This window comes from Mercenaria mercenaria, chromosome 14, assembly GCF_021730395.1.
Source record: "Mercenaria mercenaria strain notata chromosome 14, MADL_Memer_1, whole genome shotgun sequence".
In the NCBI taxonomy this organism is placed as follows: Eukaryota; Metazoa; Mollusca; class Bivalvia; order Venerida; family Veneridae; genus Mercenaria; species Mercenaria mercenaria.
The window spans coordinates 56,022,516-56,162,966 of record NC_069374.1 but is presented as its reverse complement, the minus strand read 5'-3'; the positions used below and the strand labels follow the sequence as shown (position 1 = coordinate 56,162,966).

Below are 140,451 nucleotides of genomic sequence, written 5' to 3'. Positions count from 1 at the left end.
ACTACACTTTTTTAATACTATCGAAAAAAATAGAATTTATTTTTAGAAACCAGCTACTGTATATATGCTCTCACAAGCGTAAAATGAGTCAATCGTACTACGAAGAATCGCTAAAATATGTGATAAAATGGCAACTTTATTATTTGATAAATGCAGGCCGGGGAAACATTTCTCCCGATATCGTCACTTAATGTCTTGTGATAAAAATTCTGAATCGTACGATTAATTAAGTTACAAATGAAACATGTGCAAAATTTCAGCTTTGTAAATGTTCAAATGACGGAGAAATCGGTCATAAATGAGCGTCGATGGTGTACTGTGTATTGCAAATATATGTAATGTGTATTGACCTGTATCACATTTTACTGTACTGTATAATGTTGATATTATCACTGAGTTTTATAGAATAAATCCTACAAAATGTACATTATCATTTCCTTTTCCAAAGTACAAAACAGTAATGTCTATAGCCCTGAAGATACGTGATGTTTTCACATTGTTACTTATAACGTTTACTCTGTTGTAAGTTATGTAATAAGCTCTAAATTGTAACTCACAGTCACAATAGTGCAACAATGGGCAATAATTTTTGTTGTGCTTACCTATTGTAAATGTATATTCTATTCTTACGCTATGTGATGTTGAGCATTGTGTAAGTTGATATTACACGAATTATCTAATAAAGCAGTTAAAGGTATCTTTTTAAATTTGGCACTGGTATGTCACTAAAGTCTTACTCTCAATATCTTGCAGAAAGCCTGGCCCTACTAAAAGATACTATTATGATTCTTTTTATTGCATATTCAACTTATATGTGTTTATAGCTCGACGAACGAGTTTAAGGCCATTGTATGTCATTTTGTTGAACACCACCCAAATGACGACAATGATATACATGTAGAAAGCTAACGACCAAAACTGCAAAAATAAATTACAAGAAAAAACCAGAAATATGCAGGAAAAAAGCAGAAAAATACTGTCGATTCAGAAAACATTAGAATACGTGTTTGGAAAAAGGAACCCGCGTACAAAAGGGACCAATTTCCAACAGAAAGAAATCCCTCAAAAAGATTGTAAAGACAAATTTGATTTGGGCATTTTGTGAGGAGCCTATTCGCAGACGGCAGCGGGAAATGAATGTTACCTACCACGTCCTTCAGCAGAACTCAACATTTACACATGCTACCAGTACCAAAATATAATTGAGAGACACCCACACGGCGATGTACATTAAACCTTCAATGGACAGACGAGGTTTTAGGAAAACATACATTATTATACAGTCTTTGAGAGAATGTTACAAAATAGATGGATGAATTCATAGCCTTTAATCAGTTTGTTTGCCGGGGAAAGTTTCGTTTAAATGATATAGTCTAAGATTTCTGTATTTCTTGACGTCACAAAATGTTTTCCATCGACAACTTGATTAATACGAGATATAATGAAGACTGCAAGTTGTTTTGAAGAACAGGCTTAAAAATCTTCCGAGGATTGTACAATTATACAACTGCATGCGTAAGAGAGACCACATTTCTAACGCTAAATTAAGAAGAAAGACAAAAGCCAGACAGACGAATACTTATTGACAAGAAGTAACTAGTTACTGCATGAATGTGATGAGAATAGATTACTCCCACATAAAAGACTGGGCATTGATACTGAAATAGATTCTGTTGTGACAGATTTATTTTACCAAACATTATTTGACAAACAATATTTTAAAAGCCGTGTTTTACGTTGATAAAGAACAAATAGTCATAATCATTGAAATATTTATTAAACAAACTTGAAACGTAAATACAGAGTCAGAATAACAAAGATCATAATCATTTTACTATTACATTCAACAGTATGAATACATGCAAAATCGGAATGATCTTCAAGTCAGTTCTTGATCGTTTGTTATTGTTCAAAGTTGACTACAAGAAATATACTATTTTGACCAATAGGGAAATTGATCACAAAAAAGTAATAACGAATTCTTTCAGTATTAAAACTGGTGCTTGTTATTTTTGCTGTGATGTCTAATGTCATCTGCAAACAAAAAAAGACATTCAATCATTTGGGCCAATACCATTACATGCCTAGTCTATTTAATGACTATCAATGCTGAAAATATATATTTCAATATCAATACTCAGTACACCAAACTGCAATACACAGTACAAATATTACTTTGAAAACTCAATACAAAGTACACCTTCGACGCTAAGTTATTACTGATTTCTCCGTCATTTGGACATTTACAAAGCTGAAATTTTGCGCATTTTTCTTTGTATGTAATTAGATAAATCGTACGATTCAGATTTTCTTGTCATTTTATCACAAAGTTTAGCGTTCTACTTAAGATTGACTCATTTTACGCCTGTGAGAGCATATATACAGTATATGGTTATTAAAAGTAATGCTCTTTTCTTTTATAGTAGTATAATACAATTGTAAATCGGGGTTTTACTTATCATGTTACAGAAAAATAATAACGTTTTCGGAAAATACCTTATCACCAAATGGTAATATCCGGTGTACGCATCCTCACCGTGATCATAACCCTCTTAATTTTCTTCCTGAATGTAAAATCTCAATCTACCTGAGTGAATAATTGGAAAAGGAAGAAAGGTAAATTTAACATAAAACTTCTTTATTCCATCTTTATCCTGATTAAGTACTATAAATTTACCTTGACATGAAACTCGCTAATTCATTCGTCAATAAAACAGAAAGTTAAAATATTGCATTTTTGTTATCAACTTTCTTTTCGCAGAAAAAGTCGATCCATCCAGATGTTCTGTCGAGAGCACTCCACAAAGTAGGAGCAAACAGGTGGATGCGAAGGAAGTATTACGAATGTAGTATGGTCCAGTGTGTAGGAAATGTGTTTCTATTTCTAAACGAAGACGGGGAGTACCAAGAACCAGGGACAATAACTCAACGATTTGGCAGTTTCATCGAAGGGACAACGACCATTGGAATGCGATCCGACATTGATGAAATTGATGTTGAATTGAATGACGTTATAGAAGAAGGATTTGAAGGAACACATGCGAAAAACGTGAACACAATTGTCTTGGTAACGGATATGTTTACACCGCCGGGTTTTGTGAAAATGAAAGTAGATGCAGGAGGTAGATATAAGGACTTTATAATCGAGAAAGATGGGAATGGAAATTGCCTTTTGTCCAATGTCTACACGGAAGACTATAAACATCACATGGCTGTCTTTCATCAAACGGGAGATCTTGAAAAACATGGACCTGCTTTGACTAACTTCAACGAACCAGAAAATCAAATTGAATCAATAGATGCTATTATAGCATTTCATTGCAAGACAGGTTTATCTTTTAACCAGGAATTTTTCAACCGTAAAAGGTACTACGGGTGGCCGAGACAGTCGGACTTGGAAAAAATGAAAGGTCAAGGATGTCTACTAGTCCCTACGGGCCATAGCTGCTGCGACAGAAAACATCGCATTTTCCAGTGGAGAATTTCATTCTCTTTCCAGGAACGACAAATCATGCTAAATCTCAATGATGCACAGCACAAGTGCTATATCCTATTAAAACTGGTGAAAAAATCCCACATCTCACCAGTCGTAGGTTTGACGTTCTATCACTGTAAAACAGCTTTATTTTACACGATTGAAAACACGGCTAGTGTTATTTGGAGCGAAGAAAATTTGCTGAATTGTTTTATACTGTGCTTAAAGAGACTAAAGAAGTGGTCGAGGAACCGTTTCTGTCCGAATTACTTTCTCCCAGAACTGAATTTATTCACTGGGAAAATAGATAATCAGGGAAATATTCAGTTTGCTCGAATTATGTCAATCATTATCAAAAATCCAACTGAGTTCCTGCAGAAAATACCAACTGACAATTTTGGAAAGTTAGTTCGCCTGTATGCAGCCGAGGCTACAGATGATGGGATCATCGAAGAAGAAGTTAAGGCAAATGTGGCAAATAAATTGTACAAACTGCTTGCGGATATAACAAACTCGTTATTTCATATTAGAAGCATCGTTCTGCAAAAGATATTATACAGATGCACAGACATGGATGAGATTATCCAAAGACATTTTAAGTGGTTGCACACCATCAACTCGCTTCAAGAAAAGAATGCAGTTGGAGAGTATCAACTCGATCGTGTGAAGTGGGTTCTTCCGCATGTCTGCAGATTTTTGCATACAAGTCTGGCAAGTCATTTGGCAATAAAAGCTTGGGAGACAAAGGAAATGATTGACGGGAAAGACAAAGAAACTATGGAGACTAAACAAAAAGGTATGGATACAGATGAGATAATGACTATAGAGGCAGACAATGTAGCTATGAAAATAGAAGAAATGGAGGTGGAGACAGAGAAAATCGTAACGGAGACAGAAGAAAGAGATGTGGAGAGACAGAAATCAGTCACGGAAAATACAATAAAAATAGATGCGGAGCGAGAGAAAAAGCTGATATGTTGGCTGACGCTTAATGCCTCTTACCATTTCTTGATGGGACTGGACTCGGATGTAATGTCCAGCAAAATGAAACTCGCAACTGTTTTGTTGTATACCGGACATCTTGATATAGAAACATTTTAAATAAACTATTGTCCAACATTGAATACACAATCACTGTGTGACTGCACGACAAACATTAGAGGAAACCTGATCAGAGAAAATGATTATGCTCCTTTCATAAAAATGTTCAAGTTGTCTCCCATGGAAACTCTAAAAATGAGTTCATCGGAGTACATCGAGAAATATGTATCCGCTTGTACAATTTTCTTACCCACCGAGTCCAAAATAACATTCTATCTGCTACAGTTTGAAATGCACCGAGCTTTTGGCTCATCTATAACCTTTTTTGACGACTTCCAACAAAACGAATTCAAAATGAGCAATAGTGAATTCGACCACTGTGCAGCTTTGGATTCAAAAATTTACGGAATAATACTGACAATACTCCTCTCGGAAAATAATGAAGAGAGGGAACGAAACATCCTGTTTCTACAAATGTGTAGCAAATTGGACTCATTAGCTCATAGAGAAACCACATTGAACCTTTCAGGCTGGTTTGCAAGTGTGGAGAAGCTGAACGGGGTTTCGATATATTGGTATAAACAGTCCTGGGTTTATAACATTAAGCAGCAAGAGTATAAGATAAACGCGATGGCGATAAATGACAAAAATGCTGCAAAATGGCACTTGGCTCTGCTTCTCTTTCGAGCATGGGCTCATACGGCAACAGCGACAAACAGTGTAGATTAAACAAAAGCACCGCAGTGGAAAGTGGTACCAGGAATATATGCTACGTAGTATAGATTGACACCCGGCTCTTTCGTGTAATGTTTAGCCTAGCAGAGATCCTGAAAGTCGCATAGTGGGGAACTGATACCTGGCTTTGCAGCAGATTATTTAACAATAACACTGGGAACCAGAATGAAATAACACTCGTGACGTAAAATACGGACACGTCAAAAGTAACAGTAGTTGATATTTCTCATGTTTGTTTGATCGTAATCAGAACAAATTTGGAAAAAAATGCGGAAGATAAAACTTGACAACAATAAATCTTAAGTGTATATGATATAAGCATATTAATAGATCTCTAGTACATGTTCTAATGTTTCATTTATAACATCCATTCCATGACAGAATTTTTATCGATATCGAATATTTTAAGATAATAACTGAAAATATGCTTATAAAAACTTCCAACTAGATCCCTAATGTTTCCATGACCATTTTGCAGTTAAACATCAAGTACAGTTAAAGTCGTTCTGCTTAATCTTCATTTAAAACGGGTCATTCTTGTGAAGTTTTATTTCCATCAAATGAGTTTAAGTATGGATTTACAGCTTTGATTCTCACCAATGTCAACTTTAAATACAAAAAAAAAACTAACTTTTTGGTAGTTCATTAATTTTGTTCATTTTTAGTGTTTAGTGAAATCTTTGTGATTTGATATACCTTAAAAAATTCTGGCAAAAAATTAACAACAAATTTAACAAAAGATAAAATCTAACGTTTAAAAAAAGACAAATAAAATCAAGACACAGAACCAGTAGAAATATGGCGTAACCAGACATTCTACTGCAATTACCTGTTTGACTTTGCCTGTCTGAACTTAAATAGACATATTATTTCTTTAATGATGTATTTGTCTTGAATAGTGTGTTTTCATACAGATATTGATTATATACAATAAAATCAATCAATTAGTCAATAAAAAAAGTTATTGATATTTTGTGAATTTGCAAATACTAGAATTAAATTGAATCAACAGGTATGATTCTTTGTGAAAGAAGATTCCAATTTCTTTTATGCATATATCATGAAGTTATGATGTGTTAGTGGTCCAGTTAGAATTCAAAATAATTCAGCTAGTTTAAATTTTTCATCTAAAATCTGTTCTCATGATAATTTTCAATCTAAGTCATTTAATTCTATCTTAAATTTTGAAAATATTTAATTTGGACTCCACCTTACAGGCGTGAGTATATATCTAGATTTTATTACGAACGACCAAGCATGTATAATTCATACAACAAATGAAAAATAAGTATATACGTTAGTCATTTAATGTAAATATGCTTTTAGACACAGATTGAAATTGTTGAATAATACAATTTAACTTTGTATTGCAATAAAACTACTCGGATGCATATTTTATGTTAATGCTAATTAATGTGTGTCCACCCGTGAGGATTTGCGCATAATAATTTTAAATATGTTTACCAATATATTTATAACAGTAACGTTGTGCTAGTTACTATATACTTTTAAATATTCTCATAAATCCAACTCCAAAAGGTATACGCAAAAATGCTCTATTTTTAGTGAACGCCTTTCGGCTTGTGTTTCTTTTTTGGCAAGGTGACTGTTCGTGTCAGCCAGTATTGCGCATCTAAGGTAATCCTTGCATTCTCTTGAGGTAACGTTTACCAACTCACGCCTGGTAAACTACAGAGCTATACCTCTTATACGGTAAAATGCACTGTCGCGATAAAAGAACATCAACATAGGTGAGTGTCATCATAATTTTTTTTTTCATTTTTACAAGCAGTATATCGAATATCGAAAATCGGGGAATTGTAGGCGATGTAGATATAATTTAACTTTACAGAGAACTTTAAGTTTGCTAATTCATTCTTAATTTGTGGTCGTGGTGATGTTTACCAACAAGCTGATTTTGCAGTAAATTTGGACATTTCGACGTGCACTACCTCGGAAGTTGCGACAGAGCAGTTTACCGTATACCTCTTTAAGAGGTAGCTCTGTAGTTTACCAGGCGTGCAACTGCATACTTTTACTTTATAATAATATTAGACGTACAGCGGTACGAAGTGGCAGACAGTAATGTCTTGCGCGCTTTTTATATTGGATGACTGATTACATTGAATGATACAGTAACAGTGATTCACCTTCGTTAGTATCTTATATTGTACATTCGCCGTTGTATTATTCCTGAAGGAGGATTATCATTGAAGGAAAATTATTTAGAAAACATTACATATACATTTATGTCTTTGATTCTCACGGCAGGTCACATTGCAACTAATATTGAATGAATTTTAACTGAAAGTTCTTTTGTTTTGTTCACTCTCGCACTGATATGCAAGTTTGACTATATTTTGTTCTTATAACGATAAACTGTACATGTTCAATAAATTACTATTTGTTCTGTCCTGTTTAATATATCTTCGTCATGAAACAGTTTCTTAATTAGCAAAAAAGTGCTGTTGTATTTTTGATTTTTTTTTCAAATTTATCTACACAGGGAATTTCCAGTTTTAAGGAGCATAATGCCTTTGGTTAAAATGTGGCTGCCACATTTTTGAACTATGAGCATACAATACATTATTTTTTTAATCTTATTTCTGACAATTACTGATTTCATATTTGTCAGAGGTTTGAATTTTGCTGAATATACTAGATTGTTTGCTTGAATCTATTGTTTTTATAACCTCCCTTTATGACTCTAACTAATAACAGTTCATGAGCAATATTAAAAGTAGTGCTTTTCTAACCATGTAAGTATGCATTGTTTTGTTTTTACTGGTATCACTCAATTAACTCGGGTACTGAATTACATGCTATCTATGGAACACATTTTAGCTTTTGAATAATAGTTAATATACTGACTTTTTTCCATCCTGACCTTGTACTTTTTTTAAAAAGAAACATTTTATTTTTCTTTTCTTTTTTTCATATAACTTGTTGAAAAAGTTACTATAGAAAAGGTATGCCACACAAAAGTATCTGTTAGAGTTTCCTCGCCTATATCAATACCAGATTAAAGATAGGAGGCAGTAAACAGTTTTCAGAGCTTCTCGGCCTAGGTTCGCCTACCCAACTTTCAAAACCTCATACAAAAGTCTGTATACACACACCTGAAATAAAAATATTGCTACATTAACATGACTGTATGTCTATCGTTACAAACTGTCTGCAATACATCTCTAATATCTAGTTTTCTGTTTACAAGACCTAAATTTTGTGCTCTCCCGGTCGCGGAAACTGATGACGAAAAAAGCCAAATTTGCCAATTTTCATATCGCTGCAGAAAATTCCCTGCAAATGGTAGCCCCAACTGCTACACAGTTTCATACACAGGTAACACTGTTAAATCAGAAAATAAGCTCAAATATATGTGCCATCCGTACCGTTTTTTCACTATTCCAGTTTTCCTGAGCCCCTGCTAAAATGACAACTCCACTTTAAGCTGGCTCAGCAGAGGCATGTATTCGCATCTGCAAGTCATTACGTCATAATTTCAAAATCAAGGCTACTCAACTGATTTTCTTTAAATAAATGAAACTCAATTCTAGCCACTGAAACTTCAATTCTAGCAATTATTATTATTTTAAAGTTCAAATATGCACTTCAATCCGTAAATTGCCTCTTATTTGTCAATTTGACCCTGGCCAATTCGACACTAACTGCTGAAAACTGTTTACTGCCTCCATAGTACAAAATACATGTATTGTTTTAGATATTCTAAAAAATGTAGAAATATAAAATGATATAAAACAGCTTAGAAACGAACATCCAGTAGGGATCGACAGCATACATAATTTCGTAATCGTCGAGGAAAAAAATCGACATTTTGCAAGTCTGCATTGTTTCCTCGCATTTACCTCAAATTGACCCTCGCAATAAAATTGTACCTGATCCAGTTCCAAATAGTGCGGCATTAACAACTCGGTGAGGGGGTGGGGTCCTAATTTCGTGCTGCGTGAAAACAATGTATCAAAGCACGATTCACCAAGAAGAATGTCTCGTTTATATATGTTTATATTTTATTTAGGGGGACGGGGGTGTGTGAACAGGTGAGGAAACAAAAATTCACATGTTGATTATAAATATTGATGGAAAATTAAAAATGAAAAAAAAGAAAAAAAAAAGAGGGATGGGGGGTGAAAGGAAGGTGGGGCGGGGGGGGGCAGGGGAAGCATGATCGATGGTGGGCATGACTGGGTGGAGGAGCGAGGTGGGGGAATGGTACAATTTGCATGTTGATAAATATTCATGAAAGGTTTGCAAAAGCCTAAAATAAGGATTTTTTGGCGGGGGGGGGGGGGGGGACCAAGGCAAGGGGGTGACCAGGTGTGGGTGCACAATTTCACATGTTTATAACAAATGTTCATGGAAAAGAATGAAAGAAATTTAATGAAACTCTACATAATGGTAAGTTTGTTATGTACAAATATGTGGATTTTTATACAATTAAAGGGCAATAACTCTGAAGTTACAATAGAAATCTGAACGAAATTGTGTGTGCACAACCATATTATGGTGATCTAAATTCTACTTAAGTTTCATAGTTCTAGGTCAAATATATCAAAAGTTATGATGCAGAAATTGCCATATTTATAGTACCTTATATAGTTAATACTAGAAACTTCTAAGGGTCATAACTCTTTTGTTACTTGGGCAATCTGACTGAAACTTGACGGGCCGCATAAACTCATTGTGGTGAACATGTATATGAAGTTTTATAAAAACATTCCCAACCACTTCCTAAATATGACTCCGGACGTACGGACGGACAACGCCAAAACTATATCCCTCCGACTTTCGTCGGGGGATAACAACAACATGTAGTGTGTGTTACGTCCGGCAAGCAAAGAACCAGACAGGAAGCGTCTGAAATAGGAATGTGTCCTCTATATTTATATTTATATATGTAACATATAATTATATGTATTTCCATTCCTTTCTTCTTCTTTTTTAAATGTTCAAACCCTCAACATGTTAAGTTGTAACTGCCCCAACCTTGCCCCCAGCCATGTTCAAGATATCTTACTTGATTGTGTTCTCTTAAGGACATCTGTTCTTTTAAGTTCAAATGTACATGTTAAACAGCAATACTTGGTGCCAAACCACTCAAAGACAATATTTCGTTCCAGTCAAACTTCAAGCTCACATTTCAATTAACTGCATTTAATTTTAAAAGCTGAGCTTATTACAGTAAGCATATTCCATTCAAAATAAATTCTTTAGTCAGGATCAGAGTATCATACATTTATTATGTACTCTTTAATTAAACATTTGTTTTCTGTTAAATTCATTTTGACTAATGAAATTATTTGCTTCTTAGTAACATCTTTAACTTTTTGCCGGATATATTTTTTTGCCATTCCTCACCACAAACCCTTTCGGCGGGGGATACCAATTCATCGAATTTGCTTGTTGGAACTGCTGCTGATCGTACTATTGACCTTTCATTTCGTTGTCCGATGTCTTACCATTAAGGCAAATACTCTTATATCTTGTAATTTATTTTTACAGCTCTTTTATGCAGCTTTCTGAAACTTCCCTGAATATTGTTAAGATAGTGGAATATAACTAAAAAGCCCTAGGTAGTCTTACAGTTTTGTCTGACATGTAGAAGGGGCCCGTTTCACCAAGCCTTATTTCACGAACACCATTTTAAATCGTTTCATTTTAGAATACTAATATATATTTGTTCAAAGTTTGATTCAACGACATCCATTTTATATCCTATATCCTAACATTCTATTGTTATATACTAGTAAGTACTATGAAAGAAATCTGTTTTAAACGAGAATCTTGGATGAAACTTGTGAAACGAGCACAAGATTCCTATAGCGACCTTAATTTTCGATTTTTTACGTTAGTTTAAATTTGAAAATTAATTTTTTAAATTGGGAATATGCATTTTAAAGTTTAAATCATGAGATTTAAAACTGAGAAGACGAAACATACAGACTATTATTTTGTTGAGTGTTGATTTTAAAAAAAAAACGTTCATTATTATTTAAAACACGAACAAAAATTATTCTATTGTTAGTTAAATAATTTGTAATTTAGTATTGAGATAACATATTTAAATTTGTAATATTGTCGATTCAAAACGAAGAATGACACTAAATATCAAATGGAAAATGGGTAATTTTTTTCTTCATTTATGTTAAATAGACCTCGTTTAAAATGACAAAATGAGAAATGTTAATTGTTATATACTATTGTTACAAACTCAACCATTCATTCACTATTTAAAAGAGGAATAGTGTTAATCTGATACGACAATTTTCCCCGATAAAAGGTAATTAAATTGTATTTCAAAAAGAATTCAAATTATTTTCTCTTTTTTATGTTTTCCATCGTTGTAAAATTCAATCAATGGATATTGTTGCGTGCTATTTATAAGATTATGTACCTCCATATATTCGACAGACGAAGGTAAACACTGGCAAATACATGTATTAGATGTAAAGATATTTTGATTTTTTTTATATACAAATCAAGAAAAATAAACGGAATTGATTTATTGAAATGGTAGTGATGTTTTGAGCATAATTTCACTAATAATCAATAAAAGCAACACGATGGAAAATAGTACCAGGAATATGCTGCATAGTATAGCCCAGTGGCCTGTGGGCAAGGCCAAAAAAAAAAAAATAATAAAAGTCGTAACCCAGAAATTAGGCAAAGGTTGAGCTATACCATAATGTTATACTATCATTCAGGAAACTTTTAAGGGTGGATGTCGGGTTTAGCAACACGTCAGTATTTAATGACGATTTTAAAAACGTTGGTGTCTAGTAAATACAACTTAGCCTTGCATAGAGATAACGCTGATTTGGATGGTGAAAAAGAAATTTGTATGGCATTTCTTATAATAAATCTTACCCTTTAATGCCTGAAATAAGTTGTCAAATAATGCTACACTATGTATTATATACCGAATAAAATGTAAGATGTAGGGGTTGATGTACAACATCCACCACATTATTACATATACTTACGCGGGAAATCTTAAGAACTTCTTATCCTTTAAGGAACAGAACCCTCTTGTTTACAATAAAGAATCAAAGCATTGTAAATACTGGAGGACGGATTGTCTTGAAATGTATTGATTCTGTTAGGTCCGAGATCAGCAATGTCCCTTTTCTGTTGGGACTGTTAAACTAGTAAATGTCTTTTTCGGTTGTTTTTTTACAACAGTGTAACCATTTCCTTGCCAAAATTCTATGTCCATTGTGAATTTAATGACTAAATATGAATACTGCAGATTATCAATATCAAACTGCACAGATGTGCATGACTGTAGACACATACACACAATTACAAAATAATCATACATTTTGTAATAACTATTTGGCAAATATACATCAAACTATAATAACATAGGGAACATAACTGAAACACATTTTTAAGGTCATTAATTATAGTAGGGACGATAGGACTTTTGAGGAATACACATATAACTGATTACCGTGTTGCAAATTAAAATAGACTGTAACAGCCAAATCATTTGAGCATGAAATATTTTGATTTTGCTTTAGAATAGTAATAACTTTTTTAGATTTACCAAGTGCTAATTAAGTAATATTGAATTCGGCAATATGATAGATTCCTTTCCAAGTATCATAAATCATTTGAAAAGTCCTTTACTTCGTTTGATTATCAAAAGCATCTACCAAAGTTTTATTATTCTATTTCACTTCTTTGTGGTGATTAAAAATAACAAATATCCGAGCTTTTACTTCCTCTAAATTCTGAAATTTTAATACAGCTAATTTATTTGTGAATTCCATTGATGTAAAATCCTCAATGAAAAATCCGTCATCCAGCGAAAAGAACACTGTCTGGTATATAAAGCGTGCTTAGTTTGTTTGTCAGTGGGCACATCATCTGCTCGAGTTTATACTACACTAGTCCTCTGCATTCAATTAAAGCGCGCAGTGAAGCGTGGTGATTTCAGTTGTTCTATGTGCTGCCATTTAAGAACTATTTTCTTTCGGTGGAGTGTGAAATCTATGGTGGTTATCAAAAAGTCGATTAAGCCGAAATTCGTATATGTATTATTGTGGTTCCACTTCGACAATCCGTCCAAAAAAATATGAATGAATAATAAACTAACAAATCAGAAACTTTTGCGCCTAAATGTCAGTTGTATAAACCTATGGTTCGTGTTTCATTTCTGGGCGATTTGAATACTGACGGACTTATACTTTGCTATAGTAGAATTCTTCACGTGAGGAAGCCATCCAGCTGGCTTACGGAAGGTCGGTGGTTCTACCCAGGTGCCCGCTCGTGATGAAATTGTGCACGGAGGGGCACCTGGGGTCTTCCTCCACCATTAAAGCTGGAAAGTCGCCATATGACCTAAAAATTGTGTCGGTGCGACAATAAACCCAACAAAATAAAATAAAATATACTTTGCTATGAAATGATGGAAGTATTGCAAAAGCTGATATGACCGCAAAACCTTAAAGCGACATGCCTCCAGATCGTCCGACAACCAAAGAAAAATAATATTTTTTAGATATCTTGAAATAAATGCTCTATTTCTTAAGAAGGCTTTAAAACTTAATTACTGACAAATTTTATGTTACGGAAACACATGAGAATTTGCTGTTTTTACTACTTTTTACGATGAAAATCAAAAAGCGTTTGTCACGCTTTTACTCCAGGTAAACTGTCTCGATTATAAATATCTACATTTTGAAGTCACTATTCACTACTTCAGCTATAGCGCTATTGGTAACGACGACTGGAAAGTGCGGCGGTCCGGGGTTCGATTTCCCGACGCGGTCATCTTTTTTTTCTTGGTTTGGAATTTTTAAAATATTTTAGAAACAAAAATTCATATTCTAAGGTTCATAATATGATCAAAACTTCAATTTGAAAGAAAGATTTTTTCAGCCAAATCTGGAGGCATGCTGCTTTAAAGAAAGTTCCGTACGGGGGAACTTCAAAAGGGACGTGGGATCGAAACCTCACTTGAGGTGTAAAATTGTTCACGTAAGGAAGCCATCCAGCTGAGGTTAGTGTCTCTATCTAGATACTAGCCTGAGCCCCCATAAAATGTCTGGAGGGGCACATGGAGTCTTTCCCCACCAACAAAATCTGGGAAAAGTTTATTGTGTCGTTCCGGTGTTACTCTCAATCAAACCAAATAAAAAAGATATTGTTCCCGTTTTTTGTTTGTTTGTTTGTTTGTTTGCTTGTTTGTTTATACTTTTACATAAATGAGTATGCAAATTTATTTGTCTCAGTGTAACGTCAAAATATAATATTACAATTATATATCAACAGTGAACGCCACATGCTTTATATTTTCACGAGGGATTTTAAATTAATGCTTTGATCTTACATGTAAAACAAATATATTCCTAGTGTATAAAAGGTAAAGGTAAAGGTCTTGCTTGTTTATTATAGTTTTATCTCTATTGAAAGGGCCAGCCAATTTGGCTTATGAGACACCGTTATTGTGCTTACCAATTATACCTCCCAACTTCTACCTCTATGCCAGGCGCCATACGGATAGAAGTCGGTAACCATTTATTCAACTAGCTCGCGGCTCAAAAACTGGCCTTTTCGGAGCGAGTTCCATGACAACACCCCCCCCCCCCCCCCCCCCCCGCCCTATATATGTATATGTGTATATACTCGTGGAATTAAATGTTAAGTGTAAAAATTATGTATTCACAGTGCAAATCATCCATGCTAAATAATACGTATATGTATACGGTATGTTTGCTTTCTCACTGTCTAACATGTCCGAAATGTTCTATTCAATTTTTATCATAGAGTTCTAGTTTATTTTTCACCTTAAATTAAGGTAAACGTGATCAATATAATTTTAAACTTAAACTTTGAAGTTTAGTAGGTTGTAGCATTCTCTAGGTCAAGGGCATTTTTATTACCGTGATATTCCTCCTAGTCAATCATAATCTATTGTAAAAAATGCTTTTTAACCAGAGTGGAAAATATCAGGTACCTTTTGAAAATGCAGCTTTCTAAAAGGTCAGTTAGAATTCTTGATGTCATTTGTCAGACATGCCCTTGTAAATAAATAATATTATTACAAAATTAAAACTGCTATTTCTTTTGTTGCACTTTGCGGACTTATGGAGTTATATACGTATTTATCTGAGCAGTACAATCCCTGTAAATGCGTACTACATAAGCGCTCAGGTCCTTTCTCGCACATCATACCTATAATTTGGACTTCTTTAACGTGTAGAGGTATGTGCACAAAAATGACAAATTTTGCCAACACCTGGTAAACTGTAATGTGTTTACGTGTACCGAAAATTGTGACACATACATACTGATAACTTTTCCCACTTTAGTCTTTTAATTAAAGTAAGAGTTCAGAACTGCGGGGTTTTAATGTACTGTCACATTGGAATAAAGTTTGTTTTACAGTAACTTCGAAATTCCTCAGAAATAATATCATGTACCCCACCCACCTAATTCATAATTTCAAAATAGCATAGTCCTTAACAGATTGAATTTGTAGTCTAATTAATGAGACCTCGGGTAGACCGATTTTACATTTTGATATTTTACGTTGACTACTAGATACTCGTAGACGATTTCGACAAGTCAAAAAAATATAACGATATTCAACTCTCGAGTACAATTATTTGGACTAATTGAATTCGTTGAAACAAAGTCTCAATTAAGGTCTGAAATGATGGTTAACGTGCATCTACATTAATCTACTCGAGGACTGAAAAAAACTAAAGCTCTAAATTGGTCTGAACACAATTCATAGTGTAAATTCTCTATCCCACCCAATTTCGTATAAAAATATCATTTTGACACAGGAAACCCAGAAAACAGAAATGCATCAAATTATCAATATGTATTTACCCTTACCAAAAAAATGTAGATTGATGTTATCAAATAAATAAGTGTGTGTTTTCATCCAATTTTCAATGAAATAAGCCCGATTTTAATAGCAAATTAATTTGGTAAACATTGGAAGAAAATGGCTGCGTAAGGGGAAATAACTTTAACCCAAACTGCATATAAGTGCCCGATATATTATAGACAAAATGTATTATTTGTGATTATATTACATTTTAGAACAATCAGGGACTGGAATTATAAGCATTTAACACTGTTTCGTCCGTAAAAAGTAGCGCTTCAAAACCTTTTGCTTTGAATTTTTTCAATGGGGCGAGCACAAGTCAAAAACAAACAAAAAATCCGATGAACAACTTTTTAATTTAGTGTGGCCTTATTTGTATTTGTTAATAGTTTTTAAAGTAGAATATTGGATTTTAGTAAGAACTCATAATTGACAACAAAGTCTCATCTATATTTTTGTTAAGGAAATGTATAACATGATTGCGCAGTTCAGTAATTACGTCCCTGGGTATAAGTAATGTTTGAAAATCACTATGGTCAAAAGAAACAGAACTATTTGAAGAAACACGTTTTACAAAATGTGCCGTGTTTATTTACATCAGGAATTACATCGGCAACTTTGAACACATAATGTATATAAATGATAATTTCAATTAAATACAATTTTACCTTCCATAAATATCAAAACAACGCATTGAAAACATCTCCCATTGAAACAACATAGTCCATCGAAATCTAAAAACTATCCTAGCTTTAATGATACTTAATGTTCTATGTAATCTTGGTAACGTATGTTGAATAATATATGTCTCATTTTATCTTTATAATGATGTAAAAACTGACTTAGCGGATGCTTTGCCATACCAGTACTACTAAGCTTGATTTATGCATTAGGCTGGAATAATAATATACGAAGTATAAAATTAAATAGGTAATCTTTAAAACCTAGGTAACGTATATTTGATTCTCAGGTACCCTCATGTTCTGTATTTCTTTTGAATGAAAGTCAAAAATATCCGGACTGCGTGCATATTGTAACAAAGTCTACTGTTAATTATCAATATGATATCTATGTTTAAACAGAAGCCATAAAAATTGCTAATCTATGCTTTACAGTGATTTTTGAAAGAGGCAGCATTGCTTTACTGTCGTTTGTAGACATCCTATAATTGAGAATAGTAACAGGGTTAAGTCCAACAACTTGAATTATAACTGTCATGTGTGCTTGTTCAATAAACATGGTTTATTCAAATTAAAAGTATTCAAATGCAATAGTTGGAGTGTTTTTCATTTTGCTAATTCTTTATCAACTACAAGTCAAAATTATACAAGCAAGCTTACTTTGACATCTAAAATAGAAGGAAACTATATGTACCCTTAACCTTTCTGAATGAAACACAAATAGGCTCGATTTATTGAGTTTTATGTATTATATTTGTATGCGCGTTGTTACAGTGAGTCTATAATTTATTTAGAACAGTTCTATAAGCAAAATGCTAATACATGAAAGTCAGTATTGAAACAATCTACTAAAAATTTGTGTGTAGTAAATAATACTTCCAAAGAGAGAGAATTCCACATTTTTCATACACAAGGTTTACTAAAATGATTATATTGTTTGTTTTACCTATGGTAGAAAGCGACTTCCGGTCTTAAACAATTCTGAAATGTAGGTATTAATGGCTGAAGTGGATAAACCTTTGCCTAATTTCTGGGTTACGAAATCGAAAAACTAGAGGACATACAGATAATGGCCCACAGACCATAGCACAGTAACTGGAAGTCGCGTAGTGGGAAATTGATTCCTGGCTTTGCTGAAGTTTATTACAAAATCACACCAGGAAACAGAATTCAAGCAACGTTCGTGACGTAAAATGCGGCAACATCAAATGAAACAGCAGTGGATATTTTTTCATGTTTTATTTGTTCGATCAAAATGTTTAAGGACAAATTTAAAAAGACTGCGGAACATCAACATTGACAACAATAAATCTTAAGAGTATGTAACGACTTTAATAGATCCAGTACGTTGTCTAATGTTTGATTTATAATACTAGTAAATTCATTCAGTAACAGAATTTTCATAGATATCGAACATATAATATGCTAATCAAAATATCTAACTAAACCCCTAAAGTTTTTATGACTATTTTTGCAGATATGCATCAGATATATTCAAAATCATTTCGTTTATACCGTATCGCTTTTTGATTTCAGAATAATTCATTGATATGCCTTGAAGAATTTAAAAGTGGCGTTTCTTGAAAGCTGACATTTTTTGTGAATTTTGAATCTGACAGAAATGGTTTTCTAAGCTGGTAAAACAATACTTAAACTTAATTAATTAAACTGAATATCTGATAGCATTATTCTCCGTGAACAAAGATCATTTGTGACAATTTCTTTTATGCACAAATGATAAAATGAAGATTGAACATGTTAGAGGTCTAGTTAAAACTTTTGATTAGTACAATGTATATTGAAGAATTCAAAACAGCTGCACTTGTTTTATATTTTTCCCAAAAAATCTGTTTTGATGTTTAAAGTTTAGTTCAAGTAATTTAATTCGGGCTTAAATTTTAAAAATATGTAATTTGGACTGCACATTTTTATTTGTCAGTAATGAAATAGTTTCTTAATTAACATACAAATGTTGTTGTATTTGTGGTTTTCAAATTTATCTCGTGGTTTTTATACAGTGGATTTCCAGTTTGAAGTTCTTTTTGGATTCAGATAAAAAGAAACTAAAAAGCTATAGAAATTTTCAAAGCAGTGCTAACAATCCTTGAACGAAGTGCATGGTCTGCTCTGTCCTCTAATTCAATCAGTAAATTTTCAGTGAACACCCCTTTGAATGATAAGTGGTACTGCCCAAATTGAATGATGGAACACTCCATTTTAGAAATGTAGCAGGCAAAGGGTTAAAGAGGATTTAGTCGCCCAGTCAAGTCCGACAGAATACGTTTCTCCGTAACCTTTGGAAAGAACCATCGACTTTAGTTACACAACTGGCTTCTTCGCATTAACAAATTTGATCTTAGCTATAAACTCGTACCTGATCCAGTTCCATTAACGGCTCGGTGAGGAGATGGGGGTACTTATTTCGTGCCGTGTGTGTACAATGCATCTAAATTGTTTTTGTTTTTTCCATAAGCACTACTCGAACGTAGGTAAGTAGGTCAAGGTCACAGTAGGGTGACTCCTTATCACTTGGGACCATAAGGTTATTATAATTAAACAGGCTAGGAAATATCTGATTTGATAGATCTGATATTTTTTAAAGTATTTTTCCTATATAACACATATAACATGAGTAAGAAAAAAAATGAAAAACGAAATACTCTTTTATATTTCGTGGCTACGAATTAGCAAAAATCGTTTTTCGTTTTATTTGTTGTTTTTTTTTCTTAGTTATATTTCGTGGCCACGAATTAGCAAAAAACTCGTTTTTTGGTTTATTTTTCTTAGTTATATTTCGTGGCCACGAATTAGCAAAAATCGTTCAAGTTTTTTTGTTGTTTTTTTTTGTTGTTTTTTTCTTACTTATATTTCGTGGCCACTTTTTTTTTCTTCTTCTTAGTTGTATTTCGTGGCCCACGAATTAAGAAATCGTTTTGTTTTTTTTTGTGTTTTTTTTTCTGGTTCTTTTTTTTAGGTATATCTAGTGGCCACCAGATAACCTTTTTTTTTTCCTTTTTTTTCTTAGTTATATCTCGTGGCCACGAGATAAATTAAAATTTAAAAAAATCCGATGTCCCCTCCATGCTTCCGTAAGATAGCTACTGCCATATTCACGAGCATAATTTTAAATCGCTTCATCTTAGAATCTTACCAACTAGTCTCCCTAAGATACATGTTGAAATTATATAATGAACTTGTCCATTTTTTCAATTTGGACAGTAACATTAACTGTTAAAATGGGTGATTACCAGAAAGATACTGAATGAATAGCGAACAGTGCAGATCTTGGTCAGACTGCACGCAGGCTGATCAAGATAATTATGCACTGTTCGCAAAGGTCCAGCATGATAAGGGTTAAAATCGTCTACTGCTATTACGCAACTGCCTGAAATATGAACGTTAAACTTACATCAAACCCGCGCACTAAATCGATAGCCGGACTTCATTCCTTATGTCCTCTGTGTTCCGGATGATATATATTTATCAGCGCATTCATTGCACATTGTAATAAAATTCTCACACTTGAAATATTTTATCAGGGAGGTTCTGAATGAGCATTGTCCCCACTTTTTCAACCAGCGCGAACCAAACAAACCAGCGTTGAAAAAAAAAACGTGAAAATAATACCAACTTCACTGAGTGGCAGGCGTAACGGGAACACATATACAAGTGCACAATTTGCAGGTATTTCAATAATTCTTTTATAGAGAATCGATTCTGTCATTAGACAGTTCTTTTCAAATGTTATTGGATGAATTGAAGTCGGATCGATTTCCGATTGAGGCAGTGCCATATTTCATATTAATAGCCTTAAATTCTTAATTTTCTCCCGGAAAGTAATTTACCTATATACCTGAGTGAATAACTGGAAAAAGAGGAAAGGTAAATTTAACATATTTAACTTCTTTATTTCATTATCATCCTGATCAAGTACTATAAAATTCAACTTGACGTGAAACTCGCTAATTCATTCGTCAATAAAACAGAAAGTTTCATTTTTACCAACTTTCTTTTTCACAGAACAAAAACTATGCCAATCCAGCCAGATGTTCTGTTGAAAGCACTCCACAAAGTAGGAGCAAACAGATGGATGCGAAGGAAGTTTTATGAATCTAGTATGCTCTGGTGTATAGGAAAAGTGTTCCTAAATCTAAACGAAGACGGGGAGTACCAGGTACCATTGGGAATACCTCAGCCATTTGGGAGTTTCGTCGAAGGGACAACGACCTATGGATTGAGATCCGACAGTGATGAAATTATAGTTGAACTGAATGACGTTATAGAAGAAGGATTTGAAGTAACGCATGCGGAAAACGTGAAAACAATTGTCTTGGTAACGGACATGTTTACACCGCCTGGTTTTGTGAAACTGAAAGTAGAGGGGGTAGAAGGAGGTAGATATAAGGCCTTTACACTCGAGAAAGATGCAAATGGAAACTACCTTTTGTCCAGTGTTTACGTGGATGACTATCAACAACTCATGGTAAACTTTCTAGACACAGAGTATCCGACACATATGGAAAGAAATGGACCTGCTTTGACTTACTTAACCGGCCATGAAAATAAACATATTCAATCAATAGATGCTATTAAAGCATTTCATTGTAAGACAGGTTTATCTTTTAACCAGGAATTTTTCAACCGTAAAAGGTACTACGGGTGGCCGAGACAGTCGGACTTGGAAAAGATGAAAGGCCAGGGATGTCTACTAGTGCCTACAGGCCATGGCGGCTGCGACAGAAAACATCGCATTCTCCAGTGGAGAATTTCATTCTCTTTTCAGGAACGACATATCATGTTTAACCTCAATGATGTACAATACAAGTGCTATATGCTATTAAAACTGGTGAAAAAGTCACACATCTCACCAGTCGTAGGTTTGACATCCTATCACTGTAAAACAGCTTTGCTTTACACGATTGAAAACACGGCTAGTCATACTTGGAGCGAAGGAAATTTGCTAAATTGTTTCATTCTGTGCTTAAAGAGATTGAGGAAGTGGTCGAGGAACCGTTTCTGTCCGAATTACTTTCTCCCAGAACTGAATTTATTTACTTGGAAAATAGATAACCAGGGAATGCTTCGGTTGACGCGAATTCTATCAAGCATCATCAAAAGTCCATTTGAGTACCTGCAGAAAATACCAACTGACAATTTTGGAAAGTTAGTTCACCTGTATGCAGCCGAGGCTACAGATGATGGGAAGGTCGAAGAAGAAGTGGAAATAAATGTGGCAAATATGTTGCACATTTTGCTTATTAATATAACAGAGTCATTATTTAAGATCAGAAATATCGTTCTGCAAAAGATATCATACAAATGCACAGACTTGGAAGAGATTATTCGAAGACATCTAAAGTGGTTACACACCATCAAATCGTTTCATGAAAAGAATGCAGTTGGAGAGTATCAACTCGATCGTGTGAAGTGGGCTCTTCCGCATGTCTGTAGATTTTTGCATACAAGTCTGGCAAGTCATTTGGCAATAAAAGCTTTGGAGACAAAAGAAATGCTGAACGGGAAAGAGGAAGAAACTGTGGAGACTGAACAAGAAGGTATGGATACAGATGAGATAATGACTATAGAGGCAGACAATGTAGCTATGAAGATAGAAGAAATAGAGTTGGGGACAGGGAAAATGTTTACGAAAACAGAAGAAAGAGATGTGGAGAGAGAGAAATCAGTCACGAAGAAGGCAATGAAAATAGATACGGAGAGAGAGGAAACATTGATATGTTGGCTGACACTAAATGCCTCTTACCATTTCTTGATGGGACTTGACTCTGATGCAATGTCCAGCAAAATGAAACTCGCAACCGTTTTGTTGTATACCGGACATCTTGATATAGAAACATTTAAATCAAACTATTTTCCAACTGTGAATACACAATCACTGTGTGAATGCACGGCAAACGTTATAGGAAACCCGATCAGAGAAAATGATTATGTTCCGTTCATAAATATGTTCAAGTTGTCTCCCATGGAAACTCTAAAAATGAGTACATCGAAATACATCGAGAAATATGTATCCGCTTGTACAATTTTCTTACCCACCGAGTCCAAAATAACATTCTATCCGCTACAGTTTGAAATGCATCGAGCTTTTGGCTCATCTATAACCGTTTATGACGACTTCATACAACACAAATTCAAAAAGAGCAATAGTGAATTCGACAACTGTGCTACTTTGGATTCAAAAATTTACGGAATCTTACTGACAGTACTCCTCTCGGACAATAATGAGGAGAGGGAACGGAACATCCGGTTGTTACAAAAGTCTAGCGTACAGGACTCGTTAGCTCACTGGGAAACCACATTGAATCTTTCAGGTTGGTTTGCAAGCGCGGAGAAGATGAACGATATATCGTTATATTGGTATGCTCTATCGTGGCTTTATTACATCGTACAGCAAGAGTTCAGGATACCTCCGATGCCGGTCAATGACAAAAATGCTGCAAAATGGCACCTAGCTCTGCTTCTCTTTCGAGCATGGACTCATCGGGCAACATGGACAAAAAGTGTTGATTAAACTGATTTATGGCGTAGGTTTTTGTTCCGGGTTTGGGCAAATTGAGATCGTGGTGTTTTCGCTGTCTCAAATATGGTTAAACCGGGAATATGCAACGTGTACGTTGAACTTGGCTGTATTACTTTTCCAAATATTGATAAATCGAGCAACGGCGAGAAACCTACATCTTTGATTAAATAACACTGATCTGGCCCCGTGCTCCAGATGAGACTGTCCATCAATACTGAACAGCCACATGAAAATAGTTAATAACTTAAAATTTAGTTTTGAACATACTATTTAGATATAAATGACAAATAAAATTTCATTATCAAACTCAGCTGAGACTGAAAATGTTTTGTGAACACGAGGCCTGGCGTCATCATAGACAAATCAAGACCACTTAAGGACGTTGATTAATTAATAACAGTTGCTTATATTGATGTTTCGAGCATAGTTTTACAGCAACGTGATACGATGGAAAGTGCAGGCAGAAATATGCTGCATAGTATAGATTGTCACCGGCTCTTTCAATAGCCAACAGCCTGGCAGAGAAGCACGAAGTGAAAAAGTGAGAACCAGATTCCTGGCTTTACTGCAGACTATTACATAGTGACGCCGAGAACCATCATGAAGCAACGCACGTGACGTAATTTGCGGAAACGTCAAAGTAATATCAGTTTATTTTTCATTTCTGATTTGTTTAAATGCCTTAAGGGAAAAATTTAAAAAACATCAAAATTGACAATATTAAATCTTAAAAGCAAATGATGTAACGACATTAATAGTGCGTGTTGTCATGTATGATTTACAACATGCAGTCCGTCTATTAAATATTTCAGGATAATGTATATCACACCAACATAAAATAAAATCATTCTTTATTTGTTGTTGTTTTTTTTTTAAATACAATATTTTTTCTAAAAACACTACATTCTCTGCGGTTTTCTGTCACTTGCATAAAAATAGCCTTACATATAGAAATATACATCGTGACAACTTTCTTTTGCCGACCTGATAACTCTGTGTTGCTCACTGAATTGTACATTCTGAGTCAATCCTGTGTTCTTCCCTCATATGTCTGGAATATGCTTTTTACCTAATATGTCTGGGATATGATTTTTACCTTACATGTCTGGGATATGGTTTTTACTTTATATGTCTGAGATATGCTTTTTACCTTATATGTCTGGAATAGGTTCTTCCCTCATATGACTGGAATATGCTTTTTAACTTATACGTCTAGAATAGGTTCTCCTTCATATGTCTGGAATATGCTTTTTACCTAATATGTCTGGGATATGCTTTTTACCTTATATGTCTGGGATATGCTTTTTACCTTATATGTCTGGGATATGCTTTTTACCTGATACGTCTGGGATATGGTTTTTACTTTATATGTCTGAGATATGCTTTTTACCTTATATGTCTGAAATAGGTTCTTCCCTCATATGTCTGGAATATGCTTTTTACCTTATATGTCTGGAATAGGTTCTTCCCTCATATGTCTGGAATATGCTTTTTACCTTATATGTCTGGAATAGGTTCTTCCCTCATATGTCTGGAATATGCTTTTTACCTAATATGTCTGGGATATGCTTTTTACCTTATATGTCTGGGATATGATTTTTACTTTATATGTCTGGAATATGCTTTTTACCTAATATGTCTGGGACATGATTTTTACCTGATATGTCTGGGATATGATTTTTACTTTATATGTCTGGAATAGGTTCTTCCCTCATATGACTGGAATATGCTTTTTAACTTATACGTCTAGAATAGGTTCTCCTTCATATGTCTGGAATATGCTTTTTACCTTATATGTCTGGAATAGGTTCTTCTCTCATATGTCTGAAATTCTGAAATATGTTCTTCCCTCGTATGTTTGGCATATGCTTTCCTTAATATGTCTGAAATTCATTTTTCCCTCGTATATTTGGAATGTGTAAACTTTCCCCAATGTGTTTCAAATATGTTCTTCCAACATATATGTATGTCTGTAATGAGCTTTTTCCTGATATTGATTGAATATGTAGGATATGCCCTCATATGTAAGGAAGCTGTTGACATCTCCAGACTGCAGTAGATGCACCAGTATTCCTTATATGGTGAGCGGTGATCTAGTGGTTAACGGCTTGTCCGTTCAACCCGGAGGTCGCGGGCTGGGTCACGACCATGCCTTCTCGTGACACTAGAACTGGTTTTTTTTTCCAGGAAGCGGCCTCAAGAGTGAATCAAATAAGTTCCATGCAGTCATCGAGGTCAAGCTACAATAAATCAGTATAAACAAACTGTATTGTTAACAATTATGAGCACCGTGTTCAGTATTAAACACCAAGTAACTGATACTGATAGGCCATATCACTGAATTTCAACAGAACAGGAATAAGTATAATGTACATGTAATTGGTTTAAAATTTATCAGACTAGATACTTTTATGTCAGTCTCAGCTTATTTCAGATTGGGTGTTGTATCTGATAGATGTCTTATATGTTTTACACATATTTCATCTGATCTGTTTCAACGGAAATTCTTATAAAATGCAATATTCACAGCACATAAAATTTATATGAAATCCTTTGGAAGCATAGAACGCAATCAAGCAAAAAAGGATAGCAAACTCGGTTTGCTTTAGCCTATTCATAAGAGGTAATGATATGTGCAACACCCATTAATCCTCCGTGGTAGCACCGGCTTAAGCGGAACTCTGTTATAAGCGGAACCCTGTTATAAGCGGAACTTTGTTATAAGTGGAACTTTGTTATAAACGGAACTCTATTTTAAGCGAAACTCTGTTATAAGGGGAACTCTGTTACAAGCGGAACTCTGTTATAAGCGGAACTCTGTTATATACAGAACTTTATCATCCTTAAACATTGAATGAACTACACGATCCAAAAAGGACCATAAAATGTAACGACACTTAGTCCTAGTAATCAGTTCTGTTTAATTGGTTTAATGGTCTGTGTAATATATGTAAGAAAAGAATAGCACCGAGAAAAACACGGACATTTTCCGTACGGAAAAGTACGGAAATACAGCTTTTACCTTTAATAACGTACAGACGGACGAACAGATGTTGTCTTTTTTGTCACAAACATTCAGATTTTGTCATTTTCTATCAAAACAAGTTTTTATTTGCAGTTATTTACCCAAAATAAATATTTTATAAGCAGTTTTTCCTTATTTTACTGCTAATATTTTTAGCCAAAAATGACAAAGTTTAGCAAATGTTCCCGACGGCGTGCCCGTCGGGGAAGAACATTGTTTTTAATACTCGATTAGACAATACTACTTATTAAAAGAAATTTCACTTTGATACCTTACTTTTAACGCTTTTAATAATAAAATGAAATTAATGAATTGTTCGAAAAAATGCGACCAAGATTAGCCTGTATTTATTCAAGTGAACACCGGTCGACGCATGACAATGCGACACGACATTATGAAAATGTCGCTTCGTATTGTCGAGTGTCACTTCGCGTGTCGTGTATCGTTTGGAATTGTCGCGCGTCGACCCTCACCCAGAACCCGCGACACGCAACATACGATACGACATTTGGAAAATGTCGCTTCGCGTTGTCAAGCGTCGTTTGTGATTATCGCATGTCGTTTGATAATGTCGCCGTCGCGTTTGCAGGGTCGACACACGACAACGCGAAGGGATATCGCGACATTACGAAGTGACATAGCGACAATGCGATACGACGCTCGACAACGCGAAGTGACATCGCAATATATCGTGCTTTTGAAAGGCGACATTTCAAAGTGGATATCGCGACATTGTCGTTTGGGATTGTCGCCGTCGTTTGCGATTGTCGGGTGTCACTTCGTAATGTCGCTATGTCACTTCGCGTTGTCGCGTGTCGACCCCACAAACGCGACGGCGACATTATAAATGGCCCCAACAAGATTCCGTACATATGGCTCAAGGTTGTCATATCTCTAAATATATTTCAGCAGGAAAATACTCAATTCAAAGACAACTTCATTTACGTGAGTTTAAAAGAAAATAAGTATTAACGAATTATTTATTATCAATGCAAATCTCTACGAATTTGACTAATTCTTGTTTGTTTGTTGTTGTTGTTGTTTTTTCTGTTTTGTTTTTTGGTTGAGTTTTTTTTTTTTTTTTTTTTTTTTTTTTTTTTTTTTTGGTATTTGCGAGAAAACAATGTATGGTTATATATAATGTGAAGCGCAGATCCATTGTTATTCGCATATACAAAGTATCCCTACTCTTTTTTAAGAAAAAGAGACCACTGTAAATTCATCTTGTGGTTGTATTTTGTGGTTTGATAAAATAAACAAGTTAAAACATCATGAAATCTGTTACCTATATTGTTTTGTTATCACGAAATTTCATATTACATAATATAAAATTCTAAATGGTATAATGATAACATGTATTATGTTAATTTGTATGTGCTGTTATATGTGCTGAATATGACTTTATATCAGCCGCGCCATGAGAAAATCAATATATAGTTTATTTTCGACCAGCATGGAACCAGACCAGCCTACGCATCCGCTCAGTCTGGTCATGATCTATGCTGTTCGCTAACGGTTTCAATAGGCTTTGAAAGCGAACAGCATGAATCCTGACCAGACTGCGCGGATGCGCAGGCTGATTTGGATCCATGCTGGTCGCAAATGCACTATATTGGTTCCCTCAAGGTTCGACTCAATTACGTAAATATATTCGTTGACTTACAGACTGAATAAATAAATAAAAAGTAAAAAGAGTTCCTCCCTCTATCATTCATTTTTTCTAAATTATATTCCCGTTATCAGACGTTTCTTTATTTATCCCCCCGCCAAAGGCGAAGGGGATATTAGAAATGCTCTCCGTCCGTGCGTGCGTGCGTGCGCCCGTCCGTCCGCAACGATCTTTGTCCGGAGCATAACTCCAAAAGTATTGGAGGGATTTTCTTCAAACTTCATACACTGATAGAACACATTGGGAGGAAGTGCAGTGTGCAAGAACAATAACTCTTCCTTGTCTATTTTTTGAGTTATTCCCCTTTATCATATTTTCTTAAAAAAATTTGTCCGGAGCATAACTCCAAAAGTACTTGAGGGATTTTCTTCAAACTTCATACACTGATAGAACACATTGGGAGGAAGTGCATTGTCAAGAACAATAACTCTACCTTGCCTATTTTTTGAGTTATTCCCCTTTATCATATTTTCTTAAAAAAATTGTCCGGAGCTTAACTCCAAAGTACTGGAGGGATTTTCTTCAAACTTCATACACTGATAGAACACATTGGGAGGAAGTACAGTGTGCAAGAACACTAACTCTACCTTGCCTATTTTTTGAGTTATTCCCCTTTATCATATTTTCTTTAAAAAATTTGTCCGGAGCATATCTTCTTCATGCATGGAGGGATTTTGATATATCTTAGCACAAATGTTTACCACCACGAGGCGAAGTGTCATGCGCATGAACCAGGTCCCTAGGTCTAAGGTCAAGGTCACATTTAGAGGTCAAAGGATACAAGAATGAAAACCTTGTCCGGAGCATTTCTTCTTCATGCATAGAGGGATTTTGATATACCTTGGCGCAATATTCACCACCACGAGACGGAGTGTCATGCGCAAGATCCAGGTCACAAGGTCAAGGTCACATTTAGAGGCCAAAGGTCAGATAAAAGAATGACTTTGTCCGAAGCATTTCTTCTTCATGCATGGAGGGATTTTGATGTAACTTGGCACAATTATACACCATCATGAGACGAAGTGTCATGCGCAGTTCCCTTCTTTAGAATTACTTCCCTTTGTTGTTACTTTAAATAGCTTTTATTGTAATTTTTTCATTACTAGTCGTAGGGAAAAATCGAGACCACTTTTCTGTAGTACAACATGCATGCTATATCCAATTTTGAGGTGTATTTTGATCAATCTCTACCTGATAAAGATTTTTGTATGGACTTGCAATTTCTTCTTTTTTTCTTTTTTTTTTTTTTAAGATTAACTTCCCTTAGTTGTTACTATAAATAACTTATATTGTAAATTTTTTATAATTGACCGTAGGGAAAAAACAAGACCACTTTTCTGTGGTACAACATAGAAGTTACTCTCCAATTTTAGGTGTATTTTATTATATATAAGGTATCTCTACCTGGTAAGGAGTTTTTTTGTGGACTTAAAAAAACAAAAGACTTACAATGATTACTAAACAACCACAAAATTAACATTCCATTTGCAAATACAGCTGCTAGAGTAAAGAAATTGCTGCGACGGGCATATATTGTGACATTCTGGCACTCTTGTTCCCTGTTAGCTTTCCATTCCTTCTTTTTACAGTAGCCATATAGAAAAACATCATAGCTATACTCTTCATGAAAATTAATAAAATGTAGCAGTAAACCACCTCACTACTGACTTATTCTTTCTTCCACATCTTTAAACCCCCTGATGCGGACCACAACTAAACGGTTCTTCAAAGCTTTCCCCAAAATTAATACTTTCAGACACTAACTTGCCAGGAACTTTAGCCTTCAATTATAATATGCCCGGCGGGGGGATTAGCCATGTGTAACATGGCTCTTGTTACCTTAAGTTTGAAAATTTTCTTTCATCATCTTTTTTTAAAACGTTTCTCTTTGCATATGACAGTAGATTTTCAGGTATGTACCTAAGCTTTATCCCGCCATTAAATACCTCCCGATTATGTTTATGAAAAAATATAATATAGATTCTAAGTCAAATGAAAATTGATCGTTGATTTCATCCTAATTTCGAGGAATGATTCGACTATGTAGCCCGCAAAAAATGGTTATCCACGAATAATGACGGTCTCACATTGTTTTGTTGGCGTTGGAATATAGAGAACAGTTTTGTATATTGGCTGATTTAGGACGTTTGCTGTGCGCCCGGCTTTTGCAACACATTTGAATATTATATATCCTTCTCAAATGCGCTCATTTGACTGGTCGAAATAAGTGCACGCGCGGGTTCGCAAGAAGCGATATTGACCAGCAAAAGTGATAATGACTCATGTGATATCACTTTTTCCTATATGTATGAAATATGGGCCAGTCAAATGAATGCATTTGAGAAGGGCAAATAATATAACAATTATAGACTTGTGTTTTCGTCAATATGTGTTTTACGGACCTGTAAAAATGATATTGACCGAGGACGCATGATATTGACCGAGGACTGCAATATCATTTTTACAGGTCCGTAAAAGCACATATTGACCGCAACATAAGTCAATAACTGTATAATATTCACGTAAATACGGTTTGATGAATGGCGACGGATCTAGTACTAAAAATCGATGGCAAAATGTATGAGTTAACGATTATAAAACTGATTTAATATATTGCATTCGAAGAAAATAGCATTTATTGTGCTGAGACACAACCAATCAGATGGTAGAATTTTAAGACTAGTCTTCAAACTTAGAGTTTGTAACCTTCATTGCCACGAATATTTTATAACTTATTGCAGCTATTTTCTGAACCGTCGTCAGTGTTTTTGGTTATATAATAATACTGCGTGAAAATTTCATCGGACGCTCAACCCTGGAGTCGCCGGTTCGAGTCTGTATTGCTTTCCTGGAACGTGATACAGAGCGATATAAAAGTTCAGTGCTTCTCTAATAGTCGATCTGAAATGGCCGTTTTAAGATCCCCCAAAAGCTAGCGTATATATCATTGAAATGTTAACCAAATATTATGCTGTTTTGTCTGTTAAACCACAATATGACACCGATTGTTCATCAATCAAAATAGCACACGTGTATATACAGTACAAAGTTTACATACGTATTATTAAAACAATAGGCTTAACATAGTTCAGATTAAAAGGGAACATGGAGACGGACGAGGAAGGGAGCGACTGGGGTGATTATTCAGGGCCTCAGGTATGTTTCTGTTATAAAATTGATATCATAAACATATATTTTGTATTGAATAATATATGTTGTTTGAGGAAATGTTACCATATGTGTAAAACAGAAGTAACGCCATGTCGGAAGCAACAAATTAACAATATGTTACCAAGTATTTAACAGTGAGAAAGGCTAATGTTCAACATTGTAAATCCGATAAGACATTCAAAACGAAATATGACATATTGAATTTTTAGATAAATGTATAAATATGTTGCGGTTCAACGAGGGCTGGCTACAAAGTAGCACATAATGCTGAAAGCCGAGACTAAATGCGATACACAATTGACTGTAGGCAAGTTGTACATGAGAGAAACCGCCTTGACTTTACAAATTGTCAGCTTCGGGGCATTATGAATTTTCACACAAAATTATGAAGAGTTACTTCCTTATAAAACGTAGACATTGATTTAATATTCAAAAATAGAATGTATTGAATATAATACGTAGCCCAAACGCTGGCCATTTTTTCTTTTGAGCTCTCAACGGCAACTTCGTAACAAATGCCGTACGTGTTAATTTGATTAGAATTGATATCAAACTTTTAGAAAACAACGAGGAGTAAAACAAGTTGTTGTCTTTTTTTTTAAGAAAAAAAGTTTTTAAAAAGTAAAGAGTGCTTAAAATGAGTTTGAATATAAAAACGGGAGCTTACTGGGAAAGAAGTGATGAAAAAGAGGAAGATGAAGATGTAGGACAATCAAAATTGTTTCTAAACCGTCAAGCCAACAGGGACTTTAAAATAAATGAAATTGTCAGGAAGAAGGCTTATAAGCAGTTTATCGAGGAAGAAAAGAAAGGAAAAGAAAGTGGTAAGACAGACGAAACTGGGGAAAAAGAATCGAGAGAAGGGGCTGATGACGAAGAAGAAAAAGAAATTGTACAAGAACTAGTGGTTGAAGAAGAAGAGGACGAAGCTACTAAGAGAAAAAGGAGAAAGGTCTTTTATTTTGTTTTGATTTTTTTCTATCATAGAATTTTCCCATATTCAATATTTTCCTTTTTAATAGTAATCAGTTTTGAGACTGATATATTTTATGTTACATTATGTGACAAACATGGATTCTATTACGAATTTTCTTCTGTCAAAATACTCCTTATGCAAAAGTGGAATTCAAAGTAAGTGAATAATATGAACATTATAATCATGTCGTTGAAGAGAACGTTTTTCTCATATACGAAATTTAATCTACATAACAAGTATTAAAACCGACACTTTGATTCCAATGAAATGAATAAAAATGGACACATGTTAAAATCTGTGTGTCTGTCTTCAAGCCTTATCTTCTTCAGTGGTCATTTTTCTTTTACATTTTATAACATACATCTGGTAAGGATTGTGTGGGATGTAAATCATCTGAAAATTCATAGTTAGGTCAATTTTGTACATGTAGTTAGAAATAATAACATCTTTCCTTTCTTCAGTCTTCAATAGGTTTACACAATGAAAAAAATGTTGATATAAATGGATTTGGTTGGATTTAATCATGCATAACTATCATGTATCATGGACATTTTTGTCAATGTGTTTAATGTGTTTTGCTTGTAACGTATTTAAAGTCAATATAAAATGTAAATTTTCATACACGGCAGCCATTCATTATCATATCGTTTAACTTATCTATTCTGTAACATGCAGTTTTCGTTGACTTTTCCATAATTATACTAAAACAAAACAACTGCTATTATACACGGAAACGAAACTTCGATATCGATGTAAACATCTGAAATATTACCGACAATGCGTTTTTGAAAATTCTCACGTATATCTAGAAAATGTGTTTTTAAAAAAGATACAAAAATTTGATTTATTTTACGGTCTCCTCTCAATTTAAGAATGTCAAAAAAATACGTGGTGCAAAATTTACAGACAAACGAATTTCGTTATGAGGCATCTTTATCCTGTTATATCTTGGGTATAAATCTGATAGTTGACCATACTTTAATGAAAAGTCGAAACCGACACCTCTGTGTCTTTTATAAATCATATTTGCTCGATTTGACGATAATATTTTTGTGACTTTTTAAAAACGGATTGACGTCGTAAACTGATTGATATCTTTTCACAATCTGATTTTGTTGAATTTTAGATATATTATATGTATTAAAAACGTATTTATCTAAATGAATAATTAATTTGATTCTATTGGAATTTTAAAAGGTATTGCCAAAAATATCGAGAGAGTTGAGGAGATGCGGGTGGGGTGCGTAAAAAGTTTCGGTCAGCATACATATACAATGGTTGACTACAAGGTTGTTATAGGAATATTTTTAAATTTTAGAATAGCTCAAGCAATTTTAAATGTATTGTCAAAGACCCGATTTTAATAGGGTATTTTGCTGTACTTTACAGAAACTTTGGGCCAAAACTATCTAAAACCTACTTCGACAACATTAATTTTGTCGCTGGAAAACGCTTCAGCACATCTTAGTTTGCTTGAAAGAAACATATTAATGTTGTGTTTTATAACAATTCTTTATTTGAATTATTCGATATTTCCGTGTGCCACAAGTTTACACAGCAATTTCACCAATAAAATTCAACATTCAATGTATCTTCAACATTTAACAATGAAAGACTTTATTAATATTATGAAAATTAAACTGTGACCACGCACAAGCTATAAGTAAAGAAATGGCAAGTCCAGTACTGAAGAACTTTCAAGAATGCAGGACAACATAGCAAACTAACAATATTGACAAGCACCTTAATAGAAAGAAAAGTATGAAAAGTCAACCGAAACCTTAAAGCTGCTCGCCCGCAGAAAGGTTTACGGATTCACAGCACTATATGGTTATGTAGGAAAAAGTAAAGCGTTGCAAACGGTTTATTATTTTTCCAGTATAGCCATTTAGAGCGGTGAATCCGTAAACCTGTTTTCATAAGCCATTTTTTTTTCAGAACGTTACGTAGATTTTCGCTTATTTTGTTGATCATGCCTTTTCATTTTACATTCTTGTTACAAAAATGTTGCTTTTGTGAAATTGAATATTTTCGACCAAACTGAGGGCGAGCAGCTTTAAAAAGCATACTAAAAAAAATAAATAAAAAAAGCAAGACAATTGTAATTACATGCACATAGTATATCTACAATTTTGGGGCCTGTCCAAATGTGGACCAGCCTGGTAAAATCTTCATACCTTGGTATATTTACATTTCGGGTCTGTCTAGGTGTGAACCAATCTGACCAAGTCTTTACACTTATTAATGTTGCACGTACTACAGTTACATTCTGGGCATCATTGTCTAGGTGCGAACCAGCTTGAGTAAGACTATATGCACGTGTTATTTAGTAGGCTGTTCTACAACTTTGCAGCTTCAAACCTGAAGTAGGCCTACCTCCAAAACATTTCAACTTTGATAACTTGATGTTTTGATTGACATTATAGGTTGTAAGTACTTAGGACTGGAGATAAGTGTGTAAGAATTTTAAAGTCTCAACGACAAGGACATGTTATCCATTTAGATCTAGTATGACTGAATTTAATAAGTTTCATCTCTGTCATGGAAACAGAGTTTTTTATAAGACACATATAACCGCAAAGTATCTCGATTTGGCCTTTGAAAGTTGGAACCATATTAAAAAATGTATATGTTGCATATTATGATTTTATGATATTATGATGATACTAGTAATGATTTCCGGGTTGACATAGCCTGTTTTAAATGTGGTTGCTCAGCCTCTATAACTTCGCGGTTGTTACGGTAACATAAGTAAAACGATTTGCAGTATTCTTACTGAACTCATCTCGAGCTTTTTCAAGTGAATCAGTCAGTTAGGCCTGTATTGGTAGCCTATGTATTTGTATCAGATTTTACTTTTATAATGTTGTATCAATCTACAAAGACAGTAGGAGCGTGGAGCTATTTCCTGCTCTGCTTTAATTGGCTATTTATTGTTTCAAATCCTGATTTAACAGTATCAGTGTCATTTTCTTTTTTCATTCGAGTTTCGTTTTTGCCTGTGTCCGGAGTAGCCCACTACCATAAAATCAAAATTTCGTGCCTCCATACTTTTTTACTAGCCCTCAACCAGGAAGTTGTTAAAATATTAAAACGAGGCTTATACACGTAAACATGGCTGACAGACGACGTCCGAAACGAAAAGCAGACCAGGTATTCCTGAAGTTTAAGAGTTTTTGTCGTGTAGTCGAGCCTGCATTTTCTAATATGAAAGTGCTTACTTTTTGACACAGTCATCGCTTATCTTTACGACAATCTGATTAAGAATACAGCAATTGTCAGCACCGAGCGTTCATTTACATTGACATAAATTGGGTGGGGTACAGGCTGTTTCATTTCAAATAATTCCTGCGCGCTAGTTTTGTGCGATGAATTCTGATTTTTAGTTGGTGTTTTCATTTTGTAAGATGTCAGTCAGTTCGGTAATGACTAAAATAGTGCGAGTGTTCCGGATTCTGTTCTCCATACAATTCTCCTGCCTTATGTTGGAGAGAACATCGTTGATGTTAAGTTGAACACACACAAACCCAAATCAAAGAAATATAAAATACACAAAGTAGCAACATGAGATAAGCTTGTGTCAGCGCTTTATCTTATTGAAGCATTCGCCGACATGATCAGTCGTAATCAAATCAATATACGCTTATTAAAGTACAGCCAGCACGTAATTGGAATAGGGTCCAATTTTCATATGATAACTGTTGATTTCTCAGACTTCCAAGCATAAATTCATTCCATCCCCGTGTAGAAAATGTTAACATAAAAAAAGATCATTATCATTATAAACAAGTGATCGGATAGAAAGTTATTATGATTATTGTTCTGCTGTCTGTTTCATACACCTGTAAAACGAGATCTCATTCAGTTCCCACGTGAAGTTGGCGAGATTTGCTCTATATGCCGTTCAAATTGCCAATCTATTTATTTTTATAGCTCTTTGCCCAAATTAAACAAATAGAAGCAGTCCGGCAGCTACTTGGGCAATGCCAAAACATGGTTACACTTACAGTGTCGATGACATGTATGCTCTACTATCTAAAATGACAAATTGACTCCTAAGTCTTTATAAGAAAATTTCAAATTGATTACAGATACTGCTTTTTACGCCAGGAGTATAGTCCTATGGAATAATCTTCCACCTGTCTGTCTGTTTAGCTCTGTATAGAGAGCACATATCTACAGATCTGAGGCCGTTCCTGGGCGGGGCGTATGTTCTCTGTGGGGGGCCTCCGTGGCCGAGTGGTTAAGGTCGCTGACTACAAATCACTTGCCCCTCATCGATGTGGGTTCGAGCCTCACTCGGGGCGTTGAATTCTTCACGTGAGGAAGCCATCCAGCTGGCTTACGGAAGGTCGGCGGTTCTACCCAGGTGCCCGCTCGTGATTAAATAATGCACGGAGGGGCACCTGGGGTCTTCCTCCACCATCAAAGCTGGAAAGTCGCCATATGACCTAAAATGTGTCGGTGCAATGCAGGGTTCGAATTTAGCCAGATTTTCTACTTGCATTTTTTCGCAAGTGGTACTTTTTTTAACTTGCTAAATGAAAAAACAACTTGCATTTTCCGCGACTTGTCACTTTATTAGAACACAGGCCTTTTTATGCTGATTTAGGCTGAAATTCGGCCCATTCCCAATCAAAATATACTTTTCCCCACTGGCCAAATTCCCCATGCAAAAAAAATGAAATAGTTTGATTTCCTATTTTAACAACTTTTCAGCAATTATTCCCCAAACAATGATTTCGCGACGTAAATTTCCCCTCCAAAGGACCTGGTACCTCCCAAATTTACAAAAAGGCTGGAACATAACACAAACTCCAGTGACGTCCAGCCAATCGTATTGCGCTATATAAATGTAACTTATATAGATACCAAAAACCCACTGGATGCGGTAAACGTCATCAAAATTGGCGCAGGTAATTGTCAGCAGTTGAAAAGACATGCGCACGGGACATGTATCGAGTGTAAACTTCCGTTTACGACGAAAGAGTGCTCCGAAATTCGTTCTGCAAATGACAATGCGCTGCAATGACCGCAAGTTGTTAAAGAAAGAACAGTGTAAGATAGAGACGACCGTTCGAAATGCACATTATTCGGCTAAAAATTTTCACTTGCAAAAAAATGCTGGTGTCTGAAATCTCACCTCGCAGTTTGAAATTTGCACTCGCATTTCGCGAGTATGCGAGCTTAAATTCGAACCCTGCAACGTTAAACCCAAACAAAAAAATGTTCTCTGTGACAACTTGATGAAAAGCATTGTGTCTGAAATCATTCATCTTCCACCTCTGATTCATGTGGGGAAGTTGGTGCTTATGGAGAACAGATTTGTACTAGTACAGAATCCAGGAGCACTGGTTATAGGTTAACTGCCCGCCACTACACAACTGAAATACTTACGAAAAATGGTGTTCCCAAAACAAACAATCAAACATAATCTTCCACCAGACAATCCCTTCCCTTCCAACCATTGGAGTAATGGAGTAGTTAACTGCTGATGTTTGAACCTTAATAATGCTTCAACATAACATTGCTCTACACCCCAGTTTGTATTTTTCAAAATACTAACAGATATTCCTTTTATTTGGCCCTATTTTCTTTCATTCTCTGCTAACAATCTTTGCAGGCACATCCCAGTCAAGGGTTAGAGAGTAATGGAAGATAGATAGATACTTGAAATGATTTTTCCAAAAGGAAATTGATTTGAGTCTGGTAACTGGACCAGATCTAGAGGCCTAGTTACTGAATCTCCAGACAACCCATATATATGGGCTTTTAAGCAATTCTCAACTGTTATTGTATTATTAATACAATACAAAGTGACTGAAGGGAGAGTTCTATTTTATGGTACATAGTTGTATTATGATTTATTGTTGTTGTTTTCAGGAAGAACAAGCATGTACAAAGGAAGAGTATGCAGTTGCCAAACATCTCCGCTTCAACACACCTGCACATACTGGTCGTTTAGCTGGGATGACAGTTAAATGCTTTATAGGTATGAAGGTTAAAACTTAACAGTGCTTCAAAATCAAACTTTAATTTTAGATTGTTGTACTTTTACTTTTTTCCCTTTATTTGGTTTTGTAGTTTTACTGTTTTTCACTTTATTTGGTGAGACAATTTGATAACACAAATACACACTGGCCTTCCAATCCTGAGGTCGGGGTTCGATCCCCGGCAGATACTCGGGAATTTTCAGAAACGCTTTTCAGTGTTTCCCACCCAACTTGAACTAGTGGTGTTCTGGTCAGGAACCCAGGCAATCCTTGCGTATATCAGTGCTATACACTGGGCACGTTAAAGAACCAGGCTGTCTATTCGCAACGAGCTAGGCTGAGTTAGCCGGACAAGCCTGTATCTGATTTCTGATCTCTCTGTCGTGGGGGCTTTGTCTCACTCTGTCCCTCAGGTCAGATCGCTCTGTGTCTGTACTAGTAGAGGATGAATTATGCGCCCTGTGTGGCTGCATTTGAACTATGTAAAGCGCCATTGAACGTGAAATTGATCATGAAAAGGGCGCTATATAAATCTGGTATAATATTATTAATAAATAATCTCTGAATAAAGTGTATCTACATACCGTATTATTAATAATTATTATATTATTATACTATTATACAATCTTACGTTACCTTTTATGCACTTTTGTATGTTTTTCAATGATATACAAGAGCACTTTTTTGTGCAAAGGGCAGTAGAGGTTTGAGATAAACATAGCAAGTTTCTTAGATATTTACTATCTGTCACATGTTTGATCACAATTCTCATACTTATATTTTGACATTTCAGCATCTGATGCAGTCAACTGCCTTCTTGATTCGAAATGGTCAAAAGGAAAGGCAAACCCAGACTCAGAGATTACGTTCACTGATAGAAGAAGTTGTGTGCAATTCTTAAACAGGTTTGATTTTCTTCATGATTACTACTAAGATAAATTAGTAATCTAAGAGTTTGAAAATATTTCAAAACTCAATGGTGATTTCATAATGTTACCAAATGAATATGATCTCATTGATCTGTTTAGTTGTCATGATGTGGTTAGTGGTCCTGTTTGATTTAACGAACCATTTATAAAAAAGGCTTGCAGATTCTCTTGCGTCAAGGGCAGAGGTTTATATGCTTTTCTGTATCTTTTTCTTATTTGATTGATTTATTTTCACGATGAAATACATGCTGAAATGAAACAAACATGTTATTTCAGTGAGACTTGATAAAGTAGAAGAAGAAAAAAGACTTGGTCATGATGCTTACATTTTGTAACTTTTACAAAAAATTACTGCTTTATTCCCCATTAGTATATAATTACGGTACATGTATATAACTGTTTAAATGAATATCCATGCTTTATTTAGGTATCTTTAGAAAATAGTTACTTACATTTTGTATAGTTACTTTGATTTTGCATATAAATGTTCAGTAAGGCTTGAAAGAGTGCAAAAAAACTGTTCAGAGTCAGTACATACAAATATAGGTTTTCTTAAAATGATTGTTTTTGTTTTCATAGATTTATTCAGAAAGGCCTTTTCCATCGAGCTGATAAAGTAGAATCAAGGAAAGACAGAGACAAAAAGAAAAAGAAAAAAGAAATTGAAGAGAAAGAAAAAGAGAAGGAAAAAGAAAGTGGAGCAGATGTATGTTAAAAGTTTAATAAATTTTTCACCTTTGCACAGTTTTGATATTGCATAATTGGGGACTAACTTTCATCAATTTCGTACTTTCATGAAATAATAATAGGATATTGATCAGTAAAAAAAGTATAATCTATTTGATATCAGATGGTCAAACAAAACAGCCACGTGTAATTTGAATTTCAGAATTTGAATTCAGCAATTCATGTCACTATGTTTTATTATCATTATTGAAAACTGTTTTGGCTGAAGCCATGAAATTTTGTGCTGATAAAGGGAAATAGTTTACCCATGTTGTGCTAAGTCAGATAGAATTTGTCAATTACAGAGTAAGAAAAGTAAAAAGTCAAAGAAACTGACAGAAAAGGAAACGAAAGAATTGGAAACTAAAGAAGAAGAGAAAAAAGAAGAAAAGAAAAAAGAAGAAAAGAAAAAAGTAAGTGTAAAGAAAATATCTATTTGGTTAATATTTGTATAATTTAACATTGTTAACCCTTACCCTGTTAAATTTCTATATTGACCTTGTCCGTCTTTCAATTTGGACAGTACTTTTAACTGTTAAAAGGGGTGCATACCAAAATGTTAGGACTGGATGGCAAACTGCAGATCATGATCAGACTGCATGAATTTGTGTTTGCTAACAGCCCCTGTTGCAACCAAAGCTTTATAAAACAGCCAGTGAAGTGACATGATCCGGCCACTTCAGCTGCTGTAAGCCAGGTGGCTGCTAAAGACAACATAAATTAGAACTAAAAGTTGACTTTAAGTTAGCTGACTAGCTTCTTAAGGCGAGTGACTGCTTTCCAGTGGCTGCTACGGCAGATTCAACTGTACTTTCTGAATTTTGAGAAGTCTACATTAAGATAAAAGTGTGTTCCTGTAAATCAGCAGAAATTTCCCAGTAAGGTTTAAAATGATAATACAATGTATTTTACCAAATAAGTGAATGCTTGTTAACCATCCCACCATTATTAACCATAGGATAGTTATTTTGCATAATGCAAGTGTTAAGCAGTAGATCTTTTTTTGATACATTCCAGACAGACAAGAAAGAAGTAAAATTAAAGAAATTCAAACTGAACATGAGTGATGATCAGAGATTTGTTGATGGTAATTCTGTAAGTATAGCATTTATTACAGGATTTTCAGCTTTTTAGTGCATTACTGAAAGCTGTGCATTTAAATGTGATAAATTAACGATAGTGCCTCATTAGTATTTAAAGTTGATGCTTTAGAAATAAAGAACTAATGAAATAATAGTTCTTTTCAATCTTCTGCGCAGTGATCTCCCTTACCTATAGGTAGAGATTTCTGAAGTTAAAGGGAAGCAACTGCAGCATACAGTTTGACTTTTCTTAAAAAGACTGCCCCAGTCAAAATAAGAAAAGTCATATTTGGAAAGTTGTTGTTTCGTACTGATAGCAGAAAGAGATTGGTATATTGGGCTAAAAGCTATAATTTCATCCACTCCTTTTACAGACACATCTATTTTAAATTTGTGCTTGAAAATGCACAAAATTCCACTGTAATCAGTGTTATTCATGTTGTTTTTATTTTTCAGATTTATGTTTGGATATATGACCCTATACACCCAAAGACATTCTTTATGGGATTTTTAATGTGTAAGTATAATATGTCATTTGTAAAACTTAAGTGATAGGTGCCAATTTAAGTTAGGGAAATAATTTTGAAAATGTAGAATTTTATTTCTGCAGTTTCTTTGTTCTGTTACAAAGAGTCCACCCAGAAAGCTCAATAGGTGGGACGTGACTTCTAATCAGAAAGTAAGTTCCTTCTTTGGTAAGGGGTATGATGACTGGCTAAAGACAATCTGATGTCATTCAATACCCACTTCTGTTGGGGAAGTTGTTAGATACTGTTTAATAATGGTAAGGATTCCAGGACCAGTGGTTAGCTTTAATGACTTCCAAATATACTTCTTACGCTGTTGAAAACTGGTGTGAAACACAAAAAAATGATGAAATATTTCGTAATCACTTTTAAATCCTATGTAATAGATTACTGTAGATTTGGTTTAAAAAACTTTTACGTTCCATTTATTTCATGATATGATAACCACCAGACCTACTCATGTTGTTAAGAATTCACACTTCATATTGTATATATTTATTGTGAATTAATGCTTCTTAATATTTATGAGCATTCTGAACTTGTGTGTCACTCTGATCATGAATACTAGTAAAATAAAACCTTTGTGAACATTACCCAATCTATATAGTATACCATTTGATAATTGATCTAGTTTTGTTTATAAGAAACATGATTATATCACACTATCAAAGAATGTTCTGCAGTCTAAATCGGAGGCCATCACTTCTGTTAGTGTGATCAGTCTGTAAAAGACAAAAATCCACATAGCTGAAAATCCATGGTTCCATGTACTTTCTTGCCCATGTTTGAAATTTTCCCCAAATGGGGACCTTGCATTTTTTCTCCACTGTTAAATTTGGAAAACTGTCATCTCACTAAGCTGTAGGGATAACGCATGGGTTTTTTTTGTGTTATTACATCTGCAGATCCGATCCCCGCAGGATTCTGAAGACGATATATCATGAAATAAAGATATGCTAATGCTATTTTAGCATAAAACACTTAAAAACTAATAAATGAATGTATTATCCCGCTACGTCATTAAATTACCTTGAAATGCGTGGGAATGTCTGCTTTTTTTTTTTCACTTTGAGGTCATTTCTTTTTAACATATGTTTCAGGAGCCGCATTGCGTTTACGCTTTGTCACGAAACGTGCGTGTATAAAAAGGTGTTTTAACAGCATGTGAGCATGAGAATCTCTCTGTTAACACATATTCTCTGTCCTGTAAAAGCACCACCGAAAAGTGACAAGAACAGCAGTTTTATGCTAGAATTGTTGGTTTAATGCTTAAAAGAAATTAATGCAAGCTTATATAAAACCATTACAACTTGTTAATCTCTGTATTTTACCTGTTACAGTGTTAGGAGCTATAGCATTATGTCTATTCCCACTGTGGCCAGACTGGATGAGAATTGGTGTCTACTACGCAAGTTTACTCGGTGCTAGCTTTGTTGGTTTTATGCTTTTCTTAATTGTTTTGTAAGTATATATATATATTATATGTGATTTTGTTATTGTAAAGCTTGTGACAGAATTTTCTCAGAATTTATCTTACATACAATTCAGACCTTACCTATATGAGGATCATTTACATCGTGAAACCTTGGATTGTTTTAAGTAAAAACATGTAATTGATTTTTGTTATATGGTCACCCTGCTCACATTGCCCTGACGTTGCTGTAGCAGCTCTTAAGTGCATGTTTGTTTGTTTTAAATACAGTGTTTGTATAAAAAGAGCAATGTGGCAAAGGATATATTTTTGATTTAGTTTGATTTAATTACAGTCAAAACTTTGACTGTTAATAAATAAATTTATTGTCACATTTTGAACACTGGTATCTATTGATGTACATGTTAGTAAAATATTGCATGTACTGGATAGACCACAGTAGGGCCAATTTACCATTATTATGGAAGAATTGTGTTGCTGACAGTTGAATTCTCATTTCAGTACGTGTCATCATCTTCTCATTGATATGGCTAGTCACGCTCGGAAAACATCATTTATGGATCTTCCCAAACTTAACAGAAGATGTGGGTGTCATTGATTCATTCAAACCACTTTATAAACATGACGTTTACCCACCACCTGAGATAGAAAAAGAATTGGAAAAAGAAAAGAATAAAACAGAAGAGGAAGAAGGAGATTCTGAAAATGATGACAATGAAGAAAATAAAGATAATGATGAAAACAAAGACAATGATTATGAAATGATTGAATCGAAAAATGAGGATTCAAATGATGAAGAAAAAACAGGGGAGGAGAGTGAAGAGACAGAACAGCAGTGAAAAATATGGAGAGGTTGATAATTCTGCTGTGAATTTTTTTATTTGGGGGAGGTTGATTGAACAGCAATGACTTTAGCTTGGAGTGGGGAGGTTAATAGAGCAGCATTGAACTTTGGGGAAAAGGAAGGTTAATGAAACAGCAAATAAAATTTGGATGTGCGTATATTGCATATATGCATATATTGATGGCAGAAATTGTGAATATAGGGTCTCATGATAAATATATACTTGTTTTATGGAGCTAAAAATATCAAACACAAATTTTCGTACTTGCCATATATCATTTGATTTTAACTTTTTGTTACAGTAGGTTAGACTGTTAGAGAACAAAAAACATACAGATTTTCTGCCAAGATATTAAAGACAGGTCTTAATTATATAGCATCACATAAGAATTTTTCCTGCTTTAGATTTGATATCAGTGGCTAATGAATATAAAATTACCCCAGGATATATGATAGTCGCCTTGGAATTAGTTTTGATTATAGAAATTCAATTCAAAATTTACTTTTAGTCGGTTTATACATAAACATTTTTACTTAAAAATGTACTATCTGCTGAGGAATAGCTATTTTGCTTTAAGTCACTTTCAACAAGGATTTTATTAACCCTTAGCCTGCTAAATTTCTAAAATGGACTGGTCCATCTTTCAATTTGGACAGTACCATTAACTGTTAAAAGGGGTGCTTACCAAAAAAATACTGACTGAATGGCGAACAGTGCAGACCATGATCAGACTGCACGGATGTGCAGGCTGATCTTGGTTTGCACTGGTCTCAAAGGCAGAATCAATTGCCACCAGCAGGCTAAGGGTTAACATAAATCTCAGTAAAGAGTTGTTCTATTATAAATGTGAGGAACAGTTATTTATAAAGAAATATTTATTTATAGCAAAATAGTGCTTTTTGGTGTTTCCATGACAAAGATTACATTTTGTAATGTTATGGGGTTATTGTTTGAGGAAGATGATAGTTTTCTTTCTTTTGGTAATGATATTTATAGCTAACACTGTCAGATAGTTACTTTGACATTTTGCTTTATAGGTTTTTTCTTTGCAAAATTGGGTTTGAGAATACAGGTACATATTAAAGAGGGGCTTATAAAAATTCAAATTACTATTTAAGGAGGGACGTTTTAGTAATTACAGATAATATTCTTTATTGAATAATGTGTTTTTCTTATGATATTGTGGTAAAAGATTCTGATGTTTAGATTATCTGATTGTCATCTCAGTTGCTTAAAAGGGAAGAGTTGCCATATAGTTTTATAGAAAATAGAAAGGTTTGTTAAATGGGACCAACCATTTAAGTGACAAGTGTGTGTTATACATCCAAAAGTTCATCCAAATATAAGTTTTGCCTTCTATTAAAGAAGTGTACATTTCAGTATAGGTATACATATTTTTAGGAAAGTCTTATTCAGAATTAATTGTCAGTAAAAACCAGTGAGTAGAATGCTTCAAGGAAATGTACATGGTTTCAAGTGTCAAAATTATATTTTACAAATGTTTTATAGAAGTTTACATCTAACGATGTGTGTAGTTGTGTTCTGAATTTCGATATTTCATATGATTTAATATTGTTATGATAGCATATCCATACACGTATGAAATGTTAACCTGTAATGTTTGAAATATTGATGAATTTAAAATCCACACAGATGTTCATTTTGAATCAGAAAGAAAATGTTAATTTGATTAGAAAGTTCCTTTTGTCTGCAGAAAAATTTGAGAATTGAACACAGTACTGTAGTAACCTTTATGGAATAAAGGACTTCCTACAGTAATGCCTTCAACCTTCGATATGTTTAGAAAAAATTTAGGTTTGCAAAAAAAAGAAAATGCACTGAAATTTTCCAGCTCAACTTCAGATGTTTTTATAATCTAAAGTGTTTATGTTTCCAATGAAGAAGACCTCCAGGACTTCTTTTTATCAAGTCTGAGGCTTGAAATGCTCCATTCTCTATTCACTTTGTTAACAGTTTTTCATGAAACTATATCTGAAAGTAGATCATATATTTGCAAATATATCTGCAAAGTTTAAGCAGTAGAGCAGCAGTTTAAAAACCTTTGAATAGTCTTGAGATTTGAACGTTGATGAATGCAAATTAAAAAAAAAATGATAATGTATTTTCATGAAATTACCGGGATATAAAAAAAAGTTAACTATTGAGTAAAATTTTGCATACACTTGTTAAATGTATCATTTTCAGTTATTGTCTTGTTTAGGGTCTAATAATATTGTTAAGAGAAGTTGTTAATGTACAGTTGTCACTTATGGTTTTTTAAAGATCTGTGGAAGAATGATATCTTTGTTTTTGTTTTTGTCTTTCCATTATTCCTTTTCTAAAATTGGAAGAGGCCATAGTTGTTAAAGATGAACTGTAAGTATATGAAATACATTGCTGTTAATTGTAAAAAAAAAAACGTTTAAAATGTCTTTAGACAGAATTACTAAAGTAATGATGACTGAAACCCTGTACATATATTGTGTACATATTTTTTTTTGTAGGACCATCATTTAACCCTTAGCCTGCTGGCAGCAAGTGATTTTGCCTTTGCAACCAGTGCAGACTTATCATGGTCTGCACTGTTCGCTATTCAGTCAGTATCTTTTTGGTAAACACCCCGTTTAACAGTTAATGGTACTGTCCAACTTGAAAAATGGACAAGTTCATTATAGAAATTTAGCAATATAACTCTGCTATTTGCTCACAGACACATATTAAAAACTTTGTTCAGGCCTTCAGATTTGCAGCACTTTTTGTTGATAGACAGTTAATGCGACTGTTTACCTTTTCATGTCATCCTTGCCAATAATAGTGTGAGTTTGGGACATAGTGTTACTCCTGTCCATGTGTGCAAGTGTTTGGACTCAAAAAGTGTCCATAGCACATAGAATGTCTCACTTGAGTGAGTTTTGGACACACCAATGTGTATCCTTTTAGTAATGGCCTGAGGGTGCTTTAATACTGACACCTTGACAATAGAATATTTAGACTGAACCAATTAAGGTTTCATTCTATCCAAATTGTAGTAGGAGATGTTGCAATAATGTAAGTTTTAAAAAAGGGCATAAATCAAGAAAAAATAATTGAACATGACCACCTAATGCGGATAGTGTATACAAATGTATTAAGTTGCATTTGAAATTGAATAAATAGAAACTAGAAATTGAGTATTAAATCCCGAGAAAAGGGCCATAACTTGGCACACAGATACACAATATAGTTGAAATATTGATCTAGAAAAAGAAAAAAGTAAAATAAGTTTTAAATCTGTATGCCTTTAAATGACAGCTGTATGTACTTGCATGCAAATCTTTGACGAAAAGGGGTGCATGATTTAGCAAAAATGCATGTCAGAGTTATGGGACTTGATTCTATCACCAAGTTTTATAACCCCAATGACACAGTCATGTAAAGTTTCTATTCAGTATCTGTATTAGTTTAGTAAATGCATGTAAAACTTTAATCGGGGTTCCAAAGGGGACATAATGTGGCCAAAATACATGTCACAGTTATGGGACTTGTCTCAGTGAGGTTGATAATTGACCTAGAAAAAAGAAAAAAATAGTTCCAAAGATATATACCTTTAATTGATGAATGCAAAACTTTAACAAAGGTGTGATGCCTACGCCAAGATGAATAGAATAGCTCAAAGAATAGTCTAGCGAAAAATTTGTGTTGCACGTGTCCTTAAACTTATTTGACCTAGGGTCATGAAACATAATAGGCACATTGTTTAGCATGTCAAGTTATAAACCTGGGGTTTTGTTTGGGATTTATGTCAGTCGGACTAGAGTTGTGGCCATGGACTTAGTAAAAAAATGCATAAAATGCATACAAGTTTGTATTGCATTTTCAGTCCCAATGTCGCAGTGAGCTTTGACCTGCTGACCTTGAAAACAATAAGTAGCCAATCAAACCTTCGAAAATTTGACTACTCTAAAAGCAGAAATTTTCACGAGGGTTTAGTTTTTGCTATATTCGCGAGGCCCTACATCTCGCGAAAATTAATCCTCCCGTAAATATTCACCATTAGTATAATTCCAATTCAAGTTGGATATCATTTTTACAATTTTGCCAATATTAAACATCGCGAACATACTTAAAATTTCAAATTCATGGAATTTTGACCCCACGAAAATATGTGCGTTTACAGTACTGTATGACCAGGCTTCTATTGTTATTGACCAGAAACCATTTTTCACTTTATGTCACAGTTACATGGACTTTTGGTCTACTGACCTACTCAAAGTTTGAATAACTCATCTACTTACCTAAGGCAATCGTCTTACGAAGTTTGATAACCATCATCCAGTGTTCATAGCCTTTAGCCTGCTTGGGGCAAGTGATTCTGTCTTTGCAACCAGTGCAACCAAGATCAGCCTGCTCAGAAGTGCAGGCAGATCATGGTCTGCTCTGTTCACTATCCAGTCAGTAAATATTCAGCGAACACCCCTTCTAATGATAAGTGGTATTGCCCAAATTAAATGATGGACCAGTCCATTTAAGAAATTTAGCAGGCTAAGGGTTAACTAGAATGTGTCTGAAGGACACAGGGTGTGCCCCCCCACTGGTACATTTGTCACAAATAAAGGGCAATAATTCAAATGTTTGCAGTCTTAATGGGGTAAAACCTCAACAAACATTTTATGAAGAGGATTCATTATTATAGGCCATATACTTTCTGAGCTATGAGCATCACAAACAAAAAATCCACTATTTTGGCTATTTCAAGGGCCATAACTCTGTAATAAGCACTAAGATTCTCAAGAAGAATGCCAAATGTGCAAGGTAACATCATGATAAAGACTCAAGCAAGGTTTCATGAATTTACATCAAATACTTTTTGAACTAGGCACATAATTAGGTGAAAATGTGCATTTTTTTACCACTTCAGGGGCCATAACTTTAAAAATAGGGGGTGGAGCCAGCCAAAAACAAAAGAGTTGTGCAAGTTTATATCATGACTTATGCAAGTATTCAACCATTTATGTACCATACTTTTTGAGCTAGGTGCATCAAAAGGTGAAAATGTGCATTTTTGACTATTTCAGGGGCCATAACTCTGAAAATAGGGGGCAGACCCAAAAAAAAAAAAGGAGGTGCGCAAGTTCATATCATGATTAAGACTCGTGCAAGGTTATTAAATCTATATCAAATACTTTTTGAGCTAGGCGTGTCACAAGGTGAAAATGTGAATTTTTGACTATTTCAGGGGCCGTAACTCTGAAAATAGGGGACAGACCCAAATGAAAAATAGGATGTGCGCAAGTTCATATTATGATAAAGACTCGTGCATGGTTTCATCAATTTCTATCAAATACTTTTTGACTTAGGCATGTCACAAGGTGAAAATGTGCAAATTTTACTATTTCAGGGGCCAGAACTCCAAAAATGGGGGGGCGGAGCCAGACGAAAAATAGGAGGTGCGCAAGTTCATATCATGATAAAACTCATGCAAGGTTTTATCAATTTATATCTTTTATAATACTTCTTGAGCAAGGCGCGTCACGATCTTCGGACGGATGCACACTCGGACAAGACCAAATCTATATGCCCCCACCACTCATGGGGGGGGGGCACAAAAATCAAGCAGAAACCAGATTCATTCTCTAGTTATTGTAGTGTTGACCTTTTGCATACTAACTACTTCTAAAATAATATGGGTCATCTACTTCATCTACTGACCACTGGCAATCATTCTAGGAAGTTTGATTACTGAAGGATCATTTTGTAGTTATAGATAGGTTTAGAAGTACAAGTCTACAGTTACACTTTCATAAATACGTGTTCAGTAGTACAAGTATTGTCCAACAACTTGCCAGTCGTCTGTACTCATTTTAAAGCTGCTCGCCCTAAGTTTGGTGGAAAATATTCAATTTCACAAAAGCAACGTAAAATGAAAAGGCATGATCAACAAAACAAGAGCTATGTTAGACATGGCTAATCCCCCTGCCGGGCATATTATAATTGAAGGCTAAAGTTCCTGGCAAGTTAGTGTCTGAAAGTATTAATTTTGGGGAAAGCTTTGAAAAACCGTTTAGTTGTGGTCCGCATCAGGGGTTTTAAAGATGTGGAAGAAAGAATAAGTCAGTGGTGAGGTGGTTTACTGCTAAATTTTATTAATTTTCATGAACAGTATAGCTATGATGCTTTCCATATGGCTACAGTAAAAAGAAGGAATGGAAAGCTAACAGGGAACAAGAGTGCCAGAATGTCATAATATACGCCCGTCACAGCAAATTTCTTTACTCTAGCAGCTGTATTTGCAAATGGAATTTTAATTTTGTGGTTGTTTATTAATCATTGTAAGTCTTTTGTTTTTCTAAGTCCACACAAAAATCTTTACCAGGTAGAGACTGGTCAAAATACACCTCAAAATTGGATGTAGCATGCATGTTGTACTACAGAAAAGTGGTCTCGATTTTTCCCTATGACTAGTAATGAAAAAGTTACAATAAAAGCTATTTAAAGTAACAACAAAGGGAAGTAATTCTAAAGGGAACTGCGCATGACACTTCGTCTCATGATGGTGTATAATTGTGCCAAGTTACATCAAAATCCCTCAATGCATGAAGAAGAAATGCTTCGGACAAAGTCATTCTTGTATCTGACCTTTGGCCTCTAAGTGTGACCTTGACCTTAGACCTAGGGACCTGCATCTTGCGCATGACACTCCGTCTCGTGGTGGTGAACATTTGTGCCAAGTTATATCAAAATCCCTCTACGCATGAAGAAGAAATGCTCCGGACAAGGTTTTCATTCTTGTATCCTTTGACCTCTAAGTGTGACCTTGAACTTAGACCTAGGGACCTGGTTCTTGCGCATGACACTCCACCTCGTAGTGGTGAACATTTGTGCTAAGATATATCAAAATCCCTCCATGCATGAAGAAGATATGCTCCAGACAATTTTTTTTTAAGAAAATATGATAAAGGGGAATAACTCAAAAAATAGGCAAGGTAGAGTTATTGTTCTTGCACACTGCACTTCCTCCCAATGTGTTCTATCAGTGTATGAAGTTTGAAGAAAATCCCTCCAGTACTTTTGGAGTTATGCTCAAGACAAATTTTTTTAAGAAAATAAGATAAAGGGGAATAACTCCAAAAAAAGGCAAGGTAGAGTTATTGTTCTTGCACACTGCACTTCCTCCCAATGTGTTCTATCAGTGTATGAAGTTTGAAGAAAATCCCTCCAGTACTTTTGGAGTTATGCTCCGGACAAAGATCGTTGCGGACGGACGGACAGATGCGCGCACACACCGACGGAGAGCTTTTCTAATATTCCCTTCACCTTTGGCAGGGGGATAAATAAGCAAAAATCTATGTAACGTTCTGAAAAAATGGCTTATGAAAACAGGTTTACGGATTCACTACTCTTTATGCTATATTGGAAAAATAATAAACCATTTGCAACGCTTTACTTTTTCCTACATAACCATATAGCGCTGTGAATCCGTAAACCTTTCTGCGGGCGAGCAGCTTTAAGACCGTTTGATTCAGACAAGAAGTCTACTCGAAACATCACTTAGCCACTGTCCAAAATTCAAGAAATACCTTCCAAAACTAGTTCAAAAGACAAAATGTATGCTAAACCCTTTGACCTCGACATTTAAGCGAGGTCTGGTTAATACTTACATCAATTTTTTCTGGACTCCTAAATATAAACTTGAAATTTCTGTTTCAAGAAAATACTTCAAGTGGTTTAGCAGAAAAGAAAAGAAGACAGGAAATTGAAGGCTCAAACATTCGAGTTGTGACCTTGACCTTGAGCTGGCATGGGTGAATTTTTAGTCTTGATAAGGGGAATATTACAGCCAAGTCATATTAAAATCCTTCAAGGGGTTTTGCAGATACACAAAATGGAAGGCTCGAACCTTTGTCAAGTTGTGACCTTGACCTTGAGCAAACACGGCTGACTCATGAGTTCTGCACATCGTCTTGATGTGATTATTTGACCAAAGTTTCATGGAAACTCCAAGGGGTTTAGGAGAATCAGAGCGGACACAAAATGGAATGCTCAAACCTTTGACCTTGTGCCGACATGGCCGAGTTCTGCACATCGTCTTGACAAGGTGATCATTTGACCAAAGTTTCATGAAAATTCTTCAGGGGGTTTAAATTATATGAAGCGGACACAATTGTTACAGACAGACCATTCCTATATCCTCCACCACTCACGGCAGACTGTCACATTTGAAAAAAAATATTGCTGTTGCCATGACAAGTGTCTTCAATTTTGGTTTAATCTTACTATTTCAACAGTATAGTAGTTAACCTGTTCAAAGTTCTTCGGATTTTGAGTCAGAACAGACTTCTTTTCCTCAAGTAACTGGACACCATCCCACATGAAGTGGAAGAATAATAGATTTTCATAGAGTTCATAAGATCATTAGCAATAAAAGTACTTTTTAAAAGACTGATTTTTTGGAAATAACCTCTAAGTTTTAGTTTTCAACTATTTCCAAAAACAGTTTCATAGTAGAAACTGCACTCCGTGTTGAACTCAGTCACATATATATACACCACTGACTACTTTTAATACATACCAGATCAACAGATGACGAAATAAGATATTTCCTTTCAAACAGGTATTTTTTTCTCACACTTATAACAAAGCAAGTTGCAGACATTTTAAATTCAATCATTTTTTCTATTCAGTTAAACAATATTGATAGCTCAAGTCATTTTCTAGGTCTCTAGCCTTAAAGGTCTGGGTGAAATCCTGAATTATCTTGAAAAAAATTGTCTTGGAAGAACGTCCACTTCATACAGATATGCCTGGCCACCTTATCCTAGATAAACTTCATATAGGATACTGTAAAATCACTAATATTCTCCCGTGAGTAACTTTTGTGCCCCAGATGACTTTCCTTTAAACATCACTATCAAATTGCAGCCATTACCGAAACTGCAAAATTGAACAATTTTAGTCTTAAAAGCCTGCCCACTTAGCTCAAAAGAGAGAGTGCAGACTTTCAGATCTCCGGGGTCACTAGTTCCATCCCTGCGTAAGGAGCATATTCTCGAAGATGATTTGATCATGACTCTGTCTCACATCATTCGCCCTCCTCTGTGGAAGTTGGCATTACTTGCTGAGAACAAACTGGTACAGCATCCAAAATACAAGTTAACTGTCCTCTCTTAAATAACTAAAATACTGTTGGCCGTGAACCCAAAACAAACTTGAAAGCTCAACAAAATTAGTCTTTTGTTTTATATGGCTGACAATATAAAAGGAAGAATAACTGAGTTCTTTTTTTTTTTATTTTTTCCTTTACCTTTTTTTTATCATCGTAACAGAAATTGTTTTCATTAAAATTTCTGTTTATAATATATCACACAATGTGAACATAAGCGTTTCAATAAATCAGCATAAAGTAAAACTATTTTGAAAATATTTTTCAACACATTTTTTGCAAAAAAAAACATCAAGGATCAGAAATTGACATGAACATACTTGGAGCATATATGTTAAAAATAAACAGCTTTTGATCCTTCCATTCATGAACTATTTACAAGTTTCAACAAACATTCATAACACAGATTTTTTTTACAAAAGGAAAGAAAAAAAGTTGATTTTTGCATCATTTAATGTTGCTATACCCTCTTATATTTAACTAAACAGAGGACAAATTTAAACCTTGGCATTAAGCAACCTATTGTACAATAAAATATAGAAAATTTACTATGGCAACAAAAGCGACAAAGTAGCAAAATTTATTCATGATAATTTCTTAGGGCAATCACTGCACCCACAGGTTTGTTATTTTATATCTCTTAGCCATTATGCTTAAGATAAGGTACTTTGTAGAAAAAAACATGAAACAAAAAAAAAAAAGCAATAAAAAGATTAATATATTGCCATTTATTCATCCTGGGGAGCAAAAAAATTACTTTTAATTTGTGTGTTTTACACTTTTTCCAGGACTGTTGATATCTGTTCAGAATAGAACCACTTTTTTTTTCATAACAAAAAATCTAATGACCAATCTAGTTAGAAATGGTAACAATCTATAAAACTGTAAGTATAACAATTTAATAAAATATAATTACAACTCGTGTTATTTCTTTCATTGAAAAATAATTTCATTACCAAATCAATATAATATTCCCCACATCAGTGCCAAACAGGGATATATACTTCTTTATATCAATGCATTTACCCTCTTTTTTGAACTAAGGTTACAAATCATATAATAGTCCTATGCCAAACAGATATCTCATTCCTGTTCAAATCAAGGGAGATAAATCAACTTAGGCAGACCAAAATAATCTAAACTATAACTACACTCAAGCCAAGCATTTCATAGAAAAACATTTACACCCAAAAAATGGCCATCTACAATGCTTGAATGTGATGGTGATAAACCACTAGTGCTAGATTTTTCATGTAACATGGGAAAATACACTTAGCACAGAACCTTTACATCTGACACTATTATATATATATTAGCAGTCTTCGAAATTAACATTTGCCTGTATGCCATGGCAAGGAAAATTCAATTTAGGAATATACTATTGTCCATCTGGGGCATTGTCTGATCATAGTCCCCCATATGAAATGAAATGTCTGCAATTTACTGACATTTACTAGTAACATTCAACTGGGTCACTAGACACTACTTTTTATTCTCTGTTAAAAGTGGACAATTTATGAATATCACATAATCAGTGTGTTTTTTTCACAAACACTGTTATTTTTCTCTTTAAAGCAGATTTACTGAAAGATGAAAATATTACCAGTGGTTGTATAAATGAAAATACAAGTCACTAAGTAAATCTGGTAAGGTTTGTACAATAAATAATTGGCAAATTGGGGCAAGACATTTTTTTAGATTTCCAAATCAAAACGGCAAGAGAATTTTCCCCCAATTTTGAAGATTGCAAATACATCAGTTTCACAGAGATGGCAACTAGTGCTTCCTTATCAGGTAATTACACTCTAGCACTGGTTAAGTTTTTTAAACATTGAAAGAATGCATTATAGTATAAATATGAAGTACACATTTAAGGCTCAAGACGTTTTAACAAAAAAATCTGCATTTTACAAAAAGATTAATTATAATACATCTAGCACCAAAACAGATTAGTACAGCTCTAGGCATACACGCATCTTGACGGCAGTACCTTTACTGACATTTGGTGTTTTCATACAGAACTTAGAAAATATAACAACTCACTGCCCACTTAAATGCTGAATTTTAAGCTACCATAGATTAATAAAATCACTGTCAGTCAGAATATTTGCAATGTATTCTTCATATTTCACAGGCACTAGTAAAATACTAGTAACATGCATGTTCATTGCAATTGAAAATCTGTCTAAAGTAACAACAATTCATTAGCTTTCTGTTCAAAGTGCAGAAAATATTTATCTTCTATTTTATGTTTACTAATAAAGAACAAACCAGTGTACTTATTCTCTTTTCAAAAACAGAAGTTTTTAGTATGTAGTAAAATTTGATGCAGGGAATAAAGTCTCAGAATTTTTCTTTCACAATATTCTCCACAATTTTTCATTACCTATGCAATCTTGGCAGCTTTTTTTTTCAAATGATCAGGCAGATAATATGTAAATACCATAACTAGTGTACAGTCATATACCCAGTTTAAATTTACTGCGCAAATTTACTTTACCAGTCTATATAAAACTATCTCGCGCCCAATTTATCAACAATAGAAAATAAACAGCACTTGTATCAACAAAATTATAAATAAATAAACACCGCATATATTACAAGTTGAACTCAAACAGATGAGAAAAATGATTATGAACTAGAATGAGTTGCAAGGATTCCGCACAAGCCCAGGTTACACGCACTGGTTACGAACTTCACTTCGCAAAACTTTTCTTGACCAATTCATCCATTATCGAAGGACCTTCTCTGAACAATCCATTTGGAGCCAACATCCATCTACACCGGTACTAAATACCCCCTCATTTCCACAAGACACGGTAATATTTTCACTAACTCTAATGAACATAGTTTATTTATCAAATATGTAAATCTACTTTTGTACTCTATTTATATAGTTTATATCACAATAGTTTCAAACAACCACAGTTGCTTGTAGAATAGTCAAGTTTTTTGACACAACTTTTTTCAGTATTCACAGTTTAATGATGAGATAGTGAAATGCATGTCCTAAAATTGTAAACAAGTTCCTAGAATTCAGCTATTTTCAGCTGTCTTCCTCGGCCTCTCGTAACCATGTGAAGAACTGGATGGCTTGTTTTAGACACACACCCTTTCCTTCTGGTTCCTCCTCCGACTTCTCCCACTGAAATGTAAATGAACTTATTATTAACATGCAGACTTGCTAAACACTGTGTTAATTGCAGTAAATCACCTTTCTCTAAATGTAACCAGTGTTTAATTTATTAATATACAGGAGAACCTCAACCAGTACTAGTATTTGTCTTGGAAAAGCCAAAATTGGAGTCTTTCAAAAGGCCTGAACAATCCTTGTTGGCAGTACAAACCCAAAACATGTCTACTGCTTAAATCTGATTTTTAAGTCATACCAACACAACTTTAGGTAATGCAGTTTTAAATGGTAGAAGACTTTTAAGTGTATACCCCACAACTGAGATAGACCCCGCAATGTTCTCACCCCTTCCTGAACTATTCTTAAGAAGAGCCCTTGTGCCCCCGCCACTCCCCATGATGTAGACCCAAAGTGTCTCCTCCCCTCGCCTGAAGTAGACCAAAGGTCTATGGAACATTTTTAAATGGATTAAAATGTAAGACACGGAGGTGTCTTCGAGAGAAACTAACAGCTATATGTTAACCTACTGTTTGCTAGCAAAAACATGATATTTATTATTTAACGATTACACACCTGAAAAAATGCATCTTCTGAAATAATGTCCTCATCATATAATGTGTCAAACATTCCTCTTAGCACACCTGCAACAGAATAAATAACAAAATGTTAGTATAAAATGTTAACATAACAATGCTTGCATTTTTGTAATGTTAAGGAAGGTGATTATCAATAATTTCTCACTACACTGATAAACTTAGCATATATTCTGATATGGTGGACAGAACCCAATATCTTGTGCAATATGATTTATGCAATTTTCTAACTTTAGTGATGGAAGAAAATCACATTCTGCTAGCTAGCTGACTAGCTGATCCACATGGAAAAATTCTACATCCTAAACATGCTTTGCACCCACACGGTGAGGCCAACTGTTCAAACCACAAGTCTCTGTGAGTTAGAATTGACACAAGTGTCCTTTATACAAAGATTAATTCTAAAACAAGAGTATAGCAGTGAAAGTGAGCTAAAAGGCTTTTTCTAAGAAACTGAAATTGCAGCTCAGGCAAAATTTACACGTACCTTGAGGATGTTCAAGTTTGGCAATCAATGCCTGTACTGCATAAAGAGCTTGAAGCTCCGAGTCAGCTTGGTGATCGAGGTATTTCTGTAATAAATCATTCCTGGCACTGATCTCTTTTGGTTCAAGTCTCTCTTTACCTTTATCACCTGCAACAATTAAAGTTCTCAATATATTCAATCAGGCCAATATCAAAGTACATGTAAGATGGTTTTAGTCTCTCTACTTTTCTCACCTGCAATAATTCAAGTTCTCAATATATTCAATCAGGGCAATATTAAAGTACATGTAAGATGGTTTTAGTCTCTACTTTTCTCACCTGCAACAATTCAAGTTCTCAATATATTCAATCATACCATTATCAAAGTACATGTCTCTCAACTGTAAGATGTCAGCTGTTAAAACATAAAGAGCAAGTTTGATCGAAAGATCTCATTCGTCTGTTTTGGGCTTAGCGCCACATTTCAACCTCCAATTCAATTATGCAACGGTGAGCAGTTAACCTAACCAGTGTTCCTGGATTCGGTACCAGTACTAACCTGTTCTCTCCAAGTAACTCCTCCACATGAATCAGAGGTTGATGTTTCTTCCACAATGTCTTTAATCAAATAGTCATAGATAAGAAACGCCTCGTCCACTCCAACCTCACCCCGACATCCTTAGATCTGTGCTTTCCCTATTGCTTTAATAAGGTGGGCTAATAGAGATTTCAAGACAACAGTTTCGTCCTCTAACTTCTACATTTACATGTGTGTATTTCTTTAAATCTTGCCATGTTCTCTTAAGAAATTTATCTGCTTAAAATCCTAATTTTTCTAAGACGACTATCAACAAAAGGAACAAGCTTAAAGCACTAGAACTTCCTACATGAATGTTACAAACACAAGCGTACCTTTGATTGCACTATAACACACAGCAGTCATAAGAGCACGTATAAATTTCGCTCTTCTTGTTGTAGGATCATCCACATTGCCTTCGATCCAATCGAATACAGACTCATTATCTGCCTTGTTCTGCACGATGAGCTCGTGCAATTTTACTTCAATCTCCTTCAATGGAAGCCCAGTTGTGGGGGTGGTTGGGGCACTATCACCTCCATTTGTGTATTCCAGTCCCTACAAATATTTAAACAAAACCTTTTTTTTTCCTTTCTCCATAAGCAAATGATACTGTTTCAATGGTACAATAACATCATCAAATGCTCTCTTTGTGTCCGAGAGCTAAGATATAAATTGAAAGATATCACAGATATTTCACATGTAAACAACTTGACACCATCTTTAAAATGTCTAATAAGTAAAAGCATTTTCCTTTTAAGTAAAAATACTTTGTAAATCACTTTAAAAAGTGTTCTCTAGAAGTTAAATTCCAAGCAAGACAAAACTAAGCACTGAAGAGAACACAATGTTGCCCTGAAATGTTTTTTTTTTTTTTTTAAATACTGAAATTCATAAAAAAAATAATTTCTGTTTTGAAGACATTTTCTGGCTACAGTTAAAACTGACCTTATCTTTTAGGAACTGTTCAACTTGGTTTTTAGGCACAAAATCTGACCAATGTAACCCAGAGCTGGTCCACAGACCTGCCACCTTCTTATGACCCTGAAAAATAAACACATACATTCTATATAAACAATCTTAATTACTTAGTAAACAATCTTATGTCCTTACAACAGCCATCATGCACTTTTCCTCCTCCTGTACATCAGCTGATAATAATTCTTGCCTACCTGGCAGGCAAAGACAAAGGTTTTCTTGGTAGAAAAATCACCTTATCTTTTCCATTGTCCGTTGGGCTTGGGAAAACCCTGTCTTACACAGGCAGTCACATAAGATCCTTACAATCTTTATTCTTCGATATCCTTCAAATACAGTCAAACCTGGGTACAAATACTGCTCTTAAGAGTCAGGTAATCAAACATTTTCATCTTGTTGCAGGGGGCATTTGTTTACAAGTCAAGACATTCAAGTGTTTGAAATGAAAATGAAACTAATTGTCTCACTTTTAGCCTGGTAAATTTCTAAAATGGACTAGTCTATCATTCAATTTGGGCATTACTATTTACTATTAAAAGGGGTGTTCACTGAAAATTTACTGACTAAATAGCGAACAGTGCAGACCATGATCAGCCTGCATGGATGTGCAGGCTGATCTTGGTCTGCACTGGTCACAAAGGAAGAATCACTTGCCGCCAGTAGGCTAAAGGTAAATGCAATGTTTACATGTGTTCGTTATAACAGGCTTGACTGTACTTTTGTCTACAACAGAGGTCAGAAGAGTCAACACCTGGGTAGAATCACGGACCTTCCATAAGCCAAATGGATGGTTTCAAATCAGCAGCGATGAAGAACAAGTGGTCAAAATTCAGTGACCATAATCTCTCAACCACGGAGGCCCCTTCAATGTGGTTGTATTCAAAAACCTGCATCAATGTGCTAGTACTCAAAAAAAACCCACATAAATGTGCATGTATTCAAAAACCTGCATAAATTTGCTAACATTCTAAAGCCTGCATCAAAGTGCTTGTATTTAATAGCATGCATAAATGTGCAATTTGCTCAGGCAATCTCAAAATAGTAGTATACCTGGAAAATGAGAACAACTGGTCCTCATATTGATTTCTGCATGTAATCTAAGTTGTAATACTTTGTACTGAGAAATATGCATAATTATTTTTTCTTCTTACTGTTCAACTAAGACATCCATTTTCACTATATTGGAAGAGTATTTTTGACAAGAAACTGAAAATGGCAGTAAAAAGCTACAACATGGATGTACAATAACAGAACTTCCAACACTAGGTGCAACACATGCCAGAAATCATATAATTCTGACAAGCAGAGGAAGTCAAATACCACATGATACATTTGGTTGAATCTTGGAATGGATGGCAACTTCAACCCTTACCATGCTAAATTTCTATAATGAACTTGTCCATCTTTCAATTTGGACAGTACTATTAACTGTTGAAAGGAATGCTGACTAAAAAACATACTGACTGAATGGCGAACAGTGCAGACCATGGTCAGACTGCACGGATGTACAGGCTGATCTTTGGTCTGCACTGGTCGCAAAGGCAGAATCACATGCTGCCAGCAGACTAAGGGTTAAAGTGTGCACTACACTGCAGAAATGATAGACAATAATAAACATGCTGAAGGACTATGCCTAAATACCAAAAATCCACATACAGCAGTCTGAAAGAAATTTTACAAGAAAAATACTTTTGCAAAATGTTGAATGGGTAATATACCCATTACTAGCATTACGTGATCTGATAAGTATTTCTGTGTTTTTAAGATTTAAGATTTTATGCTTTTCATCTCATGTTTCACCCCCCCCCCCCCCCCCCCCCGGCCATTCCTGTGACCGTAATTCTGGCCCATTCCCCACTCTTTATTTTCCTCGAGCCCTTACTCTAAGGCAGACTATTAAAAAACAACTGCCAATCCATTTAGGAGAGCAAATTCAATGCTTTTCAACCTGAACTTCCAATTTAGAGGTCTTGTTCATAGATTTCAACTTTAAATGTCATCATGTTCAAGGCACATAGAGATCAGTACTAACACTGAACTACAAATAATGTGACCAGAGTTTACTGTGTGCACCGTACGTCATTGCCTAGACAAAAACACCTAGCCAACTGGCTTAGTTAGTGCATATCTTTCATTCTGAAACATCTATAACACAGTTCAAGTGTCTAACCAGAGGACCCAACTTAAAAGGTATTTTGAAGCTGTTCTTATACAAGGTTAAGGTCAGATTTATGACTTATGACTTCATGTTCAAGATACATTGCTCGAGATTAGCACAATGACTAAACTACAAACAATGTGCCTAGATTTTAATGTGTGCACCGTACGTCATTGCCTAGATACACAAACCTAGCCAACTGGCTTAGTTAGTGCAAAATACTCCCACCAACTACAACACTACATAATACAATATAATATAATAAAAGTTTTGAAGAAAAGATTTAAGTAAAGCTATAACAGCATGCAAATCTTTGCTAGGTAAACAGTTATGTAATCATTAAATAAACGTATTTTAGCATCTTCGGACACACAATGTAAATAGTTTAGTCTGTAACAAAATGCAAAAACTTTTTAACATACTGTGAAATCATTATAATTCGTGGGGGGACTCATTTTCGTGGATTTCGTGGTTGAGTCAATCCATGAAATTTAATCCCAACGAACAAGTAAAATTCCCATTCATTTTTCGTTCAAAAGATGAAATCCACGAATTAATATCCCCACGAAATTGCCGTTTTGACCAAACCACGAAATTTCATGCCCACGAAATTTAATGATTTCACAGTATTCCTCATGAACACTGATCAATTACAGGGGTTCCATTTGACCCGGGATCCCGGGTCCGGACCCGGGAGATTTTCAAAAGACGCTCAAAGGACCCGGCATGATACTTGCCTGTGCGTCCTTCGGGACCCGGAGGCATTTTCCTTTGATAATCCTTTCTCTTATCATTCATTTCCTTCAGTAAAACTATTTCCACGATAGACACATGTATTCCAAAATAAACACTCGCGGTCATGCCCTTCTGCTAAATCCCGCCCTTTCTCCTGTAGACATGCCTCGCTGGTTTTTTTATCAGCAAGTTACGTCACGGCGAGTGCACATAGGTAACAAGAATCAATGAAGTGTTGAAATTAATTGATAAAACGTATTGATCCTGTGGACAGTCAAAAAAGGCGCCAATTATTAAATTATCGTAAGCAGCTGATTACCGAGCATGTGAAAAGTGCCCTGCAAGATTTTTTCATGCAAACCTTAAATTAGACCATTGCTTAGTGATCATACCGTAATTTCAACAAGAAACTTCACAAATTTTGATGAATTTTGAAAGCAAAAATAAGATTAGAATGTCCGTTCACAAGTCTAATTACACCCGATGTCATATGCATATTTCCAAAATTCCTTGAAAAAAAAATGACTTTCAATGTAGTTTTTAATGATAAGCAGCATAATTATTTGAGGAACTATCTCTGATTCAGCTTAGTTTGCCAAGTAAACTGAGCAAAAACTACTTTCCGGTGACATTCCAAAAGTGTACCAGTATCCGGATAGTACATTTTGGATACATTTTTATAGAGTGTTATAGCACTGTTCTGTTATTAAAAATTAAATGAAACATAAAAGAAAAACCTAATCAAAATAACATGAATTTTGATAAATATTAGTTTACAATATATGACCTGAAACTGACATTTTTATTATGCTGTAACATGATCTTGGGTTTATTGTTTTCTTAGGTTAAGATCTACGTATTACCTGGAACAATTGATATGTATTAGACCTTCCTGGTATTACTAAAAAAATATAGTCAATTATATGGACGTGTTGGGACAGGACTCCTGTATTTTGGAAAAGGACCCTTCAAAATTTGGGCCCAAGGGTCCTGGGACTCTTGGGTTTTCAGGTCTAGTGGAACCCCTGCAATTACATGAAAAATCTAATTATATAACAACATAGTACTGTTGTTTGAATTCAATCAGCTGTGCTTTGTTTAGTAAAAAAAGGACCATCTGTATGTGTTTTTTTGTGTTCTAGCAAATGTGTAAAATTAAAGTTTTCTCTGTTTAAAATCATTTGCAGAGAACTAACTCTCATGCATTTCCAATTATCAAATCAAATTCTGATAAATCAATTTTATATTCAAAATGCAAAAACCCCTGAATTTATTTCTTCATGAATACAGGCACTTTTACCGCAACCTGGCCCCGTGTTCACAAAACATTTTTCGATCTCAGCTGAGTTTGAGTTTGAAATTTTAATATCAGTTTTACTCAATCTGACTAAAGTACATCTCCTATATTACGCTACGCATAGGATCTGAAAACGACCTATTCATTGCCTCGTTCTGACGGCTCTTTCGCTAGCCAATCAGAGCCTAGCTTACAACATCTTGCAAATCTACATGTAGCATTGACTTTTGATATTTACAATTCTTATGTCGTTATGTATCAGATAGCCGGCTAGCTCAGTCGGTAGGCCACTTGCTTTGTAAGCGAGGGGTCCCGGGTTCGAGTCCTGTAATAACCGCATATTTTTCTTATCCTTTGACAATCGTCGTCTGATTGGATAATATAAAAATAGCAATAATGGAAATCCAAAATATACAGAAGACGAATGTGAATGGGTCGTTCTCAGATCTTCGTTTAGAAGATCAAGTACTTTAGTCAGATTGAGTTTTACTAAAACTTCAATTCCAAATGAGACTGACCATTAATACCGAATAATCACTTTAAAATGCTTATTAACTTAAAATTTTGTGTTAAACATGCTATTTTGATATAAATGAGAAATTAAGTTTCATTATCAAACTCAGCTGAGACTGAAAATGTTTTGTGAACACGGGGCCAGGATATTACTAAATATTAATACTGAAATAATATTTTCTCTCCACAAAACATTTTAACAGATGATACCTTCCCTGGCAGAAACTATTTACCTCTCTGTGACTAGCATCATGAAGGATTTCTGCGAGAAGAACTCCAGCTTTGTTGTTTGCGATGAGCGGGGCAGCAGCTTGTTTGAGGAAGCTTAAAGGAACACTATTATCTTGAATCATAGGGCTGATCAGTTCTCCGTAATACTGCCAGATCTTAGGAATGTCTATCTCCAAATCTTCTGCAAACTCCAACACTTCTACCAACCTGAAAAATCAGTCATCATCAAAATATTAAGCTCCAATTTAACTAAGTTACTCAAATTTCTGTCCAAAAAAACCCATACCATTCAGCCTGACCTAAACAAATTCAAAGTAAAGTAAAAGAAACAAAACAGGATCACTGTCAAATTTTCAGTACTTTTTAAGATATTCAGTTAGTTGAAAGAAAATGTACATGTATATTTTCATCCTACTGTAATAATTATACATGTCTACGAGGCAAATTACAATATTTGCTAGATTTTCACGATCTGAAACTTTTATTAGAGGCCCTAAAATTACTTTGCATCAACAGAGATTTTTTTCCTCCTGAACAAGATCATTAGAAACAGGCCAGTACTTAGGTCATTCGAGGAACTGTACTGTGCAGTCCGGAGTGGACCTCCAAAGCAAAATCAACTGAATCAAGCCTTCAAAGTTACAGAGTACTATGTACTTCCCTCTTAATGAACAAGAGCATTAAAATAATATACCTACCCTTTTATATAATTATCAACAGATATAACAGTTTGTTTGACTAGATCATGCAGTATATGGCCAGTCTGTTTTCTTGCTTGTGAAGATCTCTCGAGGACATGATTGATGGCATTGTATACAAAATGATGATGGTTCTGGGCAGATAACTCCTGAACACACAAAATTGCTTCCTGAAAACAAAGTAATTTTTCTAATCAAACAAATAAATGAAGAATAATGCAGAGTACTTCCTGCGTTTTTTCACTGACTTTACAACAGACTGTATACTTCTCTTAAACAAAGGCATATCCAACCTCAAAGAACGTAATAGTAGGCAAGACTTGAAGTATGTACAACACATTTCAAATACAGCTGTGTACCCACCTCCCACCCATTACAAAACTTGATTTAATCGATACATCCACTGTAAACATATTATGGTATAAATATCTGTATCACCATGCATGAAGAAATATACATATTATGTTAACTCAAGAAATAGTATTTTTATTTTGAAATCATCAAGTCTCTAATCGACAATTTTGCCAAGCTAAAAGTTCATTGTATCTAAAATACCAGCATTCCCATTCACGCAAAAATCCGCATAATTCATGCATAAAAAGTCACTTGCGCGCAAGTTTTAAAATTCCACGGGTACAATGCACGCGTAAATAATCTGACAGAAACTACATTGTTCGTCCATAAAGAGCCGAAATTCAAGTAACCAGGCATTATTTTTGATCCGCACACGCAAATTACCGCATTACACACTGTTGACAATTTACTATGTGTCAAGACGTGTTGAATTTACATGCCGATAGCATAATTTAAGCTCCGTCTACTCCAGGTACTTGTGAGATTTTCGTGAGAACTGTAACAAGGAATCAAATTATTCGTAAAACTAGACGCGATAGTATTCAGCCAATCAACGACGCTTTTACATCTTTGACACTTTCTGATAATTGTCAACATGTGCAATGTTTTTGGACATTTTTTTCAACAAGTTGTTGAATAATTAAGTGGTCAGCTGGCATCTACTACACAGTTATTTGGTCTCCATTGTAAAAGAAAGACTCGTAAGCTGCTTGTTTATTAATATTTACAAAATGACCGGCAGACTACTTTCATCGGGCAATTTTCTACAAATTACTTTTCATTTTTATTCGAGTCCGATACTGTTCCTGCTAAATAAGTATTACCCACCGAGTTTTTATAATTTTTGTTGCTGTATGTTGCAGCAAGATATAGCAGCAAAAAAAACAAGAGGACCATGATGGTCCTGAATCGCTCACCTCTTCCCACATGACCCAGTTTTTAGTATGACGTCGTTTTTTCTATTATTTGATATAGTGACCTAGTTTTTGAGCTCATGTGACCCAGTTTTGAACTTGACCTAGATATTATCAAGATAAAAATTCTGACCAATTTTCATAAAGATCCATTGAAAAATATGGTCTCTAGAGAGGTCACAAGGTTTTTCTATTATTTGACCTATTGACCTAGTTTTTTAAGGCACGTGACCCAGTTTGGAACTTTCTGACCAATTTCATGAAGATCCATTCAAGGGTATGGCCTCTGGAGAGGTCACAAGGTTTTTCTATTTCAAGACCTACTGACCTAGTTTTTGATCGCAGTTGACCCAGTTTCAAACTTGATCTAGATATCATCAAGATAAACATTCAGACCAACTTTCATACAGATTCCATGAAAAATATGGCCTCTAGAGAGGTCACAACGTTTTTTCATTATTTGACCTACTGACCTACTTTTTGATGGCACGTGACCCACTTTCGAACCTGACTTAGATATCATCAAGGTGAACATTCTGACCAATTTTTATGGAGATCCATTCACAAGTATGGCCTCTAGAGAGGTCACAAGGTTTTTCTATTTTTAGACCTACTGACCTAGTTTTTGACCGCACATGACCCTGTTTCGAATTTGACCTAGATATCATCAAGATGAACATTCAGACCAACTTTCATGAAGATCCATTGAAAAATATGGCCTTTAGAGAGGTCACAAGGTTTTTCTATTATTTGACCTACTGACCTAGTTTTTGATGGCACGTGGCCCACTTTTGAACTTGACCTAGATATCATCAAGGTGAATATTCTGACAAATTTTCATGAAGATTTCATGAAATATATGGCCTCTAGAGAGGTCACAAGGTTTTTCTATTTTTAGACCTACTGACCTAGTTTTTGACCGCACGTGACCCAGTTTCGAACTTGACCTAGATATCATCAAGATGAACATTCAGACCAACTTTCACACAGATCCCATGAAAAATATGGCCTTTAGAGAGGTCACAAGGTTTTTCTATTATTTGACCTACTGACCTAGTTTTTGAAGGTACGTGACCAAGTTTCGAACTTGACCTAGATATCATCAAGGTGAACGTTCTGACCAATTTTCATGAAGATCTTGTGAAATATATGGCCTCTAGAAAGGCCACAAGGTTTTTCTATTTTTAGACCTACTGACCTAGTTTTTGATGGCACGTGACCCAGTTTCGAACTTGACCTAGATATCATCAAGATGAACATTCAGACCAAATTTCATACAGATCCCATGAAAAATATGGCCTTTAGAGAGGTCACAAGGTTTTTCTATTACTTGACCTAATGACCTAGTTTTTGATGGCACGTGACCCAGTTTCGAACTTGACCTAGATATCAACAAGGTGAACGTTCTGACCAACTTTCATGAAGATCTTGTAAAATATATGGCCTCTAGAGAGGTCACAAGGTTTTTCTATTTTTAGACCTACTGACCTAGTTTTTTAACGCACGTGACCCAGTTTCGAACTTGACCTAGATATCATCAAGATGAACATTCTGACCAATTTTCATGAAGATCCATTGAAAATTATGGCCTCTAGAGAGGTCACAAAGTTTTTCTATTTTTAGACCTACTGACCTAGTTTTTGATGGCACGTGACCCGGTTTCGAACTTGACCTAGATATCATCAAGATGAACATTCTGACCAACTTTCATAAAGATCCCATGAAAAATGTGACCTCTAGAGTGGTCACAAGCAAAAGTTTACGGACGCACGCACGGACGGACGACGGACACCGCGCGATCACAAAAGCTCACCTTGTCACTTTGTGACAGGTGAGCTAAAAATGTTATAAAAACTCGGCGGGTGATACCTACCAGCGTCTGCTTGAATTTTTGAAAACAGCTTTTTTTTTCAGAATTATGGAATAAAGAAAAACTCATTGCATGTAAAAATGATGTACCGTATCTAAGAAAACGAATGGTCACATCAATAGTTTTTATCCATAAACAAGAAAATTATAGCCATCTTTTCAAGTTGCTTCACAAGCTTGCTGGGTGTGTGGTGGTGGGGAGGGAGTATATTGAGAGTTAGAAATGATAAATTTCTATTTTTCAACTAGAAGTCTCTCCACTTTTCTATAAGGAGAAGTGACTTCTACCCTGTATCCCTGTGGTGCATATGTAAAACAAACCAAGTCATTATAACACAGGCTGAATAAAAGCACTTCCCATATACTTCTTTATAATTTTTTTTCAGTTGGGACATTTTCTTCAATTTGTATGGTTTGTACCCAACTTTTTTATCATGTACCCACATTTTCTGAAGTATGTGGGTACATGTACCCACTTTTCAAAAAGTCAGTGGGAATGCTGAAATACAAATTGGTTCACATTCTTGAATTTCATTATAATAACCTGGCTAAAACAGCAAAAGTACTAAAGTTTCTGCAAATTAAGTGTTCATAAATATTGTGAAAATAAACTTGTTAATCTATAAACATCATTCTGACCTAGGTATTTCAATGTTACCAAATATTTTAACCATACAAATATTGCACAAAGTGGTCAAGAAATACAAGTTACCTTCATATCTTGAATAGCAAAGTATTCATCAAGGATAGCTTTGGTTTTCTTCTCCATATCTTTTTCAGAAAGGACCTTGAGCTCTGTAGATGCTGGTTGAACCGGTGATGGTTGAGGCTCCGGTTCAGCACGCCCACGACTTCTCTCTCTGTGACCACCATCGACAGACTGACTGGCACCAATTGCTCTGTAATGATCAATACATAATAACCTTTGTCATCATTTAATTTGAGGCACAGTGGTGGATTTTTTTTGTCGTCAATTTTTAGATCCTATGGTGTTTTCTAGATTTTGTTGCAAAGGAAGACCCCTAGTGCCCCTCCATGGGAAGATAACAGGGTAGAACCAACCTTCCATAAATCAGCTGGATGACTTCCTCATATTAAAGAATACAGACTGCAGTCTCCACAATACCATGCAAAAGCCAGTGTATACCAGAACTCAGTCCTCAAGGAACACATCTCTTTATTTATTTGGGTTTTACGGCGCACCAACACAGTATAGGTTATATGGCGCCAAACAGGACTACAAATTTTGGTTCCACATCTCATTTACATCGAAATAAAAACATGAGGTATGGAAAGGAACACATGTAGAAGTGTCATTTTGTAGTTGGGGATAAACAAAATTGTCTGAAATTTTCACTAAACTATACCTGCAGTCAAGACGTAATGACCAAATCTGCAACTTTCAAGTTGGTTTACCCTGTGCATGAAATTTAGACATTCTAGAACAACCCTAGGATAACTCATAAGACCTAGTGTTCTTTGTGAAGTGTTAAGTAGATCACAGATATTTCTGTAAACAAGAGCTCGTAGAACATGAAATGCCCCCCTCCCCCCCTTGGTACATTCAGTAATTGCACAAGAAACAGAAATTATTTGCTCACTCTAAACAAAAGTTCTACTGTTCTGGTTCAATGTGATGTTGACCTTTGACCTATTGACCTCAAATTCTATAAAGGTCATCTGCTGGTCATAATCAACCTCTCTATTAAGTTTGGTGATCCTAGGCCCAAGCATTCTCAATTTATCGTCCAGAAAGGGTTTAACTGTTCTGGGTCAATGTGACCTTGACCTTTGGCCTACTGACCTCAAAATCTATAGGGATCATCTACTGGTCATAACAAACCTCCCTATCAAGTTTCATGATCCTAGGCCCAAACGTTCTCAAGTAATCGTCCCGAAATGGTTTAACTGTTCTGGGTCACTGTAACCTTGACTTTTGACCTACTGACCTCAAAATCAATAGGGGTCATCTGCTGGTCATGATTAACCTCCCTATCAACTTTCATGATCCTTGGCCCAAACACTCTTCAGTTATCGTCCTGAAACCGTCTGTTCCTGGCCAATGTGAATTTGAACTTCGACTTATTGACCTCAAATTCAATAGGGGTCATCTGCTGGTCACAACCAACCTCCCCATCATTTTTCCTGATCCTAGGCCCAAGCATTCTTGAGTTATCGTCCAGAAATCGTTTTACTGTTCCTGGTTATTTTGACCTTGACCTTTGACCTACTGATCTCAAAATCAATAGGGGTCATCTGCTGGTGATGACCAACCTCCCTATTAACTTTCATGATTCTAGGGCCAAGCATTCTTGAGTTATCATCCGGAAACGGATTGGTCTACATTCCAACCGACCGACATCTGCAAAACAATATACCCCTCCTTCTTTGAAGGGGGGCATAATAAATGGTTTCCAACAGTCAAGACTTTATCTAAAATTTTTAGTGCAAGATAAATGGCTACTTACTTAGCTGCTGCTACAGCTCTTTCCCGTTCTGATTCCTGAGACCGTCTGGCACCTAATGATGGTGGCCTTCCAAAGCCACGTCCTCTACCCTCACCTCGAGCAGGACTAACACCACCAAATCTACGTCCCTGGTCCTCATCTGGTCTACTAAGGGCAGAGAATCTGAAATTATGTATTATCACACTTTTACCACATGTATTTTATTTTGCTAAGGCTTTGAATAATAACTCAATGTTCCATGTTTATACAACGCTGGACTATTTTATGCTGGACCTAACATCTGACGCCTTGAGCATGGTGCTCTGTCTAGCTGTAACAAATACAGCCACTCTTTCATCAGGTATCTCATTTAAGCTCGTTCATATGTCACTGCAAAACTTTCTTAAAAGATTTAATGCATAACTAGAGTTGTCACAGAGTGACGAATTATACTCCCACAAAATGGCCTCGTCGTAGAACAAAGCCAATGTCAAAAGCCGAACTTGCTTGAATTTTAATCTACTGACCTCAAAATCAATAGGGGTCATCTGCTGGTCATGATCAACCTCCCTATGAAGTTTCATGACTTTCGGCCCAAGCGTTTTCAAGTTATTGTCCAGAAACAATTTAAATGTTCCGGGTCACTCTGACCTTTGACCTTTTGAACTCGAAATCAATACGAGTCATCTGCTGGTCATGACCAACTTCCCTATTAAGTTTCGTGATCCTAGGCCCAAGCGATTTGAAGTTATTGTCCGAAAACTGTTTAAATGTTCCGGGTCACTGTGACCTTGACCCGTGACCTACTGACCTCAAAATCATTAAGGGTCATCTGCTGGTCATGACAAACCTTCCTATCAAATTTCATAATCCTAGGCCGAAGCGTTCTCAAGTTATCATCTCGAAACCGTTTGTTTCGTGTCATTGTGACCTTGACCTTTGACCTACTAATCTCAAAGTTGAACTTGACCTGTATTTTATCATGTTACACCACTGTTTAAAAATTTATGATCCTAAGCCCAAACGTTCTCAAGTTATCAGCCAGAAACTGACCTTGACCTTGACCTACTGACCTCGAAGTCGAACATGACCTGTATTTTATTATGTTACACCTGTGTACCAAAATTTATGATCCTAGGCCCAAATGTTCTAAAGTTATAATCCGGAAACCGTTTAACTGTCCAAGGTCACAGTGATCTTGACCTTTGACCTCAAAGTCGAACTTGACCTGTATTTTCTGATGTTACACCTGTGTACCAAACTTTGTTTAAATCTGTCCAGCCTTTCCTGTGTTATTGTCCAGAAACCATGAAAACCAACAGATCGACAGACTGACAAGCTCACTCCTATACATCACACCCACCCCCCAAAACCTTGTTTTGTAGGAGTTTAAAAACCCACTTCGAAGTCGGCGACATTCACTGTCAAGAAGGCCCTTAGCGCAGGTACCACTCCAAGTATTATCACAGGTAAGGAGTACCTGGTTAAAACCAGCTATCATCCACAAGCTAGATGGATGTCTTCAACAAATGACTTGAGGTTGGCAAAATCCCACAGATGCAAGTGATTCAATCAGTAACTTTAACCACTTGAGCAAAGAGTCCCCCGACCCAAGTTTTAAAACAGATTGTATTTACCTGTTAGCTGGAGTGTTTGGTTTTTCCTTTTCTTGTGAAGGTCTGCCAGTGGTTCCCCCGGTGCTACCTCGTCCCCAACCTGAGAATCTGCCAGCACCACCACCAGGACCCAGCTGAATAGCACTCTCATCCACATTTTGCTGCAAACACAATAAAATCTCAGTAACTATAATGTTTAAACCTCATATACTTCCAATTAGAGCAATGATTGTTTTCTATAAATAAACATGTTTTACTATAAATGACTTGGGACTTGAGGTAGTCTCAAATTTGTCCCTCATTGAATTTTCTGAGCATTAGTAAACCAGTTTAAACTTTTTAGTTTGGAATTAAACTATTACCATTAAAATGTAATGGAAAATATTGTGTAAATGTCTTTTTCTCACTCACTTTTGATAATTTCATTTTGGATGGGTCTATTGATCTATCTACAGATTTGAGCGGAGTTCTGTTTCCAACAACTGTGTTCCAACCATCAGCACCACCACCCCTCTGGTCGGGAGGTCCACCTCTTCGACCTGTAACATAAAGACAAATATGCTACAATTCGTGTAACAGATTGGCATCGAGTCTGAAACACTTAAGGGTGCTTGTTAATTGCTTTTCTTGCAACATTTGTCAAGATTTGCTATGTTCTCACTGAAATGACAACACTGCATGCATCAAATAAAAAATTATGATCTGTTTCAGTAACGAGGAAAGTGTCTTCATACAGAAAGTACGACAGGGATAATGTCATCCTAAACAGATCTGTACGACAACTATGAAATCATGATATACACACCATACAGAAACTGGCACAACTTCAGGAAATGACGGGTTTTTGAATAGAAAAAGAGACGATAACAAATGAGTGTTTCTTGGTAATCTCAAAGCAAATTTTATCACTGCAATATTTTATCAGAAAAGTATGTCTGATTGTGCATCCCACAGTCTTATGTATATCCTTCTTTGCTAGTAGCCATACAAGCATATGCACACACATATACATACACAACCTGCAGGAAGCAGTGTTCTTAAATTTTTTTTCCGTTCAAAATACAAGCACCTATTTTTAAAACACAACGGCATACTGATTTATGTTACACTCACCACCTCTCTGAGCCCGCTGCTGCATTTGATTTTGTTGAGAAAGTAAAGCTTTTTCTTGGGCTTCCTGAGCAACCTCCTTGTGTATCTGGTCTATTGTCTTTGGGTTGTTATCAACACGGCGAGGCACCCATTTGTTCTGAAATACACACATGTATGATAGCATCCATATTACGAATGGTTTTGTATACCATCACTACCGTGCAAAGGGTACAAAGTTAGGCCATATACATATGCAAGATCTATTTCAGTAACGAGGAAAGTGTCTTCAAACAAAATGTAAGACAGGGATAACGTCATCATTAACATATCTTTACACTAATCCATTCATCTGGATCATTAACAGATCTTTACACTAATCCATTCAACTGGTAAACACACAAGCATTCAGGACTAGTTTCAATCATAAATTTCATCTGGACTAAGTGACTGTCACACCATCTTTGGTATAATATCCTTGAATTTGGTAAAACAAATCCTAAGCGATATAAAATCAACTTCTACATGTGACAAAACATTTCTTCCCAATGTAAGATTTCTAGTTCATTCCTCCCCCTTTTAATTACCAACATCAATTTATTCCAACAATAACTGACTTCTGGGGAAAAAATCTTCCTTTGTCATCTTAGGTTTTCTTGAAAATAACACAGAAGGTATTTCTTCAAAACTTTTTGGTATTTTTTTCTTTCTGCCATCAATAATAAATATGTTCAAAGAAAATTATCCTCTCATTGCACAACTTTTATCAACATTATCTAAACAAAATCACCCTCTCAGCTACTGTTGAATTTTTTTTTCTTGATTTGGATCTGTCTCAGGAACGAGGAAAGTGTCTTCATACAAAATGTAAGACAGGGATAACATCATCATTAACAGATCTAACTTCTACCATCTAACCTAGTTGAATAGTAAATAGCAGGTCAACATACCCAACATCTTAACTTCCTGTCTAAGACGAAACAATAATAAAACTAGAAAATGCTTTTGTAAAAAAGCGCATGTCTCCCCCAATGCAAAGTCCTATAGGCAAGAAGTCAATAGGGGTCAGGAGCGAAAGTCGAAGAGACACTGATGGTTGGCTGCAATAGGGATCATCTACTTGGCATGTCCAGTCATCCCGCTAAATTTCAACACTCTTGGCCTAGTGGTTCTCAAGTCACTGTTCAGGCTCCTGTGACCTTGACCTTTGATCAAGTGACCTCAAAATAAATAGAGATCATCTACTCTGCATGTCCAATCATCCTATTAAGTTTCAACATTGTAGGTCAAGTGGTTCTCAAGTTATTTCCAAAAAATGATTTTACATGAACAGGCCACTGTGACCTTGACCTTTAATAGACTGACCCCAAAATCAATAGGGGTCATTTACTCTGCATGTTCAATCATCCTATGAAGTTTCAACATTCTGGGTCAAGTGGTTCTCAAGTTATTGATTGGAAATGGTTTTCCATGTTCAGGCCCCTGTGGCCTTGACCTTTAACAGAGTGACCCTAAAATCGTTAGGGATCATCTACTCTGCATGACCAATCATCCTATGAAGTTTCAACATTCTGGGTCAAGTAGTTCTCAAGTTACTGACCGGAAATGGTTTTCAATGTTCAGGCCCCTGTGACCTCGACCTTTCACAGAGTGACCCCAAAATCGATAGGGGTCATCTACTTTGCATGCACAATCATCCTATGAAGTTTCAACATTCTGGGTCAAGTGGTTCTCTAGTTATTGATCGGAAATGGTTTTCCATGTTCAGGCCCCTGTGACCTTGACCTTTGATGGAGTGACCCCAAAATCAAAAGGGGTCATCTACTCTTCATGACCAATCATCCTATGAAGTTTCAACATTCTGGGTCAGGTGGTTCTCTAGTTATTGATCGGAAATGGTTTTCAATGTTCAGGCCCCTGTGACCTTGACCTTTGATGGAGTGACCCCAAAATCAATAGGGGTCATCTTCTCTTCATGACCAATCATCCTATAAGTTTCAACATTCTGGGTCAAGTGGTTCTCTAGTTATTGATTGGAAATGGTTTTCAATGTTCAGGCCCCTGTGATGTTGACCTTTGACGGAGTGACCCCAAAAACAATAGGGGTCGTCTACTCCAGCAGCCCTACAACCCTATAAAGTTTGAAGGTTCTAGGTCATATGGTTCTCCAGTTATTGCTCGGAAATGAAGTGTGACAGACGGACGGACGGACAGGGCAAAAACAATATGTCTCCTGGGGGAGACATAATAATAAATTTCGAGGGTTCAGAGTGAAACTAGTCTAAGTGTATATAGAAATAGAAGCAGACAGACTAGTTTCGCTCTGAGCCCTCAAATTGTTCTAGATTCAGTATCTTACTATCAAACACAACCTGTCGTACATTCACTGTGTCTTACCATCAACCTAGCCTTTTGGATAAAGTGTTCATTAATGAAGTAGTCAATGGAGGGTTGCTATTAGTCTAAGCAAGAAGTTCAATGGACAAAAGAGCTACTCCCAGTCTAGCAACATAATAATCCAGTATTTTATACTTACATCAACTTCTCCGTTAAGTTATTTTAAAATTTAAAATCTTAGTACTGATGAAGAGATGGCAATTTGAGCACTGGTACTTTCTATTACAGTCAAACGCTGCTCCCTTAGGTTGCAAGGGGATGACCAAAATGCTACATTTATCCAAGGTCTCAAGCAAATACAAGGAAACAACTGTTGGCCATATGAACTGCTTCAGTAAGTCCACACGTATGAGCCATCAATGCTCCAAACACAGTTTTATTGTGTATATTTCTCATGGTACAATGTTAAAATTTAGTGATTATCAACAATGTAGCAGATCTATTTCAGGAACGAGGAAAGTGTCTTCAAACAAAATGTAAGACAGGGATAACGTCATCATTAACAGATCTGTAACCATAACCAAGACTTGTGGCTAAGTGCCAATAGGTCATAGAACGCTACCAATAAACTACTAGAATACAATATTTAAAGTGACAAACCAGCTAAAGGTGATCTCTTAACATTTTTACTATCTTTACAAGTATCATTTGAAGGCCAGTTAAAACTTGTTTTCATCAAGATTTCAAAACGATATCAAATTCAATTAACTTCCCACCACTTATTTCTTAACAAAATGGCAACAGGATGAAACCACTGTTTAAAACAAATCTTGTACTTTTAAAAGCTATAACTTGTTCATAATTAATTTTTTCCCCTCATTCAATTAACTGACTTTAGAACATCTTTCCCTACACTTAAAATCTCTGTACACATATATCAGATCTGTTTCAGTAACGAGGAAAGTGTCTTCATACAAACAGTAAGACAGGGATAACGTCATCATACACAGATCTGACTTAGTAACCTCAAATTATGTACTTTGCTCACTCACCTGTTAAAGCAAAGGTATTTTGTTTTCTGAAAATCTAAACTGGGTTATCTACTTTTATTCTTAGAGAATGGCAGTCTTCACATTTTTCAGAATTTTAAAATGGGTCATCTAATTTTAGATTTTTCCAAAAAATGACTGTTAGATCTAGAGAAATTTTTTAAAAATATTGCGTCACTGCTTATACATGTATACATTATAATTTTCAACTGTATTAATTTCAACTGGAAGAATATAATCACCTGGCTGAAACTTTTCACTTTTATTACAATGAGAAGATGAAAACTTACTGTTCTTAAATCCATGACATCCTGCAACATAAATCGTACTCTTGATGAAGTCTTCTTCTCATTGACAATTTTGCCCATTTGTTGAAAATACTGATCCATTCTTGGCTGAAAATAGTCAGAAAGGTATATCAACTTCTTATGAAGCTGCAGACTGGTAGTTCTTTTTTTCCCCAAATACTACTGTGAACATGATTTGGTTCATATTGTATAAACACTGCTTCATTTTCTCTTTAAATCGGTATGTATATCGACCTGCACCGACTTGTTATCTAGAAGTACCGGACAACTCTCCTCACAAATCATCAAACAATCTGCTTCAAAATTTGGTACCATACACACGTAGATTCTACAGATTTCAAGCAGCCAACATCTTTTTCATTCCTGCAAGTCCTTAAAGGCGTACGCTAGAATTACCTGTATATGAGATGGGCGAAATTTTTCCCAATAACAGAATTTCTTCAAACTTTGGATATTGAAGGACAATCATCTAAGAAACAAAAATACGCAATAAAAATCATAGGTCACCGGTATTGAAAAAGAGTTATCTGCCCTTGAAAACACCATTTTTAGGGGAAATGCCGTTTTCAAGGGCAGATAAATTCTATTATTGGGAAAAATTTCGCCCCAAATTCTAGCATACGTCCTTAAGTCTCGATAATATCCACCAGTACTGGTTTTCTCAAAGGAAAAGGTTCTAGAGTGATCCAATTTTGCCCATTTGTTGAAAATACTGATCCATTCTTGGCTGAAAACAGTCAGAAAGGTATATCAACTTCTTATGAAGCTGCAGACTGGTAGTTTTTTTTTTTGTTTTTGTTTTTTTTTTCAAATACTAATGTGAACATGATTTGTTTCATATTGTATAAACACTGCTTCATTTTCTCTTTAAATCGGTATGTATATCGACCTGGATTCTGTACCAGCACCGACTTGTTATCTAGAAGTACCGGACAACTCTCCTCACAAATCATCAAACAATCTGCTTCAAAATTTGGTACCATACACATGTAGATTCTACAGGTTTCAAGCAGCCAACATCTTTTTCATTCCTGTAAGTCCTTAAGTCTCAATAATATCCACCAGTACTGGTTTTCTCAAGGAAAAAGGTTCTAGAATGATCCAACAAAAATATGAAGCTTTTTTTCAGTTTCTCATCTTATACTGAATAGGAAGAAAAACAAGATATACCTTTGCTTTATCTACATCTAATTCTTTTCCTATAGTTGTGAGTAGTCGACATAAACACTCAAGGTTCTCTGGATCTTTGGTGCGTAATAATTTGAACACACAATCATGCATAATATTTTCTGTCAACATTTTCAATTTGAATAACTCTCCTATAAACCTGTAAATAGAGAAAAAGTAGTTCTGAAATTCACCACATTTGTTTAGTTTGGTTTAAAACAGCGCAATTTTAAATAATATGGAATCTTTTAAGGTTTTTACAGTAGAACCCAGGTGCTGCTCCACAAATTATTTTGAAGGCACAAGCTGACACCTGGGAACCAGTGATTAAGATAGCTTGATGGCCTATTCACATGCAGAGTACCGTTTTGACCAGTTTGAGGCAAGTGATTTAATGCCACTTAGCCCGGGAAGGCCTTACATATTTACTATTCACACTGCCGGTTTCCAGTTTTTGATGGCATTGAAGACTGATTGCCATTTCTGGCATTTAAATGGTTTTGGTTTTCCCTTATTAATTCTACATTTCAAGTCAGTGGCAAGCAATTCAAAGTCAGTGACTATGACTGCTCTACAATGGAGGCTCGATTACTATATTAGTTTTTCAACAGGAATATAAAATAACTTTTCTAAATTGATCTTATTTTTTTTTTTTACAAAAAAGATCTGACAGCAAAACTGTCACTGCTGTAACACTAAACAAAAGTCTGCAAGTTCTATTAAAAGTTTCTACCCTTAACAAACAGATTCTTACCTAATATTTCCTAATGATCTTCGTTTAGCTTTAGATTCTTCATACGCTAAATCCTGTTTTAATTCTTCTTTCTTTGCTCCCTGTAATGTCAAAGATTTCATAGTACAATGTCTCCATGCAGGAATCAGTGCCCCTAACTTCATGTTTAATTTTAAAATTTACTTGTCAGCTTTTTTTTTTCTAAATTAATACTTCAATCAGCCAGATTTATATTTTATTTTGTTGGGTTTAACGTCGCACTAACACAATTTTAGGTTATATGGCAACTTTCCAGCTTTTAATGGTAGAGAAGACCCCAGATGCCCCTCCGTGCATTATTTCAACATGAGCGGGCACCTGGGTAGAACCACCGACCTGCCTTAAGCCAGCTGGATGGCTTCCCTCACATGAAGAATTCAACGCCCCTAGCCGACGCTCGAACCCACATCGATGACAGACAAAAGATTTATGTCAGTGACCTTTACAACTCGGCCACGGTGGCCCCACTCACCCAGATTTAACCCAATGAGAACATTATATAATTCACTTACTCCATCCCCGACCCTGAACAACACCATAATTCTTTTTTACTGTTTTTATAGGCTTACTCAGCTAATTTAACGAAACAAAATGAACCGACATATCTGCCTTGAATTGATACTCACATCCTCTGCCTTCTCTATTTCTTCCCTCTTAGTTATAAACAGGGCTTCTGACGATTTATCCTTCTCGAATTCCCTCTGACATCTTGTCAATAACACAGCTCGAAAATTCACCATTTCTCCTGGTTTAGATTCCGACTGAACTTTGAACTGCAATATCAAACAAATCCCATGAACAGCCATATATTGTGTGTACAAGAATTTTTTCAGGACATTAATGATACTGTTGACAATGATCACCACACTGTTCACAAAGTTGGGTTTTTAACTCTTAACAACTATGAGCCAAGGTTATAAAATCAAGTATGTAACCAGTCTATAAATTCTAGTATCTGACTGGTCGTTTCTAAGAGTTCATTTCAAATCGTAGCATCTGATTGGTCGTTTCTATGAGTTTATTTCAAATTGTACCATCTGACTGGTCGTTTCTACGAGTTCATTTCAAATCAACCAATAGCGGGATTGCATTTTCAGAAAGGCGACTCCTTAATCGCGAGTCTATAGTTTCTACTTTTGACAGGTCTACAGTTCAGCACTAATTTTTGCTGGTTTAGAGCCAAAAGGAGAAGGAAATAAGAAAGCTTTTTCGATGTGATGTAATAAAACACTTACGGAATAGCCTGCCGGTCAATATGTATATTATAGCTTCACTATCCCCAGAGAACATTAATTTACTACATCTATTACAAATTCTGACTCAATGAAAGATTATTTTAATCTTTATAGTCTATGCAATAGAATATATTCTTTTGAATCAGCACATGGCTGCAGTTTACAGTTTACCACAGTGAATAATCCACTGAATTCACACCATCAAGTTGTCAAGACCAAGGTCATTTAAATGTTTTAATATCACGTTTATGCATAGAGCAATAATTGTATACTTGCAAAATGAAATAAATGTCAACGACATCACTGTGTGGCATATTTGACAAAGAGACATTCAGCAAATTGTTCAGTTTCATTAATTGCCTATAAAACATTGACAAAAGATTTTGTTCTACTTACCATTGACAAACATCTACACATATTGGCATATGCTACACTGAAACCGGGTTCACTGATTGCCTGAAATAAACAAACATCCACAATTAAATTTTTCTTGTTATTTACTTACTAACAAGCATTTTTTTTTCCCTCTGACTTTACTCTATTCTTACCTTTGAAATGTACTGTATAAGTGCAGTGGTAATATGCAAAATTTACTAAGAATTTTAGTAACTGTAAAATCATTTAATTTTGAAGGCAAGAAATATCTTGATTTTGTCAGAAATGGCCATTAAACAGGGATATTTAAATTTCTGAAGGTAAAATGAATGGGAATTGTAAATACCAATTGCAAATAGCTTTTGTAGAATGATGCCCTCAGGAAATCCATGCAAATTAGTTCCTCAAAAATAATTTCACAGTAATCACGGGAAAGACAAACCGTCGTCTTTTGTAAGATGTGTTTGCCAGTAATAGGTGGCATTATTCCAGGTACATTGAATGCCAAGTGACATGTGACCACATGACAATCTGCCTAATGCTATATTTACCTTTTCAAAGACTAAATCAATGACTCCTTTCAATTTATTTTCTGAGTCTATAGGTAATGCCTGCATCTGGGAGACAAGTGTCTGGAACTTCTGTGGAGTCAACTTGTTCAATATACTTCTTGTCTTCTTGTACAATTCCTAAATTAGTAGCATAAAACAAGTTAAAAAGCTGCTAAGGTATATATCCAAGGCAAAATAATTTAAGATAGTTACTGAAAACACATAAGTTCCATATCACCTGAATTGTGTCAGAACAACGTTAAGCCCAACAAACACAAACACATTAAAAACATTACTTTCTGCAAAATTTCTCATATGAAAGTTCTTCCGTTGTTGAGTTATTAAATTAAAGTCTTTTTTTATTTTTTTTGGCAGGTATTTTTTTTTTTACTTACAGTGGATTTAACCAGAGGTCGATTGAAGTTATACATTTACTTTTTAAATGAAACAAAAAGATTAAAGCTATCACATGCAGTACTCGTCTGACTGCTTTTTCAAACTTTTTGCCCAGCCAATGCACTTTAAAATGTTTTATCAAATTACCTAAAACCTAATGCTTTATGACAGAACTATTTAAATACTTCTTTTACCTAATTATGATCTTGCTTTCAAATTCCCATAAGACATGTCAGTAAAGCCTACCTCTGTGTTAGCATCCTTAGCATCCTCTTCACCAGTCTCTTTCTCTTTCTCTTTCTTTGCATCTGTATGCGACGGTTTCCATGCCTCCTTTGCTTTGTGTAGTTCTATATCTTTACTAATTGAGACATTAATGTGACGAGTGGGTGGACCACTTTTGTTTTTCTGGTTGCTAGGTTGACGAGGTAGACCACGGGGCTGGAAATGATTTATCGTTTTACTAATACATTGAAAGGAACAATCAGTACTTATCAGGTATAGACTTCATGCTAAAAACTGGACTGAGAATCATTGCATAAAACAAGGAAAAGCTGAAACCCAATTCTGATAATACTCTGTGAGAGACCAGCTTGGTCACTACCTGATGAACAGGTAGGTACCAACCATTAACAAGAGCTGTCACTAATGGTGACAAATGCCCCCTGCAGCACCTTGACCTTTGACCTGGTGACCCCAAAGACAGTACGGGTCGTGTACTCAATAAGTACTATCAGTATTTGAAGTTTGAAGGTCCTGGGTGCAGTGGTTCGCGAGTAAAGTGCCTTCATGCAAAAAGTTAATGTTGTGACGAACGAAGAACGGACAGTTGAAAACTAATATGCCTCCCTTCGGGGGCATAAAAATACAAGTTACCAGTTTTTCCATATATACAATTGTACCATTCTCATATTTTCTTGTATGTTAACTTTTTTTTTCATTTCCACTTTATTTACAACATATTTTCCACGATACTGTAAATTCCTTTCCAACATTACCAGACAGGGACATTTATTGGTTTATACCTTTTGGCCTCCTCCTCCACCACCACCGCCACCCCATACATATTTGGGGGTGAAATCAATAAACTCTTGCCCGCCGGAACTACCTCCAGCCATCTCTCGACTAAATTGACGTCCCATTCCCTGGGGCTGTAATAGAATCACGCTTATCTTTAATATTACTGTGCAAGCACAACTGATATAAGATCCAGAAGAACAATACTGTTTAAGTAAAGGCTAGTGCTTGTGCGGCTGTACTCCACCCAGTAATCAACATAAAATTACAAGTTATATGTCTGCTCTTTCACTATATTAAGGCTGATTTGTCAGTAAATATAAAAGAAAGCAATGCATAGTTCTAAATAATGGCAAGTGTGAATCATGCTACCCAACAGCTTCTTTGATTAATTTACTGAAACCATTGTCTTCTTTTGACCGTAGCCTTGATACAAATCACAAACAAAATCTACTGATAGATCACAAAATACCAAACAGAAAACATTACTTTGCAAAACAGTTCTTATAAATGATTAATTGCGCAACTTTATTTGCAAGAGACAGAGACCATAATTTTACATTTAACCATTTGATGTTTTGTCGTACCTTGTCGAGAATGATATCTGGAATGTCGGGAAGCCCTGCTGGCTTCTGAATGGCATTGTAATCATTTTGGAACTGTAACAAGAATTCTCTGTCATAGTGCTTCTTTCCCTCAGGATTCAAGGGACTCCATTGCTCTGAAACGATTACAAATACATGTACTTAACTTGCAGGATTTCATTCAAACAACTGCTGAACGATCAAAGATATGGAATGTAAACTAACAGTATTTTTTTCCATCTAGACCAACAGTCTCAGAAAGACAGCCATTGACAAGCTGCATAAAGAATTTCAGCCGTGCTGAGAAAACCAATATAGTGCGTTTGCGACCAGCATGGATCCAGACCATTCTCCCCATCTGCGCAGTCTAGTCAGGATCCATGCTGTTCGCTAACAGTTTCTCTAATTGCGATAGGCTTTGAAAGCAAACACAAGGATCCTGACCGACCGGATGCGCAGGCTGGTCTGGATCCATGCTGATGGCAAACTCACCATTGGTTTCCTCATGGCGTGGCTCATTTTTCTTTTAAAGCTCAAACTCTAATAAGATGTCTCTACTTAAAATTTTTAATCATGATTTTAACTTGGAACACGTCAAGCTGATTCAACAACAGACTGCTTATATAACATTTTAACTCGTTTTCAAAAAGATCTGCAGCAAGTAAATTATTTCAAGAGTACATGACCACCAAGAATAATTTGCCGGATATCATTTCCCCAAAAATGTGCTGAAAATTGAACTTGTTAATTTTTGTCAGTCGCAGATCCAAATGGCATTAAAATTTTCTTAATGTATATCAAAACCTGTTGTGAACATGTCTATACCTTCTGCATACTTGTATCTAAGTCCCATACTCATTGTCTCTTCCTCTTCATCATCTACAATTTCACCTTCCTCTAATTCGTCATTTTCATCTTCAATCTTGATTTCCACCTTGGGTATGTTTTCATCTGTAGGTGTAGGTGATGGTGTCTCTGACTCTGTGGTTTTCTCTGCGACTGGTTCTTCAGGCACTGCTGGTTTGGGGGTTTCTTCAACTGGTTCGGGGACTTCTGGAACACTGGGTGTAGCTTCTGGCTGTTCAGGTTCAACTGGCTAAAAATGAAAAATCAAGAATGGGTTACTTTAATTCCATTTTTTGAGCATGCAAGTTCATGGCTTTAAACAAAATGGCTATATTTCATGGGGATATGAATTCATGGAATTGGAAGTTTTGAACTAAAAAAAAAAATGTGTTTGTTCAGAAGGATGAAATTTCATGAATTAATTTAACAATGAAATCCACAAGAATTACTCCCTCTAAAATATTGATGATTTCACAGAAGGAAGTTCAGATCCTCAGTACACTGTTTTCTAACCCTAAGCCTGCTAAATTTCTAAAATAGACTGGTCCATCATTCAATATGGGCAATACCACTTATCATTTGAAGGGGTGTTTACTGAAAATTTACTGACTGAATAGCGAACAGTGCAGACCATGATCAGACTGCATGGATGTGCAGGCTGATTTTGGTCTGCACTGGTCGCAAAGGCAAAATCAATTGCCGCCAGCAGGCTAAAGGCTAAGGACACTAGTTTCTCTAACTATAGTCCAGAGGCAGCAGTTAAGTTCTGCAATCTCTTGATTACTGCACACAGCTGATTCCGTCCCCCAAGGCTTTATCTCCCAAGCTTTAGACTAAGAAAGTCTCTTTGTTTTGCTGTGTGTAATGCTGTTCTTTCAAAAGCATTAAAGCTACATATGGCAGCCTTTTAACCTAGTAATTCTTCAAGAGGTATAACCTGTTCTCTTCAGGAAAGTTTCCCCACAAGAATCAGAGGAGGGAGATTAACCATATACATATTGTCAATCATTTATGAAACAATGCTCCTCTGCTGCAATAGAAGTGGAATCATACACTCTAATAAGAAAGCTAAGGCAGAAGAGATCAGTAGCCAAAACATCCATTACTAAAGACACATAAATTCCTTTTTTTACTGGTCCATTTGCCTTTTAAGTAAAGAAGTGATTTATTTGTTTCTATCCTGTTTATTCCCTCAATCAAGTGTTGAATATGATTTCTGCTTTCACTTGAAAGTTTGCCAGAAAATGTACCTAAACAACGTGTATAAACTTGATTACCAAATTTCAAAATTACGCTGCATTTCCACCGGGAATTCAATAATATCCCAGGAATTATTATATTAATTTCTTAAGTTAGTCTAACTGAAAGTGTACGTAGGACTTTTTTCTTTTATTATAAGCCCCTCCTCAGAAAATTTCTTTAAAGCCATGCAGTTTCCCCCCCCAAAATTGACTACAGGAGGCTTTGTATTCCCACTTGCCCAAATACAGAGCTATTTCTCCCAAGGCACAGGCATTGGCTCCTTGCCCTCTTTAGTAAAATCAACCTACATTATGTAACCATAACATAAAGGTAATTATGTTATTTGGCTCATTATTCATCACATATTGTTCATCCTTGTCAAGTTCTAATATTTTTACAGTCAATTACAATGTTTTTGTCTCTACTGTGACTGTTAATTGTATGAACATGCCTCATATTTGGTACTGACAGTAATGTTTTTCTTAAAGCCCCAACTTTTACTACCCTGGCAGTAAGTTTTGTAGGAGGAGCCTATCAAATAACAACGCTACTCTAGGCTGCCTGTTTGCTAAAAATAGCTCACTTCAAATGATTCACAATCAAATGTAAACAATGGTCAGTTGAAGAAGAAATTTGAACTAGTTTGCATGTTTTGATGGTTAAAAACTATTATTATCCATATTGTGCATCCATATCAGTATCAATCCTATGAAAAATTGAGTCAAGACTAGCATTCCTGATTTTTAATCTTGTTTATGTAAATTTAACAATGAAACTCAAAATCAAACATTCATTTAACTAAAATTCTGTCATTGCTGGCTGGTCCATTAATTGAGATAACCTAGCAATAAATGTAGAAATAATAAACTATTTAAGTCTGGGATGCAGAACAATACACACAAATTAGCAAGTGCTGCTGTGATAAGGACTAATAATCAAAGGCCTGAATGGCCTGAGTCGGCTAATGATTGATGTACTGACAGTATAGTCTACCAGTTTCAGTTTGTTTTCAATTTTTTTTAAAAAATTTCATAACACAGCTCGATATTTACCCAAAATATTATATCCGAATACGATTACACTTTTCTCCAGTTTGAACAACATATTTTACAAATTGTGATGATACGAAGACATTTAGCAGCAATTGGCAGTATCTGACATTGAAGTTTACGGTTAAATTACCTCTTATTTAAATCTTTTCATAAAAAAGTTGTTTCGTTTCGCCAAACATAGACGATCTACTTTCGATTTCAAAAACTATAAGAAAATACAATTTAATGTTTCGCCGATTTGTTTATTTCTCGAAAAATAAGAATTAAAATCATTTTTAATATCAGTAGTAACTAAAAAAACCAGTAAGAGCTTCTTCTTCCGATAATTTATCCGTTTACTGACTGCAAAATTCAACCCACGCAAAGTTTATAGAAATCATACGATGCGTGTTTACGTTCAATGTGGGAGAATTAAGGCTGATCGGCTATGTTACCTAACGCATCCAGACGATTCAGATTTTGTTTTTAAAAAAGCATTGTGTGCGTTTCTGTAATTTTATATACGTTTTTATACGCTTAGAAATTATTAGACATGCGTATTTGCATTATTTCTATACGTAATTTACGCTAATACGCATCTTATCTGGAGCCCTGCTGGAACTATTTTTTGTCTTTCGCTGGATGTTACCCAAGCTTTGTAAGCCTGCGCAATTCTTCAAATGCATATTTATGCTTAATGAGTTACATTCGAGAATTGCACAATTACAAGTCATAAATATGACAGATTACATCGTATATTGGTCATAGCAAAGGGAATTGACACAACTTAACTTCATTCATGCAGTGAACTGTTTGAAGTTTGAGAAATCTAATGGAACTACATCCCTTCACTGTGTTATTTGGTCCATTTAGAGAATCGTTGGATAGCAAGGACTCGTCAAAAGGCTTTCAGCCTTTAGCCGACTCAAAAATGATAAGCTATTTGAAATAATATTTATCACTGTATGTCTGTAATTATTAGTTCCCTATTTCTTTAAAACATTTTTTATGATATGACATATAAAAATATAACTGTAGAAATGACTATGATATTCTATTTGGTTTAAAAATTCAAAATTACTTTCTGGAGAAGTTTTGCAATGCACTCTAGCTAGGTGTTAATTCCATTGATACATGAGGATCAGGTTTGTTGATAAAATTAACCACGTGGGAATTGTTTACATTCTCTGTTCCTCTAGGGTTCATGACCTTATTAGCTCCTCACGGCAAATTCAAATTTTTGGCAGTTAGGTTTAAATAATTTTTTGAAACTATACTTCAGCATTTTTTGTTTTAAAAAATAAAAACACCAATTGATAAAGAATATTTCAGTGTGTATTTATGCAATTTTTCATAACTTTTTATTCAGTGGTTTATTTAAAATTTTGAAAAAGGGCTCTCTGATGTGAAACATGCATAATTTATATAAAAACCTGCCCCGGCACCATCTTGTGGCTTTTATATGGCAGTTGGGGGTTCAAACCATAAACTCTTCAGAATAGAAGTCCCCTAAGGCAGCAGAAAGTTTCTAAAATCTAATCTATGTGACCATATATTCTAACATTGAACATCCACTCTAGATTAGCCACCTTTCCTTTTCTTTTCACCTGGACTAACCTTTCACCTTGAATGACCTTTATCAAGCATAGAATTGTTCCAAGACCAAGTTTTACAATTCAGAGTTTACAACAAAGCATAAACTTAAATGCGCAAAATATGATGTTTTGTTTTGTCAGTTAGTTCCTATGCCTGCATAGAAAACAGGTGAGTGTAATACTGCAGCTCCAGACTGTGCTATAAATAGCCTCAAGGTTGTTCCACCTTCGGTATGACTGCTGATCACATAATACAAGAATGTTTTTAAAAAGGGAGATCATTGTTCAAAAAAAAAAAAAACTATCAATGAAATGTGAAATGATTGGGCTACTAGATACTTAAAAGTACTTAGTAGACAGGACATAAGTTGGTGGATTACATTAAATATATCCTTCAAAGCAATGATCATGAAGATAAACATACATCCTGTACACAAGGATATAAATCTTAACTATCACCTCTGAATCCTGAATGAACAATGAAGTGCTTGTGTAAGTCATGGTCTTTATTTAAAGTCAATTTCTATTCACAGCAAACATTTACAATGCACATTAATAAAGTGGTCTGAGCCCAGTCTGATCCCTGTTCACATGCCTCTGCACATGTGTCATTGTCCACTTAATACTATACTGACAATTCATACTTTTGTGGGTTTTTTTGCAAATCTAGGAGAAAACCTTTTCTACTCCAGTATCATTTACAAGTCCAGTATCAAGAGAATGGTTTATCAATGAATTCACCTATCTGCTGAATTCCGTAACAAGTATTAAATGATAAAAGGATGTGGTCAGGTTGTTAAAGATGATTTACAACACAGCATCTATCTTCATTGTACCATATAACTAACATTCTACATTTACAACACTGTTTATGCAAGATGTTTAAAGTAAACAAGCAAGTTTTTACGAGATGGACTCTTATGTGCTGTTCATATGCGTAAAAAAGCATCTTTCATCCAATGATTCAAAATACACAAAACTTGCAGATTTTCTGCATCCCTGAGAACCTGGTGCAAATCACGTTTGCTCATATAATGTAAATCTGGCGTCGAGTGTCTACCAAATTGGTTGGAGATGTATTCTGGTATTTTTGAAGCATCTGATTTATAAAAAGAACAAAAAAAAGAAAAAAAAAAGAAACTTTTACAAGTGAAGCGAGACCAAACTAATATCTGTTAATATTAAAAGGGACATAAAACAACTCCATTATAACACATTTGATTGTAAAATTTTCATTTTTTTCTTCAAAAATACTTTACAACCAAACATGTTATCATGTGTTTGTTTTAGTTCTCTTAATTGAAAGTAATTCAGGTATAGCTTCATACATTAGAAATATTATATTGGTAACATTGGTATCATTACTAATAGAACAGTTGATTAATTAATGAAAATATTTGAGTGTCTGTGTTTGGGTTTTACGTCTTTTTCAACACTTTATCAGTCATAAAAACGTCTACTTGTAACAATAAGCAAAATGCCCAACTTTATAGTGCTACCTCACTGGAATATCTCGCCTTTAAAAGACACGTGACATGATACCCAAATATTTAACTGATCCATCACTAATGAATTTCATAAACCAAATGAGCCGCGCCATGAGAAAACCAACATAGTGCATTTGCGACCAGCATGGATCTAGACCAGCCTGCGCATCCGCGCAGTCTGGTCAGGATCCTAGCTGTTCGCTAATGGTTTCTCTAACTGCAATAAGATTTGAAAGCAAACAGTATGGATTCATGCTGGTCGCAAATGTACTATGTTGGTTTCCTCATGACGTGGCTCATTAATGATGGGAGTAAATTTATTTGGCCCATGAACCCTTTATTGCATGTGAATCAAATCTGGATACATATTTGAACAGGCACACATTTTACGCCCAGCGTAAATATCTCATCGTGACAGAAGAACATACACTGATAAAAAAAATTCAGCACCAATACCATAATGAAATTACTTAAAAACCATTCCGATCAATTTGAGTATAAGACACCTTAAATATTGCCTCGCACAAAGACTGCAGTGTATTTGGTTGGTAATTTATGCGAATAGTTTGGTTTTTTGCCCTGTGTAAAGCAAGTATTTTGAAACCACAATGATAAATTCAGCACATGCTTCAGCTGTCAAGATTAGAATATTTTCTGCCCATTAATTCCCAGTATGAAAGCCTGAGTCACCTGGCATTCCATATGTCCAGGCTATTTTTAAGTATCAGTTTTCAGTACACCCATCACATGTTGCCTTTTCTTTATCTCATTTTTTTTTTAAAACTGAGAGCAGATGGTTAATGAAATTTTTTGAAAACTTAATAATTCATTAACTATAACTCATTTTCTTATCAAATTACCACATTACAGCTCTTCTCAAATTTAGATGAAAAATTGACAAAGCTTAAGTTCAAATATTGTGTTAAAATATCTTCCATCAGTACTATGTCTGCAATTCTCATTAGTTTTTATAAACTGTTATGAAACTGGCAATATTTAAGCAGTTTCCAGATGTTTACCCTTGAACCATTTTTTAAAAGTGCTCGAAATTACATCAATCATACCTTCGCAGGTTAAGTATATTCCATGTAGATCACAAGAAAAATCCAAACAAAAATTCTAGTTTAAAGGAAATGCGGACAAACCTGTAAATATTCCTCAAGACAGTTAACAGCTAGAAGTTATACAACATTGGATTGACACGGTGTAGGCGAGGTGTATGATGGTATGTGTGTGTAGATAAAACTGGTTCAATTTTGGGACAGATTTACATACCATGCTCTAGTACACTGTAGATTGATACACACAGCCAAGATGCTATTTATAAATCACCAAACCAAGGGAGACTATCAGTATTTGCAAAATTCTAATTTCCAGCAGGATAATCTGCTCTTTACATAGTCTTTTCCATTGAATGGACAATAAGAAAGCTTGCAGTCCCAGCCAACATTCAACACATACTTTTATAATATTGACATCTAAAACACATATATTTCTTATATCAGTGTTTGAACTCATAAAATGCAGGTGAAAATTTCAAACTGAGTTGCTGAAACTTTATGAAGCTGTTGGCTTTTTTTTGCAAGTTAATATTTAGGCCAAATGCATTTTATTTTTAATCAGATATCTCTACCTATATATTTTTTTGACACAATTGTGGTCATTGTGGTGTATTTTGTCATTTTCAGGGGTCGTTTGGGGAAGTTTACATCTGAAACTCGCTCAGTGTGCATCAACAAGAACCTGCTGCAGTATCAGGGCTTGACAAATTCTTTCAAGGCAAGTTGTCCTGCAATTCCATACAATTCACCTAAAGAAAAGTTATTTTTACACAACATCTTTTTTCTGGACTTTTATGCTATCAAATTGCAATACATAATGACAAAAGTCGGATTTAAGTGTTGCTAACAATAAAGCACTTGCCCAGAGCAGATTTCTACTCCTACTTATAAGTGGACAAGTGGATTTGTCAAGCCCCGACTGTAGTACTTTGATTTTGGTAATTTCTAGTGAAAAGGAAAGCTGCCAAGTCTTTCACATAGAATTTTAGGTTCCCTACATCTTGCCAAGTAACCCATGTTTTCTCATATTTTTGACAAAAACTCCCATACCTGCTTCTTCTAAAAGATACTCCAACCAAAGCTTTTCTGTACAGAATTATGAAAGCCATACCATTTAAAATATAAACAAATTACTTCAAGTTACTTTCGTCAGGTGTGTACTGTAACATATTTATGAAAACTACTTTAAGACTGGTGGTATGCAAAAACTAAATGTATGTGTCCTTTTTTCATGAGGCCCGGACATTGCATATCCCAATTTATGACTTCAAGAATGTACAACAGTTTCAGATACAATATTGCAAGTATTTAAAAAATAGTTTATTATATTTTACTTACAACTGGGACAGTGTTTTCCCTCGGCTTTTGAAACCGAGGGTCACTGTGACTCCCCGTTTTTCACATCTGGGGGTCATTTCCAAATTTTGGCGGTCATACCTGTATACTTCTAGTATTTTGAAAAAAAAACTTTGTTTTACTTATGCTAGTGATTGTTTCCTCATATTTGTCACTGAATAAAATGTAGGTAAAAACAGCTGATGTTTGACTTTTTATTTATACACATGCTTTAGGTTTTACCAGTGTTTTAGTAGAAACACAAGTTTTCTAATACATGGTTCATACAGGACATGGCAAAAAAAATTCAAGGACTTTTCAAGGACTTTTTAAGGACTTTTTATGGATTTTCAAGGACTATTTTAATCGCTTTAAATCTTAAATTACAAAACCATTTAGGCTCTTCATAAGGCATTATGACAGAAGAAAAGTTACAGAACAGTTTTATTTTCCATAAGCTACAATAGCATATCTTAACCTTTATGAGATCTTCAATGGGATTACCTTTTATGAGCTATATTTGCCTGTATACATACTTAGTACATGTTTCTTATAAGTCTTTCAAGCTCTCAAGACTACATTTGTAGTTTTCAATTTGTCCTCAAGGGACTTCACTTCTTGTTTTCGCGTGTGATTTCAACGCACTTTCTCCCATAGTTCCGACATCAATGAGTTTATCACATACACTTATGCTTGTCTGACTTAAACTCCTTTAACCACGATGAATAATCATCCTGTGTAAGCCATTTATTGGCGAAACTACATTTATTTTTTGGGCCACTCATTGTTGTTGTTGATAGTCACGCTACAATGACCTTGCGCATAATATTTTAATGTTGTGAAAATCGCTATTCCATATCTAACTTCCGTACCGAAACGGTGTTCAACTAGCGTTCCCTCCGTGGGTGTGCATGTATTTTTATTTTACACCGTTTTTTCGCTCGTTTTGACTTATTTATTATTTATTTTTTGTATTTTTCCCCTACAATATGATGCACCCCCGTTTCTAGCAAAATTTAAGGACTTTTCTACCTTTTTTTTCAAAATTCAAGTACTTTTTCAGGGGATTTTTGGAAGAAAAAAATCAAGGACTTTTCAAGGACTTAGGATCAAATTCAAGGACTTTCAAGGACCTGTGCGAACCATGTAATAAATGTCAACTCGCAGACACACAGGTGATCTAACTCAAATATTGTAAAAAATTCTAGAAAGGTTACAATTTAAAACAAACATTATGTAGAAAAATCAGCGTGGGCCCAACTTGGTATTGTTATAAAAATAAAACTTCAATTAACATTTCTAGCAGAAAACAAAATGTTAACAAAAGTAATACCGATCATAGATATACACAGATGATGCTGAAGTTCTTATTTTTATGTTACTTGGTTTATTTTGGCCACATGATCAAGACTGGTACTACTGGTACAAGTAGCCAGCAGAGATAATAACCCTTACAAAGTTTTAATCAGTCAAAGTATCAGACTGGTTATAAAATTTGTGAAACGTGAATCGACGCAAATATAGACAAGAGGACCATGATGGTCCTGAATCGCTCACCTATCCCCACATGACCCAGTGTTCAACTGAGTATGACGTCGTTATTTCTATTATTTGACATAGTGACCTAGTTTTTCAGCACATGTGACCTAGATATCATCAAGATAAAAAATTCTGATCAATTTTCATGAAGATCCATTGAAAAATATGGCCTCTAGAGAGGTCACAAGGTTTTTCTATTATTTGACCTAATGACCTAGTTTTTGAAGGCACGTGACCCACTTTTAAACTTGACCTAGATATCATCAAGGTGAACATTCTCACCAATTTTCATGAAGATCTCGTGAAAAATATGGCCTCTAGAGAGGTCACAAGGTTTTTCTATTTTTCGACCTACTGACCTAGTTTTTGACCGCACATGACCCAGTTATGAACCTGACCTAGATATCATCAAGTTGAACATTCTCACCAATTTTCATGAAGATCCATTGAGAAATATGGCCTCTAGAGAGGTCACAAGGTTTTTTCTATTTTTAGACCTACTGACCTAGTTTTTGACCCCACGTGACCCAGTTTCGAACCTGACTTAGATATCATCAAGATGAACTTTCTGACCAATATTCATGAAGATCTCATGAAAAATTTGGCCTCTAGAGAGGTCACAAGGTTTTTCTATTTTTAGATCTACTGACCAAGTTTTTAACCCACGTGACCCAGTTTCGAACTTGACCTAGATATGTTCAAGGTAAACATTCTGACCAATTTTCATGAAGATCCATTGAAAAATATCGCCTCTAGAGAGGTCACAAGGTTTTCCTATTTTTAGACCTACTGACCTAGTTTTTGACTGCACATGACCCAGTTTCGAACTTGACCTAGATATCATCAAGGTGAACATTCTGACCAATTTTCATGAAGATCCATTGAGAAATATGGCCTCTAGAGAGGTCACAAGGTTTTTCTATTTTTAGATCTACTGACCTAGATTTTGACCCCACATGACCCAGTTTCGAACTTGACCTAGATATCATCAAGATGAACATTCTGACCAATATTCATGAAGATCTCATGAAAAATATGGCCTCTAGAGAGGTCACAAGGTTTTTCTATTTTTAGATCTACTGACCTAGTTTTTAACCCCATGTGACCCAGATTCGAACTTGACCTAGATATCATCAAGATGAACATTCTGACCAATTTTCATGAAGATCCATTGAGAAATATGGCCTCTAGAGAGGTCACAAGGTTTTTCTATTTTTAGACCTAATGACCTAGTTTTTGACCCTACGTGACCCAGTTTCAAACTTGACCTAGATATCATCAAGATAAACATTCTGACCAATATTCATGAAGATCTCATGAAAAATATGGCCTCTAGAGAGGTCACAAGGTTTTTCTATTTTTAGATCTACTGACCTAGTTTTTAACCCCACGTGACCCAGTTTCGAACTTGATCTAGATATCATCAAGATGAACATTCTGACCAATTTTCATGAAGATCCGTTGAGAAATATGGGCTCTAGAGAGGTCACAAGGTTTTTCTATTTTTAGACCTACTGACCTAGTTTTTGACCCCACGTGACCCAGTTTCGAACTTGACCTAGATATCATCAAGGTGAACATTCTAACCAATTTTCATGAAGATCTTATGAAAAATATGGCCTCTAGAGAGGTCACAAGGTTTTTCTATTTTTAGACCTACTGACCTAGATTTTGACGGCACGTGACCCAGTTTCGAACTTGACCTAGATATCATCAAGATGAACATTCTGACCAACTTTCATAAAAATCCCATGAAAAATGTGACCTCTAGAGTGGTCACAAGCAAAAGTTTACGGACGCACGCACGCACGGACGGACAGACGACGGACACCGCTCGATCACAAAAGCTCACCTTGTCACTTTGTGACAGGTGAGCTAAAAATAGGTGAGGCAGTCTGCATATAATTATTAGCAATTAGGAGTGACCTGTCGCTTTTATTTTTAAATTTGGATTTTCCAGACTGTTCCATTTATTCAATAAGGGTTTGAAAGATATTTGACTTATTTAAATCTATAGATACATTTTAAATACTGTATAGATTGAAAATGCATCGGTAGCTCAGTTGGTAGAAATGAAGAAACTTGGTAGTGACTTAAGTTTTGTGATTAGGAGGCTGTGGGTTCGAATCCCCCACAGGGCGATTTGTTTTATGATTGAATTTGTATTTATATTTTTCATGTTTTTTTTTTATTTCATTTTATTTCATCATTTCAATTTCATTTTTAATTTTATCCGTACAATTTCAATACATTCAATACATTTCAAACACACACGTTCAATGGAGCATCCTCACACTCACTGGCGGTGTAGGGTTCCTCCAAATCAGTGTCATCAGCTAGTTGAATGACCAAATTGTCAAGAGCTATGTCAACCATGTTGAATATATTCACAATTTAAGAAGATATTTGAAAAAACTATGTTATATGCGAAAATAGCAAAATGATACAAGTAATGCAATTCAAATACATGTTTAACATTATCATCATTTTAAAATGTATGTTAGCAAAATATAAAATGAAAATAAATATAAAATGAAAAAATAATTGATCTTCGTTGGAATTCGAACAAACAAAAGTTAGATTCTAGAGCCGTCACGCTTACCACTGTACCATGGCGTCTAATTGTCTAAAAGGCAGTCATTTGAATATATATTATAAAAATAAATTATAACAAGAGCACCGCCTTGTGGGTGCTGACGCTCATCTGATTTTTTTTGTATAATAGAAATGTTGTCCTACCCATGATTTTCTAAGTCTAAAAAGGGCCATCATTCTTGCAAAAAGCAGGATAGAGTTATGTTTCTTGATGTACAGTGTCCACTTATGATTGTGAAAAACTGTTGCAAGTTTTAAAGCAATAGCTTTGATAGTTTATGAGAAAAGTTGCCTTAAACATAATACTCAACCAAGAAAATGATATTCTAAGTCCAAAAGGGGCAATAATTATTGCAAAAAGCAGGATGGAGTTATGTTGCTTGCTGTACAGGGTCAGCTTATGATGGTGAACAAGTGTTGCAAGTTTCAAAGCAATAGCTTTGACAGTTTAAGAGAAAAAGTTGACCTAAACATAAAACTTAACCAAGAAATCTGATATTTTCTAAGTCCAAAAGGGCCATAAATCTTGCAAAAAGCAGGATGGAGTTATGTTTCTTGCTGTACAGGGTCAGCTTATGATGGTGAACAAGTGCTGCAAGTTTTAAAGCAATAGCTTTGATAGTTTAGGATAAAACTGACCTAAACATAAAACTTAACCAAGAAATCTGATTTTCTAAGTCCAAAAGGGGCAATAATTCTTGCAAAAAGCAAGATGGAGTTATGTTTCTTGATGTACAGGGTCTGCTTATGATGGTGAACAAGTATTCCAAGTTTCAAAGCAATAGCTTTGACAGTTTAGGAGAAAAGTTGACCTAAACATAAAACTTAACCAAGAAATCTGACATTTTCTAAGTACAAAAGGGGCCATAAATCTTGCAAAAAGCAAGATGGAGTTATGTTTCTTGCCATACAGGGTCAGCTTATGATGGTGAACAAGTCTTCCAAGTTTCAAAGCAATAGCTTTGATAGTTTAGGAGAAAAGCTGACCTAAACATAAAACTTAACCAGGCAACGCCGACGCAGACGCCGACGCCGACAACCGCTCAAGTGATGACAATAACTCATCATTTTTTTTCAAAAAATCAGATGAGCTAAAAAGGTAGGGTACCCTTTAACTGAAGTGGTTTATTCCAGTAACCTTTCAAATCTATTAATAAAAGCGACAGGTCAGTCCTAAATGCTAGTATGAAACTGAAAGTACATTCTCGGAAAATCACTCTTTGTAAACAAAATTGGCCTAATTTAGATTTTCAAGAAATTGCGTCCACTGTGACGCACAGAATTCATTTTCATGTACCATTTCTCAGAAAAACACTACTGGGAATAAATGTTTCACATGTTGGGGAAACATGCCTTTTTGGTTATGGAGCAGATATCCATGAGAATCCATTCGAAAATTACCATCTTATCTGCGTTCGCAGCACACAAGTGTTTTCCTGTAAATTTTAGGGTCGAATTTGGGAGATAAACAAGAAGCTGCGTTCAATAAACGCTTGATGCCCCCAGTGGCAGCCTTGTCGATAGATTTTGCACCTAAGTCCAAAACAAGGTCAAGGTCAAACTGAGATCAGGTGATGTTTGAAGATGAGGAATGGTCACAGGTTACATCTGTATTAGTATCAAGTCATTCAAGTAAGGGGTATTGATGCTAGACGGAACAGTCCCATTTGGTTAACCAAAAGATGGCCCATATAAAGCAACCTAAGTCCAAAATGAGGTCAGGTGATGTCTGAAGAAGAGGAATGGTCACAGGTTACATCTGCATTAGTATCAAGTCATTCTAGTAAGGGGTATTGATGCTAGAAGAAATGATCCCATTTGGTTATCCTCGTACGGACGGACGCACGCACGAACGGACAATCTCTATGTGCCTCCCGCATCAGTAGATGCTGGGGGCATAAAAAGTTTGTTTGCAGCACACCTAAAACATTCACCAAAACTATCCAGTTTCTAAGAACAATATCGAAGCCAACAGTTTGATTTTGTAAAACTTGGTTGATGACTCAATTGTCATATCCCCAGGAAAAGGTATAACTGGTGATGTTTGGTCCGCTGTGGATAATTTGTGCTATGCAGGTGCTAAACATCAATTTAGAAACAATGGATTTCACTGGAGCAATCTTCAAAGTAAGTAACCAAAGAGTTACGGTCCCTTACGCATTAGCCTGAGGGAGTCGACTCTGGCTTAGTGGTTAAAGCACTGAATTAGCACCCGAGCGACCCGTGTTCAGATCCCGCCACAGCCACGTGCCACACTTTAGCACGCAAAACCACAGTTATTTTATGTAGAATTTTATATAAAATAGACACTATTTTGACAGGCGTCACTGTTCATAGTCAGGATTTTCATGCTTTTTCAGTGACAATTTAAGGTTAAAAGGTAGGACTGGAATATGTCTTTAACCTTGGGTTCATGGGTTGTGTGCTGTGCACATCATCTTATAGCGGTAAATAAATGATGCTAGTTTCAGAGTCTTCCCACACTAAAACCTAGATCCACCACCAAAAAGTGGTCATAAGGAAAGAAGATTTTAGCATTTCTGTGATGTAGCTATCACTCGTATCAAAATGTAATTTAAAATTTACTTTGATAGACCAAAGTTGTGCGCTCTTGCACATCGTCTTTTGAGACTCTCTCTACACAAAAACCTAGATCCACCACCAAAACTGGTTCAAATTTGGGACAGATTTACACACCATTCTCTTGTACACTGCAGACTGATACACACTGCCAAAATGCTATTTATAAATCACCAAAACAAAAGAAAATGGGTTTTACCTTAGGCATAGTGCCCCAGCCCAATAAAAACAGCAGTTCAGCTCTACATATTGTCCCAATATAATAAACTTTTCCCACATACATTCAAAAGGTACAGAAGGTAAAATCAGTTGTACATTCTTGTATTTTAAAGCTGGTATAATCATTAAAGACATTTCGAAGATAACGATATAAGCGGCCAAAATGTAGTGAAAAATCACATGAACACTAAAATTATAAACAAGAGGGCCATGATGGCCCTATATTGCTCACCTGAGTACCATTGCTCTTAATTATAAGATCAAGTTTTGACATAGATCACATAGGCATACACCTTAAATATCGTCAGGATAAATATTTTCTTGTAACAGTCCCTTTGACCTATGGGTCACATATTAGTCAGGGCCAATCTCCATACCAAGTTTGAGGATCCTAGGCTCAAACGCTGCATTTTTGTACTAGCATGACTATTCCTTACCCTGGAAGACTTAATTAACATTTGAAACCAATCTCATTAGGAGCTGCTTAGGTATGTTCATTTACATAAAATAAATGGAGGTAATTTGTCATAAATTCAGTCAGAAGTTATCTTTCCTGATTGTCCAAGTCCACCTGATGGCATAAATCAGGGGCGGCGAAATCTGATTTTGACTTGCTTGTCCATTTTTGTCATTTGATATCTTTTACTTGTCCATATGATAGTTATATAGTAAATTCTGTCAAATTTCACATGTCCGTACAGGTTTTTGGACAACCTGGGCAATACGGACAATTGAATTTGCCGCCCCTGCATAAATGACATTTCAAATCAGAATCTTCATTGGTTAAATAGCTAGCAAGATTTAAACTTTAGCCTGCTAAATTTCTTTAATGGACTGGTCCATCATTCAATTTGGGCAATACCATTTATTATTCCAAGGGGTGTTGTCTGAAAATTTACTGACTGAATAGCGAACAGTGCAGACTGACCTTGGTCTGTACTGGTTGCAAAGGCAGAATCACTTGCCGCCAGCAGGCTAAAGATTAAACAGCTGACTATTAGAATCCTCCATGTCAGAGTTAGAATTGACAAAAAATTGTCAGTATGTTAAGAATCGTAAGGATGGGCAAAAATTGTCAGTGAGTATGTAAGAATTGTCGGTGAAATTTAAACATCTGACTTACAACTGATGTATCAGTGTAGGCATCGAACTCTGAGCCAGCTATCTGCTCTCCTTTCTTGTTCAAGTCCTTTTTCTTTGACTTTGATTTCTGCTTTTTGGGAACTGTAACAAGAAAGTTGATATACTATTAGTAAATAATTCTGTAATTACTCATTACACACTCTTAAATATATACCAAAATCTAGTAAGAGTCTAGCCAATTAGAAACTTCCTTTAACTTCTAATGAGCAAAAATATTTTACCTTCTGGGCACAACATTAACTAACTGAACTTAGTGCTTAAATGCTCCTTGCTTTTTAGAACATGATTAGGCTTTGTGCTAGTTCGTACCAGTAGTTCAGATTGGATAAAATCCCTGGTCCCTTTTGAAAGAAATTTCATGTCCACCAACAAGAGTTTTAAAATGACATCTGTGTACAAACTGCAACTTTTTTTTATGTTGCTGGATATAGTAAATGGAAATTCAATCACGTACTTTTTATGACAAGAGTCTGTGTTTGTGTGTTCGGGTTTAACGTCTTTTTCAACAATTTTTCAGTCATATAAACCACGGTACAAGAAGCATGGAAAAGATACTGAACCACATATATGACATAAATGCTGCCACTTTCAACAGCAAATTAGTAGTGAAAAATAACAAAAATTTCTATACCTGAAACTTCAGCCACTGGTTCTTCAGATTTTGTTGGTTCCTTGATTGTTTCTGGTATTTCCATGTCTGGTTTCTTTTCCACAGGGGTTGGCGGCACAATATTTACCTCCGGAGTCATTTCGCGACCACTACTAGAGTCACTATGCTCATCACTAACAGTAGTTCTTTCCGAGACAACTGGTGCACTAATAACACTAACTGTCACTGGTTCTGAGGTTTCAACTGATTTTTTAGCATTTGATGCACTACTATCTACATTTGTTGTTGCTGTCTCAGTTTCCACTACAGGTTGCACTTCAGAAGGTTTTACAACTTCTAAAGGTTTTGCAACTTCTAAAGGTGGCACAGGTGCACCGTTTGAAAGACTTGGATGAGTTTTAGAGCTGTCTGTTGCACTATCTACATGTACAGATTGTGGCTGAATAGGGATCTGTGCTGGCAGTTCTTGAACTGGCGGAGCAGGACTTGGACCTGTTGCAACTGGATGAGCATGCTCTCCCCCGCTTGCTACGTTTGGAGCCTGAGCCCCTGGTACAGCTCCATGTGTCGGAGGCACCTGTTGTTGCTGTGAAGGAGGCGGTGTCTGACTGGGGGGGCTTTCCCCATCAGGAGGATGGTAAAGTTTGGCAGCAACAAGTGCTGCAAACTGTGCTGCTATTGCATTAGACTCTCCACTCTGTGCTTGTGCTTCCTGTAAACAAAGCAAATAAATTCAATTCCAAACAATACATACTGCTGAAACAAGAGGCCTTTTTTAAATTAGTACATGCCTCCTTTACTGCTTCATTTGAATGGAAATGGTCACTAATAATATCTGGGTAAATGTTAAGTCAAGTTTTTTTATAACCTTTATGTTATGGACAGGACAGGTCCTCCAAATGTGACCTTGTCCAAGTCAGGAATTTGGATGACTGCATGACACTTGCATGAATTCCCCTTTAAAATTCCCTTTTCGTGAGACCATAAAAGATTTTGTGACAAAAAAGAGGGCTAAAGTGGCCCTATGTCACTCCTCTGAAACTGACTATTTGACCTTTAATATGTATGACACACTCAATTATGAATGGTAAGTATTATGTAGTAACTATATTGACTGTATAACTATCAATTAGCTTTTGCAGCCACTAAAATCAGTTAAGCAAGACTCTTTGAATGAATTTGAGAGAGAGGACCTTACAAAGATGCTACAGACCAAGTTTGGTGATGATCCATCTAGTAGTCCTACAGGAGATTGTAAAAGGCTTTTTTATTTTTAGCTCTGGTGGCCCTTAAAATTGGACCAGCAGAACCATTTAAATCAAACAAACAGGACCTTCAAAGTCCAAGGCATGCTAAAGACCAAGTTTGGTAAAATTCCATCAAGCAGTTCATAAAAGGTCTTTTAAAGATTTTTTTTCTTTTTTAGCTCTAGTGGCTCCTAAAATACTATACACAGTTTCTGGTAAATTTAATCAAGTTACTTGCTATGGGTATATCTACTTCAAATTTCAATTTTTACATGTGTATTTTGAATGTGAATAACTTGCACTGTTTTGAATTTTGATACCTCAGACGCTGAAAACTGAAGAATATAATCCTGCAAGTACACATATCAGTATAAGTACGCATTAGTTTCTGTTTTGTTGGGTTCAACTTCGCACTGACACAATTATAGGTCATATGGCGACTTTCCAGCCTTGATGGTGGAGAAGACCCCGTGCATTATTTCTTAACAAGCAGGCACCCAAGTAGAACCACCGACATTCTGTAAGCCAGCTGGGTAGCTTCCTCACATGAAAAATTCAAAGCACCGAGTGAGGCTCGAACCCACATTGGTGAGGGGCAAGTGATTTGAAGTCAGTGACCTTAACCACTCGGCCACAGAGGCCCCCGTATGGAATCACAATCTCCCTTACCTCTGCATTTCCAACAGGTGTACTTCGGGACCCGGAATCTGAAGATCCTGTTACTTCTGTTGAACTTTGTGTCGTCTTTAGTATTTCTGCTGTTACGTCTTTTCCGCTATTTGGATCAACGATACTAAGTATATGTTTTTTCTCCTTTGGTTTAGCATACTGTTGCTGTGGCTGTCCTTGTGTAGAAGGGGGTCGCTGACTTGTGGCCTGGCTCCCCATGAACAATGGCTGGTTCCCATAGCCCTGAGAGTAGGAGATAGGAGGCTGCTGTGGGGGCATCTGGTGGATGTATCCAGTCTGATTGGATTGCATGCCACCAGCATTATATTGTGGGCTTGGCATTCTCTGTTGTTGAATCTGAAATACAGATGTCAAAAATGGCCCCTTTTTGCTGACTTAAGATTAAATTGGATAAATAAATAACCTACACTTTTTAATTTTAAGGCAATTTAATGGAGAACAGTATTTCCCAGCAAGCTAAATATTGACCCTATCCAATGCCAATTTGGCTCGATTTTTTGAAAGCAAAAAAGTCCCAATCCAAAGCTTTTTTCTTCGTCTGATTTGAGTTTGATCAGGGTTGTCAATAACGGCAGCTGATAACTGTGACATACAAAATTCACCATAAACCACATCAGGATTTTCAATGACCAATAACACATTCTGTTGACCAATCCTACCATTTACTGTTATTTTATTTAACTTCTCTTTTAATTTAGTTACCTGGCAGACTGACAGATGGAAGATGAGTACCAATGATGAGTTCTTCAAGGAAGAATCAAATAAAACTGAAAATATCATTCTACTGATGAGTTGAAAAGTCTGAACGGCTTTTCTGACACTGAAACTGTGTAACACCAGTATACTTACCATGCTAGCATTCATTATAATTTGTTGTTGTCCTGGGAAAGGATTTCCCTGTCCCATAGCATATATCATTTGTGGTCCATAGATCATTGACTGTGGGTTTGCAGGATTGGGGTATCTTGGTCTCACATTCATGTTCTGTTGATTTGGCTGGAAAAATGGCTGTAAACGACATGAATGGTATTATATTAACTTCAGTTTTTTGTCTAAAATAGCAACCATTTATAGGCCTCTTACACAACCATGTCTTTCTATTCATTCAGTTTTTCCAAAAAATGACTTATCAGGAACTTTATTCTTTGTGCACTGGCCATGCGAATTTTCCTACCAAATAACAGTCCCAAGCACACCCTCCCCCATTTCAAGTCAAAGGAATGCTGATTTACAAAAGAACACTTGTACCAAAGTTAGTTCTTAGTTAAGCCTTCTAGAATACCTATTTCTATAACCAGGGCGTTCGGTTGACCCTAGGTCCCGGGTTTTGACCCGCGAAAATCGAGAAAAAATCGTATTTGACCCGCATAAATTACGCCACGTGCGTCGGCTTGACTCGCAGAAATTTACTTAGATGAGTCTCAAGTTCGATAGTTCTGCCCCCTGTCAATCAAAATCCCAGTGAGTTTCAATATTGTTCGCCGACACAAGCGGAAATATGGCAGTAGGCGGAGCGTCGTATGTTAATTAGCTACCGACAGATGTCAGTCACGCCACGCGCCAAATGACACGTGATTATCTCGCGGTTTGTATTTAGTACAATATGCCTTATCATTATCAAAGGTGTTTATTGATCAATGTGTAAAAGTTAATTGATAAACAATGCAGCTTTAGATTATCGTGTTTGTACCACTTGTTAATTATTTTGTGTGCTCGATACGATTACATGAGCCGGTTGGCCGTCACGGTCTATAGCAAATTTATTATCATTGCCGAGGCTTTGTTTGGGCCAAAACAAATTAAATAAGCAGAAATTATACTGGGTATGATGAGAAAATGAAATTTAAAACAGTTATTTTTTTCAAGAATTTTAAATGTTACTTTCGTTTTCCGTATTTGTCACTCGTTTTCGAGACCGCCATTTTCGGACATTTTTATCATTTCTTACAAGATTTTTCTAGTACAATCTGAATAAAAAGCCAATAAAACGTCTGCATTTACGAAAAATATGATCACTGTTGCCAAAGCAGCTCTTATTTAGAAGAATTTGCTGATAATAAAAGCATGCAAAGCACTAAACCCCACCCACTTTTAGGCAGTGTGGAAAATAAGACAACTAAAATATGAAATGTTTAAGATAATCTGTTATGACTAATGTACTAGTTTTAGATAAAGTCTGTGGGAGTTGCATTAATAAGGCCTAAAAAAAAATCTTTGCATCTGGTAACATGCTCAAAACAAGAGGGCCATGAAGGCCCTGTATCGCTCACCTGACCTATTGACCTAAAGATCATCAAGATTAACATTCTGACCAAGTTTCATCAAGATATGTTCATAAATGTGGCCTCTACAGTGTTAACTAGCTTTTCTTTTGATTTGACCCCGTGACCTAGTCTTTGACCCAACATGACCTAAAGATCATCAAGTTTAACATTCTGACTAAGTTCCATGAAGATACAGTCATAAATGTGGCCTCTAGAGTGTTAACAAGCTTTTCCTTTGATTTGCCCCCATGACCTAATTCTTGACTCAACATGACCCAGATTCGAACTTGACCTAAAGATCATCAAGTTTAATATTCTGACTATGTTTCATGAAGATATAGTCATAAATGTGGCCTCTAGAGTGTTAACAAGCTTTTCCTTTGATTTAACCTAGTGACCTAGTTTTTGACCCCAGCTGACCCAGATTTAAACTTGACCTAAAAGGCATCAAGATAAACATTCTGACCAAGTTTCATTAAGATACAGTCATAAATGTGGCCTCTACAGTGTTAACTAGCTTTTCCTTTGATTTGATCAGGTGACCTAGTTTTTAAACCTACATGACCCAGATTCAAACTGGACCTTAAGATCATCAATATTAACATTCTGACCAAGTTTCATGAAGATGTAGTCATAAATGCGGCCTCTACAGTGTTAACAAGCTTTTCCTTTGATTTGACCTGGTGACCTAGTTTTTGACCCCAGATGACCCAATATCAAACTCGTCCAAGACTTTTTTAAGGATAACATTCTGACTAAGTTTCATTAAGATTGGGCCAAAAATGTGACCTCTAGAATGTTAACAAGCTTTTCCTTTGATCTGACCTGGTGACCTAGTTTTTGACCCCAGATGACCCAATATCGAACTCGTCCAAGACTTTATGGAGGGTAACATTCTGACCAAGTTTCATTAAGATTGGGTCAAAATTGTGACCTCTAGAGTGTTAACAAGCTTTTCCTTTGATTTGACCTGGTGACCTAGTTTTTGACCCCAGATGACCCGATATCGAACTCGTCCAAGATTTTACGGAGGGTAACATTCTGACCAAGTTTCATTAAGATTGGGCCAAAAATGTGACCTCTGGAGTGTTAACAGTCAAATTGTTGACGCCGGACGGACGGACGGACGGACGCCGGACGACGACGGACGCCGGACACAGGGTGATCACTAAAGCTCACCTTTGAGCACTTCGTGCTCAGGTGAGCTAAAAATTAGGATAGGTAGGTCGGAACATTTTTTTTTTTTGGAAGTATTTTTTATTAAGGGAGACTTTTCGGAAATTATTTTTATGTCAAAAAATGATTACAAATAAGGGGGTTATGCCTTTAGAGCATCAGTAAGTTGATTTCTAACATCACTGGCCATGTTTAAAGCATAAAATGTGCAGTTTTGCATCTTTTTGTTAAAAAGTTGAAAAAAATATTCTCCAAGGCCATAAAAACATTTAGGGCCGGGCCAAAAATTTAGGGTAGGTCAGGATACCGGAAACAAACATTTTTTTTTTTTACGCCCAACAGGTTACATGTAGCTTGACCCCTGAAAAGCTGATCTTGACTCTTGAAAATCTGATTTTGACCCTTGAAAATTTAGGCTGAAGAGTCAATGACTCTTGAGTTTCAGAACCTACCGAAAGCCCTGTATAACTATGCAGGCCTCGACCTTAACTTTTTTCAGCAGTTGCCAGCAGGTCCACCAACTGCTAAAATCTAGTAGACCTGCTCAGACTTTAGTGGACCTCAAATTCTATCACATAAATTGTGATGTTGTTGACGTCATAACTTCATATGACTCAAAGAAACAGGACTTATTTCTAAAATAATTAAAAATGGAAGACTGTAGCAATCTGTTATCACTAAAATAATTATTTTGAAAAGTGTCCCAAAATATGGACACAATAATCATCAATCCCCTGACCCGTGTTGAAAGTGAAAAAAGAAAATATCAACAATTAATTATCGGTAATTATTCTGATGATAAACTAAGTAATTGGCCTTGTTTTCATTTTCAATTAACACCCCCTCAAAGAGCTAAAAGAAGTGTGTCGGTTATTCGTGGCATCTGAAGCGGAGATCAAAGCAGTATAGTTTCCCCGAGATTGTCATGGCATTACGTCATGTTTTCGCACCATGTGACACATCACTGTCTGATCGTATTCTCGATTCCTTTAATTGAGAAGAAATCAGTAAAAAAGTTTTTTCTTTAATTTTTTAAAAGCGAATGTGCAATATCCCGAATAAACTGACATATAAATGTGTCAAACCGTGAACGACGATAGTGGATGTCCTACCTCTGTGACCTATTTGCCCTCAAGAAATTTACATTATTGTTTCAGAAGAATATCTTACAAAGCGTTGTGTCAAAACATACATGTACAAAGAATCATTTAAAACTTATTAAAAACCGCAACGACATCATACTGCTTTATTTTATACCAAATTTCTATTTACGTTCATTAGGTCACGTAAGCTATTCTGCCGCGCTAACAGAAATCTGTTTGCCAAAAATCGTTTTACTCCATGTATTTAAATTGCTGCCGCTTTTTCATTATTTAAGATTTTTTAATTGTGTTTTTTGTACTTTCTGGTCAAAAGTCTGAATTTTATTACCATAGTATGTACCGTATATTTACTTTAAGAAAGAAATAAATAATCAAGATCGGGCTGTTTGAAATTTTACGAAACATTATATGAAAATTTGATCGTTTTTAAAAAATTTTGCCTACATTCCTGTCGATATCTTATTAAAATTGTTACAGAATTCAAACTGTATTAGTTCTCAAGCGGTGTTGAAAATTTAAAGCGATTATATTAAAAAAACGAATGCACTACGCGCGTTTATTGTGTCAAAAGTAACCGCGATGTAAATTAGACATTACGATAGGGCGCATGTGCTTGTGGAATGGAAAATTACCAGCATGACGTTTTGATATTTTTACGATTCGCGGGTAAATTCCAGTCAATCCAGGTAATTTTGCCTGATGTAATTTCTCAATTTGGTAAAGTTACCACGTAAAAACCACTCGCCTGATCGGTGGAGTAGTCCATTCGTGCTCTCCTGACTTTAACTCGCCAATGCTTATAACGGAAGAATGCCGTACTTAAGGCAAATCAACTTTTGTTTTGTGAATTCGCCGATATGGGTACGATTTTACCTCCTATTTTTTTACTTTTAAGGGTTTTATTTTATTTGCAGACCGTGACTGAAAATTGGTTGACCGTCGGTCTACCCAACTTTTCATAGTTAGTGGACCTGCCGATATTTTGGTTGCGTGGGTCCAACGGTCCACCGCTAAGGTCGAGGCCTGCTATGTAAGATGCTATTTCATAATAGCTTTAGATCAACTTTTAACACTATCAATCAACTTTTACTAAATATGAGCATCTATTCAACATAACAGCCAAGAAACAGAATAGAAACAATCCAAGTCTGACAGCTATTGTAATTTTAAAATATAATACATCATAGGGCCCCTCTTATTTTTCACATTAGAATTCTAATTTTTCCAGAATTTCAAGGACCTTTATATTTTCCAGGATCTTTAAACCATATAGTCCTATTTCGCAATACCATTTATTACGGTATTTAAGGTATTAGATCACTAATAGAGAACCTCCTTTTTGAAGAGTATTCAAAGCCTACCATAAACCTACTTTTACTGCAATTCTTAGGGGTGCATAGGTTCAAGCCCTACTGGGACCCAAATTTTTTTCCCTTATTTTCTTTTTTTATTAGTAAGTTTTTACTTCTTTCAAGACTTATTATTTTTTGTATAAAAATGGAAAAAGATGAATCTTGTAAGCGATTTCTTGGTGTTCAAAGTGAATTTACTACTTAAACAGAAGGGGTAGAGTTACACATCTTTAAAAATATTGAGTTACACGCGGTGAAAGTTCTCTATTTTGCTTTCACTCTTAGATTATATATTGTGGAAGAAATTTAGGTAGGTTTTACATCTTCCCTAAGGTTATTTTTAAATGGAGTAAGTAAAATCCAAAACAAAAACACATCTTCCGACCTTATTTTTTCAATGTTGAAGTATGAATTCTGTCTCATTAAATCCGTTTACTTGAGACACCATGGAAAAAATTACATTGACATTTTTATTTTGTGTTTTAAAATTGTTTACCAATAGCTTGATGTTTCTTCTATTGAAATTAATGGTAAAATGAGTTCTCTGCAAACGTTTTCGATAGTGGCTATCACTTTGAAATTTGTCTCTACTTGAGCTTGAGGAGATACCATAAGTTATTCAAAATTTATAAAAACACGGCATGGTAAAGTTGTTTAAAATTTGTAAATAGTGAAAACGTTACTTTCGATACCAAGCAAATGCCATTTTAAACATTACTAATAGTGCCTAATACCATTAATTGAAAAAGCATATTGACATTTTTTTTTGTATCTTGCATGCAAACATGTCCCTTGAATCACTTTCAACATGTGCACCTGCATATGCCAAATTTATGACAAAGTTGTGTTTCTGTATCAAACAGATTGCTACTTTAAAACAACTTGAAGCATGACCAAGGAAGAGTGCATTTTTTTTTCTATAAAGAGGGCATTACATCTTTCCCCTGAAAATTATCGTGGAAGTTCCTAAATGGTTACATCGCTTTATTCAGCTGCTCACCTAGCTGGTATTTCAAAATAAGGGCTATGCCTCTTCCCTACTGACTTGAAGGCTTTTCAACTGAAAGACGATCAACACTACGCTTGATTATCTATTGAAAATATACCACAAACTGATTATACTGTTGAACTCCACAAAGCACATAAATTAAAACAAAGATCGCAATTTTTCTGCTATAATTACATGGCTTGCAGGGTTTCTGGTCCTGACGCGCTTTGAGCTTGAACTTCGCATTTTGTAGTGCCTTAGCGTCCACTGGACCGCAAAACGTTCACGAAACTCCATTTGCACTAAGCTCCTTTGCGCAAACCACGAAATGCGCAGTTTTTTTTCTACCAGGGCCATCCATATGTGGTGTTATAACAGTAAGACGTTTCCAACTTCAAAACAAGTTTGTTACGAGTACGCCATTTGGTAAGGAAATATTCCCGTACTGACACGCTAAAATCTTAAGATTGTGCCGTTACGTTCCTAAAAGAGAATGGGTTAATTTTCATAAAAAAATTAATTTCATATAATTAAAGTATTTGATTGAAAAAATATTAATAATCCAAAATTATTATACTAATTAGGATCGAGTATTATCATTACGAGATCAAACTGTAAACAAAAACTGAACAGAAAGTGACACTTAATGCCGATCTGCTAGTTGATCATACAAAAAGACTTCACACTTTTTTTCATTGATGAGAAGTCATGCATTTCTGAAAATACCATTCCGAATATGAATCAGCTGTATCTAAATTTAAAAAGATACAAGTTCATTCGTTTAGGATAATGTTTTTAGTAAAATCCATTTTCAAATCAATAATTTGTGACCTAAATAGCAGCCGTGGATCATGGATCAAAAAATCCTGAGGAAAACCTTGCCTGCCAGTGATTTTGCTATTTTTGTCAAAGTACATTAATTCAGTTTTCGCAGCAAAACTCATAGACCTTATCACCATCCTGTACACGAGAACAATATACTAAATCTATATCCTAAAATTTTGTAATACAATTACACTAATCTGACCTGTGTGAATTTTAAGCAATGAATGCAGTACAAAGAGTCCATTGCGTTTTTATTACTTACGCATTTGCACAGGCTTAGGCTGTGTCTGTTGCTGATACATATTTGTTTGTGGTTGCTGGCCAAGGCCAGGACTGGGCATACGAGGAGCACTGAATCCAGGCTTCCCTATATCATAGCTTGGGGCTTGCACACCTATTTGCTGTGTGGAACAAAAACAACAACATGTCATGCTTGAGAGCAGTAAATCTGGTCATACTTGCAATATTCCATAATATTCATATGCAATTATATATTTTTAATACTAAAATAAGTTCCCGTATTTCTCATCACTTGGCAAATCTGTATGTATAAAAGAATGGTTCAATTGACATGTGCTCAACTTTAATGTACTGTTAACAAACAACAATGGAAGAAATCTTTGACTACGTTTACAAAATTTAAGACCACAATTTCAAGTTCCCATATTCTTACTATTAAGATATTAAGAAAACCTGAATATAGTAAATTGTAACTAAAATGTTCTTTCACAGAACTAAAAAATCATAAATGATAAGTGTATAATACCTGGACAGGATACTGATGTTGACTTGGCTGGGAGTAGCCAGACTGTTGAAAATTCTGTGGCTGAAACTCCTCTGTAACAAAAACAAAATTTTCATTTCACAGATGTTCGTAAAAAATATATTCCCTCTTGATGGACATTCTGAGGTAACATTGTGTTATTTTTACTCTATTCTATAGAACTCAAATCTGATCCAGTAAATAAAAAATGCTTCATATGACAGATTGATAATTGAATAACATAAACTGGTGCCTAAGCTTAACTTCAAGTCAAATACAACCGAGTCTTAATGAAATTTCTTTGAGTCTGTGCATGATAATGGTCAAACTAATTTGATGCGATCCTAGGAAATATTGAGTTAATTTTTTCATATAGGCAGTATCTCCACTCACATCAAACATTTGAAAAACCAAAAGTGGAGGAAATTTTTTATGAAGTTTTTATCGCTACCAATGCTTTACATGCTATAGGTTTAAATGCCAATTATTTCACCATAAATTCAAATAAAACTTGCACGTTATCAAAAGGGGATTCAATTCCCTATTGAATTACGTAAAAATTAAGTCAAATAATTTCCGAAATTACGAATTTTCTAGCGAATTTAAAAAATGTATGTACTGTACACGATTAACGTTTACCTTGTCTATGCACAAGCAATAACATCAGTAACTTTGCACGACTGTATACTGTGATAAATTCATCCTTTATTTATTTGGTCCATTGACGTTCCGACATTCAAATATCCATCTAAACGTCAAATTATTTTGACTAGGTCTGGGTCTTTTAAAACATTTGTTGGTAACCGTAATTTACTGACTATAAGATAATGTTCATTTATAACTCTACTAGTAATTCTAAAACATAAAATTGCACAGATTTCGGAGTAAATCTTGGTCTAAAATTTTTTAAATTATGACCCAGGTTGTCCTAAAGCAGCCTGCCTAAAACATGGTCCTGATTGTCCTAACATGTAGCTTGAGTTGTTCCAAATGTAGTCCAGGTTGTCCCTAATATGGTCCTGCTTGTCCCTATTTCAGGACACGCATGTTCACAATGACAGAAATTTGGCTCCGGACGATTTTCAAATTAAAATGTTAAGCTGATTCACTTGAAATTATCTCAGTCGCATGCAATAATTTACACAAAAAACTGAAATTGTGTAACAAGAACTTGAATTTATTTGTGACAATATGGGTCAATCAAAATTATTTCAGACAAGGAAGTGCTCACTTAATTATGGTAATTTCCTTCAAGAATTATATTCATTTATCGTATATTTTCATGCTACAACAAGTAACTTTAAATCGCAAAACATTTAGAATGAAAGAATCGGTACACAACAGACTGAAACCAATGCGTGACGTAATGCTTAGCTTTTCATGGGATATTCACATGTCGCCGACATGTTTGCCGGCAGGTGTCCACGTCAAACTTTTTATTTTTCTAAATTCAAGAAGTTCGCCCAATGAAAATTGCACATACCAAAATGTTGATAAATTATGTTTCTCTGTTGAGACTGTCCGGGAACTTGAAGAGGTGGCGATGTTGACGTTTTACTACGAATTCCATTCATTGCAACGCAAATGTTTGGTGTTCTTGTCCCTCCAAAGAGGACCTACTTGTGATGCTTGTTTCCAAGCTCTGCCTCCTGAGTATTAAACAAACATGTATTAAAAACAGTGGAAATGGTTCCATAAAAGATGCATTAGCAGTAAAAACAGATAATATAGAGAAGGATTGTAGATGTTAGCAGATTTAATAAACAATTTCGTACAAATATGGCTACCTTACACGGTCCGCAAGGAGACGGCTGCTTTCGGCTATTTCCGCCGCACGATTACTTCCGGGTAAATGGTCAGAGGTCAAATATCATGTGACTTTTGTTTACTAACACAAAGACGCCCCAAAAAAGAAGAAAGGCACGTATTAGAATATTTGCATATAGTTACTTTTTTTAACTGCAATAAATTAATTGGTAAGTGATTTTTGTATTAGCATTTAATTTTTAAAGTTGATCACTCATTTCTTATCCGCAAGGATTTATTTTAGGCTATGCTTGTGAACAGAGTAAGAAGTCGGATACTGTTGTTTCGGATGCATAGCTAATTTTACAAAATAAGTGTTTTAAGACTGGTACACAGCGGTGGATTTTCAAGAATGATTAACCAGTCACTAAAGGAGAATTATTAGAAAAAAACACTGACTAAGACCATGAATATTTGAGTCTACATCTCTCAAGTTTTAACCTTTTTGTACCCCCCCCCCCCCCCCCCCCCCCCCCCCGACAACAAAGTTGTAAGGGGGGTATACTGGTTTCAGGTTGTCTGTCTGTCTGTCCGTCCGTCTGTCTGTAGACACAATCTTGTGCGCACCATCTCTCCTCATCCCCTTGACACAATTTAATGAAACTTCACACAAGTGATCAGTTAACAACAGTAGTTGTGCATGGGGCATGTTAGGTTCTTTCAGAAAAAAAACTTGCAGAGTTATTGGACTTTGTTTTTTGTTACTATACTATAAACATAGACACAATCTTGTGCACACCATCTCTCCTCATCCACTTGACACAATTTAATGAAACTTCACACAAGTGATCAGTAACAACAGTAGTTGTGCATGGGGCATGTTAGGTTCTTTCAGAAAAAAAAATTGCAGAGTTACGGGACTTTGTTTTTTGTTACTAAACTATATACATAGACACAATCTTGTGCGCACCATCTCTCCTCATCCCCTTGACACAATTTAATGAAACTTCACACAAGTGATCAGTAACAGCAGTAGTTGTGCATGGGGCATGTTAGGTTTTTCAACGACCAGAATTGAAGAGTTATGGGACTTTGTTTCTTGTTAACGTACTATGTACGTACAGTCTGCATATGCAGTCTTGTGCGCGCCTAATCTTCCAAATCCTTGCACACAATTTAATGAAACTTCACACAAGTGATCAGTAACAACAGTAGTTGTGCATGGGGCATGTTAGGTTCTTTCAACGACCAGAATTGCAGAGTTATGGGACTTTGTTTCTTGTTAACATACTATGTACATACAGTCTGCATAGGCAGTCTTGTGCATGCCTAATCTTCCGAACCCTTGCACACAATTTAATGAAACTTCACACAAGTGATCAGTACCAACCCTAGTTGTGCATGGTGCATGTTACGTTCTTTTTCATAAATATTCTGCATAATTATGGGACTTAGTTTTTTGTTACTAAACTGTATACATACAGTCTATATACATACAGTCAACATAATTATGCAATCTTGTGTGTGTCAGATTGCAATGTACTGTGTCAGTGCATGCGGGGGGTACATTCATCACCTTTAGTGATAGCTCTAGTTATATCACCAAAGTTATTTTTTTTAGTTTCTTCCACTTTAAATTTTTATCAATATATTCTTTTCCTTTATGATTTTGACGTGCAAAAGTCTACATTCCTGCAAGGAGTTTGATGTCTACGGAAGATACAGGGGCGTCAGAAGGTGTTTGATATTGGGGCCGCAAGGGCCCCTCAGGGTGGCGGGGGGGGGGAGGGTAGGTACGGGAGGGGGTAACCCCCTCGCGTAAGGGGGGGGGGGTAAGGGGGACCTCCCCCTGAAATTTTTTAAAAACAGGATCATAAATGGCGAGTTCTGGTGCATTTTAGGGGTACTGAATCGCATCTCAAGCCTCCAGTATTTTCTTACTATTTACATGACTATAAGCAAAATAATGTTTAATAAACTTTTATCAGAATTAATAATGTGGAACGCAATACAAAGAATGCATGTATGTTTTTTTTTGTATTTAATGTATTGAACAATAATCATTCATGTTACATTCAATAAACTCAAGTAAGTTCACTCAACAGTTTTCAGCATTCTCAAATCAGCTAAGTGGACTTATTCAGTCTCTTAAACTTTTCCAAAACCTCATCATAGTGAATCCAAGGATGAATTTTGAACCACTGAACATTGAAAGAGTGCTGTTCAGGATTTTTTATTCCAAAAGTGCGTTTTGGAAATTTGAAATTTAGTGGTTCAAGGTTAGGAGTATCCATTATGAGTATCATAAAAGATATGACATAAGTTAAATTTCATTTCTTATTTTGTAATATCATTTTTTTTTTAGTAAGAACAGTTTATGTAATCAATTCCTTACATCTTAGCGGTGTGATAAATCTTAACACTTACCTCTTTCATAAAATAAAAACACGATAATTATTTTTCTGAATTTTATAAGTTAATACGTTAGATCTTTGTGGCGGGATATAGCTTAAACGTACCATTAACTAAAGACATGCCAAATAAAAACATGCTGATTTGTTCATGTGTAAATCCAATCACGGACACGTGTGTATGACTCCAGTTAACACCCCCGATCGTGTCACCGTCACCACGGTAACACACTAATCTGGACAGCGTGTATTGTTTAAAGGGAAGCAAAATTTAGTATACTATACAAAATATTGGGGTCTGCGGATCTGCGGCTCCAACCTATGAATTTACAAAAAAATCGTTTTTGGGCAAATTATTGGGGCCGCGATTGCGGCCCCTGCAGCCCCACTTCCAACGCCCCTGAGATAGATAGATAGATAATAAGTTATATTTTCTCAGCACCAAATGGGCTATTCCACAATTTCCAGATATATCTGACCCACCCCCTCCTATGGAAGGCACTTTTCTGCCCAAGGGAGGTATTTCCTGACAGCTGTCCAAGGGTTTTCTGGAAATGGTTGGTCTAAGGGTTTTTTTTTCGGGCAAATATGCCTTCCATAGTCCTGTCCAGTGGGTAGTCCAACTAATTTGACGCGATCGTAGGAAATATTGAGATAATTTTTTCATATTGGCAATATCCCCACTCACGTCAAACACTCGAATGACCAAAATAGTTGAAGCAATTTCCGATGAAATTTTCACCATAGCCAATGCTTTACATGCTGTAGGTTTAAGTGCCGCGATTATTTCACGAATTTGCCATAAATTAAAATATAAGTTACATGTATCAAAAGGGGATTCAGTTCCTCATTAATCTATGTTAAAATTTTTAAATAATATCCAGAATTATGAATTTCTGGTGATTTAAACCTTTGTATGTACTGTACACGATCAACGTTTACCGTGTAATTACACGCCATATAAAACCAATAACTTCACTTGACGGTGTACTGTGATTTAACTTCCATTATTTTGCTCCTTCAAAGTTTTGACGTTAAGATTGCCAGTCACGAATATAAGACAATCTGAATGTCGAATTATATTGACTAGACCAGGGGGTCTGTCAATGGGGGGTTCTGGATTTTTTTTTAATTTTCAAGAGTTTGTCCAAGGGTGTCTTTTTGGGCAAAAATGCCTTCCATAGTCTTATCCAGAGGGGTCAGTCGAAGGGGTTCTTGAAAGAGTTTGGCGAAGGGGGTCTTTTGGTGCAAAAATGCCTTCCATAGGCTTGACCAGGGGGTTCTGTCCGGGGGGGGGGGGGGGGGGGGTTTGAAACGGTTTGTCCAAGGGGATTTTTGTTGGCAAAAATGCCTTCCATAGGCTTGTCCAGGGGGTCCTGGAAACCATTTATCCAAGGAAGTCTTTTCTGACAAAAATGCTTTCCATAGTCCCCTCCAGGGGGGTTCTGTCCAAGGGGGTCTTTTTAGGCAAAAAAGCCTTCCATCCTCTCGTCCAGGGGCTTCTCAAAACAGTTTGTCCAATTAAAGGGGGTCTTTTGGGGCAAAAATGTCTTCCGTTGTCTTGTCCAGGGGTGGGCAGCTGTCGAGGGGGGGTTGTCAAAGGGGTCCTGAAACGGTTTGTCCAAGGGGATCTTTTTAGGACAAAATGCCTTCCATTGGGGTTCTAGAAACAGTTTGTCCAAAGGGATCCTTTGGGCAAAAATGCTTCCATATACAGTCATTGTCCAGGGGTTCTGGAAACGGTTTGTCTAAGACAGTCTTTAATTTTCTGGCTTAAATGCCTTCCATTGTCTTGTCCAGGAGGGGTCTGTCTGAGAAAGGATCTGGAAACGGTTTGTCTAAGGGGGTCTGTGTGTTCGGATTTTACATCTTTAAACTTTTTTTCAGTCATATAAACTACAGGCCAAGGGTGTCCTAGGGCAAAATGCCTGCCATCGTCTTGATGCCTTCCAAAGTCTTGTCCAGGGGAGTTCTGGAAACGGGTTGTCCAAGGAGGTCTTTTTTTGCAAAAATGTCTGCAATAGACTTGATCAGAAGGGGAAGTGTCTGGAAACTGTTTATCTAAGGGGATCCTTTGGGGTCATAATCTTGTTCAGTGGCCGGTCTGCTCGAGACTGGATGGGTCTGAAACCTGCTTGTCTGGGGATGTTTATTTATGGACAGAAATGCCTTGCATAGTCTTGTCCAGGATGGTTCTCAAGAAGCTGATCCATGGAGGTCTTTTCAAGCAGAAATGCCTTCTGTAGCCTTGCCTTAGTGGTTTGTCCAAGGGGGTCTGGAAACAGATTGTCCAAGGTGGTTTTTAAGGTTAAATGCCTTCTATAATCTTCAGCTTCTCAGAGGAGTCCTTTTCAGCAAAAAAATGCCAAAAGCATCTTGCCAGGGCAGGGGGTGGGGTCAATCAGAGGGTTGGTCATGTTTAAGACTGTAAAGCTGTTTGTCCAAGGGGGTCTTTTTGTGCAAAAATGCCTTCTATATAATTGTGTCTGGGAGGGGGCGATAAGCAGTTTGTGCAAGTTAGGGTGTCTTTTCAGGCAAAAATGCCTTCCATAATCATGTCCCTGTGTCACTCAGTCTGAGTCAGAGGGGAATTAAGCATGCAGTTTGTCCAGGGGTCTTTTATGTGGGGTTTGGTAAATAATTCAGTCAGTTTCCACTAAACAGTTGTCCAGGGAACAGGTAAAACAAAATAAAAAATATTTGTATTTAAGTAAAGTTATATACCATGCATGCACAAGTAGGATCTGTAAAATTATTTGGTGATCAAACATTTGCAACATGTTTGTGTAAATTCAGCAGAATGGAAGTTTCAATATTAATTTCTGTAGATATATTCCCTCGGACTTTGACAATTTGTCACAACATAAAATCTGCAAGTGTGAATAGGTGAACAGAGGAAAAAATATTTCTTCTAGCAATAAAGTTAAATAAATATAAAGTCAAGTACAAGTTACACTTGATATCTGCAAAATTTCATCATGATAGAATATATGATTGTTGAGTGACAGCTCTTGGAGAAAGTGCCACTGGTTTTTTTTTTGAAAATTTGAAAAATTCATTTGGGTGGTTATAATAGCTTAGGTAAAAAAAAATATTAGACAAGAGCACTGCAATTCGGAGCAATATACACTGGAAGGTATGACCTTTGACCCCTAAGTGTGACCAAAGGGTTTTATCTGAGGATGGGAGAAAAAAATTAAAAGAACTTGACTGTTGAAGCACAAAATACAGAAACTACAAAAGGATTCTTAGAAAATGCCAAGTCCACAGAAACAAACAATTCTAAGTCCAAAAAAAGTTCCTTCCCAGGAAAAATATAATATGTCAAAATACACTTAAAAGTTGGAGGTACCATTCATGTTGTACCACAGAAAAGTGGTCTCAGTTTTGCCCTACAGCCAATAATAAAAAAGTTACAAAACAAGCTATTTATAGTAACATAAAAGGGAAGTAATTAAAAAAAAAAATATATTGTAAGTGAACCAAAAGGATCTGCCAAATAAAAACAAGAGCACCACAATGTAGAACAATAATCACAAGAAATAGTCATATGTCCTTTGACCTTGAGCTTGAAGCAAGCTACCCAAAACATGCTCTGCACGTTGTCTTGATGTGTTGAACATTTGTGCCAAGTTTCTTTGAAATCTTTCAAGCAGTTCAAGAGACTGCAGATCGGACACAAAACAAAGTCATATGACCTTTGACCTCTAAGTAGGACCTTGACCTTGAAGTGAGCCATCCAGAACATGCGCTCTGCACCTTGTCTCGATGTGAAAAACATTTGTGTCAAGTTTCTTCAAAATCCTTCAAGGTTTTCAAGAGTTTCAGAACAGACACAAAACTGCTGACAGACTGACAGACGGACACCGGGGGAATACTATAATACGTCCATTCTTGTCCAACAACATTGAATACAGTATAACAATTACATCAGAAATTGTAATAGATTATATGATACGAGGGGCGTTTAGTATGTAATGTTACTCCGTATGTAGTTCCGTAACCGCTGGTTATTTTTAGATGCGGTTTTCGACACATTGTAGAGCAATTTATTGGGAACACAATGATACATAAATTATAAAAATCGGCAGGTTCAAAGTGAAAATATAATCATTTTAGTGAGGTGTACTCTGGTATACAAGAACATTTATTTATTATAATTTTGGTTTGTCCTGTGCATCCAGAATCCCAGAAAAATAGAATAACTTGTAAAATTCTATCATTTTTCTACGAGGTACAGCAATTTGTGATGCATTTGCATTTGTTTTAAACTATTTTTTGCATTTTTAATTTTACAACACAACTAAAAACTCTAAACTCGAGGTTGATTCCATCTGGAATGGGTGTTGAGAGCGATTAATCAAAGTTGTAAGAACTAGTTTCACAATCGAGAATTAAGGTACTAGTATCAACTTAAAATAAAAGAATTTTTTAAATGGTGATTATCGCGCCTGACAAAATTGCTGAGACTTATTATACTCACCTTATCATTTTTCGAGTAAAAATATACACACTCAATTTAAAACTGTCATTAACATTTTTATTTTAGTTTTTATATCTTTTTGTGAAGATCATGATTTGTTTTATCTGTTTAAACTGAAAATTTAACTATAGTTCTAGTTGTTGAATAGTATAATCAAGGAATTACGTATTACAATCTCAATATTTTGGACATAAAATTGTCTAGTATACCTGAGTACACCTCACTCAAATGATTATAGTTTAACTTTGAATCTACCAATTTTTATAATTTATATATCATTGTGTTGCCAATAAATTGCTCTATAATGTGCCGAAAACCGCATCTAAAAATAACAAGTGGTTACGGAACTACATACGGAGTAACATTACATATTGAACGCCCCTCGTATTTTAGTGACAGCTGTTGGAGAAAGTCTTTGTTTGCTGTCACCCAACCCTACTTTTTATACGCCCGTTTGAAAAACGGGACATATTATGGGAATGCCCCTGGCGGGCGGATGGGCGGGCGGCGTCCACAGACCTTGTCCGGAGCATATCTTCTACATGCATGGAGGGATTTTGATGAAACTTGGCACAGTTGTTCACCATCATGAGACGGAGTGTCATGCGCAAGAACCAGGTCCCTAGGTCTAAGGTCAAGGTCACACTTAGAGGTCAAAGGTCAAATTCAAGTATGACTTTGTCCGGAGCATATCTTCTTCATGCACAGAGGGATTTTGATGAAAGTTGGCACAATTGTTTATCATCATGAGACGGAGTGTCATGCACAAGAACCAGGTCCCTAGGTCTAAGGTCAAGGTCACACTTAGAGGTCAAAGGATACAAGAATGAAAACTTTGTCCGGAGCATATCTTCTTCATGCATAGAGGGATTTTGATGAAAGTTGGCACAATTGTTCCTCATCATGAGACGGAGTGTCATGCACAAGAACCAGGTCCCTTGGTCTAAGGTCAAGGTCACACTTAGAGGTCAAAGGATACAAGAATGAAAACTTTGTCCGGAGCATTTCTTCTTCATGCATGGAGGGATTTTGATATAACTTAGTATAAATGTTCACCACCACAAGACGGAGTGTCATGCGCAAGAACCAGGTCCCTAGGTCTAAGGTCAAGGTCACACTTAGAGGTCAAAGGTCAAATTCAAGTATGACTTTGTCCGGAGCATATCTTCTTCATGCATAGAGGGATTTTGATGAAAGTTGGCACAATTGTTTATCATCATGAGACGGAGTGTCATGCGCAAGAACCAGGTCCCTAGGTCTAAGGTCAAGGTCGCACTTAGAGGTCAAAGGATACAAGAATGAAAACTTTGTCCGGAGCATTTCTTCTTCATGCATGGAGGGATTTTGATATAACTTGGTATAAATGTTCACCACCACAAGACGGAGTGTCATGGCAAGAACCAGGTCCCTAGGTCTAAGGTCAAGGTCACACTTAGAGGCCAAAGGTCAGATACAAGAATGACTGTCCGATGCATTTCTTCTTCATGCATAGAGGGATTTTGATGTAACTTGGCACAATTATACACCATCATGAGACGAAGTGTCATGCGTAGTTCCCTTCTTTAGAATTACTTCCCTTTGTTGTTACTATAAATAGCTTATATTGTAACTTTTTCATTACTAGACGTAGGGAAAAATCGAGACCACTTTTCTGTAGTACAACATGCATGTTACATCCAATTTTGAGGTGTATTTTGACCAATCTCTACCTAGTAAGGATTTTTGTGTGGACTTGAAAAAAAAATTTTTTGTATTAAGATTTTTTTTTTTTTTTTAAAGATTAACTTCCCTTAGTTGTTACTATAAATAACTTATATTGTAACTTTTTTATAATTGACCGTAGGGAAAAACCAAGACCACTTTTCTGTGGTACAACATAGTTGTTACTTTCTAATTTTAGGTGTATTTTAAGGTATCTCTACCTGGTAAGGAGTTTTTTTGTGGACTCAGAAAAACAAAAGAATTACAATGATTACTAAACAACCACAAAATTAAAATTACATCTGCAAATACAGGTGCTAGAGTAAATAAATTTGCTGTGACGGGCGTATATTGTGACATTCTGGCACTCTTGTTAAAGTTGGGTAGGTAGGTAGGCAATTCCATTTTATTGACTGGACACAAGACAGACCATATTAACCTTTGACCTCTAAGTGTGACCTTAACCTTGGGATTATAGGGCTCTTAAGAGTGTTATCAGTCAAATTGTTGATGACTACGGATGACTGACGCCGGACACAGAGCAATCACAAAAGCTCACCTTGAGCACTTTGTGCACAGGTGAGCTAATTAGAGTTCAAAAACCTGTTCAAAAACCTGTTCACCATTCCGTGACGGGCGTTTCCCGACTAGACCAGATGGCTCCCATGCTGGTTCCTTTCCTATAATTAGGCCTGTTATTTGGACAGGCTATCTCATTAGTATATGTTAAAGTTATTTCTGCATTATAAACGATAAACCTTTGTACCATTGCTATGGTGAAATGTTAAGGCGGAACAATTGCGGCATGGTAAATGTGTATGTTGCCGGATGTGACCCGTGGGAAAAGGGCATTGTGACACAGTCACTGCATGGTTTCAAATATGTAAAATTAGACTCTGAATTATTTCAAGTGGTAATTATAAGATATACATCATCATTATGGTTTAAAATTTATATTTTGGTATGAAATACATAGTTTTTGCTTAAAGTGCGTGTGAAGACTACTTAATATGCCCATATGTTTCACACCCAAATGCCAACTTCAAACAACAGTCTATTTCTGTCGTTCAAAGAACAGAGGTGGGAAATTTTAGCATTTTCTGGCATATACCTATTACCGTGACTTTCAACTTTCAATCTAAAGAAGTTGTTAAATTGATCTAAGGCAAAGAAAGCATTTCTATTTTACAATGGGTTAAACTAAATATTAAACAGATATAATATTTCCTAGGATGGCGTCACCTTTGTTGGACTATACACTTGTGTAGATTCAGATGTAACCTCTAGACTAAAGTGCTGGTATCAGGGACCCAGGTTTGTGATAGAACTTTAGTTGTAAGGGTAGTTTCTTCGGGAATTAACAAGGCCCTGTAGGAGTCACTGTATTGACCAGAATGGTATGAAAGCTTATCCAGTCTAATGATCATTGATAACCATGCCGAAGTCAGAGCAGAAAAAAATGCCAAAACAGATCAAACCCTACCACATTCCATCCTGCAGAATACCTGCACAAAACATGCACATATTCTTTAGTGGGTGTCACTAAAGATGTACATTATAATCTTTGATTACGTGTTAGAATAGAAATGATATATCTCAAACTTTGATAAATTTACTCTTGGTTGAACAAGTGAGTTCTGGCCTGGGTAGAACAAGTGAGCACTAGTCTGGGTAACTAAAACAAGTGAGTACTAGTCCAGAGAGAACAAGTGAGCACTAGCCTGGGTAACTAAAACAAGTGAGTACTAGTCCAGAGAGAACAAGTGAGCACTAGTCTGGGTAACTAAAACAAGTGAATACTAGTCCAGAGAGAACAAATGAGCACTAGTCTGGGTAACTAAAACAAGTGAGTACTAGTCCAGAGAGAACAAGTGAGCACTAGTCTGGGTAACTAAAACAAGTGAGTACTAGTCCAGAGAGAACAAGTGAGCACTAGTCTGGGTAACTAAAACAAGTGAGTTCTAGTCCAGAGAGAACAAGTGAGCACTAGTCTGGGTAACTAAAACAAGTGAGTACTAGTCCAGAGAGAACAAGTGAGCACTAGTCTGGGTAACTAAAACAAGTGAGTACTAGTCCAGAGAGAACAAGTGAGTACTAGTCCATGTAGAACAAGCGAGTATTAGTTTGGCTAGAACATAATGAGTACTGGCCTGGTAAGAACAAGTGAGTACGAGTCTGGTAGAACAAGTGAAAACTTGTCTCACTGGGTAAAACAAGTTAGTACTAGCCTTGGTAGAACAAGTGAGTACTGGCCTTATTAATAAGGTAAAACAAGTTTGTACAAATGCAATAAAACAAGTGAGTACTAGTCTGGGTAGAGCATGTGAGTACTGGCTTGGGTAGAACAAGTGAGTACTAGTCTGGGTGAAACAAGTGAGTACAGTGGCCTGGGTAAGTCAAGTGAGCACTAGTCTGGGTAAAACAAGTGAGCAATAGTCTGGGTAAAACAACTAGACTAAGTAGAATCTAAGTAATTTTAAGAGCCCAGATTGTTTTTTGTTTTTTTTAACCTAAAACCTGTGTATTGACAGGCAATCCTGTAACCACTAAACAATGTGTGTAAGGTGTAATCCCAAATCATCTTAAGTATTTTTAACTGTAATGAAAAAAAAAGAAGAAACAGCAAAAAAACTGAAAAAACGTTTTTAGGTTAATTATTGTGTAGGTTATTGTCATTTTGTTTCAAGCAAAACCTATATGACACAGCCATCCAATATCAATAAAAGTTGTTTTTGTTTCACCTACTACTGTGAAATCATTTTAATTCGCTGGCATGAAATTTCGAACAAACGAGGAAATGGACTGTTTCGCGCGGGCTTTAATTCGCGCATTTTCAATTTTAGAAATGAAAAAATAGAATAAAATAATAGTAATAGCGCGGTCTTAAATTTGCGCATCGGTCCTAGCGCGAAATACGCGAAAATTCGTCCTACGTGAATAAAAATGTTTTCACAGTATTCAGTCATAATTATAAGTCTTAAGTTATTATAAATACAAAGAGAATTGTTCCACTTACCATAGTGTAAATCTATTATCTTTTTAAAAAATCTATTAATAAATTATCTAATTAATATTTTATATAATTAATATTGAAAATATTTAGCTGCAGTCTTCCTTCTATGACAATCAATAACCTAGACATAAATTTATACATAAGTAAATTCCCTTGTTAATGAATATTTCAAAATATATAGAGAGGAATTCCAAATGTTCAGGCCATGACTGGTGGGTATTTCCCTTTCATTTTCCAACTTTCTTGTTAAAAATAGAATTAACCCTAATAGCTTTAGCTGTTAGTTTTTTTCTTTTCAATTCACCTACTTTATTCTTTATTATAGCTCACCTGAGCCCAAAGCTCAAGGTGAGCTTTTGTGACCGTTTGTCAGAATGATGTCCGTCGTCCGTATGTTAACAATTTCTGAAAGAATCTTCTCCAAAACTACTGGAAAGATTTACACCAAACTTATCAGGAACGATCCTTGGGTGGCCCCCTTTCAAAATTGCCCAAAGATTTAAAATCCATTCAGAACTATGGTTGCCATGGCAACAGAAAGGAAAATCTTTAAAAACCTTCTTTTCAGAAACTGTTAGCCAGATTTCAAAAATATTTTGAAGATGTTATCTCTATGTGATCCTCTACCATTATTGCTGAATCTGTTTTATTTTGGTAAAAAAAAAACATGGCTGCCAGGGGGCGGGGCTTATTTTCCCTATATGGCTATATTGTAAATTTCAAAAATCTTCTCTGAAACCCGAAGACTTAGAGCTTAGATATTTGGTATGTGGCATTGTCTAGTGGACTTAACTATGATTGTGCAAATCATGACCCAGGGTCCGTTTAAAGCCTCGCCCCAGGGTCACTTAGTTTTTATATGAGTTTTATAGGAAAATATTCTCCAAGAATTATCTGATCATATTTCCAAGACTGTTTAATTATAATTACCTGATTACCCCAAGTAACTTTCTGACTGTAAGTAAGTGACTTTGACCTTGACCTACTGACCTACTTTCTTGTTTTTTAAAATACAGCCTTGATATTTAGATGACATTATACAGTTTTGCACACCAGTCTTAAAACTGACTTTCAGTATACTGACCTCCTTTCTTAAAATTTTAGCATCAGTTTCACATTTGAAACATGTTCACACAACTGGGAAAAACAATGCTACCTTATATTTGACTTTTTTTACCTGATCCGTTACACTTGTCCATGTAGCTCATATTACTCAGGTGAGCGATCCAGGGTCATTATAACCCTCTTGTTAATATTTCCTTTCTATTGTTACATAGTTGTTTTTAGCTCACAAGGTGAGCTTTTGTGATCACCCTTCTTCTGTGCTTGTGTGCGTTCGTCAACAATTTCTGTCTGCATGATAGTGGTTTCATTTATGATTTTATTTTAACCAAACTTGCATACAAATTGTATCACCATACATCTTGGTTCCTTTCTTGAACTGGCCAGATCCCATTATGGGAACATAAGATATACTGCTTTAGTTTCTCGTAAAATCTTTTCTTGATAATTGTTTTCTCATATATTTCTAAAAGGTTTGAATATTGGCATTATGCACATCTTACTGCACATAGTGTGTTTTTGGTGAATATTTTATATATTTTAAAGCAATTATTGGTTGCTACATGCAATTAAATGTGTTAAATTAAGAAATAATAAGTCCCCGAATGTGGTTTATTGTTGAATAACCTGAGTTTTGAGTTCTTATGCATAAGATTATATATCACGAAGGCTGTAGGCCTGAGTGATGTATTGTTTCGCATAAGAACGAAAAACTCGGGTTATTCTACGATAAATCACACTTGGGAACTTATTATTTCGATTCTAACACGACATACAGTATCAAAAGTGCTAGAAAAAATTAAACTACTTTTTACGACCGTGCTATGCACCTGGACGCAAGTGGTTTATTACAGAATAACCCGAGATAGATTTTGCTCTACATGTATGTAGGTTATTTGCTGGTCGTGTTAGAATTAGCAATTATAATGCCGAATAAGTATTTGAAGTTGATGCTTTAGAAATACAGAAATCAGACTAAGAAAATAATAGTTCTTTTCTTCAATCTTCTACGCAATGATCTCCCTTACCTATAGGTAGAGATTTCTGAAGTTGAAGGGAAGCAACGCCTGCATGCAGTTTGACTTTTCTTAAAAAGACTGTCCCGGCCAAAATAAGAAAAGTCGTATTTGGAAAGTTATGTTTTTGGTACTGGTAACAGGAATAGTTTGTATATTGGGTTAAAAGCTATAATTCCCCCCACACTTTTACACACACATCTATTTCAGCCAGGTCTTTACTTGAAAAATGCACACATTTCCACTTTAAATTATAACAAAGTAGAAAATATTGAATCCATTTGTTTTGATTACCCCCCTTTATGCTCTAAACTTTCATGTGAAATATTGAAAGAAGTGCTTTTCTAACCCTGTAATTATACATAGCTTCTATTTGGACAGCTGTTTTATCTGTTTTTATTAAATATAAGATTAAAAGTCTTATAAAACTTAAAAGTAATTAAAGTAGTTTTATGTAAACTGTGCCCATTAAAACTATAATAAATATCAGTACCTAGAACTTAAATATTTAGGACCCTTCTCATTGCATGTATCATGTGTTAAGTATGTAAATATATAACAAACTTGCGTTTTGTACAATAGACATGCTTAAGCATGATTTGATGGTCTTATATAAGTTTAAAATATTTCATGAATTAGGTGTATGATTCAGTTATTCTGTATAGTACAGTACAAACTTGTTTTCTAACAACCTTTTTAATAAATATTTCCAGAGTTTTCCCGCAACTTTCCCTCGACTATTCACGTCTTTCCTACATGGATCAAAGGCAACTGATGAAAGTTTATTTTAAAATGTATAATTTTTTAGTCAGACTATTCCTGTAACATAGTGAACTATTTCCCTACTTAACAAACTTAAAATTGAAATGTTAAGAATAAATTAAAGCAGTTTTAAGCTATTTGTCATAAACAAATGAACTTTACTCCCACTTTCAGTGCAGTGTGGACATAGGACAAGATGTTGGTTTTCTAATGGTTTAAGTAGACTTTAAGATCTGGTTTTAACCTTTAGCCTTCGGGCAGCATGTGATTCTGCCCTTTTGGCCAGTGCAGACCAAGATCAGCCTGCATTAGCCATGGTCTGAACTGTTCGCTATTCAGTCAGTAAATTTTCAGTGAACACCCCTTTGTATAATAAGTGGTACTGCTCAAACTGAAAGATAGACCAGTTCATTTTAGAAATTTAGCAGGGTATTGGTGTTAAATAATAATGTGTGCTCTAGAGGATTAATATTTTCATCTTGATTTCAGGCCAGATCAACAGGCATGTCACTGAAGTAACAAAAAAAAATTGAGGAAAAAGGTGCGACGTCTTGAAGCATTTTACAACCATCAGTATAGTGCAAATATTTCATACAAAAACATTGGAACTGAGATATACTATTGTATGAAGAGTGATAATTATGCCATGGCAACCACTTTTTGTTTATCACTTTGGTGAGGGGGCTAACATAACCAACAACAGCTGCAGCGATGGTGTACAGTGGATTTATAAAATCTTTAATGACTGTGTATCGGGTGAACGCGGCATTGCCTCGGAGGTGCTGGGCCTTGCCTCTATACTAACATGGATGGTTGTTTCTGTACCGTAAGTATATAAGACAATTTTTCATCTCTCTCTTAAGTGTGCATTCAGCTATAGTGACTCACCATGTGCCTTAGCATTTAGTGCTTGTGCACCTACTACCTGGACTTGCATGAACGATTCGTGTGGTGACCTTGGCAATTTCTTTAGAATTTCTATGTTTTTAAGATTTTTTTTAAAAAGTTTTTTTCAATCACACGGATGTCTTATTGTATGATGTCGATAATTTACAATATTAATATTATACCGGTATCCCAAAATGAAAGTGGCATGAATATTTCTTGATCAACAGTACTGTGTCCTACTTAGACCTTAAACTTTTTTTTTTCCAAAGGATCTTTTTTGCACAATTTATTAACCATTTCAGTCAGATGATCAAGAACTTTCGTAACATACGAGGGATAGAAGGAATATCACTGATGTTGATTTTGATGTGGACACTCGGAGATACAGCAAACCTTGTTGGTGGTATACTTACTAAACAACTTCCACTCCAGGTAAAACTTTCAAACAGTATCCTCGGTTAACATCTTTCATTAGAGTTCTCATATATACACTGACGAGATTAAGAAACGCCTCATTCAAACTCGGTATACAATTTTTCGTTAACCGTGATTCAAAATTAGAAAAGAACAATTCTATTCGCAAATTAGATGCTTTACAAGAATTTATGGTCAATAAGAAATCATTTCATTGTCGCATTAAGCTTAAATCTTGAATTTTAATAGCCCGGTCGGAGAAATTGCATTAGAAAAATCAGTAGCGCGTGTGGCCACCTCTGCTAGCAACCACAGCAGCAAGGCGACGCCTCATAGAGCCGCACCAGTTGCGTAACAGATACCGTGGGATTCTGGCCCACTCCTGGTGCAGCGCTGCTACCAGTTCCCGGACGTTTGCTGGCTGGGGTTGACGTTGGCGTAACCGCTGTCCGAGATAATCCCACGCGTGTTCAATCAGATTGCAGTCCGGTGAACACGCCGGCCAAGGTAAAACATTAATGTTTCTAGCCTGTAGAAAGTCCCTGGTGACGCGTGCAACGTGAGGTCGCGCGTTGTCGTGCTGATAGACTAATCCTTGACGTTGACGGAATAAAGGGACAACTACATGATGTAATATCTGGTCGATGTAATGCCTGGCTGTGAGATTACCTTGGCAAACGACCAGTTGGGACTTAAACCTATGGTTGATTGCTGCCCACACCATTACTCCACCTCCACCGTAACAATTGTGCTCCAAAACGCAATTGTTTGCGTAGCGTTCATGGCGTCGTCTATAGACACGGATACATCCGTCGGCGTTCCACAAGTTGAAACGCGACTCGTCACTGAACACTACGTTTTGCCAACGCTGGCCGTGATGGTTGCGGGCCCAAATAAGACGTTGGTGACGGTGGCATAACGTTAGAATTAGACCGCGGTAGGGCCTACGACAGGTAATTCCGCGTTCTCTGAGTCGATTTCTCACTGTATGTCGACTAATTGGACGTCCACGGTTACCTACAACTATACGTGACGTAGATTGCGCCGTCACAAATCTGTCACGTAAATGACGTTGACGTATATAATTATCCTGTCGTATTGACGTTACACGCGGTCTACCTGAACGTGGTCTATCGATAGATGTTCCCGTGTCTCTAACACGTCGAATAAGACGCACAATTGTCGAACGAGAGACGTTAAAACGTCTAGCAACTTGTTCCTGCGTTCGCCCACATTCAAGCATAGCCAAAACCTGAGCCCTCTCTTCAGAATTCAGCCTCGGCATTACGAAAACTAATGTTTTTTTCAGAGAATAGCTGAAAATATGGTTGTGTGTCGTATTACACATGTGCATGTGCAAAAATCGTTCAATCAAACCACATGGTTTACATGCACGGACTGCACGAGGAAATCATGACCAGGTACATGAAGTGAACAAATGGCTGAATGAAATCGCGCGAGTTTTTGTTCACTGTGTTTGTCGGTCAGAGTACATGTAGATTTACTACATTTCACAACAATTAAAAGTGTTAGGAAAAAAATAACGCCAAATTTCAATGAGGCGTTTCTTTATCTCGTCAGTATATTTTTAAAAAAATAGAAGTAAGTTCCTTAAGAACTTTAGGTGGACTCAGTGGTTCTGTGATAAAATACCTGACTGCAAAGACAGATTTGTCCTAGCTCATCAAGGATTACATCTAAGAGACTTCTGAGTTCTATGTGTGAGCATTCATGTCAAAAAACCTTGGGAAGTACATTATTTGCTTATGTATCATTTCAGATTTTTCTTGCCATATATTTTGCATTGCTGATGTTTCATTTCAGATTTATCTTGCCATATATTTCGTATTTGCTGATCTGGTGCTATTTGCTCAATTCTTATACTACAATCTATACTGGAAGAATAAATATAAAGGTAAATAAAACAGATAATAAAATTATTGTTTTGTTTTAAAGAAAAAAAAAAAACAGAAAAAATGGCACATAGCCAAAATAAAATTATTAATTAATATCTGATGAGATGCCCTGTGAAAAAGTATGATGCTAACTATACCTAGATTTAAAAGCTAAAGGAAAATATCATTTTCTTCTGTTTGATGTAAATGCATAATAGACAACAAAGAAATTTGTTTTCCATTATCTTTAACAGATACCCTTTAAAGCCCCTCAGAGTATTGTCAGACAATTTGCTTGATTTATTAATAAGTTATTAGGTATTACAATTTAGGAGTTATACCAAGCCTTCCAAATTCACACAAGATTAGGTAAACATTTGCCAGTGTTTTGTTTTTCGCTTCTGTTTATAAACAGAGTACACTGCGGAAAATTATTCCGTATATGGGAGTGTACGCATTCCGTATCCTCCTAATATACGGGCGTATACGGAAACATTTTCCCCGTATATGGAACATTCCATATACAGGAATCCCATATTCTTTAATTAGACATTCATGTTTTTCTCAAATGGATCCGTTCATTCATACTTAGCATAAATACGTTTCAACAGTTTATGTCAGTATTCAAAGTTAGGGATTGTCAAGGTCCAAAAGTATGTTTAAGGCGTAGGTTTTGATCATACTTTCAGGAAAGATACCTTATTATATGATAATCGTATATTAGACATATACGGGACCGTATACTTCCGTATATGCACATATTTTTCGCAGTGGTAACAGTAATATACAAATTAAAAACACCCATAGCATTCAGCACAATTTTATACACAAGTCATAACACTGTAGAATTGTAAACATTCGCAGTAGTTCTGTTTTCACTAATATTTGTGAGCTGAGCAACAAGAGAATTGAAATCACTTATACATATCACACGACATGTATTGGAAATTATAAACAGCTGTGAAATGCAAATTCTTCCCAATGTGCATAATGCCTGTGAAGTTTGTCAAATTACAAAATAAAAACCATGTGAATATAATCTAATCTACAGGAAGTCCAATTTCTTTGTTAGTACTATAATTTTTTTCAATGTCGTTTGTGTATTCCTTTTCAGATTATGAACCAATACAGTCCAGTATACAAACTTCAGGGGTACCTCAGGTCGTTCTGTGTATATCAGGAGCTTTGTTGTTGTGTATACATAAATCTTTACAAGTTGTAGATCTTACGTCTACTAGAATTATACGTCATCCTGCCGGTAGATCTCTCATGTCACATGATCTTCAGTATCATATACACATATTTAATGTAAGTTTTGACTTTTAAATGAAAGATTATTCTTAAGTAGTGAGTAGACTTTTTCCAGTATGTCAGTCTATTATACTTGTCACTGTTAGATCAGAATTTGGGGTTCCACTATTGTGATGTATATGGTCGTTCTGGTTTGGGGATTCACTATTGTGATATATATGGTAGTTCAGTTATACTTCTCAGTGTTAGATCAGAATTTTGGGATCCATTATTGTGATGTATACGGTAGTTCTGATTTGGGGATCCTTGAGTGTGATATATACGGTAGTTCAGTTATACTTCTCAGTGTTTTATCAGAATTTTGGGATCCATTATTGTGATGTATATGGTAGTTCTGATTTGGGGATCCACTATTGTGATGTATATGGTAGTTCTGTTATACTTCTCGATATTACAAGAGAAAATGGGGATCCACTATTGTGATGTATATAGTAAAAATTATTTTGTTATACTTCTCAGTATTGAATTAGATATTAGGATATGATGTATATGGTAGTTCTATTATACCTTTCAGCACTGGATTAGAATTTGGGGATCAAGTGTTGTAATGTATTTGGTAGTTCTGTTAGGATTAGAATTTTCGGATCCATCATTATGATGTATATACAGGTAGTAGTTCTGTCATACCTTTCAGCACTGGGTTAGAATTTGGGGATCCACTATTGTGATTTATATGGTAGTTAGTTTTTTTAGGTTACATTTATGTACAATATTCATTTACTCATTTATATGGCTCATGATTTTCTTACTGATGAGTAATACTAAATTTTTAAGTGTTTTAGGCATTTCAAAGGTCAAAGTGCTCAACATGACTTACAGGTTTTACATGCTTAAATACAAGTGATTTAATCATGTGATACATTGTATGATTTAAAGTCATCTGCAGGTAAATGTTCATCTGTCAGATGTAATAATGAGTCAGACAGTAAAATGAATGATTTCCACTGAACTTAAGGCTATCAGTAAAAAAACATTTGTTTGCGGTAACACAGCCTACCTGAGAAAATTGCTGCGACCAAACTTTTTTTCTGGCCAGTCAGATGAAATTTTTTTTCCCCCTATTTATGATAATATGCAAAATAAAATTCCATACCTACCTACACCAAAAACTTTGTGTCTCATTACAGCAAAGAAACAATTTAACAATTTTTTAATTACAGCCTAAATTATTATTTTTCCCCCCGCCAAAGGCGAAGGGGATATTAGAAATGCTCTCCGTCCGTGCGTCCGTCCGTCCATGCGTCCGCAACGATCTTTGTCCGGAGCATAACTCTAAAAGTACTATAGGGATTTTCTTCAAACTTCATACACTGATAGAACACATTGGGAGGAAGTGCAGTGTGCAAGAACAATAACTCTATCTTGCCTATTTTTTGAGTTATTCCCCTTTATCATATTTACTTAAAAAAATTTGTCCGGAGCATAACTCCAAAAGTACTGGAGGGATTTTCTTCAAACTTCATACACTGATAGAACATATTGGGAGGAAGTGCAGTGTGCAAGAACAGTAACTCTACCTTGCCTACTTTTTGAGTTATTCCCCTTGATCATATTTTCTTTAAAAAGATTTGTCCGCAGCATATCTTTTTCATGCATGGAGGGATTTTGATATGTCTTGGTACAAATGTTCACCACCACGAGGTGGAGTGTCATGCGCAAGAACCAGGTCCCTAGTTCTAAGGTCAAGGTCACACTTAGAGGTCAAAGGATACAAGAATGAAAACCTTGTCCGGAGCACTTCTTCTTCATGCATAGAGGGATTTTGATATAACTTGGCACAAATGTTCACCACCACAAGACAGAGTGTCATGCGCAAGATCCAGGTCCCTAGGTCTAAGGTCAAGGTCACACTTAGAGGCCAAAGGTCAGATACAAGAATGACTTTGTCCGAAGCATTTCTTCTTCATGCATGGAGGGATTTTGTGGTAACTTGGCACAATTATACACCATCATTAGACGAAGTGTCATGCGCTGTTCCCTTCTTTAAAATTACTTCCTTTTGTTGTTACTTAAAATAGCTTTTATTGTAACTTTTTCATTACTAGTCATAGGGAAAAATCGAGACCACTTTTCAGTAGTACAACATGCATGCTACATCCAATTTTGAGGTGTATTTTAACCAATCTCTACCTAGTAAAGATTTTTGTGTGGACTTACAATTTTTTTTTTTTAATTTTTTTAAAGATTAACTTTCATTAGTTGTTACTATAAATAACTTATGTTGTAACATTTTTATAATTGACCACAGGGAAAAAACAAGACCATTTTTCTGTGGTACAACCTGGATGTTACTTTCCAATTTTAGGTGTATTTTAAGACATCTCTACCTGGTTAGGAGTTTTTTTGTGGACTTAGAAAATCAAAAGACTTACAATGATTCCTAAACAACCACAAAATTAAAATTCCATTTGCAAATACAGCTGCTAGAGTAAAGAAATTTGCTGTGACGGGCATATATTGTGACATTCTGGCACTCTTGTTCCGTTAGCTTTCCATTCCTTCTTTTTACAGTAGCCATATAGAAAAACATCATACAGCTATACTGTTCATGAAAATTAATAAAATTTAGCAGTAAACCACCTCACCACTGAATAATTCTTTCTTCCACATCTTTAAAACCCCTGATGTGGACCACAACTAAATGGTTTTTCAAAGCTTCTCCCAAAATGAATACTTTCAGACACTAACTTGCCAGGAACTTTAGCGTTCAATTATAATATGCCCGGCGGGGGGATTGGCCATGTCTAACATGGCTCTTGTTAAATTTAATGTTCTTGGCATAAATTTCAGTTTGAATCAAAAAGGCTATGAATTTGTGGGTTTCGGTATTTGAAGGCCATGTGAATGGGAATTTTAATTGTTCATTGGGATGAAATAGCATCAATTGATGCAACCATGAAATCAATTTAATAGGCCCCTCAAATTATAATTGACAAAACCTTCATCATTCATAGCAGTGATGAGGCTTGCAGAAGTAAGAAGACAAAATTGGTTATGCTATAGATTTAGTATTGTTTGCGTTATATAGTTTTATGAAAACAGCATTTATCAGTGATAATAATATTGTTGCTATACATTCAAACTAGTACTTTCATTACTTATAGATTTAATATTTACTTATAGATAACATGTGATGTTTTTCACTTACAGAATATAGAAGATGAAGTGGGTTATGGTATAGGTATAGTATCTAGTGTGTTCTATACGTTCTCAAGATTAGGACAGATGTGGAAAAATGTAAGTTCTTGAATAATCAGTGATTAACATCTGCACTACATGACCATACACCATAGATTTTTGATTTTTTACCTTTATTCTAACTATCTTCTATCAGCCGTTCACAGTTGATCCGTACAATATATTTCCACATTAGATACAATATATTCCATATCACACAAGGCAAGAACCATAAATATATTTACTTTGATTAAATGTAAACATATACACTGTGGTGCTATTTGATTGGTAAAACTAAAAGTGCATTTTAGACCAGAATTAATCTATGTAGCATTATATTTTTTGTAAAATTAATGTTCTGCTGAAATACTAGTCTACAGCCATGAATTATGCAACAGTATTGTTGATTATTTAGAACACTGTTAGAAATTATTTATAATTGAATTATAAAGTGGTAATACTTGACAGAAAAGAGCGTCACGCTTAATTTCTGCCGGGTACTTTACTGCATAAAGACTACACAAGCACTAGAAGGCTCATAATCTCCCTTTAGTTATTAGCTATTTTCTGTGTTTTGTTTCAGTATAAGAGGAAGTCTACAGATGGTTTATCAGTTATGATGTTTATTCTAGCTGTATTAGGAAATCTTACATATGGACTGTCAATATTGGTGCGTAAACCAGATACTAACTACGTTGACTACGTTCTGAAGCATTTGCCTTGGTTGATCGGAAGTCTTGGAGTGATCTTCCTTGATAGTTCTGTATCCTTTTCAAATTTCTATTTTGATAGTTTATCTTCATTGATTACTGTGGTACCAGTGACTGCCTCTGTAGCCAAGTGGTAGTGTCAGCTTTGTGTGTGGGTGGTCGAGAGTTTGCTACCAGGCCACGTCATACAAAAGACTTGTAAAATGGTACTTGTAGCTTCATGGCTTGGCATCCAGCATTAAGAGGAAAGTGCTAGGACTGGTCAACCTGCTGTCAATATAATGTGACTGGGTAGGGTATCAAGTGGTAAGTAAGCTGTGTCTGCTGGGAAGTATGTTGGACTACATTCTCTGGATTCATGTTTGGAAACCAATCTCAGATCTCAAGCTTTTGATTGGCTGTTTTTTTAGCTTAGTTTCAAATTTGACCAATGTCAGGTTCGCAGTCGGTGACTTGTCTCCAAAGTTTGCTTTATAAACTTTGAATCTGGTTTCTGGCTGTTTGTTACTACCATTTAGGACTTCAAAAAATGTGAATATACCACTGACTTTCCTGCAGCCAGCTGGATGGCTGTGTCACAAGAATTCTACAGTCCGGTCAACGTTTCAAACCAGCGTTGATGACTGGCAAGAGATTATCAGTCCACAGCCTTAACCACACAGCCACTGAAAGTAATTTTGATTGTGATGTCATATCACAATGTTTACATGTAATATATTTCTTAACTTAAGTGTCTCAGCTGCTAGTCCAGTTTAAGTATTATGGAGAAAAAGATGACCTCGATACTCTACTTACAAAGACTGTTCCCGATAATAAAGACACAGATACGGAAATATATGTGAATGGTCAACGTGAACGAGTCGGAACTATCAATTAATAAATTGATAATTATACTCTGTGTTTGATGATCAAAAAGAAGGTATAGAATCTAGGAATAGGATAGTGTATTTCATGGTTCACTTTGGATAAAACTGTTCCTTAAACTCGTCATAATATTCTGTTCAGATGTGGCAGTTTATTCCAAGTCACATGATGACAGAGGAATTTGTTATTTGTATATGACTGTAAATTCATGCACTGAATGAGATGTCATGCTTAGCTGACAGAGATGGCATTGTGAACAAATTCATCAACAACATAGCCATAGATGTGATGTATATGTAAAATCAAACCTTATGTAATGACTATATATTTGTCGTAGTCCAAACTGGAATCTAGGCAGATCTGGAATCAGCCTAGACCAAACTAGAATTCTAGTTTTGCCTAGACCAAACTAGAATTCCAGTTTGGTTTAGATTGATTCCAGATCTGCTTAGACCAAGCTAGAATTCCAGTTTGGTTTAGATTGATTCCAGATCTGCTTAGACCAAACTAGAATTCCAGTTTGGTTTAGATTGATTCCAGATCTGCTTAGACCAAACTAGAATTCTAGTTTGGCTAGACTGATTCCGGATCTGCCTAGGTCAAACTGGAATCTTCTTGTAGATAGATAATTATCCATAAGTTCACTGAATTTTTCTTCTTATTTTGACATTTTGTAGCCAATAACACTCGCAAACTTGTATTACATCATAAATTGAACATACAATTTATGCAATGTTATGTGAGCTTAAAAGTATACATGGGCAATATATATATATGGTTATATCTTTATTTACTTTTAAAGCCTTAATTGGTAATTATTTATTTTACTTAACCAATTAAGGCATTTATATTTATCTCTTGTTCTTTTCATAGCTATGTCTTTAACATTCATACTTAAATCAGGTAATCTTCAAAAGGAATTGATAACAGTTTTTTAGGGGTAAATATTTGGTTATATTATATTACTTTGGGACATGTTTTAAAAATACAATTAAGTATTCCTTGTAAATAGAGTTGTTTCCTTACCAGTATTCTTCAATGCTTTAATGCAAAAAATATAAACCAGAATATCGACTTTCATCTATTACAATTCTTTTGTTTTTAAGTTCATAACAAATACTCCAGTTTGGCCTAGGCAGATCCAGAATCGGTCTAGCCAGGATCTGCCTAGATTCCAGTTTGGACTTCGACATATTCATGACCAAAGTTGTTACAAAATTTGTTGTATTTTATTTATTCAAGGACAATATAATATACAGTTATTGACTTATGTTGAGGTCAGTATCATTTTTACAGGTCCGTAAAAACACATATTAACCAAAACATAAGTATATAATTGTTATGTTAGATCTATATACTCTTCTCAAATGCACTCATTTGACTGGCTCATATTTCATACATATAAGAAAAAGTGATATCACAAGAGTCATCAATTTTACGGGTCAATATCGCTTTTTGCAGACCCACACGTGCACCCCTTTTGACCAATCAAATGAGCGCATTTGAGAAGGGTATAATATTGAGCCATGCCATGAGAAAACCAACATAGTGGCTTTGCGACCAGCATGGATCCAGACCAGCCTGCGCATCCGCGCAGTCTGGTCAGGATCCATGCTGTTCGCTAACAGTTTCTCTAATTCCAATAGGCTTTGAAAGCGAACAGCATGGATCCTGACCAGACTGCGAGGATGCGCAGGCTGGTCCGGATCCATGCTGGTCGCACAGCCACTATGTTGGTTTTCTCATGACACGGCTCATATAATATTTGATATTATAAAGCAACAGTTTTTGATTATTAAGCAGCTTTTACTGCAAAGAAAAGTGGTATAAAATGTGTATACAGTGTATGATAAAGTGTTCTGTACCAAAGCTAAGTAATGTAATAATAATGGTCAGTAAAAATGATCTAAAAGTCCTGCTAGGTTTATAGATTTATTTTTAGAACTGTTTGATACAACAAAAGGTCAATGTTTTAAAGAAACTAAATTTATATTGTATGAAAGCTCTCAAACAGAGGCAGAATGAAATAAATTATCTAACTTAATTTAACAAAATTACTGTATAATTAATTTTTTTTACTGACAGAGAAAATATTGTTATTTTGATAAAAATATATATCCACTCTCACTGTATGCATAATTATGTTTTAAGTGTATATGATACAATGGTTTTCATCTGTACACATACATACACATTGTAATTTGTTAAAATGATGATAAACTGTTATGTTAAAGTCTATATATGTGTAACGGTAACTGAATTTCTGTTCTGTTCTGTAAAAAAAACATGAGTATTTGGTCCATTGTGAACATAATAGGTTTTTAAGTCTATGTCGTGTCACAGTTTGTACTTTGTTCATGCAGTCATGTCCCGTCTTTGAACTAGTCATATCATTGTATGTGTATGATATACCTTGTCATGTTAGAACTAGTATCTTCTGTCGCAGTACATGTATATATGTATGTATAATGGCTAATATTTTATCCACCATTTCCATTAGAATGGGTTTTTTTTTTTCTTGAAATGTATTGTTCATGTTAATATAACTCTAAAGAACTCAAAGGGGGGTAATAAGAAATTTTTTTATAATATCTTGATTTGTTTAGTCTTAACCCTTATCCTGCTAAATTTCTATAATGGACTTGTCCATCGTTCATTTTGGACAGTGCCATTAACTTCTAACAGGGGTGCATACCTAACTGATTGAATGGCAAACAGTGCAGATCATGATCAGACTTCATGGATGTGCAGGCTAATCATGATCTACAGTAGTGACAAAGGCAGAATCAGTAGAGTCCAGCATGATAAGGGTTAAACATTTGATAGGGTATTTCTGGCTTAAGATCTTCAGCGCTCTCGGTTTATATACTGGATTTAAAGCCGCAACTATGAAAAAAAAAAATATAAAAAAGCGGCATTTAGAGTTTTAGAAGCCAGGACTAGGGTATTTCAGCCATTTTTGACAGGAACAAAGAAAAATTCCAGTTTTAGATTTGTTTGTTGATGGAATATTAAAAGACTTTAAGGTTGTCTTAGTAAGGATTAAAGCAACAGATCTGTTTGACTTTTTACAAATTTTCAAAGGATTACATATCAGATATTTTGTGGGCCACTGGAGCAATTAAATTCAACTCATTTTTGGATTGTACAATGAAGTGTTATTTAATGTTGAACATTTTGTTATATTTCAGTTTTTTATAAGATATCTTATATGACTTGGATATTTTGTTTGTAGTAACTGTTTCATGTAAATGATGATAGAGAGTGGGAATGTGCATATTTGTGTGGATGTGCGTACATGTTTCAGTTAGCATCTGAGGTGTGAAAGTCAGAACATTGTGATTTTAGCAGAATTTTGCTGTTTACATATAAATAATGAATATTCATGTTAAATATAAATCTGATAAAACATACAGATATACTTGAAGTATGTAAATCAAATGATTTTTTTTGATTTCCAGACTAGTTTCATTAGCAGTATGTTAGTGTTGTATAACGCATATGAGTTGTTTTCTTTTTAATCTTAGGCATGTTTTGAAATCTTAGCAAATATGAAACATGTACAAAAAAAATGCCTTAACTCTTTTTTCTTTTCTCTATTTTTGTTTCATGTAAGAAACTTACCAGTTTTTTCAGCTAGTACTAGTAAAATTCTAGAAACCTTTTAGCACACCTATAATGTCTGCATTTGTTTGGCAAATTACTAAATTGTAGATCAGACTTAGTAAGAGTTTTTCTGATGAATTAATTAAATGCTTATTTCATATTACCGAAATATAAATGTTTGAAACCTCACAATACTAGGTTTAGATTTATTTCATAGATGTTTTCAGTTTCATTGTTCTAATATTTTGCTGTCCTGACATTTTCTATTTAGTATGATGATTTTATAACATTATCTTAACCTTTTAACCATAAGATATTAATGAAAATGATTTTATATAAAATGGTGATTAAGAATTGTGCAATGATGATATGTAAATTTATGTAAAATTTTATTAATATCAGGTACCTTGATATTCACATATATATCCTGATGGCATATTTCTTGATTCAGAATACCTCAAATCACAATACTTCTAGTTTTCAGTTTTATTTTAGTTACCTTAGATGACACTACGGGTAGGAGTGGAGGTGTTCAGTTGAAATTTAGTTACCACAGATCACACTGTAAGCGAAAATACTCAATCAGTATAGAAAACCAATGTTCCATTGTTGAGTCCTTACCCTGCTAAATTTCTAAAATGGACTGGACCATCATTCAATATGGGCAGTACCATTTTTAGCTCATCTGATTTTTTGAAAAAAAATGATGAGTTATTGTCATCACTTGAGCGGTTGTCGGCGTCGGTGTCGGCGTCGGCGTCGGCGTTGCCTGGTTAAGTTTTATGTTTAGGTCAGCTTTTCTCCTAAACTATCAAAGCTATTGCTTTGAAACTTGGAATACTTGTTCACCATCATAAGCTGACCCTGTATAGCAAGAAACATAACTCCATCTTGCTTTTTGCAAGATTTATGGCCCCTTTTGTACTTAGAAAATATCAGATTTCTTGGTTAAGTTTTATGTTTAGGTCAACTTTTCTCCTAAACTATCAAAGCTATTGCTTTGAAACTTGGAATACTTGTTCACCATTATAAGCAGACCCTGACATCAAGAAACATAACTCCATCTTGCTTTTTGCAATAATTATTGCCCCTTTTGGACTTAGAAAATCAGTTTTTTTGGTTAAGTTTTATGTTTAGGTCAGCTTTTGTCCTAAACTATCAAAGCTATTGCTTTGAAACTTGGAATACTTGTTCACCATCATAAGCTGACCCTGTATAGCAAGAAACATAACTCCATCTTGCTTTTTGCAAGATTTATGGCCCCTTTTGTACTTAGAAAATATCAGATTTCTTGGTTAAGTTTTATGTTTAGGTCAACTTTTTCTCTTAAACTATCAAAGCTATTGCTTTGAAACTTGCAACACTTGTTCACCATCATAAGCTGACCCTGTACAGC

The 140,451-nt window shown here is 35.5% G+C and overlaps 6 protein-coding genes across 9 annotated transcripts; 4 read left to right on the top strand and 2 right to left on the bottom strand.

Annotated features, from left to right (window-relative positions):
• The first annotated feature begins 2,523 nt into the window (after positions 1-2,523).
• Positions 2,524-7,661, top strand: LOC128548513 (uncharacterized). The gene is made up of 2 exons (XM_053523570.1): positions 2,524-2,616; positions 2,762-7,661. Exon 2 carries the CDS (start codon positions 2,825-2,827, stop codon positions 4,574-4,576), a length of 1,752 nt encoding a protein of 583 aa, XP_053379545.1. The 5' UTR covers positions 2,524-2,616; positions 2,762-2,824; the 3' UTR covers positions 4,577-7,661.
• Positions 7,662-20,819: 13,158 nt separating this feature from the next.
• Positions 20,820-24,132, top strand: LOC128548288 (uncharacterized). Its single transcript, XM_053522771.1, has one exon. It carries the CDS (start codon positions 20,826-20,828, stop codon positions 23,322-23,324), a length of 2,499 nt encoding a protein of 832 aa, XP_053378746.1. The 5' UTR covers positions 20,820-20,825; the 3' UTR covers positions 23,325-24,132.
• Positions 24,133-31,026: 6,894 nt separating this feature from the next.
• Positions 31,027-46,007, top strand: LOC123527905 (translocation protein SEC62-like). Of its 4 annotated transcripts, none has more exons than XM_053523568.1 (9): positions 31,027-31,183; positions 38,058-38,166; positions 38,961-39,072; positions 39,676-39,802; positions 40,128-40,235; positions 40,840-40,917; positions 41,361-41,421; positions 42,772-42,892; positions 43,366-46,007. In XM_053523568.1, the coding sequence occupies exons 1-9, from the start codon at positions 31,133-31,135 to the stop codon at positions 43,700-43,702; spliced, it is 1,104 nt and encodes a 367-aa protein (XP_053379543.1). In that variant the 5' UTR covers positions 31,027-31,132; the 3' UTR covers positions 43,703-46,007. The 4 variants fall into 4 exon arrangements, with proteins under 4 accessions (XP_053379543.1, XP_053379542.1, XP_053379541.1 ...); XM_053523567.1 differs by lacking the exon at positions 31,027-31,183 and adding an exon at positions 31,821-32,150 and having other exon boundaries at positions 40,128-40,220; XM_053523566.1 differs by lacking the exon at positions 31,027-31,183 and adding an exon at positions 31,821-32,150.
• Positions 46,008-52,960: 6,953 nt separating this feature from the next.
• LOC123527904 (eukaryotic translation initiation factor 4 gamma 1-like) lies at positions 52,961-102,550 on the bottom strand. The gene is made up of 26 exons (XM_053523564.1): positions 102,375-102,550; positions 101,505-101,861; positions 99,610-100,300; positions 98,959-99,059; positions 83,131-83,401; positions 82,309-82,442; positions 81,730-81,855; positions 80,951-81,145; positions 80,309-80,446; positions 79,779-79,838; positions 78,774-78,920; positions 78,130-78,209; positions 77,379-77,535; positions 76,191-76,295; positions 72,539-72,674; positions 71,837-71,964; positions 71,447-71,586; positions 69,831-69,992; positions 68,075-68,261; positions 64,226-64,395; positions 63,530-63,734; positions 58,564-58,659; positions 57,951-58,173; positions 57,061-57,207; positions 56,554-56,621; positions 52,961-55,992 (listed from the first exon to the last, which is right to left on the bottom strand). The coding sequence occupies exons 1-26, from the start codon at positions 102,504-102,506 to the stop codon at positions 55,894-55,896; spliced, it is 4,455 nt and encodes a 1,484-aa protein (XP_053379539.1). The 5' UTR covers positions 102,507-102,550; the 3' UTR covers positions 52,961-55,893.
• Positions 102,551-109,487: 6,937 nt separating this feature from the next.
• Positions 109,488-111,879, bottom strand: LOC128548200 (uncharacterized). The gene is made up of 4 exons (XM_053522647.1): positions 111,784-111,879; positions 111,480-111,645; positions 110,000-110,070; positions 109,488-109,634 (listed from the first exon to the last, which is right to left on the bottom strand). Exons 2-4 carry the CDS (start codon positions 111,568-111,570, stop codon positions 109,488-109,490), a joined length of 309 nt encoding a protein of 102 aa, XP_053378622.1. The 5' UTR covers positions 111,571-111,645; positions 111,784-111,879.
• LOC123526234 (lysosomal amino acid transporter 1 homolog) lies at positions 111,859-139,523 on the top strand. The gene is made up of 8 exons (XM_053523565.1): positions 111,859-111,972; positions 126,680-127,016; positions 127,381-127,510; positions 129,317-129,407; positions 130,502-130,695; positions 133,849-133,935; positions 134,459-134,638; positions 135,325-139,523. The coding sequence occupies exons 2-8, from the start codon at positions 126,832-126,834 to the stop codon at positions 135,460-135,462; spliced, it is 1,005 nt and encodes a 334-aa protein (XP_053379540.1). The 5' UTR covers positions 111,859-111,972; positions 126,680-126,831; the 3' UTR covers positions 135,463-139,523.
• Positions 139,524-140,451: the final 928 nt, after the last annotated feature.

Bases quoted from the DNA above. Each gene is read 5' to 3' on its own strand.
- LOC128548513 (XM_053523570.1), top strand. From the start codon at position 2,825: ATGCGAAGGAAGTATTACGAATGTAGTATGGTCCAGTGTGTAGGAAAT.
- LOC128548288 (XM_053522771.1), top strand. From the start codon at position 20,826: ATGCCAATCCAGCCAGATGTTCTGTTGAAAGCACTCCACAAAGTAGGA.
- LOC123527905 (XM_053523566.1), top strand. From the start codon at position 31,836: ATGAGTTTGAATATAAAAACGGGAGCTTACTGGGAAAGAAGTGATGAA. The intron at 38,167-38,960 runs GTATGAAGGTTA...TTGACATTTCAG, and splicing joins GACAGTTAAATGCTTTATAG to CATCTGATGCAGTCAACTGC. The intron at 39,803-40,127 runs GTATGTTAAAAG...TGTCAATTACAG, and splicing joins AAAAAGAAAGTGGAGCAGAT to AGTAAGAAAAGTAAAAAGTC.
- LOC123527904 (XM_053523564.1), bottom strand. From the start codon at position 102,506: ATGAATGTGAGACCAAGATACCCCAATCCTGCAAACCCACAGTCAATG. The intron at 81,146-81,729 runs GTATAAACCAAT...AATCATTTCCAG, and splicing joins GTGGAGGAGGAGGCCAAAAG to CCCCGTGGTCTACCTCGTCA. The intron at 76,296-77,378 runs GTATATCTTGTT...GACTATTTTCAG, and splicing joins TAGATGTAGATAAAGCAAAG to CCAAGAATGGATCAGTATTT.
- LOC128548200 (XM_053522647.1), bottom strand. From the start codon at position 111,570: ATGAATGGAATTCGTAGTAAAACGTCAACATCGCCACCTCTTCAAGTT. The intron at 110,071-111,479 runs GTATGTGCAATT...TTTTTGTTACAG, and splicing joins CATAATTTATCAACATTTTG to AGGAGTTTCAGCCACAGAAT. The intron at 109,635-109,999 runs GTATTATACACT...TGTTCCACACAG, and splicing joins AACATCAGTATCCTGTCCAG to CAAATAGGTGTGCAAGCCCC.
- LOC123526234 (XM_053523565.1), top strand. From the start codon at position 126,832: ATGCCATGGCAACCACTTTTTGTTTATCACTTTGGTGAGGGGGCTAAC. The intron at 127,017-127,380 runs GTAAGTATATAA...TAACCATTTCAG, and splicing joins TGGATGGTTGTTTCTGTACC to TCAGATGATCAAGAACTTTC. The intron at 133,936-134,458 runs GTAAGTTCTTGA...GTTTTGTTTCAG, and splicing joins TAGGACAGATGTGGAAAAAT to TATAAGAGGAAGTCTACAGA.